Source organism: Rousettus aegyptiacus, unplaced genomic scaffold (genome assembly GCF_014176215.1).
Source record: "Rousettus aegyptiacus isolate mRouAeg1 unplaced genomic scaffold, mRouAeg1.p scaffold_m13_p_3, whole genome shotgun sequence".
Classification (NCBI taxonomy): Eukaryota; Metazoa; Chordata; class Mammalia; order Chiroptera; family Pteropodidae; genus Rousettus; species Rousettus aegyptiacus.
The window spans coordinates 104839157-104961052 of NW_023416306.1; the positions used below are offsets into that span (position 1 = coordinate 104839157).

A 121896-nucleotide genomic window follows, 5' to 3' on the forward strand; every position below is an offset into this window, starting at 1 on the left:
GGGAACAGGGGCATTGCTTTCTCTAACCTTTCTCCTTCTGCCTTCTCACCCCACCTTCCACTTTGTTACTGCTGCCCTCTAGTGCCCGTCACTCTCCTAGCAGTCCTTGGTGATAACCCTGGCACTGTTCACCGCAGGGCAATCTCCAGCGGAAAGGCTACCATTTGCTCCAGGACACAGTCAAGCAAAACTTGAAGCTCAGCCAGATCCCACTAGGAAGGAACGTTTCTCTTCATTATGATTTAGAGTGGGCCTTACATTCAATGATTGGTGTCTTTATAAGGGAAATGTGGACACAGAGACAGAAGAGACACAAGGAAAGCTTCCATATAATGACAGAGGCAGAAATTGGAGTGATGCTTCTACAACCCAAGGAACACCAAAGATTGCCAGCAACTGTTAGAAGGTAGGAGAGAGGACTGGAACAGATACTCCCTCAGAGCCACCAAAAGGAACCAGTTCTGCTAACCACTTCATTTTGAACTTCTGGCCTCCTAAACAATGAGAGAATAGGTTTCTATTGTTTTAAGCCTCCCAGTTTGTGGTGCTTTGTTATGACATCCCTAGGAAAACAAGACATTCAAAAAAGGCTAACATGGATGACAACAGCTCCAATGATCAGTGCCTTCTTCGTATAAGGGGGTCTGCCGGACCCTTGCTAATTCAATTTTTCCCCCATTCTGGGCCTTTCCTTATTGTTGTCCCCTTCACCTTGGATCATGTTTAAGAAATTTGATGAAAAAGAAAATGTATCCAACTGCATCCAGGTCAAAACCTCAGTTATCAAGGGTCCTAAGAACCAATTGATAGAGCCATCTCCAAATATTGAAACATGGTTTAATCAAATCATGCCTAAGAAAGATCCTGCCAAAATAGCATGATGCCATGAACATATAGAAATCCTTACAGTAAATGGAGAGTTACTGTTTTTTAGATGAAGAGAAGGGTCTTTTAATCTAGCCCTAAGATTACTTCACGAATATCCTTTTATCCTGCCACACTGGCAGGTTGAGAAAGGAGCTGTCAAATTTGTACTTAGTGGGGCAAATGTCATGTGTCCAGGCTTAACTTCTCCTGGAGCTAAACTTTACCCTGCTGCAGCAGATACAATTATTGCTATCCTGGCAGAAGGGAAACACCATGCTCTGCGTGCTGGAGTCATGAAGATGTCTGCAGGAGACATTGAGAAAGTCAACAAAGGAATTGGCATTGAAAATAACCATTATATTTAAATGATGGACTGCTGTATATGAAGATGTAAATGAGCCTCAGAATGAATGCACTTGGGCTGTATTGTGCTGTATCTGTGTTTGTGACTGAGCACAAAGACAATACCTCTGTGGTTATGCTGAATAAATTCAACAGATGCAAAAAAAAAAAAAAAGGCTAAAATTAATTACTCAGAGGAACTTAAAAATGAAGTGCCACCTAGACATGGGGCTGCTTCTTTGCCTCACCTTGGCCCCTAGCTTCCTGCCCTGCCGGGATCCTGCCTCACTGTGATAGAGGCCACTCGGACAGACTCAGGCCTAACTAGATTCCTCAGGGTTCAGGCCCAGGATAGAGAAGCATAGAGATGCTCCTTCAAATTCTACCCATAGCCTGAGTGACAAATCTACTTTTCCTGACTCTGGATGCTCTTATTCCAGGATAACTGACATTGGGACTATCTACTTTTTTTTCCCTCAAAACAGATGGATCCAACAGATTTTCTCAAAATATAGTCATCCACCATTGCTACAAGAGATACACGAGCAGAGGGAGAGGACAAATTCAGTGACTTTTCTGTGAGTTCCAGAGCCCCAGTACTTCCCCACCATTACACCTTGTTTCATACTTGCCTATTAACCCTGAGTTCCATGCAGGAAGAAACCATGTTTGTCTCACTCACCGTTCTGTCCCCAGGAGCTAGCATAGAGACTGACATGTGGTAGGAACTCAGTAAATATTTACATATGGCAGCTAGGTCTCAGTTAGGTGTCAGATGTGCTAGAGATCACACAGGTAGTTGGCTGAGCTAAGACTTTAGCCCCGGACTTTTCCTAGCCCCTGTTAGGAATAGGTCATCCTGTAACGCTGAGCTAAGCAGTAGCTACAGCCCAGACTTCTCTTGTCTGAACTACTGCAAAACCTTTCTTTCTGGTCTCCCTACCACTCTCTCTACACATACCTTCTAAATCTTAAATCACACACATACACCACACACACATATATGCACACATGCACACACACACATGCACATACACACACATGCACACGTGCGCACATGCGCACATGCACACCTGTAGACCTTTTAACCAAATGAGTGACTCTCTGTTAGTCGCACTCTGTAACATAGCTTATTATAGCATCCTGATTCCTTCCTACCTGTCTGGTCCTGACCTCATAAGCTTAACTCCCAGGCATGCATCCCCCTCTCTCATCCTTATCTTGTTTACCCAGAAAACTCCCACTCTTCCTTCAAGACCCGGCTTAAATCACCTATCCTTGTAAAATGTTCTTTGACTCTCCCCCTTGGGCTCTGTCCCAGTGTTTCCATAGCAACAGATCATTTCTGCCTCTCAGACAGCTCAGACCAAACCCCCATCTTCAGGCAGGGAGGTCTCCCATCAGTGACTGCATTGTCCCCAATGTGATGGTCATGTCCCTCGCACCTAGCGCAAGGTTTGGCAAAGAGCAGGGGCCCAGGAAGACTTTATGGGGGGTTGACTAAGTGAGCAATTAGACACAGAGACTACTAAAACCAGCTTCCAAAAAAGCAGCCATACCCCTGTGCACTTCCCACATCTGCAATATCCCGGAAGTGCGCAAGATGCGGTTTCCCTGCAGCCTAGGTCCAGGGGCAGGCTCCAAGGCGCCACAGAACCCGCTCCATGCAGAACCCAAAACCCAACTGGAAGGCTCTCCACTGTCCCTTTCCCAGGCATCCTGAAGGCTCAGAGTTCCAGCTAGAGAAGGAGACTCAGTAAGCTCCAGGGACAGCTGCTCCTGCACCAGGCTTCCGGGCTGTCCCTGAGACCATCTTAGATTATCTAAGCAGCAAGACAGAGCTGGTGAGGGGACAGATGTGTTGCAGTGCTAGGAATGTGCGTGCCCTTCCCCTCCCCTAAGTACGCTTTTCCAGGTGACCCTCCACCCAGGACAACCCAGACAAGATTTGTGAGAAGGGGGCAGGGAGTTATTGTAGAGTCTGAAGTAGGAAGAGCTGACACTTAATTGATAATTGACTCTAGTTCTCAAACTTTCCTGCACTGAAGAATCACCTAGGGTACTCTTTAAAATGAAGTTCCCTAGGCCTGTCCCCTGGAGTATATAATTGAGAAAGTCAAGGGTTACGTAGGAAACTATATTAAAAATCAAAACACACACACACACACACACACACACACGCACACACAGCAGTGATTCAAATGCAAGTAATCCTCAGACCACACTTTGAGAAACCCTGGCCAAAAAAGTCTTCCGGCACCAGCTGAAGATTCACCATCCTTCTCCTCCCCCAACTCCAGCCTCAGGGAGCTAGTTGTCTGTAGGGATCCTGGGAAGAGACAATGATCTTGGGAGGCTAACCCACATCAGGATTCTAATGGGAAGAAGGGATAAGCCTGTAAAGTGAGGGTCAGAACAAGCACCTTGCAGAGCAGTCACAAGGAAGCAGATGCCACCTCAACCTAAGGAGGAACATTATGGCAAATATATTGTAGGACTCCTAGCTTAAGGCCTACCATCTAGTGGGAAAGCTTCCGCTATCCTTTGATATAAATCTAAATTCCCCGGTATAGCCATGAGGCACCTCAGAATTCAGTCCCTCCTCAGAGCCCCCACTTTTAGAACTTAACTTCTCCCCCATCCCCATTACACAAAATTTCTCTTGGTCCTCCAAGTGTGGCAAGCCCTCCATCTATCAGCCTTCCTTATTTGCCTCTCTCCTCCAGGACCTGACCTATGTGGTGGCTCTGCCTGGCCTGCCTTTCCCTGCTCTCAGTCTGGTTATGCTTCAGATCTCAATTTAGAAGTTACCCCTAAAGTTCCCTCTAGCTCCCACAGCGGGATGGAGTAGCCCTGCTCTCTGATCCTTCTGCATCCCATAATAAAATTATTCACTGCGTCCCCACCAAGCCCTGACATCCTAGAAGAAATATTTGCTGAGTTGGACTGTTGAGTTATAATGAGCTGTTGACTTACTGTTGCCCCACGAGGCTAAGAGGTCCTCCAGGACTCATTGGCTTGGTAGCTGCTTGATAAATGTCTGGCAATGAATGAATGGCAGCACCCTGGCAGAAAATGAAATCGACTGACTTGGGAGGCAGCGAGTCCCAGTCACTACAATTTTTGTTCACAGAAGTTGATCCACCCCTTGTTAGAGATCTTGGAGGTGGGGGGAAGTTGAAGAATGCTGGATAAGGCATATGTATCCCAGGGTCCCCGCTGACGTGGAGATTACGAGGTAATGACTCTGGCCCCTGCTGAACGGTATCTTTGAAAAGCAGCTGATCACTTGATATGTTTGGTTCACAGCAGTTTGTGTTCAGGAAGATAAACTCATTGTTGCTGAGGGTCATCCTGATTCTCTTATGTTCCCTTCCAGAGCCAGCTTCTGTCATATCCACCCTTGAACACATGAGTACTTGCCAGGCCTGTTGGGACCACTGGACACAGAGAGCCCACCAGCCTTGAGGTGAGGCCGGTTTCCTGAGCACTAACTTCCTGAATGTATTTTGGGTATGGCCCCCTGTCTGCAGGCCTAGCTAACTCAGGCTAGTGCCTATTGTATGCCAGGCTCCAAGTGAGCAAGGCTGACAAGGTCTGACTTTCCCCAACCCACTGGAGACTCGGCCCCATAGGCCATCAAGATGTGACAAACCAGGTTTTTAGCACAGGCCTGTCAGTGATGCTATGTGGGCATACCTACAGGATAGGTGAGAAGCTAATACAATGCCCTGAGTCCCAGACCCAGTGGCACTCAGAGCTGCTGGAGAGGCTGCTTGGCTTCCTGCAGTCCACTTTTGAAGCATAGATCTTTCCAGAACATTTTCACAGTTCCCAAAGGTGGGAGAATCCAGACTGTGGATGGACCCATGCCAGTCCTCCTTTACCCGCAACCTTACTCCAGGGAGATAAGCTTCAGGGGACTGAGCCCTATGAGTCAGGGTGTCCGAGGGTGGCCTGGGGCAGGAGCCTAAGATTACAGCATTCAATCTGCTATTAATTAGCAGTGTGACCTCGGGCAAGCCCCTTCTCTCTCTGAGTCTTAGATTCCTTCTTTGTAAATGAGGTAGAAGGATGAGACTGATGTCTCCTTATCTTGGCTATGAATCAGAATCATCTGGGTGGTGGCAAGGGAAAGGAACTTGAAAATACACAAATTCCCAGGCCCCATCCCAAAACCCCTACAAGAATCTGAATCCCTGGGGAGGAGAGGCCTACTGAAGATCTGGCTCGCAATCTCACCCCAGTTAGGGAGCCTCTAGGGCCCCTTCAAACCCTGTCCAGCCCCCTGTACTGAGAAGCTCTTTGAGATGCAATGATGCAAGTCACATTCCACTTCTTTCCAACCCCTAAGCCTGCTTGAGCCAGGGCTAGAGTAAGCTGCCCCACCTTTTTCTCCAATGAGTTACAGAGCCTGAAGCACTCATCAGTGAGCAGTTTATTACACATGGACCTGTCCCCAGACTTTCAGCACCGAGGCCTGTACACAGCCTTCACTCCAGCCAGTCCTCTCACCCAGTTTCAGTCTCCACCCATCCCAGTCCTCCAAGCTCTCTCTCCCCCAGCCCCCCCTGGAAGCACCAAGCCCAGTGGCCACACCTCAGCTAGGGGAAGGGAGGGAGGGCAGGGGAGAGAAGGCAAAAGCTGGAGAAAGAAGAACCAGATTGTCCCCAAGCTTCTGGAACCACCACCCCAGGATGAAGGGAAAGTGGGCAGGGCTGGGGGTGGGGCGAGGCAGTGGAATTGACAGGCGACAGGTTCAGGCAGGAGGCTCTTCTCCAGGAGGTGCAGGGAAGCCACTCAGGTCTCGGCCAATGATCTCACTCACTGTAAAGGAGGGACAGTTGAGAGACTGGGCTAGGAGCAACTCCCCTCCTTTACCAGGGACCCCCCAATCTATTCCAGGCAGGCCTCAGTCTATGGTGCCTCTAGGCTCCTCCTCCGCTGGGTCTCAGTTTCCCCAATGTATCTTGACACTTGCTCCCAATCAAATCTTGCTCAACTCCCTTCATGTGGGGCTCCCAGGCCCCCATGCTGGCCCTTTCCTGCTGGCTTAGCAGCCTGCAATGTCAGGGCAATCACTGTCAGCAGGGCCAGAGGTGGGGTAGCCAGTGGGAGGAAGGAGAGGCCAAATATGAAGTCTCCTCATCATCAACCCTGGCTACAGTCACTATGTTTAGGGGAAAGCCGAGGCAAGGGAAAATGTACTAGACTGGGACCTCAGCAAGCCACTGTACGTGTCTGAAATTCAGTGCTTAAATCTGCAAACTGGGGAGCTAAATTGAATGATCTTGAAAGTACTTCTAGCCTGAGATTTTGCAGTCTGGGGCAGAGGCAGGAGAAGGGTTGGGGTAGAAACTCCATGCACCCTTCAGAATTAAGTTAACTGGATTCAGGCGGCCACATGCACCAAGTACTTGCCTCCTAAGACCCTCCATCTGGCCCTGAGGGATCAAGGATGCCCAATTTCTGGGAAGCCAAGCTCCAGCCCTCAGCAAACATGCAGAGCAATCTCTTGCACACACTCACACTTGCAGCCCCCAGTCCCACACCCACCTTCCTCCAGCGTGATACCCTGGATAGGGACACTGTCTCGGAAGCCGCTGCCGTAGCCACCCCTGGATTTCTCCTGCTCCGGAGCCCCCTCCCCAGGGCCATAGCTTGGCCCTACCTCATTGTATCCCTCAGCAGGTGTGGGATGAGCACCACTCTGGGGAGGAAAGGGGCCTTCCAGCGATGGGGAGGAAGGCAGTGGAGGCCTGAAATGGGCTGGAGGAGGGAATGGCAGCCCCAGGGGAAAAGGGGAGCCCCGTCCCCCATAGAGGTCATTAGGGAAGGGCCGGGGAAGGAAAGAGACTGGAGGTGGGCGGGCACAACCCGTAGTAACCCCTGTCTCAGGGAACATCCGAAGGCCGGGTCTGTAGGATGGTGGGGGCCCTGTCTGGGGATACAGAGGGGGTGTGCCATAGCTGAAGCCTTCTGACAGGTAAGGAGTTTCATAAGCAGGGTCTTCATGAGGATAGGAGGGATAGGGGGGTCTGGGTGGTGAGAAGTCCATGTCATTGCCAAAGGAGGGGCCCGATGCTGAAGGGAAGCTCCGGAGAGATGGGTCTGGTATCGGCTCCTCCTTGAAGATCACTGGGTGGATGGGAAGCAGGAGGACAAATCGGTGAGAAGGCTGGCAGGCTCCCCACCACACACCCTTCATCTACCTTCCATCCCCAGGTTTCCTCCATCCTCCAACCCCTCACTATGGGGGCATGGTATCCCTCTGCCCTACCACAGCTCCCCATATCCCCACACCCCATCGTGGGCTGTCCTAGAGCGCACCAGGCAGGAACTTGAAACTCTGGGTAGGGCTGCGCTTCCTGCGCCCATTGGAGACATAAAAGTAGACCTGGATGGGCCGGGACACCCGCTTGTTGCTGTACTCAGGGACAGTCAGGGTCAGTGTCACCTGGGGAGGAGCAGAGGATGAGGCAGGAAGCCCTCAAGGACCTAGGCTCGGCCCAGTCCTTTCAAGGACAAAATCCACCTCCTGGCTTTTTCCACTTGCTAAGGAGCAAAGTTCATTCCCTAAAGATGAACCTGCCTCCAGAGTGGCCAGACTGCCCTCTCTAGAAAAGAACAGGTCTCTTCTGGAGTCCATTCCCATGGGCAAGGGACACAGCTGGGAATTCCCTGACTTCGTCCCCGCCCTGCCCCCAGGGTGGGCAGCCCAATGACACTGGTACCTCATTGCTCTGTAACCGGTTCACTGCAGCTTCCTCTTCCCATTGCAGCTTTCCATCTGTGCAGAAGGAACAGGGAGCTCCAGCTCAGCTCTACGGCCCCTGCCTCGTGCCCAGTCCCCTGCCATTTTCCCTTCTGCTAGAGCCAAGGCCAGACCCATAAGGCCCCTACAAGGCCTGGCTCATAGAGGGGCCCACTGCATGTTTACTCAATCAGTTGCAAGAGGCAGGGTTTAAAACTGTCTGCAAGACATAAAGCAGCAAATACAGACCAAGAGAAATGTCAGGGCCAGTCTAGGGACTAGAGGGAGTAGGTGGCAGAGGCAACTTTTGAAACCTCCTACCAGGCTCCAAACATCCACACCCATGATAGTGCTGGGAGGAATTTTAAGGGTAGGGAAGGGTTCTAGCTTGAAGGAAGGCAATGAGACCTCAAGTCTCATGACCCAGCACCAGTGAATCTGCTCCGACATGGTCCCAGGGTGCCATATTTCAGTGTAGGGACTAGGGTTCTTGGTGGTCAGGGATGGGGGAGGGCAAAAGCCTCTGGTTGGTAGATACATCTGAGCCCCTCAGTCTTCCCTTTCTTTACTCCTGTAACTCTATCTCGGGGTACTTCATAAGCTCTCATAATTATAGCTGTGCTGCTAGGCCCATAACTCAGGAAGAGCTCAGTGTGGGGCTATGTGGATGTAAGTCAACACTTCCCTTCTTCTTATGAACCCTACCCACATGGGGGTCAATCATCTCAAAGCTAATTCTTCTTTAACAAATAGAATGTGTATTTCTGTATTTCTCACATTTGTACACCATCCTGAGCATTTTAGATTACTGTAATGCCCATGAAGCAGACAGTAGAAGAGGAAGGACAGTCTGCCAGCCCCATTTTACAGAGAAGGAAACTGAGGCTCAACTAGCTAGTTTAGTGACAGTGCCAAAGATCTTTCACCTGCCTGTTCCAATACTTCCTGCCTGCACTCCCCTCCCCATGGGTACTCACCAGGGCCTCTCTCAATGAACACCACCTTGGAGTCTGGCAGGAAGTTGGAGCCAGTCAGCACGAGTTCTTCTCCTCCTCTCACGGAACAAGCACTGGGGCTGTAAGCTTCCACCTGGGGCAGCTCCTGTGCCGAGCGCTGGGCTGCAGAGCAGTGGCTGGGCTGGGTATGGAGAGGACAGCCTCCTCTGCCCCCACCTCCTTGGAATAACTGCCACAGGGCCCTGGAGGAGCCCTCCTCAGCAGCAGACACACACATGAACCAATGGAGTCTACATGGCGTCAACCATGTAAGGAGCCCTCCCCCCCCCACCCCCCCACACACACAGCAGAGAGAGGTAAACAAGATGGACTAGAGAGTTATCGAAACAAGTGCACAGAGCCATCCAGGGCAGAGGGAGGAAAGGGCCATTTGATCCTGCCCAGAGACAGAGCCTGCATGCAGTAGGGGCAAATTAGAACACTGCCTCCACCCCTCTAGGATAGAAATAAGGACTAAGTCTTTTATAGGGCTACCCAAGAGAGATGGGGCACAGGACACTATGCAGAAGAAATAGGTGAACAGATAGATACACAGATAAGAGGGTCGCAAGAGATAGAGAGATGGCATAAGGCCTCTTTGCTCACAGCACTCGATGGGCACTGATGCAGTCTGCACAGAGACGACCTTCCCATTGCCCTGGGGCACGTGTACCCGGAACACCAGCCGCACACGTGTGTTCTTGCGTCCAATGTCCGTCTCACCCTTCCGCAGCTCAATGTCTGAATTCCGAAGCTTCAAGATTCCAGCACAGTCAATGCTGTAGCAAAGAATGGAAGGGAAAGCCCTCCCAGCTGAAGCAAGAATGGTAATGCCTACTCCCCACAAGATAGAAGTCCTCACTCTCTATCCAAAGCCCAGAAGATCTTCTCTGGAAGCCTAGGGGGTCTATTTTAACCCAGAGATGGCCTCTCCAGAGTGCTCCCCAGCTCCAAAAGTCCTCTTCCAGATGGTGAGACAGCCTGAAACTGCTCCTATGGATGTCGTCTAGCTCCTCTGGGAAGAGGAAGAGTAAGCCTAGCTAAGGCCCCATGGAAAAGACTGGTCCTAAAGCCTAAAGACTGAGGGGAAGTGGAATAGGGACCTACTTGGCTGCCATGTTGTTCTCGGGAAGCAAGGTCATCTCCAACACCTTTGTACCACTGACTACAGCTTCATAGCTGGCTGTGGCCACCATCTTGCCAGTGATCCGGTGCACCTGATAGAAGGCATGAGGCCGCAGGTTCCTTTCATCAGCAGTGCCGATGAACATCTGTAGGGTCAGTGGCTTCTCATTATAGCCTAGGAGCTGGCAGAGGGAGACAGAGGCCACCTAGCTGAAATCCCCACTGTCTCATCCATCATTCATCTCTGGGTTTTCAGTCTGTGGTGGGGTGGGGTGAGGTGGGGTGGGGGAGGTGTGGTGAAGATGGTAAAAGACAAAGGATATCCTGGAAGGGATTCCCAGGGGGAATTGGGCACCAGTTGTGGAGAAAACGTGGCCTGGAGTTCACAGTGTTATTCTTGGAAGAAGGCCCAAACTGGGCTGGGCAAAGGGGAAAATCTTCCAAGAGACTGGCCCAACTCAACAGAGACAACCTAACTCCCAGTGAACTCTGGCCTCAGCCTAAGCCCTCCCCCACATCTGGCAGGCCACCATTTTCCAGAGTAGATATGAGGCTGGTGTCCCATGGGATGAGTTGGGGAAGGGGGAGTGGAAAGACAGAGGAGTAGAAAGTATATCCGGGTCCTTGAAGGGCACCCTTCCTCCCCCAATTCCAGCTCCACCCCCAAGCTGCCTGCAGGGTCACTGCTGAGAGGGAGTGTGGGAAAGGGCAGTGCCAAGGTCTGCACAGCTGGAGCCCATCTGCAGGGATCTGGGACTGCAGAGGAGAAAGGCTATCAGGCCTGGCCTCTGCCCCTTACCTTGACTACGGGATGACCACCAGGGGCAGCTTTGACAGCACCTCGGCTGCCCTCTGTTTCATAGTGGGCCCGGTGGTGGGCTCTAGGTTGCACCTCAATCCTCAGTTCCAGCTGCTCATACTGGCTGGGCAGAGGCCAGTCCAGTGGGGGTAGGGCAGAGGTCCTGGACAGGAGAGAAGAGCACTGGTCATCTGCAGCCTCAGACCCAGGTCGGAACAGTGCTGGATCCCAGATCCCTGGGTGATGAGGGAGGAAGTGGTATAGGTGTGGGAGAAATTGCAGCAGAAATAAAACAGTCCAAATGCCCCTCAAGATGAGGGTGTGGAAGATGGCACCAGGCCTAAGACTCCCTCCTTTCCGGCTCTGAGCACAGGGTCTCAGATGGCAAGGGTTTATGTGTTTACAGAGGAACCCCAAGCCCACCCTAATTCTCAAACCTGGATGGGAAGAGTCAAATAAAGAAGCACCATTTCAGATCAGAAAAAGCCTCAGAGATTAACCCCTTTGTTTTTCAAATAAAGAAACTGACACCCAGATGATAGAACACAGTGGGTTAAGCAAGCCAGTTCCCAGGCCAGTACCTATTCCACTAGTTGGGGCTGGATAGGTCCGTTCCAGGAGCTCGGGGCTACAGATGTGCAACTTTCCTCTACTGAGCTCCTAGATACCCTAGGCCAGGGGATCTCAACTAGTAATTGCCCCCAGGTGATATTTGGCAATGTCTGGAAACATTTTTACTTGTCACGACTAGGGGAGGGAATGCTACTAGCATCTAGTAGCTAGAGGCCAGAGATGCTGCTAAACCATCCCACAATGTCCAGTACAGCTCCCACAACAACAACAAAAAATTGTCTTGCTCAAAATATTAGTAGTGCTGATGGCAAGAAATCCTGCCCTATAGGAACCCAATGGAGCAGGTCTTAGGGTTTCTTTCCTAAGGAAAGAAAGGAAATTTTTCTGGATGGAGCCAACTCAACCTGACGTCCCAAGGTTTAGGATTATTGAAATAGGCAGAGTTCTTTGAGGGCAAAAGGAGTAGAAGAATGCAAGAACTACTTGTTTTAATATGAATGTCTGACTTGTTAATATATGCTATTTTAATTCAAATTAGCATCTATGCCTTTAAAGCACAAGTTATGCTTTAGAAATTAAGAGTTAGAGAAGGGAGCTCCCTGCTACCTAGTAAAGAACTTAAATCCAGCCCATGGTCCATGCCCAGCCAGTGCAAGCCCAGAGCTGGGGATGGGGGACACCTCCCCCTTTCCCTAAGTAGTGCTGGAGGGGAGGCTTTTTCTAATTGGTCCACAGGGAATGATTATTCTTTTGGAAAAGATCACTGGTTTGTAGACAGCATGCTGTTTGTTTTCAATTCTCCCTAAAACTGAGGAAATTGAAGCAGTCAAGCTGGTTGCAGATTTTCTTTTAAAATGCCGAAAGCACAGAACTAGGATCTTTGTTCGGACCCATGTCTTGACCCTCTTGCTCATGCAGTGTGATGGCTGAAGACAGCAATGGTGCCAGGCACAACCCTCACCTGAAGATGGGGCTGTGTCCTCCAATCCGGGCCTTGGACCAAGCCAAAGGGGAAGGCACTGCCAGGTAGTCCATGCCGGCCACCTCCTTCCGAGGACCCCCTGGAGGAGCTGCAGCCTCCTCGGCTCCGGAAGGTAGCTTCCCATTGCATGAGGCAGGCTCCTCAGACCGAGGCAGGGCCACCGCCTGCTCGCTGGAAGTCCGCCGGGTTTTCTGGGGGATGCTCTCCACTGGTGGGGCTCCCACATAGTCAAAGGGGCCAGGGGAGCCAGGGTCCCGGACCAGAGGCAATGGGGGTGGTGGAGGTGGCTCAGGTCCCTCCTCTCCCAGGCTGCCCCTGCGGGACAGAGCTGGAGAGGCCGAAGATGGGGTTCCGGAGCTGGAATAGCGCCGTTTGCCACAGGGAGAGGCAGGCCGTGGAGAGGCCGGGGTGGGCCCAGGAGCGCTGAGGAGTAGCCAGCTATCTTCCGGCCCTCGGCCTGCAGGACTCGGACCATACAGGCTCCAGGGATCGTCGGGGGTCCATGGCCTAGGGGAGGCCCGGGGCGAGGGCAGCGGGGAGCCCAGGCCAAAGCGGGAGGCTGCTTCGTTTAGCTCAGACTCCACCTCATCGCATGCCGCATACAGGGCTGCCTCATCAGAGGCATCGGAGAAGAAGCTCCACGAGGACAGGCTGCTGCTGCCAGGGCTCGGGCTGAAGAAGGCGCCCCCGCCCTGGCCCCCTGCCTCTCGGTAGCCTCCAAAGGCTTCTGGCGGGGGGTAATCCCTGGGGGAGCCATCCCCCCAGGCATCAGGGTTGTCCTCCAGCGTGCCTGGCGGGTCAGGCGTGGGAGAGATGGAAGTGATACGGATGCTTGGGCATTCAAGGACACGGCCTCCCCCAGTCCCCCCAGAGCTCCCTCCTGGCCCCCCCAGCCTCACTGACCGGGCTGGCTGGCTCTCCCAAGTGCCAGGTGAGGGGGCTGGGCGGGGTGGCGGTGAGTGCATGCCAGGCCGAGGGGGTGGTGGCCGAGGAATGCCAATAGGGGCAGCGCCATAGGGAGGGGGCTCTCCCAGGGCCAGACGGCAGCATGGTGGGGCATCCTCTGAGTCCAGTTCTGCCAAAATGGAAAGGGAAGGGGACAGAGACGAGGTGCCACAGAAGATGGGGAGAGAGAGAAGCAAGTGAGATGTCTGCGTTCCTTGAGCGGCCACCCGCTCCCCCAAGTCCTGTTTGCTACCCCCTCCTCAGCAAAGAAGAGTCTCTGGGGTGTTCTTCAGAGCCACAAAGACAGAAGCAAAGTTGGATCTCAGAAGTTGGAGGAGATAGATTCAGATGTGCCAGGCTTTTTCCCACTTGGAGAACCTCACGCCCTGAGACCCCGGCCCTGAGACCTCGGGTACCAGACCTGGTGGGTCTTAAGGTGAGGGAAGAAGGCGGGTCGAGAGGGGCTGGAGCCGGGCCTGGAGGCGTGTTTTGAGAGACGCTGGGCTGGGGTGGGGGCGACTCACACATGAACCCAATTAGCAGCGGTTCCCAAACCCCCAAACGGCGCTGGCAGGAGCCCCGGTTGCCATCACAACGGTGGCCAGGGGAGGGGGGGCGCCAGAGCAATGGTGACGAGAGGAGGTGGCTCCTCCCTCGCTCCCCCCAAATCTAGGGGCGGGGATGAAGCCGAGGGGGTGGGCAGCGTGCGGACCCGGCTGGGGGCGGGGGAGGGGGGGTCGCGGGCCTCGAGGATTTCGTGCGAGAGGCGGCCGCCGCCCCCGGCTCAGTCCCAGCCATCTGCCTCTCATTGCGGCCAGACAGAGGAGGGGGAGGGGCTCGCTGAAGGGACCTGAGAGCGCCCCCGGCCCCGGGCGTTGGGTCTGCTGGCCCAGGGCTCTGTCCACAAGGGGCAAGCTCCAGAGTCCCACCTCCCCTTCCCCCGGCGGCACCCGGGCTCTCGGGACTGCTGTTCCCGCCCGCCCCCCATCCCAGTGACAGTCGGCCAGCCGAAAGGCGGCGCGCAGCCAGCGCACCCCCACCCCCACTTCAGTCACGACCTAAAAAGGAGAAAGTGGTGCCCGGCCCCCCGCAGACCTCCACAGACCCCCGAGCCCAACGACTTCCTTCAACCTCTGACACCCTCAACCCCCACCCCGGGCTTGCTGCCCTGAAGTCCCCAGACTCAGGATCCCCAGGCCTTTCCCTCACTGACCCCAAGACCCCTTCCCAGACCCGCACTAACCTTCCCCCGGCCCCCCCGTGCTCAACGGGGGGGCTTCCTTTTCCTCCCCGAACACCAGCTTAAATTCCAGCTCCTCATCCTCGCAGCTTGCTGCCCCCATGGATCCGGCCAGAGCCCCCAGGTCTCGGTCTGGATGGGAGGGGTAAGCTCAGGAGGCTGGCGTCGCTTCACCCGTGGCTCCCTCCCTCCCCTTCTCTGAGACGCCCCCTCCTCCGCCGCTGCCGCCTCCCTCCGGACGCCCCCTAGTTATTATAGAAACTTTTCCAAACTTTTTTCCCCAAAACTTCTTCAAAGCGCCCCCCCCAGCCTGTCCCTGATTGGCTGCCCAGGATGCTCCAGCCCCGCCTCCAGGGATGAGATGGGAAAACCACGCGCCCCTTGTCCTCCCCCCTCCCTCTATTCTCTCTCCAGTCCCTGCCTCGCAAAAAAGAAAAAAGAAAAAAAAAAACTGAATTGGAAAACGGTCCCTCAACCGCGGTACGACCATAATGATGCCGATTGGCCCGCAGTTGTGACAATCATTTCCCACAGGGAGTACTACCATCACCGCCCCCCAACTTAGTCTAAGTTCAGGGGCTCCGGGTCCCAGATCCTTAAAGGGACCACATCCTGGGCCCATAGTGCAGATGATCCACAGAAGACTCAAGTTCTGAAGAAGCTCTGCAGCCAGCAACTAGCTAGGAAGGACTACCTCTCCTCCCCTTTCCGCAGGCCTGAGGCCAAGCGGGTTCTGGGGTGCAGAGTGGCTCCAAGCAACTCTGAAGAGGGAAAGGCCATTCCTTTGAAGTCCCTGGCCTGAGGCCTCCCTGCCTGGGCCTTCTGGAAGCCTTTGCCCTGCCAAATCTGCCCAGCCACCCGCTGTCTCCTGCGTTCCCCCTAAAGGTGAAGAATATCTAGCTGTTCTGGGGAACTGTTGTAGGTCCACAGCCCCTAATGGGCAATGATCCAGGCCGGGCTTTACCGCTGCTCTTGTCCCAGCCACCCAGAGGGGCCATTAATTAGCCTCCACGGGAGCTGGCTCCCTCCTCCCTCAAAATGTAGTCTGGACTGAATCTTTGACCCTATGGCATCCCGCTTCAGCTCCCCTGAAAATCCTGGCCAGGTTTACTAAAAACCTTGAGTCCAGCGACCTGGAGGGCCCCAGGGTGGGACACCTGTCACCTGGGCAGGAGGAGGAAGAAAGACTCGAACTGGAGTTTCTAGGAAGGCAGGCATGAAGAGTTCCTGTTGTATTAGGGAGTTAGTTCGAGATTCGTGATTCGGATAGGGGACGGAGTGGGATGTTACCATTTCCCCCCAAGAAGATGGTACACTTGAAACCTCTCGACAAGCCGCTGTGTTCTTTAATCTAAATCCTTCTGGCCCAGGGCCGCGCCCCCGGCGGGCCCCCAGCCCTGCACCTAAAGGGTTAAGAGATGGCCCTCGGGTCAGACGTTTACAAACACTCAGGAGCCGGGCGGGGACCGCGCCCGTTACTCTAATGAGAAACAGGCTCAACTGGGCAGGGAAAGAGGGGAGGGCTGGCCCGGGGGGCCGGAGCTCCGCAGTTGCGGAGGCGGATCCCCTCCCTTCCCTCCCGTCCTCCCTCTGGCCCGCCCTGGGGACCCCCCAGCCCCCAGGGACCCCAGTGACGTGCGGAGCTGCCCCTGCTCCGAGCCCAGGGCTGCAACGCTGTAGGGGCGGGGAGAAGAGGCCCGGCGGGCGGGGAGAGAAGAATGTTCCGAGGCCGAGCGGGGAGGTGGCCTGGTTCGATTCCCCCCTCCCTCCTTTGGTTGGTCTCCTCAGGTTACATTTCCCTTCCAGCTTCATCTCGGAAATAAAGGAAGGAGAGACACATGGGGAGGGAAAGCGAGGAACACCCTGAGACCCGCGACCAACCTTGGGGCAGAGGGAGGTGGGAAGCGGAGGAGAGAAGGGCAGGGTAGAGACCTCCACCCAGACCCAGACCCAGGCCCGGCTGCTCCCCACGTCTCCTCCGCGCGCCCCTCCGCAGAACAAGCAGACACGCACATTCTTTTCAAATGTCATATTTCCTTTGATCCTGGGCAGCGTTTCTCCATGTGTCTGGCTCAGCTCCTGCCCAGCCAGCCGCCTCCTCCTCTCACCCACTTTGTATATTTTCCTGAAGAACCTCCCCCTCCTCCTAGCATCTGGAAGGCCCTGAGGGCTGGCTTCCGCGCACATTCCCCCAGCGACTCTGGCCTCGCCTCCCAGTGACTCAATTTCCCCTCTGCGGGTGTTGGGGGAGGGTGAGGAGCAAAGGAGAGAGTTGTGGAATGCAAATGTGGTACAAACGAGCCTGAAGACTGTTCAGGTTGCCAAGCTTCACTCAGGGAAGTGTGTTGGGGGGATACCCTCGACTCTGAAAACTCTCCAATCTGTCTGGGCTGCAGCAGAGGGATGGAATTTATGACTTGGGTCCTGTCCTGCCTGGGGAAGAGCGGGTAGTTTTAAGTTTAGGTTGCCCTACACTTCTGCCCCCTGGTGATTACAAAGTCCCAGCCATGCTCTCCGGCAGATCCAGGGTTCTCTCGGGCCTCTTGTTTGCGCTTGCTCCGCTGCCCCCTAGCGCGCACACCTGAACACAGCTCGGCTCTCTCACCAGGTGCTTTGTGCAGTGCTTTATCTTCTGCGCTGCGCTTTCACAAGCTTGATTCAAATGCCTTGGGGATAAAGGTGGACAGTTTTTTTTCTTTAATTACACAAGATCTATTGTCCTTGTAAATGATCTAAGACACACAAAAATATGTAGTAAACCATTATAGTCCACCATTTTGTATACATTTACTAACATATATGTATACACACCTGCTCCCTTTATGCACATGAGATCTTGCCTTGTTTTTTTTCTCAGTTAACAAATAGCTTGGAGATCTTTACCTGTCAATACATGTGTATCTGAAAATGGTGATAAAAGTGCCCATCTCTTCTTGTGAGATTAGCAGCAAAGCTAAGTGTGAAACCCAGGCTTCCTGGGTCCTTGTCCAGCACTAATTCCACTATACCATATTTTACATAGGAATCTGTCTTAGGCTGGGCTCCTCCAAAGAGCAGAGCCTGAGATGAGAACAGAGATGCAGGTAGTTTATTGTGGAAAGCAATCCCAAGGGACAAAAGTAGGAGATTGGAAAGAGTGAAACTTGGAAAAAGGGAAAGCCTTTCCAAGAGTGAGGTAGTAAGTTAGTCGTCACTCTGAGCAACTGGATAACATCCCACTGGGGACCTTCTGTAGAACCTTATACAAAGTGGTTCAAGAGGGGGTGTGGTATTTATTCACTCCTTCCTGCCCCCAGTGGTCAAAAGTTGACTTTGAGTGTTAATTTCCTTACTCTTTCAGGTTTACACAGTGTCGAAAAATGGTAAGTGCCCCACAAGGCCGCAGCAAAGAAGCCCCTGGGGAAAAAAGACAAAATATAGGAGCTGCAACTGAGAGCAGGTATTGTCAGATGACACCTGCAAGTAGATGGTTGCCACAGTAATAGCTGGGAAAAAAAAAAAAGTGTTAAGAGTATATTAGGCAGATAAGAGTATATTAGGCAGATAAGATGTGTCCTAAACAAGATCGCTCATTCATTCAAAGGAAAAATATGTATTGAGGAACCTCTCTGTTCAAAGGCAGTTCTAGGCAATAGGTACCTATATTTACAAAGCAAGGCCCCAAGAATTGCCACTTATTATCAGGCCGGAAATATATTTTGTACTTGACAGCTCTCTCTTCTCTGTCCCCATAATTGTAGAGAACTATTGGCGTTATTCATTCAGTATCTATCTACCTGTCTCTCCTTAATTTCTATTCCCTTCATCGCCATACTAGATTTGGCCTTGGTTTTTTCTTATTTAGATTCTGAATAACAGTACTTAATGTCAATAGCATACCTTACATACTGACAACTGAAACATATCATTTTTAAAGTCCTTCTCCTCTGTAACAAAACAAGTATTTTCAGTATTAATTATGGTATGAAACATAGTAATGGCCAGAAAAGAAATGCAGAAAGTAAAAATATTTTCATTGACCTCATATGCTCATATGTATAATCATGTCAATAAATATATATATCTATACAAATCCTGCAGTATAAGGGAAAAAAGCAATGGATTAATCATTGTAATTATATCCATATACTTTTTATTTCAAATAGAAAGGGAAAACACATGCTTACATATTAATCTTTCAAAAGAATGAATTATAACATTACAACTTCTGTTCCAAATTCTGTTGCAAATTTGTCAGAGACTTTGTCAAAATTGATCTTCACATTTAGACAGTATACCCAGAATTGTTGATTTATCTCACTCATGGTAATGAAAGAAAACTTTGCAGCAATTTAATTTCTTATTGATATATAATCATGTACCATAAAATTCACTCTTTAAAAATGTATAACGCAGTGGGTTTTATTATATTCATAAAATTATACAACCATCACCATATCTAATTCCAGGATATTTTCATCACCCCCAGAAGAAATCCCATACTATTAATAATCAATTCCCATTCTCTCCATCCCCCAACCCCTGGAAACCACCAATCCACTGTCTATCTCTACAGATTTTCCTACCATAGACATTGCGGATAAATGGAATCATACAGTATGTCACTTTTTGTGTCTGGCTTCCTTCACTCAACATAATGTTTTCAAGGTTCATTCGTGTTGTAATATGTATCAGTACTTTATTCTTTTATGGTTAAATATCAATTTTAATTTTGAAAATTTTCTCCACAGGAAGCAATAGATATTAGTTAGAAAAATCTTAAATCTAAGGATAAGATTGTCAAGATTCATAAAAAATCCATTTCATAATAAATTATAAAAATTGTAATATGTCTTTTTTTGGTAATTTAAAACAATACAAATTTATTACCTTTCAGTTCTGTAAGTCAGAAGCCAGACATGGGTCCCACTGAGCTAAAATGAAGGTGTTGGCAGTTTGAGTTTCTCTCTGGAAGCTTTAAAGAAGAATCCATTTTCTAGCTTCCTGAGACCATCTGCATTCCTTGGCTCATGGCCCCTTCCACCATCTTCAAAGCCAGCAAGGGTGGAGTCTTCATGAAGCCATCTCTCTAGTTCTCCAAAAATCGTAATATGTCTTGAAGCTAATAGTGTTCAAGTGTCTCCTTCATTGAAATATTTTAAACAGAAATGAACACTTCAGGTTTTTACATAATGTATTATTTTTTGTTGCTGAATAATACATCACTCCCAAAACTTTGTGGCTTCAAACCACAATGATCATTTATTATCACTCATGGTTTTGATGAGTAAGAAATGCAGACAGAGTGCAGTGAGGAAGGCTCCTTATCTGTTCCACAATGTCTGGATCTTGAAGGCTAGGAGCTAGAATCGTCATATGTCTAACAGTTAATGTTGCCTGAGATGTTAACTAGAGCAACTGGCTGTACCAAACACGTGTGACTGCTCCATGTGGTTTGGGCTTTCTTACAACATGGTAAGCATTGAGAGAGAGAGAGAGAGAGAGAGAGAGAGAGAGAGAGAGAGAGCACGTATTCCATGCAAAGCCTACACCGTTTTTAAAGAAAGCCTTGAAAGTCGATGTGTGCCATTGATCAAGGCAGTCACAATCCCCTAGCCAGAATTAAGGGGTGAGAACATAGAAACCACCTCTAGGTGGAAGAAGTATTAGTTATACTAAAAGAAGAGTATGTAGAATGGGATAAACACATACATGTGTCCACATATAGAAAACATAATTTGTCACAGTCTACCTGTTGGTCACAATAATTCACAACCCTCCTACACTTATGCCTTTCCCATAGATCCCCAAATCTTATCCCATCATGGCACCAGGCTCAGGCCCAACGGCCCAGATTTCATCACCTATATCCTGGACCTTAAGCCTGAGCAAATGCTGTGTAACAAATGACCTCAAAACTTTGCAGTTCCTTCAGGTATATATTATCTGATTCAGAGATAAGATGTAAACATGTGAAAAGTTATATACTAATAACAGAGTTTAATAATAACCAATAATTCTGGAGATGTAACAAAGCAATGCTATTGCTGGTTAGGAGCAACAGAAACTGACTTTGTATAACTTAAGTGAAAGAGAGATGTATTGAAAGATGAGATCACAGAACTAACAGAAAAGTAGAATCAGGCTTCGGGAAGAATGAAAAACAGTGGTTCTAGGAAACTAGTCATCAGGACTGTGGACACAGTCTCTTAATGGTGCTGGACATTTTCAGTTCCTGCTATGTACCAAGACCTTCCTGCATCTAGGACTTTGAAGATGCTGTTCCTTCTGCCTGGATCGCTCTTTACATACAGCTTTCTTTGCCTGACTGACTTCTACTCATCTCTAGATCTCAGCTACAATCTCATTGCATTCTCACAGCACTCATAATACATATCCCAATAATGCAATAACTGTGTACATATTTGTTTAATGTATGTATACCTCACTAGAGTGCAAAATTCTCTGAGAGGACTTTGTTTTTTTTTATCTACCAAAGTCTCTTACTTTTCAAATTTCTTCTGTTTCATAAACACATGTGGAAATAAACAAATACCAAAATGAGAATAGGCAAAAGCTATTTATTCAGAGCTTGCTATTGCAAGGGAGTTAGCCATCATCATTTGCATTTTGACAGAGACTCAAAATCAGGTAAAAGAGTGGGAAAGCTTTATAGTAGAAAAAAGAGAAGGCTTCAGGTATGTTAATTGGAAGATATTGGTATGGGGAAGCTGTGAGTGGGCCACCTGGAAGCAGGGCATCCAATAGTAAACTGGCTTTCTGGGCTGGTTACTATAGATAATGGGTTGGTTTCCTGGGCTAGTTGTTGCAAATTGTGGGTCAGAGTCTATTGTTACATATGATCTGGCTATTGTCCATTGTCTATCCCATCACTCACATTTATTAAACATCTATTATGTACCGTAAACCATGCTAATTCTTGGGATACAGTGATTGATAGAAGATAGTTGTTGACCAATTGAACATTTGCTAAGAGATGATGTTTAAATAACTAGCTGTATCTATTAGAATTAGGCTTGGCTCTACATGACATAAAAGCCTAAAATATCTGTGATTTAAATGAAATAGAAGTTTATTTCTTTCTCATGTAAAGGCTCTGCAGGTAGGCACAGTGTCAGTGCCAAGCTGATTGAGAAGGGAAGGTTCGATGGTGAGATGCCCACTTGGAAGAATGCACAAAAGTCCAACATGGGAATGAAAGGGAGGCACTAACTTTTTTGTGTGGAGCGCAGTTCTGTTTCTAGAAGTGCAGTTCTATTGGGGAGGACGCAGTATTGCATGCTCTTCTCCTGCTCCCCTTTCTGTTCTCCCCTTCTGCTCTCCAGGGGACTGCATAGCTCCACAGGTAGCATAGTGGCATTCAGCCACACATGCATGATACAATAAGCTGAGGTATGTTTACATATTTTAGGCACAGGTGCCCTACTACCCTAATGTAACATTCCAAGTCCGAGTCCTATTCCTAGCCAGGATCCTAGATCACAGCCAGACCTTGGACCAGCCAGACCTTGGACCAGCGAGACCAGCTGGGCCTAGTGCCCCACACAGGCTCACAACTATCAGGCTCCCAAGCTCTTTCTATTTTGCTGCATTCCACTTCATGGAAAATGGCTGCTCAAGATATAACCATCACACTCATATTTAAACCAATAAAAAAATAAATAAAAGCGGAAGAATATACACCCTCTCCCTCTTTACGCCACTTATATTTACTTCCAAGTGGCCAGAATTTAGTCACATATAGCTGCAAGCGAGGCTGGGAAATATATTTATTTCAAGTGGACATATGTCTAGCTAAAACCGACAGGTTTTATGACTAAGGAAAATGGTGAGAAAGGCCATTAGGGTCAATTAGCCTTCTCTGTCAACTAGAGAAATAAAGTTTGGGGATTATCTGACAATCCAATTACTTGTATTATCTTGTTTCTCTACTATAGAATGCTCTTGACTTATCACATAATTATTCTCACTGTGTATTAAAGGTAAAAATCAAGTTATTTTCATAATTAGGAAGAAACTGCTTTATGAAATTCAAGGTTATCCTCTTTTAAGAATGCCGTCCGCGATGTTGTCTACAGCAACTGCTCAGAGTCCTCACTGTAACCTGGATCTCCGCAACAACCATGCTCTTCCTGAACCATCAGACAAACAGCAAAACCACAGAGACATCTAATATGGTGAATACTGAGCTTTTTGTGGGCTAAGCATACACAACATACATTATAAACCATTATTGCAATTAATGTGGTCTAGTCTAAATTTTTTTTCTGTCTTTTTGGATAAATTTGTGATCCAATTAAATTCATGATCACATACATTCGATTTCATAATCACATAGAATTCCCTAGACTTTGCCTTAGGAAATTCCTGCAGCTCCTTCGAGGTATCATTTCTATTAACTTTGACATATTATTGCTTCTCACCTTCTGGTTCATCCTGGTTAGAGGATAAGCGAAAGGAGGTGAGGTAGAAAGGGTGGGACACAGCAAAGCAGAGTCTCAGTCTCCCCTCTGTAAGAAAGACACAGTGAAATGTTTCAAATGGAATGATGAGACTGGATTTTCTCAAGACTTGTAGTTCTCTTATGTCCACATTTGAATTTTCAAGATCCTGATCTTTTTCCAGATCATTATTTTTACTTTCACTGCAGAATCCTGGTAAGGTTGTAAACTTATCTACAGTTTAACAACGTTCAAGATCAGTTTCAGCATATAGTTTATAACCAACATCTACAGAGAGAAAAATGCATACAACTGTGCTATATTTTCTTCTGAGCTTTGAGGTGGATATTCTGTGTTATAAGTTTGTTGTTCTTCCATCTTTAGCTATCTAATGCCATTGGAAGAAAAATCCAACCCTAAAATTCCACATTCCTTATCACTTTAAATTTGTTCTATAGTGACTGCTACTTGGTCCCTCAGAACCTCATCTAGCTTGCCTTGCTAGAATGCGGAAGGAGTCTCACTTCCTTTTGCTTCATCTTTACTCCATATCCAATTTCACATGCCCCACATATTCTCTGAGGTTTTGTTGCAACAATTCCACTTATAGATTAATGAAATGGTTTATTGAATAACCATTTAATTCACCATCAGGAAGATATTATGTTGAGGTTATACTTTGACCTAGTCACAAACAAATGGTATTGTTTATGCAAAACCAGAATGTATGGTTCTGAGAAACAAGACGTGGTAGACAGAATACTGTCTACCACAATTATTAAGTAATTATTAAGTAAAAGTATCCCAATTATTAAGTAAGAGTCTATGAAGAACTTTAAGCAAACTTATGGTACTAAGGAAACAAAAATTGGAGTTAAATGCCTGTCAAAAAAGAGGGCTCTGATAAATACCCCAGGATTTTAGTCAGAGCCCCTGAAGAACTAGACACTAGGTCTACGGCTGTATCAGTCAGGGTTCAATCAGGAGACAGATATGACACAGGAATTTGAACCTAGAAAGTTTAACATAAAGAAGAATTAACTATAATTGGGTATTGAATTACTGAGAGATTAGCTAGTAAAAAGAAAAGAGAATTCTAAAATACAAGAATAGCAGTTATAAGAAAGAGCCACTAACCCTAGGGCTGAAATTGAATATCTAAGGGGAACTCCTTCCCAGGGCTGAGATCCACACCTAGTTTAAAAGGACCTAGCTGTGGCTCACTAGTTGGTGGAGGAGTTGCTGAGATGCTGTACCTCAGAACTCACTGCAGAGTTGCCCAAGGAAATGCAAGGGAAAGGCATTCATGGGAGATGCCTCATCATTTGCAATTCACTGAGAAGCCACCTAAGAATGTGACAGGCAAAGCTGTTGGCTGTTGGGCATTGTGACTGCTGTGCACCGTAGAAGTTGTGCATGCCTCTGGAGCCTGGCCAAAGGAACATCAGAACTAGGAAGAGACCTCTTCCTCCTCCAGTGTTCCTCCAGCACCCTCTACTGACAATGCTTAACATTGTGCCAGCTGGCAAAAGAGAAATATTTATAGAACTCAGCTCTGGTATTGTAAAGCAGGAAGAAGCAAAGGGTGGGTCTGGAGCTGAGTTAATTGGTAATTGGCACAAAGGGCAATCTGGAAATAGGTCAGTACACACTAAGTTTGAAACCCAGATTCAAATCAATCCCACAGCAGGTTAAAGTGATTCTCCTATTCTAATTGCCTGACAGAAATAAAAATGAATTATGTCTGAAGAAACTCAGTATAATCCAGGGATGCAAACTATCTCTACAATTATTCATAAGAAATAACTGTCATTTAATTAAAAATTAGCAGGTTTACCAAGAGATATCATCAAATGACTGAAAACCAAGAGAAAAAAATACTTAATAGAAACAGACCCACAGCTGATCCAGATACTGGAGTTATAAGACATGGACTTTGAAGTAATTGCAATTAATAAGTTTGAGAAAATAGATGACAAGACAGAACATTTAAGTGGAGAAATGAAATCTATAAAAATTAAATGTAAAGTCTAGAACTGGAAAAAAAAACCAATAAATATTACTGTTTCTATCTCCCATTTTTCACAGGAGCTAATTCATGTCCATGTCCCGCTTAATTTTTCCCACTTAGAAGATTGCTTTATTTAATAACAGGTGTTATTTTTAAGTGTTTATTATGTGCCAGGCACTGTAATAGATGCATCATATACTTCTCTCCATCCACTGACCTTGTTAAGTAGATACTAGTTCCCTCATTACATAAATATGGAAATTGGCACTGATGTGAAGGAATCTTCCCAAAGACAAACAGCTGAAATGGTGAAGCTAAAATCCCAGCCCAGGTCTACTAATCTGACTCTAAATCTGCATTCTTCCCATTAAACTTCATTACCTCTCTCCTTCCTACTTGTCTGAGCAGATAGAAAGTACTTTCCTTCCTATTTCTTTAATGTAACTCGGCATCTTCACCTATTTTCTACTTCTCCTTTTATTTCATAAAAAGACATCCTGACCTCTGAGCAAAACTAATCTTTCTACCCATGTTCCTAAAATCCATCCTTACCCACCACTGGGGTCCTCACTCCTCTTAGGCCTGTGAGGATTCCCTCTCTATTGCTACACCCTCTTCTCCACAGCCTCAAGTCATCCCTCCTAAAATAGATAGATAGATAGATAGATAGATAGATAGATAGATAGATAGATAGATAGATAGATTGATTCCTTGGTCCTTTTTCTTGCTTCATCTAACAGCCGTTCCTCTTGCCCTCCTTTCACTATCAAACTTCTCAGTGGTAATTTCTGCTCTAGGCTTATATTTCTTCAGATCCTACATACTCATTAACTCACTCAAAATGAAACAAAACTTCTCTTTCTATAATCACCAAAGTCTGTTTTACTGCCAAACCCCACGGGCTGTGTGCTCCTCATCCTGTTTACCATCTTCAGCAGATGACTATGGTCTACATCGCATCTCTGAGGTCAGCTACAGCTGTGGTGAACAGTTCTGTGTGAGCTCAGACTCACCTTGCACTGCCAGCACCCTACCTCGGATCCACACCTTCATCTTCACATTCTGCGTCAGGTTCTATATTAGTCATGGCTCTTCAGAGAAACAAAACCAATAGGATGTATATATAGATGGAAAGGGATTTACTATGAAGAATTGCATCATAATTATGGAGGCTGCCAAGTCCAGAATTTGCAGTGTTGGGCCTGTAGGCTTGAGACCCAAGAAAGCCTATGGTACAATTCCAGTTCAAAGGCTAGCAGACTGGAGACCCAGGAGAACTAATGCTACAGATAAATTCTGAAGGCAGTCTGCTGGGTAATTCCTTAAATTGGTTGAGACCTACCCACATTATAAGGCTGCTTTACTCAAAGTTCACCATTGTAAATGCTAATCTCATCCAAAAATACCCTCCAAGTTGACACATAAAATTAGCCATTACAAGGTCTTTCTCCTATATAAGGGGACTTGCTCATCACCCCTCTCCTAGCCCACCCTAATGCAAACACAGCCAGGAAGTACAGGGAGCTAGTGCCCCCAGCTGCAATCCTCAGGCAGTGAGTGCAGACATTAGCAGATGAATATTCCAGCCTCCCATCATTCATGTGGGCAATTCTGGGAGGTATTCTCTAAATTTGGAGGTTCTACTTGAATGAAGCCTGTGTTGTCTACAGTCTCAGTAATAAACCCTTCTATTGGCTTTTCCTACCTCAACTCTCACTCTCTGTGTTCCCTCACTCCTGCTTCCTGGGATCCCTCCTTCCTCCGAAAAACTACCTGCACCTAAATCCATGTTCAGGCTCTCCTTTTGGGGAAACCCAAACTTAGATGTCTTCTCAGTAGCGGCTGACTCTGATGATTCTCTCATGATTCTGCCCCTACCTCTCTGACCTCTGTTTCTCTCCCTGGTTTCTCTTCTGTTAGCTCGACCTTGATAACATGGGGTTCTCTGTCCTTTGCCTTCTTTCTTTCTCCCTCCACAGACTCTCTTGGTCGATGTCATTCATTTCACCCCAGTGCTTGCCACTTGCCATGCTCCAGTCTCATGTTTTTTCCTGCCTTCTGGGCATCCCTTGAGGCTGCAGCACCAAGGCTCTCATATAAATGTGCCCACATCCAAACGCAGTCCTTTCCCACACAATATGTGTCCCTTCTATGTTCCACATTTCAATGTATAGCATTACCATTCTCTCAATGTCCCAGAATAAAACTGAATATTCCTTCTCTCTCAATTCTAGATCCTTCTATTAATACCTCAGAAATATCTCCAGACTAGGTTCCCTCCTCTCCATCCCCACTGGCATTAACTCTATTTAGGTCCTCAACATTTTTTTCTCAAATTGCTCTGTGGTCTCCTGTTTTCTCTGCCTCTAGATCTCTCCCATTCAGTCCATGCCCCAAACAACCATTTGCTTAGTCTTCCTAAATCACAGATCTATCTGGTCACTATCTGGTCACCCTGTAACAAAGATGGAAACCTTTCCACAAATGCCAATGTTAAAACAAAACAAAACTCTTTAAACCTTTGTTAGAGAACTTGATAAGGCACATCTTTAGGTGAGAATAGTGGTCAGTTAAACGTCCTTGTTGCTCATGAGCTACTTCTCTACCTCCACACAAAAGCTGCAGGTGTGGAAGCACCCTCTTCCTCCCAAAACCTGGTCTAAGCTACACAAATTCCCTGTCGATAGCTCCCATATCGAAGGTGAGTCAATTTTACACACACCATAATCAGGGATTTTTGAACCTTTAAAAATGAGATCTACTTTTAAACAAAATAAGGCAAAACTAACAGATATAAATGTAAAACTGTGTATCTAAAATTTTTAGAGCTAGAGAAAAATCACCATGACCTTGGATTAACAAAAGTTTTCTTATAGATGACACCAAAAGCACAATCCACCAAAGAGAAAAACAGAATATATATTTCAAAACTCAATAATAAGAAAACAAACAACTTGATAAAATATGGACAACAAATTTAAACAGATATTTATCTAAGAAGATGTACGGGTGGCAAGTAAACACATGAAAAGAGGCTCAATATTATCAGTCATCATGAAAATGAAAATGAAAATGAAAACCGCAGTGTGATGCCTATCAAAACAGCTAGTACTGAGTATACCAAGTGTTGGAAAGGATATAGAAGAACTGGATCTCTCACATTGCTAGTGGGAATGTAAGACTTATACATGACTATTCATAGGAGTGTCAGTTGTAATAGTCAAAAATTATTGTCCATGAACATGTGAATGAATGAAGAAATTGTGGTATGATGGAATGCTACTCAGCAATTAAAAGGAATAATCTCTTGATACACACAACAATATAGGTGAATCTCAAAATAATCACACTGAGTGAAAGAGATCGGAAAAAAAAGAATACATACTATATGATTCCATTTATATAAAATAGAAAATGCAAACCATTCTAAAGTGATTCAAAGCAGATTAGTGGTTGCCAGGAAAAGAGGAATGGCACAGAAGGGCAGGATGGAAGAACTGAAAAAAGATGTGATAAATATGGTCATTATCTTAACTGTGGTGATAGTTCCACAAGCATATATGTATGTCAAAACTCGCCACATTGTACACCTTAAATATGTGTAGTTTATTGAATGTCAACTCTAATTAAATAAAGCTGTTAAAATATTTAATTACAAAGATACTAATAGTCTTACTTGATTCAAAGTTCATATTCTTTTGAAGAACCTCACCCATAAAAGGAAGCAGCTGAAAGAGCATAGATCTGAGTTTAAAACCCTGCTCTGCCACAAAGTTGTTAATGACCTTGTTTGGTTACTTAACCTCTCACAGAGTTCTCAGTTTCTTTATCCATAAAATGGGTTTAATAATAGTCTGTCTCACAGATGTGTTGCTAAAATTTGAGTGAGATAACAGATGAGAAAGTCCCTAGCCTATTGTAGGAACCAGAATATATTATGCCCCATTTCTGAGATAATTAGATTCTTTTCTGTTCCCTTTTTTTCCCCTCTTTCTTCTTTCTTTCTAAATAGGGAGGGATCCTAGACACAAAGACATTCAGAGGAAAAAACCATGAGGAGGGAACAGGGGAAAGAGTTGTACTGTGTTCCCCTAAAAACTTCCCAAGACCAAAACTTGAGACTTCCTGGAGGGTGGTCCTAGGGATCAGGAGGGAGGGAGCAGAATATGTGAATAGGGGAAGGAGAAAATGGCAAAAAAAAAAAAAAAAAAAAAAGGTATGTGAGGTAGTCTCTGATGTGGAGCTTAGCCTAGACAGAGTCTCCCTGAAGATCTGTAGAACACACCTCAGAACTGACCCTCCGAAGCTCAGGAGGCTGAAGCACTAACCCTGGTCCTCCACCAGGTGAGGGGCGCCCTCAGACCATTAACTCTCCTCTCTTGCCACACTTCTGCCAGCTGAGGGAGAAAAATGAAGATATGGCCTCTGCATGGGCCACTGGCAGGGTCATGGGACCCTGAAATCAAAGGTGGCCTGAGGACATGTGGCACAGGATACCCGAGGCAGCTGCCTCAGGCCCAAAGCCCATCCCTGGGTCAACTATGTAATCTTTGTAACCTTGTTGAGTACCTTTGTGCTAGGCAGACAAACAAACTTAAGTGCCTTTCCTCTGAGGTGCTAGAGACACGGGATTGTATAGACCATATTGAAATGAGGACTTTTCGGCCTCTACAAAATGAATTCCACGAGAACCATGCATAACAGTGATGTCAATTGGCAAATAACGGGAACGCCCTTAGGGTATAACTAGAATGCCCAAAACCACAGATGTCAGCCCCCATATGCAGGAACCAATGAGCATAAGGATCCCACCTTGTGAGGTCCACCTAAGCTGAATACTTTAGGCAGACGATGCTCAAGCCTGACTCCATAGCACCAAGGATCCCATAGTATCGAGGACCCCATAGCATCAAGGACAGCTACGCTGAGAGACTAAGATTCTGACCTTGTGACCTATCAGTAGCTGCTGGCTTGGAAAAGATATGCAGCTCTCCGCACTACCAGTCATAGAGCTCACTTTGGAGATGCAAAGAACTTTCATCCCTTCACTCTGTCACATAAAACTCAGTACTTCCCCTCTCTGTGTGTTGTGTGTTACCTGAGAAGGGTCCACTCAATAACCCTGGCATTGTAGAAAGATACAAACAAGTTTAAGGGTGTTACTTCACTAGCCGCTTTTCTTGCTCGCAGCAAGGATTCAAGCCATCTCTTCTCAAAACCACAAGAGGAGAGACTGACTTCCTCAAATCTCTCTCTCAGTGCATTTGTCTGGAAGAGAGGAAAGAAAATACGTGAGGGGTGACTCATTAGTGGGGCCCTGGAAGGAAGGGTGGGGATGGGAATTTACCAGGAGAAAGAAAACTGGTTATTTTACTGAGCAGCAATTAAATCATTTTTCTTGCTCTACAAATAAATTGAGAACTAGAAATGTTCCTCAGATTGGAAATACATTCATGGTTGTTATATTAATGCTTACCACTTATTAAGCACATAATATGTGCTGGAAATGTGCTGTATTCTTTCACACCCATTCCAGTGAGTACTATAATTAACTGAAGCTCAGAGAGGTTGCGTAACTTGCTAAATGGTAAACAGCTAATAATTTGCAGTGCCGGAATTCAATCCCAAGTAGCCTGATCTAAGAGCTTGTACCTTTGACCATTAGGTTCAACTTCCTATTTACAAAGAAAAAAAAAAGGAGAACATCCATCTGGGGAAGCAATTTGAAGCAGTAGCCTGCCCCACTAAGATGAGAGGAGCTGGAAAAGCACAGAAATTAGGTCTTCAACATTAACTAGACACAAAAAGCAAAAAGAGAAGGATTCTACACTGAGAGAATGTGCATTATTATTGTAGCATGTATGTGGATACTTATCATTTACGGCTGCTCAAAATCGTTTTAGTCCTCTCGTGCTAAGGTAGTGTAAAAAAAGTTACCCTTCTCGGCTTCCCTTGCCTTGGTTGTACAGACAGGCAACTTAGGTTCTGCCAATGGAACCCAACTCCGAAATGCTCTCTGTAAAGGAACAGATGGTGAGCAAGGATTCCACTTTGCTGGGGCAGGTGGCCTTAGCGGCAGTGTGCTTCTTTGTGAAAGCATCGGTCTCTCAGATTTGCTAAGTAAAATCAAGTCAAAGGGGATTTTCGACCTGTTTGGAATGCTAAAGGAGAAAAGCAAGCCCTGGGCACTGGAAAGAACTTCCAAAAAAAGAACCCCAAGGGGAATAGAGAAGCAGGGGCCACAGTTAATGGGACCCTAATGGTTCTGGACCCAATTCCAACGTGTGTGTGTATTTATATCCACATTTTGTATTTATCCATTTATCTGTTGATAGATATTTGGGTTGTTTTCATCTTTTGGCCACTGTAAATAATGCCGCTATAGACATTGGTGTACAAACATTTGCTTGAGTCCCTGCTCTCAATTTCTTTGGGTATATTCCCGGAATTGCTGGTAGCAGATCCTTTTCTAAATCATCGAGCCACCTCCTCTCATTTCTATAGGTTTAATATGATACTAATTCATTTTGAACTAATTGGAAACCTGCTGTTCCTCTTGCATTTCACATGTCCTAACTGGAGTAAGTTTTCTTTATCTTCTTGGTGTACACCCATTAGAAATTCCTTTACAGTAGAGTAAATTCAGCTTTCATTTATTTAAAAATGTCCTTTCTTTAACCTTTGTTCTTGAAAAAAGAACTCTTCTGGGTATATGATTCTTTGTTTACAGATTTTTTTTCCTTTTTTTTTTTTTTTTTTTAACAATTTGAATCATTCCAGTGTCTTCTGATTTCCACTATGGCTATCAAGAAGTGTACTACTGGTTAGTCATGTTCCTTTATAGATAATCTATGTTTTCTCTCTAGCCTTTGAGATTGTTTCTTTGTCTTGATTGTTCTGCAGTTTCGCCAAAATGTATCTAGATGTAGATTTCTTTACTTTTATCATTCTAGGTATAAATTGTGCTTCCTCTATTTGTGGATTCTTGCCTTTCATTATTTTTTGAAATTCTCAGCCATTTTCTCCTCAAATATTGCCTTGCCTGATTTGTTTTTTCCTCTTCTCTGCTCATGGAAATCCAATTCGATAATTGTTAGACCTCCTTGGTCTTTGCCTCTTAATTTTTCTGTCTGCTCGTCTGTTCTTGATGCATTCTGGGGCATTTCTTCAGATCCATTTTAGCACACTATTTCTTCAGCTGTGTCTTCTATTTAAGCAAGCATTGCAGTTTTAATCTCAATGGTTATATACAATTTTTTATTTTTTGATATTCTATTTTTTTCCTAAATCTATCTGGCATGTTTTATAATCTTTTATTCCTTATTCATTTTTCTACTCTATCTTTTATTTTTTGAACATTTCACTATAGCTTCTTTAGATTTTTCATCTGATCATTACAAACTCTGAAGTCCTTAAACATCTAAACCTGTTGATTATTGTTCCTGCTAATTCTTCTTCATAGAGATTTGAATCTTTATATATTTAGTAATTTTTTTATGAGTTTATATTTGGCTGAATTTAATCCTGACAGCTGGATTGAGGATGCTCTCCTTAAGGAGGATTCGTTTGCTTCTGCTGGATTCCAGGGGCCATTAATAACCCGGGTTCATTTAAATTTTTCAGCTTATGGTTCATTTGATCAAAGGGAAAGAGAGCAGGTATCACATGGAAACTAATGTTTTTATTAATTTTAACATCTTGTACTGCAGCCTGGACAGGTTTCCTTGTAGGTTCCCTCTGTAAGCAGGTGAACTTTTTTTTCTCTCCAGTAAGAATGCAGCTTCTTTGAGAGTCCCAGCTTTGGGGGGATTAAGGGTGTCTCACGTTAAGCTCTTCCATCTGCCTAGGCCCTAGGGCTTACTCTCTGGTTCTCTCTCAACCTCCCATACCCCTATATAGTCCCCAAAGCTCTAGGTTTCTAGTTAGTTGACCTCGCTGTTTATTTACTATTTATCTTTTGTTTTGTATTGTTTTATTTCATGGGATTCAGAGAAGTGTTCTTGTGAGATTATCTTTATTTTAGGGGAGCTCAAGAAGGAATTTTTTAAATATGTTTGTTGTGCTTTACATAGCATTTAAGTATTCTGCTATTGGAGGCCTTCGAGAACTCTGTCACACTACTGGAAAGGAATTTTTAAAACAAACAGAGAAATGATTATACAGTACGTACTATTTTATAACCTGCTTTTTCCCCCCATTTGATATAAGATAAACACTTGTCATATAAATAAATACAGGTCTAGAGCATCATTTTAATGGCTATTTAGTCTTCCATTGCATAATTTATTCAACTTTTTTCTTATCATTGGATATTTAGTGTTCTATTTTTTGACTATTTTAAACAACACTTCAGTGAATATTATTATAGCTAAAACTTTACATATATCACACTCTTCTTCTTTAACTGTTTAGAAAAGTAATATATGCTAGTATAAAATATTCAAACAATACAGAAATGAAAATTCTCCATAATCCTTTTTGCTTTCACCTTAATTAACACCACTCAGCCTATAATTGGACTCTCTTAATGAAGCAACAGATGAAAATTCGTTAGAACTAGAATATGCAAGAAGAGAGACCCCACCCTCTGCCCCCCAATGACTAAGGATAGGGAACCAGAGCCCATACCAGGGGCAGGCTGAAGGTAAGCAAAGAAACTAGGAGCTGAGAACCAAGGGGATGACAGGCACCCAAATAGACTCCAAAAGCCTGGGACAGCTGAGGTCAGGGGCACCAGGCCTCAGGAAAGGCCAGTTTCAAACTCTAGGAATCGACTCTGCCTCTCCAGTCCCCTCCTGCCAGAAGGGGAGGGTCTTCTCAGGCACTCGCTCCAGGCTCCCATTCCTGCCCCTCTTTTCTTTAAAGAGGCTTAGTTTACTTGAGTACAGGTTCTGACACTATTCCCAACCCTATGCTTTACAGTGTCTTACCCTTGATTCTCATGGTCTTGTCCCAATCTAAAGAAATCCAGCCATAAAAAGGTCTTTAAACACCCTTCTAACTCATTTCTACCTGCTCCCCTCAAGTGGAGCCCAGACATTGAGCCTAGGGTCTTCTTCCAAAAGAGAATCATGAAAGGAATGGCTGCCCTCTTTGATGGCTCTTAGGTCCTGACTAAATTTTTTTAAGGACATGCTGCACTTGCCTTTATATTCTCCGATGTACCGTGGTACCTCTATAATAAAGTCTACTTCAGATGGATTCTGTCAACTATGCAGGTGAGATCCTCTAAACCATAAAAAAGCCCAATCTCTTTTTCCTCCCAATGAGTATGGCGCTCTAGTTGGGATGATCAGAGTCTTAAGGAAGCCCCGGAAGTTTTGGTTGTTCATTTATCAATGCAATTCAACAAATATTTATTATACACCTACCATGTACTGGCTTTTAAACAGACTACAGTTAAAGAGTTCCCTAAATAGCTCCAAAATAGCATAGTCTGACGCCACCAAAATTCATGAGGTGGATTCTGGGGTTCCCAGTTGCTCTAAAAACCACAGTTAACTGCTGGCTACTTGTGCTCCATGGACCACTGGACAGCATGGAAAGCGTATATCAAGATGAGCACCTTCCAGTGAGAGCAGGCACACAATCCACAGGGTTGAGTCTTCCCTGAAGGACTGAGTGCCCAGCGCTAGCTCTAGTTCCCACAATCTCCAGCCATAGCCAGGCCTTGCATGGGCAAAATAACCTTTTGTTTGCCCTAAATCCTTAAGGTTCCCCAAGGTCCCGAGTTCTGAAAGGCTCTTATCCAGAGCATATGCCCGTGGGGAATGTGTATTAACCAGGCAATGTGCATGGACAGTTGAAAAGAGGGGAAAGGACAGGTAGGCCCTGAGGTGTTTCTACTGCAGCATACACCATGAACCCCCTGGCTGGGCCATTTATCTAGCTGACCACAATGCCCTGGCGGTTGGTCTTGGTCTTGACAGCAGAAAAGTAATGAGAACAGCTGTCAGAATGCATAGAAATGTTTCATCACACAGGAATGCCTTGCACCTTCTTTAGCCACCTTCACCGCCAGCTCCAAAACAGCAGTACCTGAAGCCTATGTAAGAATTGAAACACTTGATGTGAAAACAGGAAAGACAGGCTCTGAAGTCAGTTGCACACTGGCTTGGGCAAGGTAAACTATCGGTGCTTCCACTGTCTCATCCATAAAGAAGTAATAAAAGCAGTACCTACGCCCTTAGGGTTGATTTAAGAATTAAATAAGCTCATATATGTACCTGGCACATGGCAGGATTTACAGAAGTGTTAGCTGTGATTTAAGGGCAGCTGTGGGAGAGCTGATCTCTAGGACCATGAAATCCTCCTCCATACCATCCCACACCCAGCCTAGTCTGGCAGGTGGTGTACCTGGGAATCCTATGGGGGAAGGGAGAGACACAAGGGTGAGTTGATTAAGAGTTCCTGGAAGGTAAAGACTTCTTCCATGGTACCCTAAATGACCAGTGACACCTAACCAGGCTGTGGCATGCACCAGGTACTCAAGGAAATACTGGTAAGAAAAGATTAGTAATAAACTTCCGTTCTGCCCCCCCCACCCCCACCCCCACCCCCGCCCCCACTACCGCCCTTTTTTGGGGCGGGACTGTAAAGGCCCTGTCTAATAAGGAAGTTAGTTATTCAGTCACTCAGGGTAGGCAGAGCACCGCGGGAAACGGAAGCGGAATCAGAATCCGTGCAGAGGCCTGGAGATTGACCCCTCTCCCCACCCCCGACACCTCTCTGCCACAAACCCCACTCCCGGGAGTCGCTCCATTCATTTGGACTCAAAATTTCCAGGAGCGTCTTGCATCTTTCAGCCTGATGTCTTCTGGCAAGTTATGGTGAGTGGAGACCGGGACACAGGATGCCACTCTGACTCGCTTGGGGAGCAACCTTTGCTCTTGTGCCAAGGCCAGGAGAGAGTAGGGGCCATGGGGAAGCTGCAGATTTTACCATACCAGCCGAGTCACAGGGGGTCACGGTGAGGGTGGGGGGCTGCCGGGGAACAGTGAGAACTTGGGGCCGTGGCCAGCTGGTGAACGAGGCCTCTCTCTTAGGCAAAACGGTTCCCTAGCCCCCGTGGTGTCCATCGAGGAACTGAAGAACCAGAAGGCCATTGGTCAAGGCGGATTCGGCACAGTGTTCCAGGCACGACACCAGAAATGGGGTTGTGATGTGGCCGTCAAGATTGTGAACGCGTGAGTGCCCCAGCTGCAGGCTGGCGGGTGTTGGTGTCTGGAGGAAGGAGGAGCAGGCTGCTGTGTTGCTGGGCATGGGGAGAGGAGGGATCTGCCCCGCCCAGCAGCAGAGCATGACTACAGCTTTCTCCTTGGACTGTAGGGAGAGGATATCCAGGGAAGTGAAGGCCATGGCAAGTCTGCGTAGCCCGCATGTGCTGCTGCTGCTGGGAGTCACTGAGAAGCTGGAGTGGGACAATGTGTCTGGACCAGCTCTGGTGACTCCATTCATGGAGAACGGTTCCCTGTCAGGGCTGCTGCTGCCCCAGTGCCCACGGCCCTGGCCACTTCTCTGTCGCCTATTGCAGGAGATAGTACTTGGGATGTGTTACTTGCACAGCCAGAACCCAGTGCTTCTGCACCGGGACCTGAAGCCCTCCAATGTCCTGCTGGACCCAGACTTGCATGCCAAGGTGAGCCGGCTCATCTATACCCCAGCCCAGCCTCAGGACAAGGTTCTGTCCCAGAGCTGCTCAACCCCCACCACTGGACACAGCATCTGTTGCAGCCCTATCTATTAAATACCCTCAGCATCTCCCACTGGACACAGGCTGCTCAAATGTCAAGGCACACCCAGGAGCTTTAGCCCCTTCCATACCAAGTGATAGAGGCCCTGACTGACATGGTCGCTTCTATAAGCACACCCCACTAGGCCCTCCAAAGACCCATGGTTGACAGTCCAGAAAACTCAGACCTTGACCCAGTCCCAAGGAGAGGGGACCCAGACCTCCAAACCAAAAACCTCACTGGTCCTACCATTCCCCCAACCCTCCACATCCCCTTTATAAGGCTCGACCTGCATCTTCTGGGGTAGAGAAGGGGATTTTTGAAGCTGCCTGGCCTAGTCCATCCCCTACCTCCTCCTTCTTCCCTCCCTTTGCAGCTGGCAGATTTTGGCCTGTCCAAGTTTCTGGGAGGTTCACGGTCAAAGGAAGGATCTGGGGAGTCAGGGGGTACCCTAGCCTACTTGCCCCCAGAACTGTTGGCTGATGTAAACTGGAAAGCCTCTGAGGCCAGTGATGTCTACAGGTAAGGTCCCCATGCCAAACATACATCTCCAGTTTCTACACCTCTCTGGGCCCTGCTGAGGGAAGGTATATGGGAAAAGACTTTTACCAGCAGTTGGGCAAGGCCTCAACTTTGTGTCTCTTGCAGCTTTGGGATCCTAATCTGGGCAGTGCTAGCCGGAAGAGAAGCTGAGAGTAAGGCTTAAGCCAGGCTCTGGGATCCTTAATCCCAGATGCCCTTTTTCTAAAAGCCCCAAACCCTCTTCTTCCTGGTTACCTGCTCAGACTATCCCAGTCCTTCCTCACCTTCCCTTGGACTACACTCCCTGCCCCTTTACATGATGGAGCAGGTGACCCCTTATACCCTGAATGCTTTCTTTTCATGTCCCCCACCCCCACCCCAGTAGTGACCCACACATCACTGGTACAGGAGGCTGTGTGTGAGAGGCAGATCAGGCCCCCATTGACCAAGCTGCCCCAGCCAGGCCCTAAGACTCCTGGCTTGGAAAAACTGAAGGAGCTAATGCAGCACTGCTGGAGCCATGAGCCCAAGGACAGGCCTTCCTTCCAAGGTGAGCTGGCCATTTAGCCTGCAGTTGGGTAAGCTTGGATCTGTCTGCAGGGGGCTTTCCCTTGGAAAAAAAGTTTTCTTACCTGCTACACACTCTGCCTTCTCTCCAGAATGCAGAACCAACACTGAGAAAATCTTACACCTGGTGGAGAAAAATGATGTAAATTGTACAAAGATGAATGCTGCAGTCTTAAAAGTGAGTGCCCAACTCCGATCCCCACTCGAGATCTGGGCAGGAATGGCACCACATAGCTCCCTTGGCCACCCAGTGATTCCCCATTGACCACTGTTCTTTATGTCTTGACCCTCATCCCTACTTTCTCCACCACACCCCTGAATTCCCAGGCAACAGATTGTGGTCCAAGAGACTCTTTTGGGTTTACTCTTGCTCTCCCACCTCCATACCCAGCAAGCTCCCCATGTCCTTGCAGGTGAAGAATTTCCTGTCTAAGCACCGAGGCAGCAACAGGAGGTTTTCTGCCCTTGTGCCAGACTCAGGAGGGACAGAAATGGATGGCCCTGGAGAAATCTCAGAAAACCTTGATTCCAAGGTCTCTGAGATGCTGAATAACCTCAATCTAAAAGAGTCCCCCAGCTCTGTTCCTGAAAAAGGTACAAACCTTCCCAAGAGGATGGAAGCACAGGAGGAGGAGGTTCAGCATGCCCAGACAGCAGGGATGTCTTCTGATTCAGCAGCCCAACCTCCCATTACTCCGGACACCTCACCTTTCAGATACCAGATGCCCAACCCCGCCTTTGCATGGACCCTAGGTCCTGGACCCCAAGGGAATCAGGTGAGACTTCGGCAAAACTACAGGATGCAAATCCTGTCCTATTGCCAGGGAAAACTTGGGGCCAAAAGGGTACACCGTAGCCAGGCCCCAGGACAGGGAGCCTGAGAGTGCTGTGCTATTCACAGGGGGCTGAGAGACATGGCCCCAACGGGCCCTCCAGGGAGCCAGGGCCAAATCCGGCATCAGGTACGCACTCCCCATTCCTTCCTTTCCTTTGCTCAATTCCTTCACCAGCTTAATCCTCAAAACCAAGTATAGATCCAGAGTACCTTGGGGAGGAAGGAGGAGAGAAAGGGCTAGAGGCCGTTTACCCCAACCTTCTCATTTCATAAATAAAGAAACTAAAACCCACCAGGATTGGATCCCACTGAGATTATAGCAAAGCTTGAACTTGCCCACGGGCCTTCTGGCTTCCCAGCACCAGCTCTGTGAACCCCGAAATTTTATTGTTGCTATGTCAGTCCAGAGGGCCTCCCAGAAGGAAAGACCCAATATCAGGGTCAGAGGCATCAGTTGCCACCCCTCTTGAGCTGCTGCACACCCAGTTCTGAAGGAGTAGCCTGCAGAAGACCAAAGGCACACCGGACGCCTTCACTGGGAGACCCTGAGACCCCATCTTTGCATTTCCCCAGGGTGAACACGAGGTGCTGAGGTGCAGTTGCTGCCCCTCCACCCTGCTGCTCTTTCTAACTTGAGCTGCTGATGATTTAACCCTCCCATAACCACCACTGTTTCTCTTAAAGGGTTTGTTACCGTCTGTAACAGCCAATTCGTACAGATCGGAACAAACAACTTCATGACGATACCAAGAGAAGTTGCCTTATCCACGCCACCGAAGGACATGAGAAGGAACTGGCAACACAAACCGCGCAAGTAGCTTCGGAAGAAGTGCTGCCTGAAGAACCTGAAGCCTGGACTGGGCCACATGGCCAGTATAATGACAGGAATTGAGGAAGCATCTAAGCTGCCTCCTGGATTTGAGGCAGCTAGCCAAGACTTTCTTTAAGGATCATCGAGCCTGCGCCCAGACTGATTTTGTATTCCAGGAGTCAATAAAGTGGTAAAATTTTACCCAAAGCTAAAGACTAAGGCATCAGCCAGGGGCCAGGGCAGAAAGGGACTTGAATGGGAAGTTGGGGAGCTGACACCAAGGGAGGGGGAGGAACTGCAGATTCACTGAATCTGAAAGTGGGATGCTGAGGGCTGGGGACTGGCAATGTCATGGCATACAAGGTCAGAGCCCAGCCGGTGGCAGGAAGGAATCTTAGGGCAGAGCGCTTCCTCTGGCGCTGCAAGACCCTACCTTAAACTCAAACTCCAGGGATAGATGCTGTGGTCCCACTGTCCCGCTTTTCTTCTGGGCTACAGAGACTCACTAGTGGGGTCTTGGCAAGGGGGCTTTCCACAGAGATTTGTACACCCCAGCCCATGTTGTGCCCTGTGTGAGAGACCCAGCAGTATCTCAGAGGTCAGCCCGCATACGATCACCTCCCTCCACCACACACACTCACGTGCACTTTTGCTTCAGAGGCAGGAGCTCTTTGGTTCTCAGACTGTGTCTGGGAGTGCAAAGCTATGGCTCCACAAAGCTACACACAGACTTGCCCCCTCCCATGGAGCTAAAGACTGAGGGAGCTTGGATTGTTCAGCCTGGGCTAAAGCTGCCACAGTCCAGGCAGGAGGATAAAGGAATGAGAGTGTCCCCCTCCTCACCTAGATCCTAGCTCCATCTGACACGTGTTCTTCCTTACAGCCTAGCCAGCCTTCCTTCACTCCAGCCCTCCCTCAGCCTCCCCACATCCAAGCGTTCCACCCCTGTTTTGACACTTGCCACTCCGGGGGACCCGCCCCACGCCCTTGCACCTCTCCAGTGGTCCGCATTCTCCTTCCTTGAGGGTGCTGAAGAGAGAAAGCAGTGGTGTTAGGAAAGACAATGAGAGTGGGGGAGGAGGCCTGGGGAGTCCAGCTCCGCACCGGCACGGGAAAGGGCCGGGCTGTTCCATCAGGGAAGTGGGAGGGGGCCGCGGCGCCAGGAGGGAAGGGCTTGTCGTCAGAGACTCTGAGAGCCACTAGCTTAGTGGCGAGCAGTGACTCTGCAACCAGCCGTTCGGGGCTCCCTCCCCGGGCCTAGCCCACTCCGTTGCAGCGGCCTCGCGGGCGGTGAGTTGGGGGAAAGGGAGAACCTGGGATGCTTTCTGTTTCAACTCCAAATTCTGTCCGCCTGGTGATGAGGCTTTTGCTAGGGCACCTCCGCAGTCTCGGTTTGAGGGAGGAGGAGAGGATTGGGCAGTGCCCCCATTGCCAACTGGGAGGCCACAGGGAGTGTATGGAAGGAGATGAAATTGCCCACAGGTTTGGGGGCGAGGTGGAAGTGGCCTGAACCAGGTGACAGAGGCACAGTTGGGGCTGGCTGGGGCTGCAAGTGGTAACCCGGACCCTGGCCCTTTCTATCTCCCACCCCCCACCCCCCCGGCGGTGCAGCCAGGGGCAGACCATGCCTCGCCTCTTCAGTCCTCGGCCACCGCCCAGCGAAGACCTCTTCTATGAGACCTACTACAGCTTGAGCCAGCAGTACCCACTGCTGCTACTGCTGCTGGTGATCGTGCTCTCCACACTCCTGGCATTGCTAGCTGTCGCCTGGGCCAGCGGCAGGGTGAGCAAGGCCTCTGACGCCGGGTGCCTCAAGGGCTGGGGTGGGAGGGTCACCGCCTAGGGGGCATTTTCAGTGCTGGGTCTTGTGAGGGTCTTCTTTTCAATGTGCTTTCTTTGCTGGGACCCAGGAAAGAAGTGCCAAACCTTGCTAGGAACTGTAGTGACCCTGGTCAAGTCACTCCCCCTCTCTGGGCCACAGTGTCTGGGTTACACAGGGAGATAACTGAGTCCTGGATGCTTCTAATATATCTCAGAACACTAACAGATCTCATGAGTTTCTGTGATCTACTAGTTCTAGAATAAATCCAACATCAGATATTCCAATTTTCCAAAGGGAAGTTACACTGGGCCCTGTGGGAATCCATTTCCTGGTTTTCTTTCCCTCTTAGGGGCTGTGGGGCAGTTGAACCCACAGAAGTCCAGAAGGCATCCCCCATCCTGCTCTGTTTAGTCCCCAAATAAATCCATTTTCAGTTTCTTTTAAGGGAAAAAAAATGGGTCTTCAATTTCGTTTCTGGAAACATCCCACTCCAAGTTTTCTTTTCACTCTTCAGAGGCAAGGCGGGAAAATCACTGGGCGCGACCAGTCCTTGCTGGTTCACCTCAAAGTTCAGGAAGAGCTGGGACAAAGGGCGGGGACACCGGCAGCACTTTGAGGCGTGTAGCGAGAGCGCAGCCCCAGCTGCCAGGCAAAGTTCCGGGCGCCCCCTGCTGCTAGAGCACCGCTTTGTCACCCGTAAACTCTGCCATGTTCCAGGGGCAGCGAATCACTAAAGCGAATTGGCCAGATTTGGATGCACTCATTCCTAAATGCCTTCTGTGAGCGAGGATTTTTCATTTGCTTCCTGGCCCCAGGCTGGTGTTATGATTGCTATTTGACAGATGAGAAAATTGAGGCTCACGAAGGTCACAGATTCACGAATGACCAATATGGGGTTAAAGTCAGACTTCTGGGTAGATGACCCACCGCTCAGCATCTGCTACAGCATGCAAGTGAGATATTAGGTTAAACTATTTAAGATTGATGGCTCTGTAGATTAAAAACATTATTTGCAATTTCATACAGTTCATCCTAATATGAATGGCAAGCAGAGGTGCCCTGCCTCCTTTTTGTGTTTAAGTTTGAGACACTTTATGAGACTGGCCTGAGGTGCTGTCCATTCTTCCTCTTCTTGGACGAGCTCCGCAAACTCCACAGCCCAGTCTTGCCCCCCACGCCCTTCCCCACAGGAGCTGGCTTCGGACAGGGGCTTCCTGACCACAGTGCTATGCGCGCTGGGAGGGTTCTCGCTGCTGCTGGGCCTGGCTTCCCGCGAGCAGCGACTGCAGCGCTGGACTCGTCCCCTCTCCGGCCTCGTGTGGGTAGCGTTACTCGCGCTAGGCCACGGCTTCCTGTTCACCGGAGGCGTAGTGAGCGCCTGGGACCAGGTGAGAGGCGCTGCAGGTGCAGCAGGACAGGGAGGGGGCGGGGCGGAGCGGGAAGGACTCCCGGGCCTCGAACTCGCAGTCAGGACACCGGCAGCGAGCGGCACAACAGTGTCAACCTGCAGCTTCCCACACTCTCCCCGCCCCCCTCCCCCCCGCCCCAGGTGTCCTTTTTCATCTTTGTCATCTTCACCACGTATGCCATGCTGCCCTTGGGCATGCGGGACGCCGCCGCCGCGGGCCTCACTTCATCGCTCTCACACCTGCTGGTCCTCGGGCTGTATCTTGGGCCTCAGCCAGACTCACGACCGGCGCTGCTGCCTCAGGTGAGCACGCACATGGCACAGGCTCTACCTGGGACTGGCTCCCCTGGGCGCTGCTTGGTTGTCTGGGCATTCACCAACTGGTTGCTGAACCGTGACCCCATGGCAGGGCGCCACAGCTGGACGCAGGGTGCAAATACAGGTAGATCCCCCCTGTGCCCTCCTGGAGTTGGTACACCGGTGCAGCACCATGCCTGCGGGCACCATGAAAGGGGTCTGGACCTACAAGGAAGAAAGTTCGACGGGGGACCCGGGTGCTGGGGACAGATATGGACGATGGAACCCTCACAGAAAAAAAAAAAATGCAAAATTTGGAGCTTGGGTGGTTTTGTGCTGCGGGAGGGAGTGGGAGCGGAGTGATATTCCAAGCGGAGGAGACCTATGTGCAAGGGTTTCTAGAGCTAAGAGGCGATGCTGGTGCAGGAGCCAAGTCTGGAGCAGGAGGAATGGGGGAGAGAAGTGCCTCCTAAGGATCCCACAGTATGGCACCGATTGTCTCAAAATACTTGGATCTGTAAGGCAGTGTCTTCCCCAGCCCTTCTGAAGACCAAATCCAGCTACATACACAGGCACCCCCACCCAGGTCTAGAATGCTCTGAGACTGACCCTCACCCACAGCTGGCAGCAAACGCGGTGCTCTTCCTGTGCGGGAACGTGGCCGGGGCGTATCACAAAGCGCTGATGGAGCGGGCGCTGCGCGCCACCTTCCGAGAGGCGCTTAGTTCCCTGCACTCTCGCCGGAGGCTGGACACCGAGAAGAAGCATCAGGTCCTCCTGTGGTGGGAGAGAGGGGTTACTTAGATCACACAATTGGGCCCCTTCCCACGCTTAATGATTTTGGGTGGGTCACCTGACCTTCTGTTTCCTCCTTCGTCAAATGTGGCTGCTGCCCACCTTGGAAGGTTGCTGGGGGCTCAAACAAACCGAAGCTTGTAAAAGCATTTTAGAACGTTTTGACACCAAATGAAGGACTCTAATTCCGTCATTGGTGTTGGGAGTTCAGTCCTTAAAGGCAGTGGTTCTCAACCTTTTGGCACCAGGGACTGGTTTTGTGGAAGACAATTTTTCCACAGACTGGGCCGGGGTGGGGCGGGGTGTGATGGTTTCAGAATGATTCGAGTGCATTACATTTATTGTACACTTTATTTCTATTACTATTACATTGTAATACGTAATGAAATAATTATACAACTCACTATAATGCAGAATCAGATGCCACCAGATGCAACCATACAATTGAAGTACATCAACTCACTTGCCACTATAAAGCCTGCTGCCACATGCAGCTTAATTGTCTTTTACCACTCACTGATAGCATTTTGATATTAGTCTATAAGCAATTGATTTATTATGGGCAATGTGCAGTCAAACCTCCCTGCTAATGTTAATCTGTATTTACAGCCACTCCCCAGCTCTAAGCATCACTGCCTCAGCTCCACCTCAGAGCATCAGACATTAGCTTCTCATGAGGAGTATACAACCTAGATCCCTCCCATGGGCAGTTCACAATAGGGTTCGCACTCCTATGAGAATCTATTTTCTGTTGATCTGAGGTGGAGCTGAGGCAGTGATGCTAGCACCAGGGAGAGGCTGCAAATACAAATAAAGCTTCACTTGCTCACTGGCCACTCACCTCCTGCTCTGCAGTCAGGTTTCTAACAGGTCACGGACAAGTCCATTATGGTCTGTTGCCCCGGGGGTTGGGCACTGCTGCCTAAAGGTGATCAGTGCAGGAAGGGGTGCTGAAGCCCAGCTCTATGTGGTGGGGAGGGCCTGAGGGAGTGCCCTGAGGGACACCTAATGGGGCTGGGGAAGGGTGTGGGCCCTTAGGGGTTTGGGAGGCTGATGCTCCTGGCTTTAGAGTGCAGGAGGATTGGTGCTCACAGTGACCTCCCCCAGGAACACCTTCTCTTGTCCATCCTTCCTGCCTACTTGGCCCGAGAGATGAAGGCGGAGATCATGGCAAGGCTGCAGGCTGGACAGGGGTCACGGCCAGAGAGCACCAACAACTTCCACAGCCTTTATGTAAAGAGGCACCAGGGAGTCAGGTATAGATAGGAAAGGGTGGCTGGAAGGGAGGGAGTGTGGGCTGAGACCCTGGCCCCACTGATGCGGTCTGCCCTGCCCAGCGTGCTGTATGCTGACATCGTGGGCTTCACGCGGCTGGCAAGTGAATGCTCCCCAAAGGAGTTGGTGCTCATGCTCAACGAGCTCTTTGGCAAGTTCGACCAGATTGCCAAGGTCAGAGGGGTCCTCCCTTCCAGCTTCAAACACCCCACTCTGGAAAACCCCTTCCAAGGGCAATTCCTGCCTTATGAGACTCCAGTCCCACTTTAGAGCCCATGTGGGCTCACAAATACACCACTGGAAGTAGGAAGCCCTCTCAAACATCCCCAGATATGGAGCCATTCACCACACACCTCAAATCTGGAGAGATTTCTCAACATCTCCACAAAGACCCCAACCACAACACCCCAAATATGCTCAGAACCCCAGCACAGCTGTCTCTGGGCACTGCAACCAAATCTAGATGGATTTTCAGATATTCTAAGTTTAGGAGGCCCTGCTAGGGGAAATCTCTGGCCCAGCCACCTGCTCAGACCCCAGGGATGCCCCCAAGCAACTTAATCTTGGGTCTCTCACCCAAAAAAACCTCGATCCTGAGGCTACTTTCATATGCTCAAATCTGGGACCACCCTACACATGCCAAAGTTGGGGAGAGCCACAGATATCTCAACATTTGGAAAACCCTTCTGAGAAAGACACCTGTATGAGAGACAGCAAGCCCCACATCAAGTTTAGGGACTCCCTAGATCTGACCTAGTCACTCCTGACCTGAGAAGTTCTTCAAAAACACCACATTTGCTCCCCTTTTCCCAACTGCCTCCTGCTTCCTCTGGCCTCTAACCAGGTCCCCCCCCCCCCCTTGCACACACACACTCCCAGGAGCATGAATGCATGCGGATCAAGATCCTGGGAGACTGTTACTACTGTGTCTCTGGGCTGCCGCTCTCGCTGCCAGACCACGCCATCAACTGTGTGCGCATGGGGCTGGACATGTGCCGGGCCATCAGGTCAGCTCAGGTGGGCGGGCAGGAGGAGTATCAAGGGGTGGATTGGGGAGAGGAGCAGGCAGGGTAGTGGGAGTCACCCTGGAGAGAGGGAGGAGCGTGGCCCAGGGAAGGACTGAAGACAGCATTCAGATTGTCGCCCATGTACCTTTCTCAGAAAATTGCGGGCAGCCACCGGTGTTGATATCAACATGCGCGTGGGCGTGCACTCGGGCAGCGTGCTCTGTGGAGTCATCGGGCTGCAGAAGTGGCAGTATGATGTGTGGTCCCATGATGTCACACTGGCCAACCACATGGAGGCAGGTGGCGTGCCAGGGTGAGACCTAGGGCTCCAGGACGCTGCAGCAAGAGGGCAACCAGGCCTCCCCCAGTCTGCCACCCTTTTCATAGTTTCTTTAAATGAGCACGGTCACATGTGGGGCTCTGGGAGACTCTAGGGTGCAGGGAGGGGAGCTGAGAAGACACCTCATGTAGCACAGGGCCTTGCTTGAAGTCAGACCTCCAAAAATAACTCTTGAAAGAAATGAGAGGTCAGAGGCCCTGCCTTCTGACTCCCACGGCTCCCTCCTTCCAGACGAGTGCATATCACAGGGGCTACTCTGGCCCTGCTGGCAGGAGCTTACGCTGTGGAGGATGTAGCCATGGAACACCGGGACCCATACCTTCGAGAGCTAGGGGAGACTACCTACCTGGTCATCGATCCCCGGGTAAAAGCCCAGCCTGGACTCCACCCTAACCACCCATAGCCACAGGACTGGTCTCTTCTCCTATGCCAGAGATTGGGTTTTTGGGTCCTAGCGTGCGTTTGGTGGGGGAGGAGACACAAGCCTCTTAGGGATGTGGGAAGAAAGGGGAAGTGTTTGTGATCTTGACTTTCAGCCCTCATATGCCCCAGGCCGAGGAGGAGGATGAGAAGGGCACTGCGGGAGGGTTGCTATCCTCTCTCGAAGGTCCCAAGATGCGTCCATCACTGCTGATGACCCGCTATCTGGAGTCCTGGGGTGCAGCCAAGCCTTTTGCGCATCTGAGCCACGTAGAGAGCCCTGTGTCCACCTCCACCCCTCTGCCGGTATGTGCACTTCCATCATGAGCCCCAGCACTTACATAAACCCAGTCCCACTGTCCGCTCCCAGCCTCCCTGCCCCCACCACCAGTGAGTCATCTGATGACATCTCAAGGTCCTGAACTGTCTAGTCACCCTGGTCACTGGTTCAGGAACTTCTCTGCCCTTATTTCCAGATAAAAGAGCAAAGACGAATGCCCTCTGAGCTTACCGCAGAGAAGACTGTGAGATCCCATAGACATCATGTTTGTTGTTCCCTGACCTCCACACAGGAAGCCCCTTCCCCGGGCACCCCACTTCCTTCTGACTCTGAAGCCAGTGTTCACACCCATTTCCCTCAGGAAATGTCTCTTTTTAACTCATTTCCTACAACTGCATGCTCTCTTCTTCAATCCCCACTTGGACTGGGACGGTGGGGCAATTGGTTATTGTCCCTACTCTCCAGCACTTGTACGCAGATAAATGAAGTGACAGTGAAATTTGCACTTGGCCTTGAGGAAAGAAGTCACCTTGAGCAGGCAGGGGTGAGGGAAGGAGGGAAGGAGGAAAGGATGGAGGGAGGGAAGGGAGTGGGCCTGCCCCTTGTCTAGGGGAAGCTAGGGCAGGGCCGATTACTGGCTGATCCTATGCATAGCACCTTCAGGTGGAAGAGCCTGGATCTCTCCGACCACCTCTGATTCTTGGGGTTGGTGCTTGATGACAAGTAACCAGAATCCTCCCTAAGGGACCCAGGTTATGTCCTTAAAGGCTTACTCTGAAATTAGGTTCTTTAGCTTGCTCTCTTCCATCTTACCTGATCTTCCAAAACTCTGATTGGCATTCCCAGCCACTTTTCTGCAGATCTTCTCAGAACCTTCTCTACTGGGTAGACCTGGCTGGATTTATGGGATGACTCCAGAGTACCTTTTCCATGTTCCAACTTCTCCTCTCCCATCCAGCAGGAAAGCAGGCCGAAGATCAGTGACCACTGGGGATGGAGACACTTGGCAGAAGTGGGAGGCATTGGGTACTTAATTTCAAGCCTCAACATGGGGTAGGGGAGAAGTCGAAAGGGCAAAGCTGGCAGGAGGGAGAGGAAGGAAATACCTAAGACCCAGATGACTGTCGCAGGATGAGGCCTCCAGGGTAAGGGCGAAACAGAGGGAGGAGCCCAGGGACCTGAGACAACATCGGGTGTACCCCCATGGTGAGACTATACGCCAGAACCCATGCCAGACTTCCCCAACCCCACACTAAGGTACAGGCTGGGAAGGGTCACAGTGGAGGAGTAGGAGCCCTTTGTCTTGGGGTATCTCCTGAGACAGTACCTCATCAGCCCAGAATTTCACTTCTCAGCCCCTGAAGTTCCAGGTTTTCAGTCACATTAGAAATGCTGAGAGTCAATTGGCTTACTCGTAAACAATGTGAAACTTTGGGGTCGTGGGGCCTTGTTTGTGCTAGCGGATCCTACTCACCCAGTCAGTCCTGCTACAGTTTTTGAGCACCTATTTTGTGGCAGGCACTAAGCTAGTTCTTGAGAAGACAGAAATGAATAAGATGTTTTCCTTGCCTTCAAATAACTTACAGGCATGGGCCACATTGGGGGCGGGGCAAGTAGGGAGTCTGAAAAAACTTAGATGCAGACATAGATGAATAGATGGGCTCATACCTAGAACATACCTTTCAATCTCTCTCTATTTCTGTCTCAGTCTCTGTCTCTCCTTCTCCTCTCACATACACAAGGTTTCGGTTTCAGGGGACGATGAGGGCCCCTGTGACCCTGCCTCCTTCACGTGAGCCTAGGGGTGCAGGGAAGAAGGTCACCACGCATCTTGCCCTGGGCCATGGCCTCAGAGCTGCACCCTCTTCCTTGCTGTTTGTCCTAACCTGCTTCACTCACTGCCCATTTTCTTACCTCTGCACACACTCACCGTACAGTCCTTTAGGTGCAGAAGAGAATGACTGTTATCAAGTCCATTTCTCTTCCCCTTTCTTCTCCATTTTTTTTTTCCTCCCCTACCACCATCCAGTTCAGCCTAACCATAACTCAAGTGTTGAGGAGAGTCAGAATGTTCTGCGTTGTCACTCCAATGCACACCAACAAGGATTTTTTGGCATCCTAGGGCTATAGGAAAATCCTTGCCTTTGGAATTTGTGCAGTCCTTAAGGAAAATGAGATATAAGAAACCAACAGCCACAGAAGCCTGTAAAAGATAGAGTTGCCTCATTAGTGATGGAAACTATAAGGAAATCAGGGTATAAGGCCGCTGGCAGTCTAAAGAGTCAGGAGGAACCTTTAAGGAGCTAACATGGTTTGAACCATCCCTCTAGAACAGGTGGGACTTGGTGGAGAGAGAGAAGTCATTAAAGGCAGGGAAAACAGCTGGATCAAATGCTCAGGGTCAAAGACACATGTAGATACGGAATGGTCTCTGCAGACAAGTTCCAAAGATGCCCACCATCTTCCCATCCTCCCCTTCTTGTGTTCTCCCGACAGGAGAAAGCCCTGGCTTCCTTCAGCCCCCAGTGGAGCCTGGACCGGTGAGGAGGCCCAAGCAACTTTGACAGTGGGGCTGTCTGGATGACCTACCTCCATTTTCAGGGAGGTGGGGGCTGCTCTTGCTTTGACCGGATGCTTTTGAGAGTCTCGGTGGTGACAGGCGTGGCTCTCACTGTACAGGAGCCGTACCCCCCGGGGACTAGATGATGAACTGGACACCGGGGATGCCAAGTTCTTCCAGGTCATCGAACAGCTCAACTCTCAGAAGTATGGAGAACACAAGAGGGCTGGGAGAGCTAGAGGCCCTGGGCTCATGTGGTAGGGGACACGTGGTGTTCCCCTGATGACCTAGGGGCCGGGGGGAAGGAGGGCCTTACCTGCTCCAGCCTGGGGAAAGATGCCCCTGACCATTCTTTCCTGCCCTGATCTTTCCTCCCCTGGGCTTACTGCCTCCCCCTCACCTTCCAACCAGACAGTGGAAGCAGTCAAAGGACTTCAACCCACTGACATTGTACTTCCGAGAGAAGGAGATGGAGAAAGAGGTAGGCTTAGAGGATGTGGCAGGCATCAGAGGATTTCCTTACCTTAGTTCCTGAGCCCTGGGGAGGGGACAGTCCTGGTGGCCCCACCTCCCCTTCCCAGGTCTGCTCAGTTTGTGGTCCTGTGGGTGACAGAGGGGATTGTATCTCTCTAAAAGCAAAGTCACCCTATAGATTGAACTATACTGGGTAGTGAGGGGAGGGAAAACTGAGCTCCTTGGAAAACTGGGTGGGGATTACCTGAGACTAAACTGGAGGGTGAGGCAGTGAGGCTGGGGGACCCACTCACTGCCTGGGATTGACACAAGGTGATAAGCAGCACGGGTGCCCCTGTCTCCACCCCGAACCCTCCCTTCCAGTATCGACTCTCCGCACTCCCTGCCTTCAGATACTACGCAGCCTGCACCTTCCTGGTTTTTCTCTCCAACTTCATCATCCAGATGCTGGTGACAAACAGGTGAGAGAGCCCCAGACAAGGGAAGCCTTGATTCTTAAAAACAGACCATCTGGTTCCTCCTGATCCCCAACACCCACTTTCTTCCTTTACCCACTTCCCCTTGATTTCGACACTGACCCATGGAGGAAATGAAAATACATGTTCTGGGGTACGGTGATCATCACAGGGCCCATTTTACTACTGTATGTCCTGTGAATTTTCTACATCTTGTGGACCCGAGCATTTTCAAATGCCTGTCTCTCGATTCTGACAACATTCCCATGAAAGTTTTGTTCCCATCAAGAAGCTTAAATCTCATAGCAAATGAGCATAGAAAGCAGGTCCTCACTCCTAGTCCACTGCTAAGAGGGGCAACGATGTTTTCAAAACTCAGCCAGTGGAAGAGGCTTGGCCCAAAGGTCTGGGGACCAGTCTGATGCAGCCTCAGCCACTCTCTTGAGCCTCCTTCCCCTTTTAATATTCTCCCTCCCTTATTAGTTCCTGTCCCAGCCCCAAACTACCCCAGACCCCCAAGCTTTTTCATGGTATGCGATGGTTTTTTTTTTTTTATCATCCCAGACCCCATCGGCAGCCAGTTCAAACCCCCAGGACCACTTCCTTTCATGTCTTCCAGTCAGAAGGCACAGCACCCTCCCACACACAGGGAGCCTGCTCCGGCTCTTGAAGTTCTCACTGTTGTCTCCCTTTAGGCCCCCAGCTCTGGCCATCACCTATAGCATCACCTTCCTCCTCTTCCTCCTCCTCCTCTTCGCCTGCTTCTCAGAGCACCTGACGGTGAGGTGGGCTGTGGGGCGGAAGTGGCAAGCTGGGGCTCTGACCATGACCTGGCCCCCACCCCATGGCTAAGACCCCCATTCTCCTTCCACAGAGGTGTGTCTTGAAAGGCCCCAAGATGCTGCACTGGCTGCCCGCGCTGTCTGGCCTGGTGGCCACACGGCCCGGACTGCGGGTTGCCCTGGGCACTGCCACCATCCTCCTTGTCTTTTCCATGGCCATTACCAGCCTGGTGAGGGCAGAGGGGGCCCTATGCACCTCCATCAGGGCATGTTTGACCTACCAAAGGCGGAAAAGGGACCCCTGGATTTGGGAGGGCAGTTAGACTAAGGCCAGGGATGCTAGAGATGTTAGACAAGTAATGAAAAAAATGATAGTTACCCACAACCTACCACCTGGGTATAATCATTGTTAATACTTTGGTGGACATCCTTCCTATCTTCTTTCTATGTAGGCAGATCTTCATTACTTAGTTTACTCACTGTGATTTTGTAGTGGAGTTTGGCTGATTATTTCAAACTTAGAATCATTCCTAGAATCCTATCCCTGAAAGACACCTTATAAATCATCTCCCAGCCAAGAAGGGAAGCTCAGGCCCAGAAAGGGGCAATGACTGGCAAGAGATCACAAAGTGGGTCCACAGCAGACTAGTGCTCATGACTCCCACTACTCCAGGCCCTGCTCTCCCCACCAGTGAGCTCCCTTGCCAACCAGAAATACCAGAATCTACTCCTTTGGAGGAGTCTGGCCCTTACTTATCCCTGGGTCAGCTGAACTCCAGCACACCATTGTTCCCAAGGAGCTACCTGCCCACCTCAGCTCCTCATCTCCTTCTGCAGTTCTTCTTACCAGCAGCATCGAACTGCCCTTTCCCGGCGCCCAATGTGTCCTCTGAGGCTTTCAACCTCTCCTGGGAGCTCCCTGGGTCCTTGCCTCTCATCAGCATCCCAGTGAGTGTCCACTCAGCCCTGAATTCCCTTTTCCAGAACCTTCCTCAGCTCCTCCCCCACCTCCTTAGTTGAAAAACACTCCATCCTGTGCACTGGGACGGACATAAGCCACACTTGGGGTGTGTGTGTGTGTGTGTGTGTGTGTGTGTGTATGTGTGTGTGTGTGACACCTCCTGCCCCCCAGAAAGGACCTGAGTGGGGCAGGACAGGAGCCCTCAGGCATTCCCCACCCCTGCCTGTAGGACATGCTCCACCTCCTGACCAGCCCTCCCCGGCCCCGCAGTACTCCATGCACTGCTGTGTGCTGGGTTCCCTCTCCTGCTCCCTCTTTCTGCACATGAGCTTTGAACTGAAGCTGCTGCTGCTCCTGCTGTGGCTGGTGGCCTCCTGCTCCCTCTTCCTGCATTCGCACGCCTGGCTGTCGGATTGCCTCGTTGCCCGCCTCTATCTCGGCCCCTTAGACTCCAGGTGCGCACAGTTATTGGACAGAGGTGTCCGGGCCCTCTGGGACAGGGTGAGATGGGACAGGGCAGAGCTGTCCTCATCCCACTGACCTGAACCTCCCACAGGCAAAGCGGGAGGAAGGCTGAGGGCTCCATGGGCACTGGGGGAAGGGGAAAGCCATCGTGAAGGGGACAGGGCAAGGGACAACCCTGATCTGTGGCCTCTTCAGGCCAGGGGTGCTCAAGGAGCCCAAACTCATGGGAGCTATCTCCTTCTTCATCTTCTTCTTCACACTCCTTGTCTTGGCTCGGCAGGTAAGTCATCCAGCTCAGCCTTCCAGGGCCTCAGTATGAAGGGTAAGGTGGGGGGTCCCCATATTTGTAACTTGGTGTCTCTCACCCTTTCCTTAATCTGTCTCCAGGGCTGAGCCCAAGTGGCATACCCATTGGAAGCTTCTAAGTGAAATTTCCTATTCTCTTTCTCCTTCACTCCCCAAGGAGAGTGTCCTCAAGTTCTCGCCTCCCTCCTCCCTCCCACCCCCAATCTAGGAAAGCCTATGCTTAAAAAAAAAAAAAAAATCTACTGTCAATTCTGACCACCCTAGTTTGAATCTAGTTTCAAGGTAGTTTCCCCAGAGGTAGTTGCACTTTAAGCCTTATCTCTAAACTGCAGGGTGGTGTGGTTTAGGGGGGTGAACACTCAGGTGCTGGGTATTTCCCTGCACTGTGTCTCCCCATGGCCCACTGGTGGCCATGCCCAGAATGAGTATTATTGCCGCCTGGACTTCCTGTGGAAGAAGAAGCTGAGGCAGGAGAGGGAGGAGACAGAGATGATGGAGAACCTGACTCGGCTGCTCTTGGAAAACGTGCTTCCAGCGCACGTGGCCCCCCAGTTCATTGGCCAGAACCGGCGCAATGAGGTAACTCCCAACCCCTGACGCCTGAGCCCCAGATACCATAGGGACTAATTTCAGATGGAAGTCTTGGCCCTTGGTCCAACCTCTCTGGACTCCCCCTTAGTGGGTTGCGAGGTTGCTCAAACCTCTCTGCGTACGCCCTTGTCAGGTGCCTCTTGTTTTCATAAGATCTTAGGCTCTGTCTTTGATGAGCACAGAATTTCAGCATTTCGAGGTCTTGGAGGGAGTGTCCACTCCAACTCATGACCACACCATGCCTTTCAGAAGCTTCATTAAGTGTTTATGGGAGTTGTGTGGAGGACACAGTCCACCCATTTCTCTGGGCCTGCACTGTCCAGTATGGTAGCCATTAGCAATGTGTGGCCATGTAAATTTAAATTAATTAAATGGAAAATTCAGGTCCTCAATTGTACTGATCACATTTTATGTGCTCAACAGCTGCATGTGCTTAGTGGTCACCATATTGGACAGCATATATATAAAACATTTCTGCCACCACAGAAACTTCTGTTGGATGATGCTCTTTTAGATCCTCAAATACCTTACTACAGTCAGACCATCAGAAGGTCACCCACATATTTGCACCATCTTATTTGTACTGCCACCATCTCATACTCTCTGCTATGGAAATGTTCTTGACCTGTATTGAGGGGCATTGAAAGAAACAGCCCAACGGCTATTTCACACCCTTATGCCCCCACCAACTGTTCTCTGCTCTGAAGATTAGGAGTAGGTCTACTACTGGTTTCTTCTGTTATAGATATTGCTAATCTTGTAACCGATCATGTTTCTGACTTCACATTGGCTACTAAAAGCTCAGAGCCAGAACTGAGGACTAACAAGAACTTCATAATATCCATTTTGTGAAGCTATCTCAGATCTAATTCCATCTTTACCATCTTACCCTTATTTTTCCTTTGCCCCATTTTTCCTATTATTGCTTTATTTTATCTTGCAAATTGTAACTATCTTTGTAAGCCAATTTAACTGATTTAAAACCTTTTAGCAATAAATAGGATATAAATATATTTCCCATCGATGTATCCCAGTTCTAGAAGTGACCCCCCTCACGTTGCTGTGAGGTGATCTTGATCCCAAACCTGTCTCTCCTGGAATCACAGTGAGACCCTGTCTTTGACTCCTGAGTCACATCCCTTGGGTAACCTGGTCCTTCCCATCCCGCCTCCTCCCCAATCCTTCTTATACAGTGGGGTAGGCTTGTGGACACAGGGACGGGAGGGGAAAGAAGGTGGTCTACAGCCTCACCCCAGCTTTTTGCCCTCCCAGGACCTCTACCACCAGTCCTACGAGTGTGTCTGCGTCCTCTTCGCCTCAGTCCCAGACTTTAAGGAGTTTTACTCTGAATCTAACATCAACCATGAGGGGCTAGAGTGTCTGCGGCTGCTCAATGAGATCATTGCTGATTTCGATGAGGTGACGACTCCAACGGTCACCCAACCCTATGTCGAGGATTCTAGAATTTCCCACCAGCCCCTCCTTCCACTTTGCTCTCCTGGCCATGAAGCCCACCCTAATTTCTCAGTCTTCCCCCTCCTCCGATTCCCCAGCTCTGTCCTCTCCAACAACTTTGTCTACAACTAACTCTCCCTCCTGCCACCATCCCTGACCCCACAGCCTGGTCCTTTAGCCTCCAAAAGCCTGGGGCCGAGCTTCAGGGAGAGAGGAGGGAGAGAGAAAGATAGACTGGGGACACAGTCTTCTCTCTATGCAGCTGCTCTCTAAGCCCAAGTTCAGTGGGGTGGAAAAGATCAAAACGATTTGCAGCACCTACATGGCAGCTACAGGCTTAAATGCCACCTCTGGACAGGACGCACAGCAGGTACAGCATTCCTTCCTTACCTACCAACCCTCACCTGGGTTCTCATTGGTGGGCCCATAAATGGGCCTTATTCCTGTGCCCTCATTGACCCATCATGGTGGCTGACCCATTGCCAGGATGCTGAGCGAAGCTGCAGCCACCTTGGCACCATGGTGGAGTTTGCGGTGGCCCTTGGGTCTAAGCTGGATGTCATCAACAAGCACTCATTCAACAACTTCCGCCTGCGTGTGGGTAAGGGCTTTCCCTTGCTGGGGCAGTCTAGGACCTCCTCCTCATCTTCCCAAGCTTTTCTTCCCCAAGTCCTTTGTCATCTGCTCTTCCAGGTATGGAGCATGAAGCTGCTGGGCCTCAAGCTATGAGGCACACCCACCCCTCTTCCCTAGGCCACACTCCTCCAGCTCCACACTCCTTTCCTCTAAGGGCCCCCAGGCTCTTCTCCCTAGTTCCGTGAACTTTCTCTTCCCCGCTACCTCCTCAAATCTCCCCTCTTTTTACCATATCTCTTGTCAGGATTGAACCACGGACCTGTGGTGGCTGGAGTAATAGGGGCCCAGAAGCCACAATATGACATCTGGGGTAACACAGTGAATGTGGCCAGCCGCATGGAGAGTACAGGAGTCCTGGGCAAGATCCAAGTGAGGGAGCCACATTGCAGGCAGCGGGGCAGGGGATAAGGATAGGGCCACCCCTAATACCTCACCCTCCTTCCATTGCAGGTGACTGAGGAGACAGCCCGTGCCCTGCAGTCCTTAGGTTACACTTGCTACAGCCGGGGTGTCATCAAGGTCAAAGGCAAAGGGCAACTGTGCACCTACTTCCTGAACACGGATTTGACACGAGCTGGACCTCCTTCAGCCACCCTGGGCTGAGACCCGACTCCTTCCTCTCCACCTCTAAGATCCTCAATAAAGAGACTCTGGTATGTCTGGAGCCAATTGATATCAGAGCTACCGAGATAGCTGGGATCACCTACTCCTTGCCTCTGAGCAGGACTGCTTCTTCCCAGGCCAAATTGAGTGTGAGTGTGTGTGCGTGTGTGTGTGTGCGCGTGTGCATGCGTGTGAGTTTGTGGAAGGGGGTGATTCTTTTTCACAAGCTTAAGAAGATAACTGCTTCAGCTTCCCTACCCACCTGCCAACCTGATTCCAGTATTTTGTAAACCTTGGAAGCATGAAGAATTTTAGCTACATGACTCAAAATAAGGATTTGTCCTTTCCTGCTCCCCACCCTCAAATATTGGAAGGAATCTCCAGGAAAATGTCATTTGACATTTTCTCATTTATCAAAGACAAAATAAGTACCTATTGTGTGCTTACTAAGCAGCTTGGGTGAGAGGCGTTGAAAATATTTATTAGGTCTCTCTCTGTTCCAGCTGCTGTTCTCAAATGACCCATGATGCTTTCTGGTGAGGACCTTTAGGCAGTTTGGGGGTTCTTCTGTTCTCAGATCCCTCAGATGCCCCTTGCTTCCTCCTTCATCCTTCTACTCAGTTGTTGATATGGTACTTGAAACATCCATGGTTCATTCCTACCTGCTCATATTTTTGGGTCTATGAGGGATGGCTTGACTCCCTAGGTTTGTTGCAGATTTGACACATGGATTTTGGGTTTTTTTCCCCTAGTTGTTCTGTTCTTATAGGAGAGATTCAAAAAGTACAGCACAGCTACTGCTGCTACCATCTTCCTAAAGTGCTGGCAGAACAGAGTCTCTCTAAGACAACAGGCATCCCTAGGAAAAAGTTGTTTATCCCTCTCACTTTGAGAAATCTTCATTTCCTAAGGGTGACTACAGTCACAGAGGGACCCTTAGCCCCACCTTGTGCCAGAATGTGTTTTGTGGCTGGCGGAATGCTTATGTGAAGAATTTTAGGGGATAAGATCTGCTGACTTGGTTCTCAAGTGAGGCCTTCTTGGGAGATGGAGGGAGGGAAGGCAATCCCCTAGAACCGCTCCCACTGAGAAGATGAAGGTTGGAGTCTTTGCTAAAGATAATAACTCTAAGTTTTCTCAGAAAGTCTGCTGAGTCAGAGAGACAGGATGAGTGATAAGATATGGTCTTTCTTGGTTAGGTGTCTGTTGTTCTGAGTATGACCTGCAGGTCACCTACCTCAGAACTGGGCAGTGGGGCAGGTCTGATTTCTATGTCTGTCTTTGTGTCCTTTCCTAAATTGAAAATCACGGAAAACTAAAGGATGTGCCTCTCAGGCATCCGGAGGGACCCCCATAAAGGTACCCAGGAGCATCCCAACCCACAACACATGCATTCTACACACAAGATTGACTCCATTTCAGACTTCAGTTTTAATTGCAAAGTTGTGCGGCCTCTGACACTGCCCGTACTTGCCCCTCCTCTCCCTCTTCTGCTCCACCCCTATGAGCCTTCTCCTGGAGGTGCAGTGCAGAACTGGGTCAGGTCAGGAGGAAAGCCGGCTTCCTTCCGCCAGCACTCCCAGGCCTGGTTCAGTTAGCTTCATCGAGAGGGTTGGTGGAGTCAGTGAGACCCTCAGTAGCGCCAGGGTCGGGAGAGGCAGGGATGCTCCTCACAGTCTGGTTCAGGGTACCCCCACGGCGGGTGCTGGACACCTCGGAGCCGGTGGCCTCCAACAGCTTGGCAACGAAGCCCACGCCAACCGAGCGCAGCAGGCTGCCGCCCGCGCAGGCGTACAGCACGGGGTTCACGCTGCTGCTCAGAAAGGCCAGCGCGATGAGCACCTTGCGGGCCAGGCTCAGCCGCAGCCCCACAGGTCCTGACTGCGGGGTCCTGCCGGCCAGAGCGCGGCTGGCTTCAGCCAGGTTTACCAGGTGGTACGGCAGCCAGAAGGCGGCAAAGGTCAAGATGATGAGCACCACCAGGCGGCTGGTACGGCGGCTGCGGCGGAAGCGCCTGGCCTGCAGTCTGCGCCCGATGTCGGAATAGCTGGCCACCACGACCAGGAAGGGCAGCAGGAAGCCGGTGAAGGTCTCGAAGAGCAGATGGAAGGCTCTGTGCCTCTCATTGGAGTATTTCGAGGCGCAAACCAGACTCCTGTTGTTCTGTATCACCGTGCGATACACAATGACGGGCGTGGGCAGCAGAGCTGACAACACCCAGATGCCTGCTAGCACCCTCCAGGCCATCGTCTTGGTGCGCAGCTTCTGGGACACGAAGGGCCGGGCCACCGCCAGCGAGCGGTCCAGACTCATGGCCATGATAAGCAGGACGCTGGCATACATGCTGACTCCACAAATGTAGTGGAACAGGCGGCAGCCAGCCACTCCAAAAATCCAGGTGCGTTGGGCCAGGAAGTGCAGGAAAAAGGGAGCAGTGAGCAATACGGCCAAGTCGGCCAGGGCCAAGTTCAGCACCATCAGGGCAGTGACAGAGCGCTTTTGCATCTTTACCAGGATGCTCCACACCACAAAGCCGTTGCCAGGGAGCCCCACAGCCATAGCCACTGACAGTAGGATGATAGCCAGCAGAAAGATGAACATAATACCTAGTGAGGAGGGTGCCGCAGGAGATGTAGTGTTCGTGGCCATTGCAAGGACCTGGAAGGTGAGGTGAACACTCGCATGAGAGTAGGGGACCAAGGGTTTCCTGAATCTCTGGACACACCTAGCCTGAGTACTCTAGTCTTTCCCCAGGACCAGCAGCATTAGAAGCACCGTCGCAACGTACTACCCTCAACACTGCCAACTGATCTGTCTTAGGCTACCTGACTGAGTAGAAAGACTTATTTTCTATCCGGGCCATGGGGCCGCTTCCTGCCCACAGACTCAATTGCAAAATACACAGCACCAGCAGTATTCGCATTTCTAGACCCTTTCTGCCTTCTTCGCCTAGGAGATCCTCAAACCCAGAACCAGACTGGGGAGATTTCCTTGCCAATGCTCTACCTGTCGAAAAGCTAGCTCCTCTGTGCACTGTCAGGTACTTAGCACCCTCTGTCCCACTGACATCCTCCAATCCTCTACCCGCTCTTCCAAGAGATGTCCAGGGTCCACCAGAAATAACAGGGATGGGGAACAGTTCCTGGAGAGGAGAGGAGAACAAATCCACCCAAGTCCTTTTACCACTAGTCAGGCTTTCTTTGGCAATTCCTTTTCACCTTTTCTCATGGCTGCACCCCACCCCTCTATCACCTCCCCTATCCCCAGGGTCCTTACTTACAGACTTTGTTGAATACTGGTGGAAGCTGGTGCCAATCTCAGGGTCAGGGCAGTGGTGTAGCCTATTCCAAGATCTGTCCCAGTGTCAGGGGTCTGGCCCCAGTTCTAGGTGCTGTCGGCTTAATCTGCCAGAGAGGAAGTACTACAGAGCAGGGGAGGGAGAAGACACATCTTCCTGAGGGTGGGGCTGAAACTCCTACCCCCTCCCTTCACTAGGAGGGGGGAATAGCCTTTATGTTCCAGAAGAGGCCAAGAAGGGACAGCGAGAGAAGAAAGAGGGGTGCAGGAGTGAGTAGGCTGGGGTGTGGCCTCAGATGCAGGTCTAGACTGGAGAATTGAACAGACTAATAAATTGTGTCATACTGGAGAAGGAGGGAGGCAAGCTAGAGAGGGGAAATGAACTTAGACTGTGAGGACAGAGTGTTGGTTATCTTTATATATTGGGTGAACAAGCAGATTTTTAGATTAATAGAAGTTTAAGTTAGAGCTGTGGTTAAATTCTGGGTTTGGGTCATAACCTTGTTACTTAAAGGTCAGCACCTTGTCCTTAGCCTGGATTCAAGCCATTAGCAGAGTTGGGGAGAAAGGGCCCTCTTCTAACACCCCCATCCTTCCTCTCATTGAAAAGAACTGGTTCTATTCAAGATCAATCAACTCCCTTCTCTTGGTAGAAGCCAAAGTCCAAAAGGTCTCCTTAGGATCATACAGAATGCCAATTTCTTCCCCCTCTCCCAACCACTTGCCTTGTGCTTACCCATGTGGTTACTCTGCAACATGAGTTTGGATTTAATATCTGGGCACTGAGCAAGGAGGTCAACTCAGCACCCCTTCTTTTCTACCTTCCCACAGCTGACTCTTCAGTTCCACCTTTTAGACATACAGAGGAAGTGGAGGCTGAGCATAAGAAAAAGGCATGAGGGAGTAGGGGTGGCGACGCCTCACGCCTGCCCTGCTAAGAGGGCTAACCAGGACTGTGGAAAGGGAAACAGCCCCCAAAGGGTCACTCTTCCCCCTTCCTCCTCTTCACAACCTCTCCTGCAGAAGCTAAGAACTGAAAAGTCTTTCCTTCATTCTGACTATTATCCTTCCTGCTTCCCTTCCAACTCTGTCACTCTCAGGAAAGATGCAGAGTGTAACAGTGGTCATAGAAGTCCCTTACCCTTTGCGGCCCCCACTTTCTCTGCTTTGAGAAAAGCCAGAGCAAAATTGACCCAGTCGCTATCAGGCAGAGGATATGATGAAAACGAATAGGCTGAAACCACAGCCAGAACCAAAGGCAGGGCTGAGGAAGGGCTCTCTGACCACAGAGGGTGTGTGAGACGAGGAATATGTAACAGGAAGTTAGGGACCAGTGCATGACGACAGGAAGAAGCCTCTGCAGTCGATGTTTCAGTATAGAAGCTTCTGGCTCAGAGCTCTTGGGTCAATCAGAGGCCCCTTCTGACACAAACTGGCTCATCTTTGCCTCCTCTCTCAAGCTGCACCCCACTTCCATCTGTGTTAATGGCCTTTCTTCTTCCACCCCGGACTAGACACTCTAAGCGTACCTGCACCCCAAGTCCAGAGCTCCACACCCAACCTCAGTTTTGGTGGCCCTCATATGACCCTGAGGACTGAATTTCTTTTGCTTTCTCTTGGCCTCTGCCTGGGTGGTGTGAACAGTCACTAAAGCAGAACCTGGAGTAATTTAATGGTCAGGGTGACCAGAACTCAGGTAACCAACCATTTGAGTTGCCAGGGATGGAGAGGACTGGGAAAAGAGACTTCCAATGTGAAAACTAAGAAAGTCCTGGGAAAACCAGGATGAGTTGGTCACCTTAGTGACCACATGTGTGTGCACATGGGCATCCCCTAAAAAGAATCTCATCCTACATCCCCAAACTAAAAAGTGTCAGGATCCAGAATAGTTTTGAGAGGTAGAGTTAGAGAGATTCCAAAAGATGAGAGCTGGGAAGTATTGTGGAGAGCAGGTGAGGAACAGCTAGTAGTCTTGTGAAGAGTAAAAATGGCAGAGAAAAAAAGGAAAAAGGACAGGCGGAACCGCCCTGAAAAATTCTTCCTGTCCTCCAAACGTCTATACCATTCTCCATGCTCCCTCATCTCCAATCCCTAAACATCCCCTGGGTGAGCAAGTGCCTGATTCTGGGCCCCTTTCTGAGTCCAGTGACCTTTAGGAGGAAAGTTGGATTCGAAGAGGAAGATAAGTCTCAGACTTCCAGGGCTCTTACCCCACTGTGCCAACCACAAGGCAGTCAGGAAAACTTTCCTTTGAAATCCCACAGATTGACTTTCGCCAGTTTCTTACCCCATCCCACCTCCCACATGGCTCTTACAGACTCCAGAGAATGGATCCCATCCCCACCCCACATCCAAGTGCCCATAACTTTTCTCCCTTTTCCTCCTTTTATTTCCAAAGTGGTTCTTCTACAAGCTGAGGAGGACAGGTCAAGATGCCACTGAAGGCTGGCACTGCACAGCTTTGGCCTGACCCTGCAAGGAAAACAAGTGGCTTCAGTACAACTCCGGTGCGCTAAACCACCAGAGGGAACACACTTAAGCCATCACGTAATGGCTGCCCAGTATCTTTCACAAAAGCTATTTGAAACAAGCACCTGTGGCACATGGGCACATGCCAACCTGCAAGAGTACAAAATTCGTTAATGTGGACCACCATCCCTCAAAATCTCCCAGTTTGGAGGACCCTGGGCCTGCCCCAGGTGTGTAATAATTCTGCTTAGATAGATCCAAACTGTCATCAGAAAAGGATTCTCAAATGCTCTGGAGTGGTTCCCTGGGTTCCGGAGGGAGATGGAAGGGTATAGGAAGGAGCAGGCCTGGTTATAGGGTTTGGTGTCAAGGGTCCCATTTCTGACTGTCCTTCACTGCCCCACCCCCAGGATCTCCATCGCCTCCAGCCTCCCCCACTACTTTGAGCCGAGGGTTAGTTCGGAGCTCCATGGTCCCCTCCCTAGAGCGGCCCCCCCCTCGGGCCTCCCCGGAGCCCTCAAAGAGCCGTGTGAGGAAGCGGGGACCTGCGCGGGGCAGCAGATCCCCGGCAGTGAAGAGGTAGAGCACCGGGTTGACGCTGGAGCTAAAGAAGGCCAAAGCCGTAGTTCCAGCTCGTGCTGCCTGTCCCGCGCCGCCCAGCTCCGCCAGCGCCCCGTCGGGTGGAGCCAGCGCTGCCATCACCTGCACAATGTTAACTAAGTGGTAGGGGGCCCAGAGCAAGCCAAAGGCGAGCACGATGGCGCTCACCAGCCGGCCCACCCGCGTGCTGTTCCTCCTGGAGCCCCAGCGGCCACCCCGCAGCCAAACCAACATCACACTGTAGCAGCCGAGCACGAGCCCAAAGGGCAGCACGAAGGCAGTCAGAGTTTCCAGGCTCAGGTGAACGGCGGCGTGGGCCCACGACGGGTGGCACAGCTGGCACACCTGGTCCTCCCAGAGGTGGCGGTAGACGGCGGCCGGGATGGCGAGTAACAGAGCGGCCAGCCAGATGACAAGCAGCAAGCGGTGCGCCAGGGCCGGGCTACGCAGCCGAGGCACCAGGAAAGGGCGGGTGACCGCGAGGCAGCGCTGCAGGCTGAGCAGGCTGGTGAGCAGGACGCTGGCGTACATGCTGAGTGCGCACACGTAGTAGACAGCCTTGCAGCCCGCTTGGCCCAGCGGCCACGCCTGCTTCACTAGGAAGGCTACGAAGAGCGGCGTGAGCAGCAGCACCGTGCCGTCCGCCAGCGCCAGGTGCAGCACCAGAGTGGCCGCCAGTGGTCGCCCCCGTGCAGGCCTCCAGCCCGCCAAACTCCACACTACGAAGGCATTTCCAGGCAGCCCCAGAAGCGCTGCCAACAGCAGGAAGGCAACTCCTGTGGCCCGCGAGGTTGTCCAGGTCAGCAACGTCTGGTTCCCTGGGGGACGATAGCAGTCCGACATCCTTTTGTGCCTACAAGGAGCTGGAAAAGGCCATAGAGCACACTCAGGGGGTGGGGCAAAAGCCCACCATTCCCCCTGATGCCAGGTGAGAAGGGACTATGCCTTCCCACGCTCCCCTGCAGCCAGCTTCTCTTTTGCCTGGGAGCCTTCTCTTCCTCAAGGACCTCGGCCCCAACTCAAACACTATTTCTTGGAACCCAAATCCCCTGCTCTCAGTCAGCTGACCTCCCCAGTCCCAGCTCCCAGGCTGTCACCATCTCCATCTCCACCCCTCTAGCCTGACCTTCCTTCTAAGTGGCAGGGAATAAAGGTGCTTGGGTAGATCTACTTACCAGACTAGGAGCTAGCAGATGGGGCGGGGGGCCTCAAGGGGCCTGGGGAAGCTGAAAGGCAAAGCAGCAGTGGGCAAGGCACCTACTCCAGTCCCGTGCCTGTCAGGTTTGAAGAGGGTGAGGTGGGAATGGGGAGGGACAAAATGGGGCCTTTCCCGGGGCTCCTCCCTCACCCCACTCCTTCCCATCACTAACACGTCTGGGCATGAGAGAGCACGCTTCCTGAGGAAACAGGATAAGCTGAAGGGGTGTGGAAAAGGTTCCCTGATCATATAGGTTTCTGTGCTTATCCCTTCCCCAGCTCTGGTCCAACCCCCTCAACCACATAGTCCTTCTGCTCTCTGGCCTTCCTGGCCTACACTCAACTCAGCAGAGAAGGTGGCCCAAACTACTCAGTCCCAGCTGCTCTATCTTTTCCTGTTTCCAGGCTCCTGACTCTGCTGAGCCTCCTTTTCTTTCAGCTTGGCACCTACCCTTCTCACCTTTTGCTTGAGCCCTGCCCTAGTCATTCTACCCTCAGGGCCCTCACTGGACTGTCAATGGCAGCTTTCAGTGTAAAACATGGTGCTACATTTTGCGGGGAGTGAGGGTTACATGGAGGTGTAAAGGGTGTAAAATCTGGTTAAGGAGTCAACATGACCATGAAGAGCCCACATACTGGGCTGCACCAGGATACAAAACAAGAAAAAAAGGAAAGGGTACAGTGCTGGAGACAGACTGAAAAGAAGCCTTCTCTGTTTGGAGAGGTCAGGTAAAGCTTGTAAATGAAGAAATTTGAGAGGGACCTGGTAGACTGATAAAATTGAGGGAAAGAGAAAGAAAGGCCTTTGCTCAGTCAACAGCCAGAACTGGGGGTTTTGGGAGCCAGGGCACCAGTATTGTCTTGGTTCGGGTTCCCTCCAAAGCAGTCAAGGGCATGGGTACAGGTAATCCTGTATTTGAAAGGTCAGCTTAGAAAGCAGATGCAAGAGCAAGGGAAGAGAGAGAAGAGGAGAGCCAATAGGAATATGTTATTGAGCTCCTTCACTAAGCATCAGGAACCTCTGAGAAATGCACAGAATTCCTTCCATGAAGATGAGGCATTAGCACTCCTATACAGACCTGCAGTCTGTACTTGTCTGGGGGCTGACTGGACTGCCACAGCTTCCGACAAGACTCCTGGGCAGGAAAGCAAAGAGACTTGCACTCATCTAAGTGGCTTATGGTCAGTGAGAGTCTGAGCTTCTACACAACTGTCTTCACCATTGCTGCTGAAATTAGAGATGGGACACAGGGCACCAAAAGCTAAAGTCTAGATATTATCGAAGGACCCCACCCACCCCGTCACTCCCCCACCCCTCACCCCCACTTCACATCATGCCTATTAAGTGGCCAAAAGAGAAAGGTGAGAGAGACTGTGACTAACCCAGTGTAGCTGATGCAGGCATTTCTGTTAAATGAAACCAGAGAAATGTTGAGCCAGCCACTCACCTAGACCACAAAGGAAAGCGCAGGAAAGTAGGAATGCCAGAGTCCTAGATAGGATCCTGGTGATCCATTGATCAGGACGCATCCTCTCCTCACACCCCGCCCAGACACACTGCCTCCTCTTTCATTTCTCTAGGCCTGGCCCATTTTCTCATCCTCAGCCTGGCCTCCCTTTTTCTAAAGCTGCAGTATGTGGCTTTTTCAGTAGGTGGCAGCACGTACAGTACAAATCACACATAATGCAGCTTCTATACTTAGAAATTCCCTCCACAGAAAGAAAAACACCAGAGATCACATCCCATCCCTTTCTATAGTTATCATTTACCCTCATATCACATGTTGCCAACAGAGACACATCCATACAAAGCTCCTTTGGCTTTCGCTAAGCAACTCTGGGCCTTAATCCTTCCTCCAGGACCCCATCTAGGCCCCTCCTCTTCCCTCTTCCTTTGAACTTTGTCCTTCTTACAGGCCAGGCAGGGGTCCAGAGTCCAGGCTAGACTCATCCCCCACTTCACTGGGCTGAGGTCTCAGCTCCATAACAGAAAACATCAGCACTTCAGCCCAGCACAGCAAAGAAGCGCCCAGCCCAGAACTCTGCTGCTCTTTCCTTCCACCATGGAGTACCTCTCTGCTCTGAACCCCAGCAGTATGCTCAGGTGATTTCTAATCTTCCTCTCCATTCTCTAACTCTGGGGATAAGGTTAGGGCAACAAAACTGCATTCAGCCCCTAGGAAACTCATGAAACCATACCTCTTGCCCTCCCCATTCCTACTTTCCACAGTGGGCTTGTCCAGCTCCTGAACTCTGCCCCCCACTCCCACCCCAGGGTCACTCCCATTCTCCCTAGGATACTCTAATCTGAAAACCTAGATCCTTCCCTCCCTTACTCTCCAGCTACCCTACTCCCACCATCCCTACCACACTAAGCAAACCCCTCATTCCTTTCTTCCCAACTACCAGGTCAGTATCTAATATGAGCTCCGAGTTTGGCCGTAGGGTCTGGATCTCCGCTCCACCACCCCAGCGACCTTTCCGTGTCTGTGATCACAAGCGGACCACCAGGAAAGGTCTGACAGCTGCCACCCGCCAGGAACTGCTAGACAAGGTGAGTGAGCCAAGTCCTTGGGTTCCTATTGCAAGGACAGCCAAGGAACTTGAGAAGAGTGAGAGCTTGGAATGACTGGCAGAAAAGGTTGAGGTTACATGGCTGCCCCTCCCTCTGAGGACTAAAAGCAGGGGGTTGAGCTCAATGACCTCTGCGGCATTTGAGTCAACCTACTTTTTTTCTAAGGAGTGGGCTTTTCTTTGGGGATAGGGGAGGGAGAATTGGAAGGATAGAATTCAGAAGTCAGTATAGAATAACAATTTGTGTGATAAATCTAGGTCAAATCCTGATTCTGCCATTTCCTAGTGTCAAATCTTGGGAAGTTATTTAACCGATCAAAACATCAATTTCTTCATCTATAAAAAGAGAATGATCACATACTTCCTAGGGTTATTGAAAGGAATAAAAGAGGATAATGTATGTAAAGTGCTACATAGATACAGGGCACTAGTGAAGACTCAAAAAAGTTGTCATTATTACTGAAAAAAGTTCTGAAGAACTCTCTGAGAGGGGGAGAGTAAGGTGGGACATTGGAGATAAGATTCCATCATGTCAGCCCCCATCAGCATAATGCCTTATACCCCTTGCCTGTGCCCATTCATGAAGGATGGACTTCAAGAGAACTTGGCTAGCTTTTTAATTCCAAACCAGGTGTGGCTTGGAGGGAAACAGGAGGAGATGACAATGACATGGTAGGAGCAAAGCAGGAGAAAATAGGATAGAAGGTTAGCCCCTAGTGAGTGTCCCTCAACAACTAAAGAACTGAGAGCTGGAGCCATCTGAACGGATGGCAAAATATCAAGTAGTAGAGTTAGGTTATCTACCAGTGTCTTGGGCCAACTGAGAAGGAAGGGGCATGGGACAAGCTCTGCCATTTCCCTCCTGCTTCTTGCCATTGGGCAGGCACTGGAGACCCTGCTGCTGAGTGGAGTGCTAACTCTGGTGCTAGAGGAAGATGGGACTGCCGTGGAGAGCGAGGACTTCTTCCAGCTGGTGGAGGATGACACATGCCTGATGGTGCTGGAGTCCGGGCAGAGCTGGAGTCCCAGCAGGGTGAGAGGCTGGTACTGGGGCTGCTATAGGCCACTGATCCTTTATGTTTCTCCCAAGCCTCTTCTCTTGCCTACTCTTGATCTTAGGGCCAGAGGCAACAAAAGAGGTGTGTTAAGGACACCTTATAGTGGATAAACCATCCAGGCAAGGGTGGGTTGGTCCCAGTGGTAATGGGGATTAGTGGTGGGTGTCAGTAGGTCAGGATCCATTGCAGTCATGGGGTACCCTACAGAGTGGGGTGCTGTTATATGGCCTGGGCCGGGAGAAACCGAAATACAGCAAGGACATCGCCAGAATCACCTTTGACGTGTACAAACAAAACCCTCGAGACCTCTTTGGGAGCCTGAACATCCGAGCCACGTTCTACGGACTCTACTCCATGAGTTGTGACATTCAAGGACTTGGTCTAAAGAAAGTACTCAGGTCAGAGACCAACATGTTTCACTTCCCCCTCCCAACAGCTTCAGTCCCAAATTCCTTCTCCAGTGCTCACCTGCATTCACCTTCCCTGTTAGCTCTGCCTTGTGGAGAGCCTCCGCCCCCAGCTCTATGGCTTCCTCCCAGCCATCTGACTGCCTCATCTCTGCCCTTCAGGGAGCTCCTCCGATGGACCTCCACACTGCTGCAAGGCCTGGGCCACATGTTGCTGGGAATTTCCTCCACCCTTCGCCATGTAGTGGAAGGGGCTGGGCAGTGGCAGCAGGGTCACCTTCATTCCTACTGAGAACTCTGAACTTCTGCTCCTAGACTTATTCCAAGACACAGCTGTAAGGACTGTGACAGCATCAGGTTTGTAGACTTGCAGACAGTACAGATTAGATAATTCACCTTGTTTCCCCACTGTCCTCTAACCCCATCAGCATCATGCCTTACACCTCTAGCTTATACCCATTCCTGAAGAATGCCGTCTCCTGTTAGCCATCTTTCCAACCTCCCACCTACCCTGAAAGTCCATAAGACTGTCCCAGGCATCTTGATCCCACCCTGATTGCTGCCTCATCTAGATGTCCTTACAGTCCTCCTGTCCCTGAGCTCTCCAATGCACTAAAGACAGCCTTCTGAGATTTTACCTTGAGATCTCTATTTCTTTGTACCCTCCCCCCAAGAAAACCAAAGACATTTTCAATAAAAATATAAAAATGTTTACTAATAAGACTTTTGACTCCAATTTACACTGGGAAGGGGATAAAATAGATGCTCCCTTTCCTCCTCCCCCATCAGCACCCGGTCCCAGATCCCAAGGCCTCAGTCCTCAAGTATTGAGTTCAAAATCCGCCTCCGCTTGGCCACCGCCCCCTGCTGCTGTTCCCAAGCTTCTCGTCGCTTCAGGAAGGTAGTCAGGGCCACATTTCGAGCCACATGGTGGCCAAAAGGATCTTTTATCAGCTCCTGGTTCTGCTCCCCTGCAAAGGACAACATTCATGTTCAGTATCAATATGTGGTCATTCACTCATGTTTGAAGAGACTCTACTTGGGCGAATGGTCCTCCATTTTCTGTAGATCCTGGGTCTGCCTCAGGATAGTGAACCCCCCACAGTCCCCCAAAAAAGAAGCTGGGAAGAGGGATGGGAGCACGAGGCTGCACAATCAGCAGAGGGGAAGGGAAGAGCAGACTGCTGAGCACCATGGCCCAAACCATCCTTTGCAATTGAAGTTTCTGCTGAATTTAAATCCACTCCCCAACCACCCAGCTATCTGGAGTGAGGGAATAGAAGGTCTGGAAAGGCCAAAGAGACATCCTGGTACTCACCCAGCTCAGCAGCAATTTCCTTCCGGGCCCCCAAGGATGCTCCACTCCAGATGACATCTAGCACACGGCTGCCATGGCGACTGCAAGCCAGAGCCACATATTGTCCCTGCATTGAGACAAGCAAGGTAGGTCCCTCTAGGGAAATCCATGAAAGTGTGTTGGGGAGAGTGGGTGGGTAGGGGAGTGAAGTTTCAGAAGTTTAGAGGCTGAGTTGAAAGAACCTAGAAACCACATATCCTCTCTCTGACTCTGAAGTCCTGGGGGAAGCTCATGTTCTCTAAATGGATAATGGCAAAGGAATTAAAGCAGAAACCAGAATTCTAACCTTTAGGGTCTTCAGCACACGGCGGCGCTGCTTGCGCGTCACAGAGGGACTGGTCAGGATGGCATCAAGCACATGGGAACCAGAAGGGCTTTGGGCCAGAGTCAGAAGTTGTGGTCCCGTCAAGGCACCCAGACTTCGAAGTATAAGGCCAGGAGCAGAGAAATGTAATAGATGCTGGAGCAGTAGAGACCCAAGGACTGACACTTCCCCTAGGGCCCTGGCTGTGGCCATTTCAACCTGAGAGGACAGAAAAAGGATATTAGGAGGCAGTCACCAAACTGCCACCTCCTCTTGGATGAAGCCAGAGATCTCACCACCCTCACCTCAGTAATGAGAGGCTTCCTAAGCCCAGGGAGGCCTGCTCCCCAATCAGTCACTGGCTTGCCCTCTCCCCTACCTCACCTGATGCTCTGCAGGCACTGTCCCCTCCTCCTCTACTAGTCCATAGTATACCTCGTAAGCCGTCAAAGTGGCAAAGAGAGGCACACAGGCCAATTGCCGGGAAGAGGGCTCTGCACAGTGGAATGCCTAGAAGACAAAATACAATGAATCTGAGAACTACCTCATCTTTAACCCCGACTTTCTAGATAGGAGAAAGCATCAGGAACAGCGAGAATGCCAAACTCCACAAGAATGTAAGCTGCATGAGGACAGGATCTCATCAGCCCTGCTATATCCCCAGCCTCTATACATGTAATAGGGGTCAAATAAATATTTATTTCTTAAATAAACTTCACTCTTTGTTCCGGGAGACAATTTTCACTCCAGGGCTATGAAATGGCTTTAGTTTCATTTTCCCATATCTATGAACTCGCTGGGCATTAAATCTCTTGGGCCCAGAGATACAACTAAAGATTCAGTAAGTTCTAAGAGGAAGGATTTGAAGTAATACCCACTCACCTCTAACAACAGCTGCAGTACCTGGACTTGGTGGGTCCCAACTCTGCGGCAGGCCCCAACCAGGGCAACAACTACCCCTGGGTGACCCTGGGCCAGCACAGCTTCCAAGGCAGGGCTCAGTTCTTCGAACACGGAGGACAGCTGAAAGGGGCATGGAATAAAAAAAAATCTGGCGTTCTGGTAACTGTGGGCTATTATTCAGACAAATCTTCCTGCCAAAAACAACTATAAATGCTAGATAAAACATAAAATCATTGCCAATATCAGGACTTTGGTTTGGCTGGATAAGAAAAGTCCAGGACAAGGGGGCAGTCTTAGAGGTATTTGCCTCACATGGAGAGGGGACTTTAAATGGCCATACTCTTAGAGTAAAGGAGAATTAGAATCAAACCTGCCCTTCCACCCTACCTCCCAATCTTTGAGATCCCAGAGAAGCATGCCTTGGCACTAAACAGCAAAAAAAGAGAAGCTATGGCAACAGTTCCAGCGTTCATGGATTGTAGCCAAGTACCCAGTCTGAGTGGGCTGTGGAACCTCGGGCTGCTAACCCGGTTTCAGCCAGTCTCATGCTGGTGTTGGCACCTGAGAGAAGCCAAAGAAAATCCTTTCTGGGAAGAGACCCCCCAGGAATAACTTTTCAAGAAGAATAGCCAGCACACAGTCAGAGATACAGAGGCAGAAACACAATAAAAATTAGGTCCAATATTCAAGAACTAACAGAAACCACAGAGTATAGAAACAGATCTAGCCAAGTTCCAAACTCACTAGCTCAGGTGTAGTGACAGCATCCAGCAAACGCTGCAAAGGGAAGTTGGCAATAGGATGTGCAGCAAGGATCTGCAGCTGCCCTTGGAAGTGATCCTCAAAGAGGCTCCAGAGCCTCGGAGGCTCCAACACCAGCAGCACCTGCTCCAGGAGTCTGGAGCTCGTCTGATCCCGCAGAAATAGCAGTAGGGGGCTGGAGACAAGGAGAGGTAGTCTTAACTCCACTTCACCCAAAATACCTATATGACCTTATTCATTTCATACAGCCCCATTAACCTTGGTCAATCCTGAGGCCCTGACCATACCTGCCATCTGCTGAGGAATTGCGGTTACTCAGGTAGCCAATCACAGCATTACAGAGGTGGGCACAAAACTGGGGAAGTTTGCGGTGTAAGATCTGTAAGGCCACTTGAAGGCAGAAGCTGGAGATCTTGTCAGTGATAAACACTGTGGGAAGAAAGCAGAAATAATAAAAGCAGCTTTCCCAAAATCCAGATGATCTATATAACCTTAAACCTCAAGCGACAAGGTACAAGAGACTATAGACACAAAGGGTCTATAAAGGTCTATAGAGTCTTTGCAACATCAAACCAGATCAGGTTTGAAAGGGAGAGGAATAATACTGACCTAAATAAAGGCCTTGTTTGAAGATAATCACCTCCAGAAAAGCAAGTCCTAGACCCTTTTATTTCCCTCCTTACCAGCAATATCCTTCAGAAAGCAGGAGCTCAGGTTCTGAAGGCCATTCAAGAAGGATTCAGGAACCTCAAAATCAGTTGGTTTACATTCTCGAGGTGGGGCCCTTTGTGTTTCTGAAGGAAGATCAAGAATATGTACAATGGTGAGATCACAAACTATCATCCAGGAGGGAGAAGAATTCCATCGATGAACAAAGATTCAGCTTAGAGATGCAGAACATTTCTTCTCATCTAGATGACTGAACTGAGACTACATTTCTATTTTAATTTTTCAAAGAAACTTCAACCAGCTTCCCCATGGTCCACTGGAGAGAGTCCAAACTACTCAGCCAGGAACTCAAAGCCTCATCTAAACTCTCTAACCTTATTTGCCAGAGTTTTTAAAAATGTAGGTCACTGCCTGAGTGCATTATGAAATCATTTTAGTGGACCTCAACCAGCATCTTTCTAACAAAATACGACAGAGTTAAAAAAAAAAAAAAAAAAAAAAAAGGAATGAAAATTTCAGAGTGTGTTGCATGTATTGAGGATATTATTTCCTGGAACTTTTGCTTGAATCCATAACACATACATACACACACACACACACACACACACACACAAATGTACATTAAGTCAAGTTTAGCTGGCCCCCAAACATGCCTATACATTCTCAACACTGGGCATCTGTGCACACTTCTCTGCTAATTATTTAAGGTCACGAAGAATTACTCTTCTGTTTACTCTCTCCCTCTGAACTTCCTAAACCCTCGTTTTCTCTAGATCCACTTCCTTCTCTTGTAATACTTACCAGGTGACTGGAAGCCACGGTGTCTGGCTCTCTCAGACTCCAGAAGAGTCCCTCCTAACACCTGCAGCAGAGTTCTGACCACGAAGCTGCTATGTGTGTCTCCACAGTAGAAAAGAAAATCATCACACACCTCAGAGGCTAGTCCTTGGACCAGCTCCTCCAGGGTCTCCAAAGAACCTTCCTTCCCATCCTCCTCCTCCTCCACCTCCTCATTTTCTGCAGGACTCCCCAGCAATCGAGGCAGCTGTAGCAAAGCACTTTGCAATACATGGACCCCGCTTCGATGACAGGCCACAAAGCGCAAGTTGGAGCGCAGAGCTGCCCACACGCGACACAGAGGTTTTCGGGGACTGAACCCCAACAGTTCCTGCAGCATCTCACTGCCAGTCCTATGTGTGGCCAAGGCTAAGGCCTGAGCCTCCGCTTCTTTCAAAACATTGCGCACCATCAGCTCTGGAAAGACAATGAAAGAAATATTTTAAAGAGACTGAGAGGAAGATGAGGTTATGTTCGTCACTGAACCAAGGGTCTGAGTGTGAGGAAGAGGATACGGGAGATGAAACTAAGTCCCCACGCCCTGGGAATCCATGAAAATTTCCTTGCCTGACCTGGATTTTATGTCCGACAAGTTCCTCTCTTGGACCCACCTCGAAGGTGTTCCCTACCTCGTTCTTCTCCAGTCTCCGGGGCCTCTTTCAGCGTGGACAGCGCCCGGCGGAAATACCCCAGCGCTTCGGAGCTTAGGTGAAGGGGCGCATCGAGAGCCGGCTCCGAGCGCCCGTCCGGAGGAGGGCGGGGTTCTCGCTGGCGGCCTGATGTGGGGCGCCCTGACCCCTTGGCCCCACGCCCCCGTTTGCCGCCAGCCGGGAACCGGCGCCCGGCCTTATGGGGGGAGTGCGGACCCAGCCCCATGGGTACTTCGGACCCTCTCCGACGGCGAAAGCTCCCTTCTCCGCAGCTGGACAGCGCTCAGCCAGGTGTGCGCCGGCTCCCTACGGAGTTCAGAAGCGCCGGCACGCTCTGGACGCAGCTTATACGTCAAAGTCCCGCGACGGCGCCCGGCCGGGCTGGAGTGGGTGTGTCCCCAGGTCGCCCCGCCTCCACGTGCCGGAACCGCTCCCGACCAGACCGTCAGCTTCCTGACCCTCCCCTCCACGTCGCCGGCTGGAACCCGGCCAGAGCGCGTACTTGCCCCTCCGCCGCGTACTCTGACTCAGGAGCAGTCACCTCGTCCCGATTCCAACAGCATTGCGAGCGAGGTGGAGAGAGCTTCAGAGACAGCACAGGTGGTAGATATAGGGATCAGGTCCCTGGACCTTGGCTCACCCCGGAACCAGAAGCCACGCCAAAGGGCGCGGCGTGACTGGGCCAGACAGCCCAAGACTGCGTGGACGCGCCGCGAGGACTGTCGCGCAAGAATCTCCCATCCAGCCAGCCCCCACTCAGAGAGTCCCAGTAGGTGCCCCTCCGTGGACAGCCCAACCCCTTCTCTACTCTTGGGCCTCCCAAAAGTGACAGCTGCCTTTTCTGCGGCCTGTACCCAGTTGTCCCCCTCTGAAACTTCTCTCCCCTCAAAGGATCCCAGCCATGGCTCCCCATCCTGCCACTATCAGGGTCCTATTTCACATACACATTCTGAGGGCTTCCTTCAGAACAAATCTTTGCTTCTGCAGATTTCACCCCTTTGCTTCTGAGTCATGGCAGCTCCCATGAAGGGCCAAGTGTGCGTGGTGACTGGTGCTTCCAGAGGTATTGGCCGTGGCATCGCCTTACAGCTCTGCCAAGCAGGTGCCACAGTTTACATCACTGGCCGACATCTGGACACACTGCGGGCCACTGCTCAGGATGTGAGTGCTTCCTCTGGGACCACAGGTGGTTTCTACCACCTGAGAGACCCCTTCTTAGTAACCACTCCTCACAATCAATCCCTTACCTGAAACCATAATATTCCTCAACAAAACGTGAGTATTTATTTACTCGAAGTGGGATAAATGAACTCCATCAGTAACTTCAGATCAGATCAAATTTTCCACCAAGTGAGTTTATGAAAAACTTTTTGTTTGAGAGCTTCAGGCATTGGAATTGCAACTAAAGAGTTGTGGACCTGTGATTTCCTCTATTTTAGGCAAGACTTTATTGAACCACACATTTTTGACTTTTCTACTGGTTTTAAATTAAATAAATACTTAGGTACATTTGATTTGCTAGTCACTGGGTGAAGCGCTGGGGTTACCAAGATTAATAAGATATAACTTCTGCTCTTAAAAGCTAGAGTCTAGCAGGAAGTCAGAAGCAGAAATAGTTCCTTTCAATGTAATGTGAATATGGTAAGTGATAAGAGGCAAATGTGCACAGAATGCTCTGGGAGCTCAGGATGGGCATCGAGACGATATGAGGGAGTGGTTAGGGAAAGCATTCTGGAGGAAGTGTTTCTTGAACTCAGTCTCAAAAAGTAAGAGGTCAAAGTAGCTAGAACAACAATCTCAGCAAAGGGAACTTCAGAAGCAGAGGGACAATGGTGAAAGAGTGTGGATATTGTGAAAAAGAATTCCAGAGCATATAGGTATGTGGCAGGAGTGAGAGAATGGAGAGGAAAAAGGGAATGGGTCTTTGAAGACCCTGCTGGAGAACTTTGGCTTTATTCTCTAAAAGATGGTGATCCCACTGAAGATTTTAAACAGATTTATGTTTTAGGCAATACATACTGCATGGAATATGAATAATTAAGGCAAAAAGACTGAAGGTCAGATGAGAAGTTAGGAGGCAAGGAAGTAAGAGGGTGGGACTAGAGCATGGATCTGGAGAATAGGAGGCTTGTTGAGTAAGTTATTCTTCCTCTGAAGTTAGAGGATAGGGCACATTTGTAGAGGCCAGAGTAAACATAGTTCATGCCTGAGAGCTTTGATTTCATTACCAGGCAAGAGTACAGGTGGAGTAAGGGTAAGATGGCTGGGATTGAGTAGGTATTACACATGACTGGTGAATAATGGGAGCTAAGGGCATGTGAGATGGAAGTGACCAAGGACAAGGAAAAAAGATCAGCCTCTTTGCCTTATTTGTCCCTTACTCCCCACGTGTAGTACAATGCCTTGCATATGGTAGGCTTCAGTAAATGTTTGTATATTTTAAACCTGAGATTCCCAATCCATCTTGCTCTATAATGGGAGGACCTAGCACTTCTCCAGTTCCTCACACAGACATCAGAGGGAAGTATTACCAACCATGTTTCCTCAGCTGACTTTGATTCCTCTGATGGCCTTCTCGCCTCCCAAGGTGGGTATAGAGGGCCTGCGTTATGTCTTACACTCATGTGCAACTGTGAGCTCATATCCTGTCTCTCTCTCTCCAGGCACAATCCCGGGGCGGGCGGTGTATACCTGTGGTGTGCGATTCAAGCCAGGAGAGTGAAGTGCGAAGCCTCTTTGAGCAGGTGGATCGAGAACAACAGGGGCGTCTGGATGTGCTGGTCAACAATGCCTTTGCTGGGGTCCAGGTATTCTTAGAACTTTGATCCCAGCTCCACACTTCTGACCTCCCCTTCTGACCACTGAGTCCTCATCCCTGCTTATTGTCCCTTCCATTATCCAGCCTCTCATACCTTCCTGCTTTCAGACCATCCAATTCATTACTATACTTGTGCCTTCCAGCCATTCCTGAAAAACATTAATAAGGCATTCTGGGAAACACCTGCCTCCTTTTGGGATGATTTCAACAATGCTGGACTCAGGTGGGTGTTCCCCTTGCCCTGGTGGAAGGACCTGGGCTCCCATCACTCACTTAGCCAGGCTGAGGGCCCAGATCTTTCCCCATATGTCCTTTCTTTTTCCCTATGACCTGCCATCTCTTTCTTCTCCCTTCTATCCCATGTGCCCCTCTTACCTCTGGAAAAGTTCCATACAGATGAATCTCTAATGAGAACACAGCATTTAGAGTTCTCCCAGCATAATATGCACCAGTTTCATCTGTGTTTATTATTATTGGAACTATGGTACACTCTCAGAAACTATGCTCCCTGGACGTGATCAGCCACCTGTGGGAGTAACCGAGATATTATCTGCGAATCCGTGACTAAAGAGTACTCACAGCTTCTAGTGGCAATCCCAAGAAAGCAAGATTAGAATCCAATTGTGATTTCCAAAGTAGAAGAAAGACTGTGAGAAAAGAGGGGAATGGTTAGCCAAGAAGCAAAAAAAGAAAACCCAAACAGCTGGAAATGGGCAGGGCCCATATGCTTAGATCTCCAGAGAGAGGAGCCTTTCACACTCATCTCTTGTTGGTCAGGGTTTTGAGCCTATAAGGCAATGGTCCAGACCCTGGCCCCTGAGCCCTGATGAATTCTCAAAGGTAAATGCTGCTTTATGAGCCTCTTGGAAGCTCACCAACACCTCCTCTCACTTCCCCCACACACATTTACATACACATTTACTGTGCCTTTCCTCTGCATTATCTTAGGCGGGGCTTCCTTTTGAAGCTGTAACTCTCTCTACTTGTTTTCATTTGGAGGGTCCTGTTTCCCGTGCAAAAGAAAATTTTTTTTCCGGTTACCAAGTCTGTGTATATTATGAAAAAATGTGAAAATCAGTATGATTTTATTCTCCTCATCGCTACCCCTTCCTCCCTTGACTGAGATATAGCAACTATTGATAGTCTAATATATATTCTACCATTCTTTTAAATATTTGACTTGAGAGAAATACCATAATATATTTATCTAATTCCTTATCTATTGCAATAGTGGAATTCTTGGAAAAAATACGTACTTCTTAAAGATTTAATAAACATTATCAAACTGTCCTCCAAAAAGACCCCACCGATTTATAAACTTATGACAGTGAGGGAGATATCTGTTTCCTCATGTCCTCAACTACGCTACACAATGTCAGGCCACTGAGTCAGGTAAGCTTTGCCACTCTGACAGACCATAGATATCTGAAGGTGATTTTAATTCATACTTCTTTCTTATTTGTGAAGTTGAGCTTTTTATTTATTCATTTGTTGGCTCTTTATTTTTTTGTGAGTTGTGTTATTGTTATTCTTTTCACATCGATTTATAAGAGATCTTCGTGCAATAGATTCCTTTGTTGTATGTTTTACAAATATTCTTCCAATTTATTATTCATTTTTTGCACGTTCTCCCCAGCTCTGTCTATATACATAAACATCTATAGATGTATGTATTTGTACATTGATATATACATATGTCAAATCTGTCAGTCTTTTAATAGTTTCTGTTTTGGTGTGTTGTTAAGACAAGCCTTCCCCACCTCAAGTTTGTGAATACGTTGTCATATTTTTCTTTTAGTGCTTTTGTGCATTTTTATATTCAAATATTTTATCCTTTTGGAATGTATTTTCAAATAATAAGTGAGGTATAGAGAGCTAATCCCATTCACCAAATAACTGGCCAGTTGTCCCAAGTCTATTTACTGAATGGTCTCTCTTTTCCTGTTGATTTGAAATGTACCCATTATAATTCACTGTATTATCATTTACATTTGGATCTAATTATTAACTATTTTTGTTTCATTAACTATGTGTATATTGTTACGCTAGTACTGCATTTTAACTATTATGTCATTGTATGTTTTAATGTGGGGTGGCAGGGTTGGGGTTTCATATCCTCCTTGCCCACAAGATATTACTCTTCCTTTTTCAGAATATTCATAATTATTCTCACATTCTCCAAAAGTCTTATTGAGGTGTAACTCAAATTGACTAAATCTATGGGTCAATTAAGGTAGAACTGATGTTTTACATGTTGATTCTTCTGAACAAATTATGTCTGTCTTTGTTCTTTTGTATTAGAATTGTATAGTTTTCCATGTAGATCTCATATATTTCTTATGTTTTTTTCCCGAGCTATTGTAGGTTTGTTGTTTTATTATGACGGAGCTCTTTTCTTCCATAACATCTTCTAGAGAGTGCCATTTTTCATCCTTTGGTGGTTAATTTTACCAGTGTTCCTCTCAGAAGGTGGTCTCCAACTCTGATTCTCCAGGTCTGCAGGGCCACCATGCCGCCCTCTCCTGACTGACTATAGCCACTAGAGGGCAGAGGAAGCTGCCATGGCTACAGCACCCAGGCCAGCACTGAATGCGGTCCATTCCTTCCTTGTTTCACCTTCTAGAGGCCACTACTTGTGCTCTGTCTATGGGGCACGGCTGATGGTACCAGCTGGCCGAGGGCTCATCGTGGTCATCTCCTCCCTTGGGGGTCTGAAGTATATATTCAATGTCCCCTACAGCGTGGGCAAAGCTGCGGTGAGGACTCAGTGTGACACAGGGGTTGGGGAGCTATAGGACAGTGATGGTACCCACAGCTTAGAAGGTAAATCCCAGCGGTCAGAGTAGTAAGGCCAACTGGTCATCACCTCTTCCGCTTCCCCTCCATGGACAGCTCCTTCGCCTGGGTGCCTCTCAGCTGGCCAGAATAGGCAGTGCACTGGGGAATGTGGACAGCTGAGAGAGGGTGCTTGGGAAGGGCAGGAGACTGGAGAATCCTCAGCAGGAGCAGGGAGGGCAGGGGAAGAAGGTGACATAGCCAGGTTCCCTGGCTCTCACCTTGTCTCCTGTCCCTCTACAGTGCGACAGGTTGGCTACTGACTGTGCCCTCGAGCTACGGCGCCATGGGGTCAGTTACGTGTCTCTTTGGCCAGGGTTGGTGCAAACAGAACTGCTGAAGGACTATTTGAGGAACAATGACAATGCTGAAAATTCTCTGCATAAGCAGGTTGGCAAGGGGTTAGCAAAGATCTCAAAGAATGCAAGGAAATCATCCTCTCCATCCTCAATGTCAAGACAGTTAACAATAATAAGTAGTAAATACCCAGGTGCTTACCATGGCAGATGTGGGGCTGGGCACTGTACACACGTTACGTCCTTTAATTGTGTAAGGGAGATAGTATCTCCATTTTATAGATAGCAGAACTGAGACCCAGAGAGGTTAAAAAACTTTCTCAAGGTCACAGATGCCATAAGTGGAAAGGCTGCTCAGCTCTAAAGCCCATGCTCTTGACCCTCACACGGCACTAGCCTAGAAAGTCCAGACATAGTTGGCTTCCCCAGATCCTTTCACTTAAGAAAGGCAAGTGGGTCCTGGTGCTGGGGTACAAGGCTCACCTGATTGTGAGAAAGAGTGGCTCCAGCACCTTCTATGATGCTGAGTCCTACAGATGCAGTGATGAGGGCCTTTTAGAATAGAAGCTGAAAGCAGGGAAGAAACTTGGGCAGTTCTCTGGGAAATTAACCCTTCACCTCTCTGTTCCTGTGTTTCAGCTTGAATTTCAGTTCTCGTCTGCGGAGACCGCAGAAATGAGTGGCAAATGTGTGGTGGCTTTGGCAACAGGTAAAGAGGTGGGGGGCAGCTGGTAACAAGAAAGGGCCTAGAGGATCTGCAGGGTAGTGGCAGCCAGTTTTAAGTACTGACTCAGGAGGTGTTTGAGGAATAAACCCTTCTATTCTCTGGGTTCTGGAGACCCAAAAGGTCATAATTCCCAGTGTGAGGTTTGGGAACTTTAGGAACTAGTTCCTAGGAGGTGTGACCAAAAGCTAGAGGCTCAGGAACCCGCCTAGGAACAGAAAGAAATAATTCTGGGCTCCTAAGCCTGTCTCAGTGGTGCCCAGTCCCATTGGGCCCAAACCTTGTCATCCTGGACCAGTCCTATGCCATCTCAGCTATATATGTGCCCACAGACCCCAATATCTTGAGCCTGAGTGGAAAGGTACTGCCATCCTGTGACCTTGCTCGACGCTACGGCCTTCAGGATGTGGACGGTGAGAGCTCTGACCCAGCAGCCAGCCTGGACCTCTCTTCCTTCTGTTTCCTGCTCACTCCTCCCTCACTTTCTTCCCTGTTCCTTCCTCCCTCACATCCTACTCAGTGTTCAGCCAAGGGGGAGGTGTCCAAGGAGTGGGAAATGAGGGTCTAAATCCCCCTTCTCCTCTTGTTTCACACAGGCCGCCCCATCCTAGACTATTTGTCTTTGAGCTCTGTTATCTCCCACAACTCTAGCCTGGGCTGGCTGGCCTCCTACTTGCCTGGCTTCCTTCGTATGCCCAAGTGGATTATGACCCTCTACGCTAGCAAGTTCTAACACCCCTGGCCTGATGTCACCACCCTGCTTGTCTTTTCATGCGGCCTGGTGGTCGGGCCTATCTCAGTGGAACAAGGCAGCCTTTCTCGCCTTGCCCTTGATTCGGAGAGAAAGCCTCTGCTATGTGTCCTGGGTAAGCCCTGGGGACCCTATAGATCCTTCTTTGTGCCTTGGTTTTCCTTACTGCTCCATTTTACGTTTTGCTTTCCTATGGAAAAATGCTCTGGGTACTAATAAAGGTCTCATTTCTCCTTCAAGGCATTTTTTGAGTGCTGATTCTGTCTGGGCCAAGTGTTAAACACTTGAGAGAAGTACTGAGATATGCAAAATGTTTGTGTTCCCAAGGAGGTCCATTCCTAGGACAAGGGCCCTTTCCTCCAGAGCTGTTCCTGCTCTTCCTTGGAGAGTTGTCCATCTTGGGGGCACCTGCCCTTCACTGTAAGGCCTGTTTCTCATGCCCCAGCTGAGAAGCTGGGCCCCTCCACAACCAAAAGCAGGCGCCCTTCAGTCTCACACTGCTTTCCCACCCACTCATTCTACCATCTCTTCAGGGATGCCTGCTCTCTGGGTGAGGCTCAATACAGTGCGGGCACTGTCTTTGGTGTTGATTTCCTGGAATTTGGGAGGAAAATACTACCTGAATGCAAGTGAGGGGCAGAGGAATTACTGATGGCACTGACACTCTCATCTTTCCTCTCAGGATGACACCACCAGAATTGCTTTCTGAATTGTAAGAACGGTTTAGGGCTGTATTGTCTGCTCTAGAGGCAAGGCAACAGAGGATGTGTTTCAAAAAAAGGAGCTGAGGACCACTCTTGGAGAGCCTTCAAGCCAGTAGCCTAGATGGTCACTGAGGTAATGAGATGGCTGCTGTAAATCAGAGGGGCAGAGACCATTTATAGTCTTCAAAAAAGGCCAGGAGAGACCTGAGGCTTCTTAAGGCTTCTCACAGTGCCTGCAGCAGCTGTGATATTCCTGTGGCTTTCTAGGGACAGCCCTGATACTGTTCCATTGGTGTACTAGGATGGCTCACTGGCTTGTGAGAGCTGATTATGCACAGTTCTGCCAACTCTGTGATCAGTGGCTTCTTGTTGGTTGCTTGGAGTCAGCCAGTGAGAGTGTATATACTGAAAGTCAAATAACACTACCAATCAGGGCTTTTTTTTTAAGAGAGCTGGCTCATCAGCACATAACTGGGACTGTGCGCCTAAACTCCCATTTAGATCACAATGATCAGATTTCCTCACCACTCTCACCTCCCTCCACTCACTACCCTAAATTCCTGTTATTCCCCAAGGTTGGTGAGGGGCAGAGGCTGCTGCCTATATTCTATAAGAAGAAGAATGAGGGCCTCAGCATCTCATCCAGACTTCTACAGTCACCATTAAAAGCCATCAATGAAACAAATCCTTGTGTGATGGCCCTCTCTCCTAAAGGCCACAAAGAATTATGGGAAGAACATGGGCTTCAGAGTCATCCAAATCTGTATGAAAATCCTGACTCCACCACTTAGGGAATTTAATAAAATAACATATATAAAGCACCAAGCAATAAGTAGCTATTAAAATTGTCAATTCCTTCTCTCAACAAATATTTAAGAGCATCCCTGACACCAGGCAATTTTCTTGAGAGAGCAGAGAAGACAGCAGACCGGACCCTGCCCACAAAGGACTTTGAAGATTTTAGACATCATCTAGACCTCCCATTTAGTAAAAGAAGTAAGCAAACTGGGCCTCCAAGAGTCCATACCACGCAAGGTTAGGCCTTGAGTTTCTGGTATCCCAAGAAACCAAAAGGAGCAGTGTTCTTTACGGTCTGCTTCCCTCCAACAAGATTTAATTAACTTCAGCAACATAAGCAATACAGTGCAGATCTCTGAGAGAAAGAAGCAGGAATAGTGAATTTTGATTGGAGGCAGAAGAGATTCAAGACTGAGAAGCCCAATAGTAGAGAATCTTAGGACATTTGGAGGATAAATATTTACCCAAAAACACTTATTTAATGCCTACACTTACTCTGTGCCCAGCACCATGCTAAGTATCAGAGGAGACCAGTTAAATATGGTAAGATGAGTCCTATAGGAAGTTTACCCCGAGAATACAGGAGGAAGCAACTAGCTCCGTTAGAAAATTGAAGGAGATGGTGTTGCCCAGAGACTTAAAGAATGGGGTAAGACGGGAGGAGAGGAGGTTTAACTTTTTTTTAATTAAAAAAAAAGGCAGCTACAAAGATATAAAAATGTGGCAGAACAACTAGAGGTTTGGTGTGGCTTAAATGTAGATATGATATGAAATAGATTTCCAGAGAGAAAGATGAGTAAAGATAGATGATTGAAATTTAAATGTAGGCAATAGGCTTCCACTGAAGGGTTCATCATAGATGCTGAGTTACATACTATTAAGGAAGGGCTCCCAGGGAGGCCAATAGGTGGGTAGCGGGGTAGGACAAACAAGCTAGCCTCCCAAACAGCTCTGGAGTGTAAGACCTCAGGGTAGCCCGAACCTGGGACCTTCACATGTTATACTGTGGCCAGGGGTAAAGCAGTTCCATTAGGCCAAGGGCAATCCTCCAAGAAAAGCCAAAGGTATCGACCTTGAAAGCACACTGAAGGGAGTGTCACGCACAAAAATGGAAAAGGGCATCCCAGAGGATGTGGTCAGAGCACTTAAGCAGGACAGTAGTGTTTAGGACTTGTGTTTTAGGAAGCTCACCGGGACTTAGATATGGGGAGGATGGACCAGAGGAAGGAGAGGCAGGCATCAGAAGAGCTGACAGACCCTGTTCAGGATGTGACGGCAGTGGAGATGTGGGCTGGGGAGAGATGATAGGAGGCAGTCAACAGACTGGAGACCTTGCGGAAAGGGAGGTGGGGCTAGAGTGGGACTACTGTGGTGTTACCGCTGGCATGGGGGGACCATGAAACCAACAGCAGGCGCAGAGAAAGAAAGAATGTGCCTGAACTGCGAAGGAGGTGCCAGCTTGCCTAAGGTTAGCCCCGGTGGGACTCTGAGATGCAGCCCCGACTCCCTCTGGTTTAGCCGATTCCCAAAATGTGATTAATCTCCCGAAGGAACCCAGGGAGGGATGGAGAAGAGGTTTTTTATTTGCATCTTTATTGATATTTTTAAAAGGTAACATATTCATGTGACTAAAAATCCAAAGGTACAGAAAGGTAGGTATACAGTGAAAAGTCCCCTCCTGTCCCTGCCCTCAAGTGCCCCTTCCCCAACTCAGAGGCAGCCAGTGCTACCCAATTCTTGGATAACCACAGAGAGAGCCCAGGCCTGTACAAGCAAATGTACAGGGGTTATATTTTCCAGTCTCTGAGGCCTATTCTGGCCCTTGCATCCTACACTTCTAAGCTAAGAGCAGCCCTGGCACAGAGGCCCCACCCCTTCCCAGGTGCTTCTGCAGCTACTCCCATCGCCATAAACTTCCCTACCCTGCCAGCAGGGAGGGTAAGAGCAATAGTTATAACTCAAGGAATGGAGAGTAACAGCCACAGAGAAGGGGTGTGAATGCCAAGCAGCTCAGCCTGAGTGGCCCAGCCTGGTCCTGGCCACCTTCCAGAGGAGAACCCACACTGCGACGGTAAGATGCGTATCACACCTGAAGTGGGATTGCTCTTTCTAGAGCAACCGCCCAAGGGTTATAGGTTCCAAAATGAGGCTGACCGTGGAGACTTCGATCCCCACAGATGTGAGCTCTGACCAACTGGCTGACAAGAAACAGGAAGGTGATAGAAGCAGGTCTGGACCGAGGGGTCTCAGGTTCCAGATTTTAAGACAAGTCACTGAGGATCATTTCCCATTGGCTCCTGAAGGTCCCTCTGAGTGATGTGACAGTGAGGTGGGGATTTAGGCATAGGGAATGAGGAGCCCAATTTACAAATCAAGGTGAGGTGGTTAGGCCCAGACCTGCTCTTTTCTCTTCCTCATACTGGCTCCTATGCACCATGGCCCTCAAAGGCGTTGACACTGTCTCTGAGATGTTAAGTGAGGTCCCTTCAGCTCCTTGGCCTCCCCATCCCTGGGAAGGGCCCCCCACCGTATCCTCAGAAGTCACTTTGCCACAGCCTGCCCCCATCCTGTCTTGTCTCTCGTCTTCCTCCCCCAGGTTGGCCCACCCCTCCACAAAGGCCCTTCTCCCTGGACCCTTCTGCCTGTGTCCTCTCTTAGGCCTCCCCTCCTTCCAGTATTCCTCCTGGCCCCTGAGGCCCACCCTCACCTGCCCTCTGGCCCCACCCCTCCATATGATCTTCTCTCCATCCTTCCATCTCCCATTTGGCTGCCCTTTGTTGCAGCCTCCTGCTGTGCCCTGGGCAGGGCAGGGTGGACAGGCACAGGCTAGCCTTATAAGACAAGAATTCAGCTCTCAGTGTGTTTTTAATCATCAGCATGAAACAATTAGACAACCACAGTGAAACCTAGGGTGGGGACTCAGAGGAACAGGAGAGGTCAGCGCAGCCTGGCTGCTACCCAGGTCACACATAACTCTTGTTATGTGAGTAACATTCTTATCCCTGCCTTTCTCTGCAAAAATTCACTCTGTGTCAGTTCCTGCCTCCGGGCATCCTTGCCCATCTCAGCGCCCAGAGTAGCTTCCTCAGAGAAAGGTCAACATGTCATAGGGCCTACTCCGGACTTGTGTGCCAGAGAGGGGAGGAAATGAAAGGCACCTGTGCTTAACTCGATAATGGAGGATTTGGGAGAGTAAAGAATCCTTCCCTTGGAAGCTCTTAGAAATGAGGAAGCCTGTGGATTTCTGGGAAAGAGGCAGAGGGAAGAAGTGGGGTCAATTTTCTGCAATTTCTGTTAGCAAATATGAGCACATCCTTGGCTCCTTGTTTCTTGGAGAAGTAGTCCCAGAAGAAACAAGCAAAGCTGGAATTCCACAGACAGTGCCCAGCATCCCCAAGGGGCTTGTTGCAAGAAGCAAAAGTGACTTGGCTGTGGGCTTTTACCAGCACTAACATGGCTGAGCCTGCCAGAGACTCTCAATGTTGCAGGGCTGAGAGAATTAGTGTTTACTGGGCACCAGCAATGACCTAAACACCCTGCATAGGTCTTATTTAATCTTTCTTCATCTGCATATGAGGTAAGTCCTCTCTTACAGCTGAGAAAACTGAGGCTCAGAAAAGGTGAGGTACTTGTCCATAATTGTAAGTCTTTACGGTGAAAGAGTCTGGATTCAGCCAAATAGGTTTAACTCCAGAGTGTGAGCTCATTCCCCTATATCATGCTGCCTCTGCTGCTTGGGTGGTGTTTTGTGGGTTTTTTTGTTTGTTTTTTGTTTTGTTTGTTTTGGTTTTTTTTTTTTTTGGAGGGGCATTATTTGTTTTTGAAAGCATTATTATTTTTGGCAGAGAGGTTTGGGGATTGGGCAAAAAGGTGAAAGCATTCCTAAGTTTACTCAGCCCAAAACTCCTGGGCATTCAGATTTGCTCTTCTCTCAATTTGACCACATTTCCTTTCTTCTGCACCTTTGCTTGAGCTTTTCTGGTCCCTGGAGTGCCACCTACATACCCCACCCAGCCCCATTTCTATCTGACAGAATTCTCCCCACATACCTCATCTCAACTTCCTAGAAACTTTGGATTTCTTCTGTCATTGCTCTTGCCCCTTCTAGTAACCTGACATTCACTTGCCTCTTGACTAGTATTAGAGCCATAGGTATATTCATCTGATACCCTAGTCAAGGTTGACCATCCCTTCCACTCCCTCATAGGGTGGGTCTTGGGCCCTTCTCGCCCACGCCACCCCACCCCACCCCACACACACACTTTCATAAAACCTTCGAACCTTGCACATAGAACAGAACAGTGCCTGGAGTGTCCATACCACCCAGAGTGTGGCTGAGCTCAGAGGGACCCACTGATTAGGGCCACAGCCTCCCCCGCTGGAGGCAGATGGGCTGGGCCGGCCTGCAGGTATCTGTGCTGCAGGACTAGGACTACTGCCCTTTAGTATTTCTCAGTCCTTGGTGTCATCTCTTCCTGCCATACCTCAGTTCCAGCCACCCTTATCAGGGGCCTGGGGTCCGGGAGAAGACTGCCCAGAAGGGCTGCCAGATGATGGGGCATGGAAAGTGTGGCTGGGGCTGGTGGCCTCTGTGGAAAGGCCCCGGCAAGGCTGACCAACCCTCAACAAGCTCCCTGAACCTTAACTCCAGGTGCTCCCTTCCCCACCCCTCCCCCTCAGAACTCTAGCCTGAGTCATGATTGGATGCAAAGGGTATATGGGGTATATGGGTGTATATGGGGATATAGTGTTCCTCCTCTTGGCAATTCCAGGTGTTCTCCTTTTTTGCTGAATTTTGAGGTTCCGCCCTATCCTCTATCTACTCTCTCTCCACCTCACCCCAGCCTTGAGCCCTGGAGCACAGCCACCTCTGACCACTCCTTCCCACCTTACCCTAACCTCCCTGCCCTAGGATCTAAGAGTCCCCAGCTTCCTCATCTAATCCCCACTCCAGTGGGGTGCAGCATGTCTTTCTCTGGCCTCCATGACTCACCATTCATTCATCCACTCGCTTGTTCGTTCTTTTCCAGGAACAACAACTACATTATCTCAGTGCCCTGTTTAATTTCCCAGGTCACTTAAGACTCTCCAAAATCATTTTTTTTGTGTGCACTTGCTTCTACAGGGTCTGTCACCCTGATTCAAATGGAAGCTCTTTGAGAGCAGGAGCCTTGGCAGTCTGGGTCACTGCTATGGACTGAGCTGTATTGGTGGTACTCAATGATCATTGCTTGGTGATTGGCTGAATTATCACAAATGTTGAGCAAGCACCTTGGTGCATACACCGGGCCCTCCTCATTCCCAACCCCCTCATTAGCAAGGCTGTGGGGACTTGGATCTGGATTTCAGGTTCTGACTAATATCCCTAAAGAGGGAATTTTCTCACCTCTTTCCAAAATTCACCTCCATTCCCTGTATTCTGGGACCCGATAATCCCCTTCCCCAGGGGAGTTTAAAATAGGATCAAAGCTGTGCACTCGTGATTTGTGCACGTTGAGTATATATGTGTGTTTCATTGAAAAGTTTTTCAGAAAGAAAAAAAGAAGCAATGGGAGTTTAAGAAAAATCTCTACACCATTACATATCACCAGATCTAGAACAAACTCCTGTTGACCTCAGTTTGAGTCAGGTGCCCCTCCCGTGGGCCCCCACAGGCCCCTGTCCTACTCTAGCTTATATGCTGACATGTCTGTCTCACCCATGAGACTTGTCCTGTCCAATACTAGCCTCTTGCCCCATGTGGCTATTTAAATTTAAATAAGTTAAATTAAATTTAAAATTAATTTCCTCAATTACACTAGCCACATTCCAAGTGCTAACAACCACCTGGGGCTAGTGGTAACTATACTGGATGCTGCAGATACTATTTCCACTTCGCAGAAAGTTCTAGTCTAGCACAACTCTGCGCTAGACTATAAGCTCCAGGAACGTGGACACTGAATCTTTCTGGTCCCACACTGTACCCCTAGCACCCAGCGCACCCTCAGGTCCAGCTCTAATGCTAAATACATACAAACTAATTGAATTAACACTCATACTGCCACACTGCACAAGGCCCCACACCAGCTCTGGTATCTATGTCTTTCCCACTCTTCCTGCCTCCAGGGCTCATGGTCTCTTTCCTCCCTCCAAACTATCTCTGATCTGCGACTTAGGGTCCTAGAGGCATTGGGTGTGTGTGTGTGTGTTGGGAAATGGGAGTAGAGAAGGGATTAGTAGGGCACGAGGTAGTCAGCATAAAGAAACATTGGGGTTCCAGGCCTCAAGAAGCTCAAGTTTGAGCCTCTGGCATGGGTGCTCCCGTCTACACAGGGGCAGGCTTTGGTTTGAATTCTGGCTGTGTTTCCTCCCAGCTGTGTGACTTTGGCAAGCGACTTAATTTCTGTGAACCCACTGTATGCATTGTTTCCTCATTGTAAAACATGAATAATAATACCTACTTCATATATGTAGTGAGTGCATTCAATAAGATGTCTGAGGCTCGGTCAGAACTCAATTATTGCTTGTTCCTCTCTCTACATAGAAGGCAGTAAAATCCCTTCCTCGGATATCAGATTGCAGCCCTCTTATTCCACACAAGAAGCCAAATATAACTCCTGACATCTCTTTTTGCCTTAAAGCAAGAGGCTTGTCATTGGTTCCATTGGTTCCACTGATCTTATCTCCAAAGGCACCTGTTTCAACTTCTGTCTGCCAGCTAGCTAAGTCTGTTCGGTTCATCTCCCCTACCTTCATATCATAGTACATGCCTGAAATGCCCTTCCTGCCCTCTCTTTCCAAAACCAGGCTCAACCTTCTTGGCAGCAGATTTATTCATGAGATTCACTTCCTCCCTGAACGGAAGCCTAGTTGACTCAACTTTTCGAGTTTCAAGATTACTAATTACTAAACAATATTTTATGCCTACTTCAGCCTTTGTCCAACCCTTTCTTCTTCCCTAGTGACTATGATGTAAGACTGTACCTGGCTAATCTGCACCTGTTGGTATCTGTCTTCCCAGGTATCTGATTGTATATATGAGTGTGTACAGAGCAGGAAGCAAGAGCAGATAGTGAGGTCCCTCCCCCAAAACAAATAAAGCAGTTGGTGAGGTAGAAGGGTTGGACCAGACCAGACACAAGTCCCATTTGGCCACTTACTGTATCAGTGGCACTTAGCAAGTTACTTAGTCTTTCTGAGGCTTAATTTCCTTGTATATTTGTGACAAAAATTAGAAAATTATCACTATTACTATTTACAGAGTCCTTAAAGTGTAGGCACTGTTCTAAGAACTTTACATACATCATTTTATTTAATCTTCCTCTCAATTCTGCAGGTAGGTATTATTTAAAAGAGTTAGAAGAAATATAAAGAATTTAAAGCCAAACTTTCTTACCCAGATGTGATTTATAAACATATACATGCCACATGGACATACACTTCTCACAAATACATCACACACATATACACACTATCACCTTGAACCCCATGAAGTCTCCACCAGGAAACCTTCCTGAGTTTCCTGATGTCTCCTATCCTCAAAGGCCAACAGTACTCATTGTTAGGCCCAGCCAAACCAGCCCTCACTGTGTTGTTTTGTTCATTCATTCAAATAAATACTCAATAACTACTAAGAACCATGGCCAAGTATCAGAGATGCAAGGCCAAAAGTGCCTTTCTTGTCCTTCGGGAACTTTGAATCTGATAGGAAATGCCGGCATACAAACTAAAATTTACAGTAGGCACAGGGAAATATGCGCTACCTTTGACAGCACATGTGGTCTTCTAAATCAGACTGGGGCTTTCTGGAGAACTTCCTGGTTGTGACACAAATTAAATCTATAAGACAAATTGGAGTTATCTGGCAAAGGAAGGAGAGTCAAGAAGAGGAAACAGGTTAACATGTTTGGGAAACTGCAAGTAGTTGTATCAGCTGTGATGAAGAGTTTCTAACAAGGGAAAGCAGGACATGAGGCCAAAGTAGTGGGCAGGGCCCAGTGCCAAAAGGCCTGATGTGCTAATTTAAGAGATTCAAAGTCTGTCCTTAAACTTTGTCAGCAGCCATGGAAGGCTTTTAGGCAGAGATGTGACATCATTGAATTTGCATTTTAGAACGATCGATCCAGCAGCACGGAAGATGAACTGATAATAGAGGGGTTGGGTGGAGATGGGAGAACACTGAAAATACTTTCAACAATCCAGGGAAGAAGTGAGCTTAAATTCTTAGTGCAATGGGAACAGAGAGAGTATTTTAGAGCTATTAAGGGAAAATGGAGAGGGAATAGTGCCATTCACTACAGGAGGAAACATAAAGGCCACAGTTTAGACTGGATGGAGAGACAATGATACCTTTTGACGTTTGGAATTCAAAGTATCTCTGGGACACCCGTGTGTTATCTAATAGGATTTTGAATATGTGTGTGTGTATGATATATATACACACACATATACATGTTATACATATATACACATACATATACACATTTTCATTATTAAAGCTTGCAAGACATCTGGACTGGAAATATAAGTTTGCGTGTCATCAGCTTACAGGTCCTAATTAAAACCATGAGAGTGGATGAAAACACCAGAGAAAGTGTGAGCCAGAAAATTTATGGGCCCAGGGCAGGGCTCTGGCGGGTTGGGGGCCTGAGAGGCTCCAATTCCTAGAAGTCAGGCTTGGATTTCTGAACGTTCTCCCAGCACCGGTGTGTGAAGTAAAAACAAAGGGCGTGAGGAAAAGGCCCTGGTGATCACCGATACTTAGGAGAAAGGGCAGGGGCAGAGGTACAGGAGGAGAAGCCAGGGCAGGGTGTCAAGTGGGAGGAAATCAGTAGCGTCAAATGCTGTAAAGGTCGAGGAAGACGAGGACAGCAGTACTTCCATCAGATCCAGCAACGAGGCTGTGGCCAGTACTGCCAGAGTGAGGTCGGTGGAGTAGTGAAGGAGTGGTTTTCAGCTGTTGGAGAAACCTCTTCAACTGAATTACAGTTGGAGTCGCTGACTCAAACTTCAGTTTCTGCTGCTTTCACAAGCGGGCCATAGACACGCATGAGCACTCGTACTTGCCAGGAAGCTAACAGGGACCCGCGTTTCCAGACCCGCGCACGCGCCTCTGGACCCCACCTACTCTGCCCAGGTCCCTCCGCAGGCCTGCAGAGGGCGCTGGGCCTCGGAGCGCCGGGGCTGGGTGCCGCTCTAGCCAACCCCCGGGCTCGGTGGCGGGCGCTGTAGCTCCACGTCTCCCACGTCACCTCCCAGCACAGGTGGGTCCGCCCGCCGGGGGCGGTAAAGCCTGTAAGTCGTAGGGCGGGCGGGTAGCACCAGCCTCCGGGTGCAGAGTGGTCCCCATCACCCAAGTGTTCCGGTTCGGGTCCAGCCTGGTGGGATCGGCCTGTGGGCAGGGCCGCACGGGTGAAAGTCTCAGTCCGGGTGGGCGCCTCCTCCTGCACGTGCAATGTCTGTCTAGGACCCCTTTACACCCCGGGGGTCGATTTTCTGCCTCGCGTGCGGCTTCCGCGGGACAACTGGGGGCGGGACTAGCAGGGGCGGGGCTCCCATGATTGACACTTCTTTCCCTAGGTTTCACGGTCTACCACTGGACCCCTTCCCTGTCCTGAACCCTGAGCCGACACCATGGTGAGACCCCTGACCTCAGCCTCTCATTTCCGCATGTCCATGTCCCTTGCCCCAGTGGTCTTGCCTCTCGGTTTCCCAGTATATACCTGGGCCTCTGTTGTTGGGTTTCGGTGGGCCTCCCTCTGCAAGGCAGTCTGCACTCTTCCAACCCACCTTTCCCTGTAGCACGGGCGCCTGAAGGTGAAGACTTCGGAAGAGCAGGCAGAAGCCAAAAGGCTAGAGCGGGAACAGAAACTGAAGCTATACCAGTCAGCTACCCAGACTGTCTTCCAGAAGGTGGGGCCCTCAGAGGTACCCCATCTCCAGGTGGCCCCCTTAGTATAGCACAGAGGCCAAGAACTGGGCCTTAGATTCAGATTGCTTGGATCCGTATATGGGTTCTATCACTTACTGGCTGTGTGACCTTGAAGAGGTACTGAATCTCTTTGGGCCTCAGTTTGCTCATCTGTAAAATGGGGCTAATAATTGCACTTACTGCATAAGGCTGTTGCGAAAATTAAATGAGAGGATACATGTAAGCACTTTATGTAGTGCCTGTTGTATAATATGAAATTTATAGAATATTTTGTAATTCCGTTTATGTTATTTAGCCCTGCAGTGGGAGAATATGATCTCTGACCCTTCTACCTATCTTCTTAGCGCCAGGCTGGTGAGCTGGATGAGTCAGTGCTGGAACTGACAAGCCAGATTCTGGGAGCCAACCCTGACTTTGCCACCCTCTGGAACTGTCGACGAGAGGTGCTCCAGAAGCTGGAGGCTCAGAAGTGCGTAGGGGTTAAGGGCCCCAGGAAGATTGGTCTAGCCCTACCCCTGCCCTCCCTGGATCCAGTGATGGAGGAGGAATAGGGCAGCCAGGGGCACAGGCAGAGGGCAGTGGAGGACTGGGTGCAGAAAGTCAGGGGTAAGTGAAGTTGGGTGTTGGAGGGCTCTGACCCTCATCCCCCTCTGGGTGCAGGTCCCCGGAGGAGTTGGCTGCTCTGGTGAAGGCAGAACTAGGTTTCCTGGAGAGCTGCCTGCGGGTGAACCCCAAGTCCTATGGTACCTGGCACCACCGCTGCTGGCTGCTGAGCCGCCTTCCAGAGCCCAACTGGGCCCGGGAGTTGGAGTTGTGTGCCCGTTTCCTCGAGGTTGATGAGCGGAACTGTACGTGCTTGCAGATTCTGTCCCCACAGCCCTCACCTACCCCACTTCCTGGTACTAGGGCCTCAGTAAGGCCTAGAGTTGGGAGGGATGGCCAGGACAGGCCCACTGAGCTAACGGCAAAAGGGATAATGGAGCCAAATGTATCTTCCATGGAGTACACAGAAGTGTTTTTAGGGGCCTCTGAGGGAACTCCACGGGTACCAGCCAGGGAACACTTCCTGCCTGGCTTCTGAGATGTGCTGTCATACTTCCCCCAGTTCACTGCTGGGACTACCGGCGGTTTGTGGCTGCACAGGCAGCCGTTCCCCCTGCAGAGGAGCTAGCCTTCACTGACAGCCTCATCACCCGAAACTTCTCCAACTATTCCTCCTGGCATTACCGTTCCTGCCTCTTGCCCCAGCTGCACCCCCAGCCAGACTCTGGACCACAGGGGCGCCTCCCTGAGGATGTGCTGCTCAAAGGTAAGCAGGGTTGGGGTGCTGGGGAGAACTCTGCAGCACCATCTTTCTAGTCCAGCCCTGTTCCTGAACCTGCATTTGGGTTTACTGAGCAGCTATTTTGTGCCTGGCTCTAGGGGTATATATGATTTAGCCCCTGGCAGAAGGGTACTCAAGTGTCCAATGGGAAAAACAAAACTGATATATGCCGCTGCTGTTCCAGGCCAGCATATAGTGAAGCTGAGGTCTAGAAGTACTCCAAGGAGAGGGTTGGATATTGGGACAGCTAGGAGCCCACCAGGGTCCCAACCACAGCGCTGCGCCTCCTTTGCCTTTGCAGAGCTAGAGCTGGTTCAGAACGCCTTCTTCACTGACCCCAATGATCAGAGTGCCTGGTTCTATCACCGCTGGCTCCTGGGACGAGGTGAGCAGTAAGGGAGGAGGCTGGGTGTTTAGGGCTTGGAAGGAATGAAAGAGGATTTAAGGAGACCTGTGGCTGTGTCTCCCTCCCTCCACCCCCCCCTCCGCCAGCTGATCCCCAGGATGCTCTGCGCTGCTTGCACGTGAGCCGGGACGAGGCCTGTCTAACCGTCTCCTTCTCTCGGCCCCTCATGGTGAGCCCTGAAGCTTTACTGGAGAATATCATGGACCTTGTGCTGTTGGGGCTGATGAGTCTGTCTTTGTCCTCTGTACCAGGTGGGCTCTAGAACAGAGACCTTGCTGCTTATGGTTGATGAGTCACCCCTGGCTGTGGAGTGGAGGACCCCAGATGGCAGGAACCGGCCCAGCCACGTCTGGGTATCCCAGGATTGGTGGGGCAGAGTGTGGGGCTGGGGCAGGGCCAGGGTGGACAGTCAGAAAAGTGGTATAACTGGGCATTTCCTTGACCAATGCTCCCAGATCTGTGACCTGCCCACTGCCTCCCTCAACGACCAGTTGCCCCAACATACATTTCGTGTCATTTGGACAGCAGGCGATGCCCAGAAGGAGTGTGTGCTCTTCAAAGGTTATGCAACCTGCAGCTTCCACCCCTTGTAGGAGACCCCTATCCCTTCTTCCTCTCATGGGTATCCCCTCCTGCCTCCTATTCTTTCTTTCTTTCAGGCCGCCAAGAGGGCTGGTGCCGGGACTCAGTCACGGATGAGCAACTCTTCAGGTGATGACAGGGAAGCATGCCAACAGAAGAGGGCTCTGGGCTCTGGGCATGAGGCAACTGGGGCAGGAGGCTGGGGACTCAGGCAGATGGTCTCAACCTGGATATGGGGGGATGGCCAGTAGCCCAGGGCTATGGGCATCACTTGTCCCCGCCGCCACCCACCCTCAGGTGTGAGCTGTCGGTGGAGAAGTCCACGGTGCTGCAGTCTGAACTTGAATCCTGTAAGGAGCTGCAGGAGCTGGAGCCTGAGAACAAATGTGAGGCCCCATTCCCTGAGCAACTTTTTCTCTCAGGAGGCCCCTTTCAGGAGGAGGGCGAGGGCTTGGGGAGAGCAGGAAGGGTCTCAGGTAGATGGGAGCAGAGGAGGGTCCAAAGAGACTCCATTTCTCACCCTTCTCACAGGGTGCCTACTCACCATCATCCTGCTGATGCGGGCACTGGATCCCCTCCTGTATGAGAAAGAGACACTGCAGTACTTCCAGACCCTCAAGGCAAGCTAGACATTCGGGAACAGGCAAGGGGAAGGCCTGGTGGGCAGGAGGAAGGCAGCTGACACACATTCCTTGCTGGGTCCATCCCCTCTAGGTTGTGGACCCAATGCGGGCAGCATACCTGGATGATTTGCGCAGCAAGTTCTTGCTGGAGAACAGCGTGCTCAAGATGGAGTATGCAGAGGTGCGTGTGTTGCACCTGAGTCACAAGGTATGGATTGTACAAGGGCCTTCTCTGGACCCTCGCCCCACTGGCCCGCTATTCTTCCTCGTGGCCTGGCCAGCTTTTCTGTTTATTCACTAGACTTCAGCAGAGGCCCTCTCTGTCCGGCCTCACTACACCCCTGGCTTTGCCTTTCTGGACATTTTTTTCTGGACATTTCGGCATTGGAGCAAGCCAGTGCCTAAAGCCTGAATAGTTCCCAGAGATACCTGACAAATTTTCCAGACTCTGTTTTTCTTCAATGTGTGGCTCTTCCCAGTCTTCCTAACATGTCAGTTTTATCACATCACTGAAGCCCACCTCTGCTCCCACCAAACCAATCTCCCAGATTTGCCAGGCCTGTTCCTACCAGTCTTTTTTACTCCAGCATTCTCCTCTGCCCCCTGCCCCCACCCCATCCACTCCACTAGACACCCTACCAGCAATCAGTCTGTTCCATGTCCTTAACATGGAGCATGTACTATGGTGGGTTGTAAGGTAAGCTCTCCACCTACCCCATCCTCTCCTCAGCTGGGATCCCAAGGGCTTCTGTGGGGCACAGAGAGTAAGTGCCTGATAAATGATGGCTCAGTCCCCTCCCTGCTGGGTATCTCATCCCCCTCCTCAGGATCTGACGGTGCTCTGTCATCTGGAACAGCTGCTCTTGGTCACTCATCTTGACCTGTCAAACAATCGTCTCCGAGCCCTGCCCCCTGCCCTGGCCGCCCTGCGCTGCCTTGAGGTAAAGCCCTCAGTCCTCTGTCACTGTTCTGGGTGGTCCTTTTCCCATTCCTCTACCTCAGAAGTCTGCCCACGCGACAGAGAGATGCCAAGGTCCTTCCAGCCCCTACAGATGACCTCCGCCCTACCCCCTATCCCTATCATCCAGTCTGACCCAGAAGCCCTTCCATGCACTGTAAGCTGATCACCCTAGACACCCCAGCTGCATGTACAGTCAGTCTCAGGTTGACAGCTGCCTGCCCTGCCTTGTCTTCCCTGCCCTCCCTGCTCCCCAGGTGCTGCAGGCCAATGATAATGCCATAGAGTCCTTAGACGGTGTCACTAACCTGCCTCGGCTGCAAGAGCTCTTACTGTACAACAACCGTATCCTTCCTTCTGGATGACTTTCAGACAGCGGGTAGAGTGAGGTGCCACACTGGGAAGGGACAGACAGTAAACAGGGTGGGTGCCCTCAGGGGGATGGGGAGGGGGTTCTGGCAGTCTAAGCTAAGGAAAGGGAATATCCTGGGGCTATGTGGGGCTATCTTTGACTTGCACTGGTGGAGTTCTGCAGGGGGGGAAGAGGCTTCCTCAAGCCAGAGTTCACAAGTGGACAGCCTGCAGATGTTTTGGGGTACCACTTAGTATTATGAAATCAGGAAGTTTCATATTTAAAAAACCTGCAATTCTGATTCCTCTTAAAAATGGGAAGTTAAAGCAACTTTTGGCCTGTACTTCCACTCACCCTACCCTGGTCATTGCTGAGTCGTGGATGTCACTATAGCCAGGGCTTGCCTTCCCCTTGGCCATAGTCTCCACCACTCCTAGTAAAATATTCAGTCTGCCCCCTGTGCTTCCTGCCTGGCCTCTAGCCACTTACTCACTCCAGGGAAGCATGCAAGATGCCCATCAACCAGGCTACCAGGCAGCAGTCCCTGCTCTTGAGGGAGAACAGTGATGGATACGTAGGAGCAAATGGATCTTTGGGAACCCGCCAAGCTTTCCTTGACTCTCTTGCCCAAGGTCTCCAGCAGCCTGCAGCACTCCAGCCTCTTGCCTCTTGCCCCAAGCTGGTCCTCCTCAACCTACAGGGCAACCCCCTGTGCCAAGCAGTGGACACCTTGGAATACCTGGCCGAACTGCTGCCTTTAGTCAGCAGCATCTTCACCTAAGAGACCCTGCCTGTACCTCTACCCTCTAACTTATTGGGACTGAATAAAGAATGGGAGGCCCCCTCAGTCTGCTAAGTAAGCTGCTGCTGCCACCACCACCCCTCTCCCCATTACTACCACCACTTATTGTGGAAAAGAAAAGAAGAGAGTTAGGGTAGTTATTTCATCCTGTCTACTTTCATTTTCTGCTCAGTCCTGCTGCTTTTTGTCATGAAGAACCAAAGCCTCAGTGTTAAGGGCAGAATCAGGGTGAGGGCTGGATTTGAGTTTACCCTTTGGTTGGGGCTAGGCTACAAAGCAGCTGTAAGTCTCCAACTGGAAGGGCTCATAGAATTTTTCCCATGACCCCTGCCCCTTCCAGATGCCCTCTGTCCAGGAATTCTGGTTTTCATTTACCACAGCTGAGAGAGAAAGCTGCTCCTAGGAGTGGGTCAGAGCACCCTTTCCCCACCCTCTTAAAACAACATTATCTGTCCCCATGAGTATCATTCTGCAGTTGAAGAGCCCTTGAAAATACTTGATCCCATTTGATCTTCATAAGCTCTCAGAGATGAAATGATTAGGCCCCATTGTACTGATGAGGAAACTGCTATTAAGCTGCATCCAAGATTGCTAAGCTCAAGTGCTGGAACCAAAGCTGTCTGTACATTCCACATCCCAGACTCATGTTCTTACTTCTGTATGGATGTGGAATGGTTGGGCAAGGCCTGGCCTCAGCCCCCTAAGGTACTGAGCCAGGCGTCTGTCCTCATGATATTCCCCCAACACATGTGCATACACACACACACACACACACACACACACACACACACACACACACACCCCTTGTCCTAACTTTGAAAGTGCTGAGGCACTTAAGCTTCCTGGAGGGAGGAAAGGGGAGCGGTTCAGGGTTTAGGGCACTGAGTCAAACCTGGCTGGGTGGGGAAAGAGACTGAAACAAAAGGGAGAGAGTGTGACAAGGCATTTCCTGGTCCCCTGGGAATCTACGTGGGCTCATGTGTGCAAATGCACACATCCAGACCCTCAGAGTCCTGCCTCTTCCCATATCCATGATGATGCACAAATAGCCCCTCAGCAAAGTCCTTTGACCTGCCTCAGATCTGCCTGGGATTTTGATTTCCACTGGTGTGTCATCTGAAAGTGTTGGAGGTGAGGGCAGACCCCCTGCTAGGGCTGGGGCAGGAAAAGGGCATCATGGGTGTGGAGGGCTCCCTGCCAGGTCCTGGAGCCTCTGTCCCCACTCCCTGAGGCACCTCCCTGCCTGATGCATCATCACCAAACTCACCCTCTCCTCAATTGGCTTCCTTGTATCTTCTAGCCAACCCTGTTTTTACTGTCTTTTGGTCAGCGGTCAATGGGCAGAGGTGGGATATCAGTGGGATGGAGGGGAGAAGCCCCAAGAAGAGGGCCTCAACCTTTCCAAGATCTCTTGGGAGTTCTCCCAAGAGATCCTCCCTGAGGATACCTGGCATTCTCTTTGCCTTGCAGTTCTCTCAGCAGCATCCTGGTGTTTCCCCTGTGTCAGGGTGGAGATGGGATGCGCACAGGGCAGGTACCTGGAGCCAGTTGTTCAGGATTCCCGGGAAGGATTCCAGGTTAGAGAACCTCGGACTCTAGCTGACCAGACACCACTCCTCTCAGTGAGAGAAGGGAGTTCTGGAGCCTGGGGCAGGGTTGGGAAGTGGGGATGTGGGGGCAGGTGCTCTGTTCCCACTTGAGCCTTAGAGTATGGCTTAAGCCTCCCTAAAATCCCAGGCCAGGGGAAGAAAACAAGGGATTGTTCCTACTCTGAGCAACCTCCCAAACACGCCCCCACACACACACCTCCACCGCCACCAATTCCCAAACTTGGAAGGACACAGGAAGCTGGAGGCAGCTCACTCATTCCTGGGGCTGCGGAGCAGCTAGAGGAAGAGGAAGGACAGGTGGGTGAGGGTGGGGGTCAGAGGATCAGGTAGAGCCGGCAGGTCATGGGTTGTTGGCTGGTGGAGCCAGTATGAGGGCCGGGCTGCTGATGTCACCAGTCTGCAGCTTGGGATTCAGGGACCTCCCTGGCAGGACAAGTCCCAGGACCAAGCCCATGGACCAAACCCATGGGCTGAGCCTGACCTGGGCTGCATGGGAGCCTAGCAGCAGGGACTGCCGAGAGCACAGGTTGGGAGCCTGAGCTTGGAAACAAAAGGTCTGCTAGATATGTGGTGTGGATGAAGGCGGTTCCTTGCCCCATTACCCTCAGGAGAAGATGCTCCTTAAGCACCCATTCTAGCAGGAATCGGCCTGGGGTAGCTGTCCCACCAAAGCCTTCCACTTTCGCCCCAGCTTCATCCCTGACAGACCCCGACCCCGCCCCCTCCCTAGCCTCTCCTGCACTATTTTGTTTCCAAGGTTGCTCAATTCCTCGAAAGGAGAAACAGGTTTCGGCCGGGGCAGAGCTTATTTCCTGCCCCTGCCTCAGGAGACAGCCCCCAGGGGGCCTGGCCTCTTCCCCTGAGGAGAACGCTCCCCCTTCTTCCCAGCAGCCAGCCCCGCCCTCCCCCCTCATAAACCACCTACCCGCCCATCCCACACCTTCCACTTGTGTGGTGGCGTCAGGCGCGTCCATCCTGTCCCATCAGTCCCGACCTGTTCCACCGTGGCCGCGGGACTCAACGCTGTAGTCGCCAGCACCGCCGCCAGGTGAGGGGTCCCAACGGGCCCTGAGATGCTGAGCCACAGGACGCGGCTTGGGGTCCGCGCCAGCCCAGATCTGTCCCCAGCAAGGTCGAGTGCGGGCCAGCCTGAGCCTGCGTGCCCAGCAAGGCTGCCCCGAAGCCTCCTTGGGGAGCGTGGGTTCCAGCACCTCTGCGCGCCGCCTCTCGCAGATACTTTGAGAGGGATTTCACCCAACGTAGGGAATGCTAAGGACTACAAGTCCAGCATATCACCAGCCTGTTTTTTGTGAGGAGCCTTGGGTGGGAGATCCCTGCTAAGAAATGGGTTCTAGAGGCGGTTGGTTGGTGGATCTTTAGACTGAGGAGCTGGCAGGTGGAGGGAGCAGGCCAAGGGATGGTCTATGCTGCTGGGTCTTGTGGCTGTGACAAGTGTCCACACATTTCCTGGGATGGGTCCTTGAGCAGTTTTCTTGATTGGGCATCTGGTTTGGCAGGTGTCTGTGGGGATGAAAAGGGAAACCTCATCTCTATAATACGGGAAGTTTCTCTAGGTGAATCTGAGAGGAGTCTTCGAGGGGGGTCACTAGATGGGTCTGGGGAAATCTCTGGATCAAGAGCAGATCATCTCAATCATCTGGCTGGGACCAGAATCAGCTCTTTGGCCGGGCTGGCCGGAGTGTCCTAGGTAAAGGAGATCTGAGAGGATGACCAGAGCCTCCCTGCCTCTTCCACACAGACATGAACACGATGATGGACAGTCCTCGTTCAGACGTGGGCCGCTGGGGCGGGAACCCCTGGCAGCCCCCCGCCACACCTTCTCCAGAGCCGGAGCCTGACAGACGGTCTCGCGGAGGGAGCCGTTCCTTCTGGGCTCGCTGCTGTGGCTGCTGCTCTTGCAGGAGTGGGGCAGATGATGACGGGGGGCCTGACCCCCACGGAGACCGAAGCTCTGGCTCCAGGGGTCGAGGGTCAAGCTCTGGACGCCGAAGACCTAGGCCCCGGGACTCAGACTCCCGAGGCGGTGGCGTGAATGCAGCTGGAGATGGCACAATCCGAGGTGAGGCTGGCCTGTCCACCTTAGCTGAGAGCCAAAAGGGCTTAATGGGGACATACTCATCCTGGCATCTCTGGGAACCTGAGAGGCTAATGATGGGGCGGGGGGGGGGGGGGAGTTCAGCTCCCCTTGGAGCTTCAACTGACCTGGAATTGTGGCTTTGCAGAGGGCATGCTGGTGGTGACTGGTGTGGATCTGCTGAGTTCACGCTCAGACGAGAACCGCCGAGAGCACCACACAGATGAGTTTGAGTACGACGAGCTGATCTTGCGCCGTGGGCAGGCTTTCCACATGGTGCTCTTCCTGTCTCGGCCCTATGAGTCCTCTGATAGTGTCACCCTGGAACTGCACATAGGTCAGTGGGGCTTATAGTGGGAAGGGTGACAACTTGGGCAGGGATGCTGGCTAGCAGGGCCTCCCAGCCCTGGTATTAGGGTTAGAGGGGCATCTTTGGGCTCCTCCCTCGTCTAACTCCTCTCCTCTGCCACATAAGGCTGGTGCACATGTGTGTGTCCCTAGGGGTGTATCTCAGGGAGGGTCTTGATGTCCCCATATTCCTAAGCCCACCCTCTTCAAGCCTCCAGGGGCATCTGTCTCAATATTCTTTCTCCTCAGGTGTCTGCTCTCCTTCTCCAGGGTGTGGCTAGTTCTCCCTACTCTCTCTATGCAACTCTGTCTCTCTTTCCTCTGTCCCCATGGCCCAGAGCAGATGCCTCCCTTACCGCGTTGCTTGGTGGCCACTGACTGCCCAGGCTGGTGATTATGCTGCTGCCGGGGGCGGGCGACTCCTCATACCCTTTGATTAGGGCCTGGCCTTTCCCACTCCAGCCTCTAATTTCCCAGGTACCCCACCACCTCCACCAGGGATTCCCTGGGTTCTGGAAGCAGCAGTGCCAGGGAGCAGGCAGAATTGCCTTTCAGGATCTGACTGCCCTTTCACATGAGGTTGAGGCATCTGGACCCAGCCAGGGCGGCTCTGTTTTTCCAACTCAGGAGCTGGGACAGTCAGACAGGCAGAGGGTGACAGTGGCCTGATCTCTCCTGCACACCTCTGAATTCAGTGTCAGGGGAACAGGTTTGAGATGTTGGACTGGGTCTCTGCCTTGGCATGTGGACAGGCCTCGGGCGGGGACAGAACTATTTTTAGACTGTCACGGACTAAGGAGATGGCCCAACTGAGGGACACACACACACACACACACACACACACACACACACACTAGCTCATACAAATTCTGGGTGGGGCTCCATTTCCCCCCACCTTGGTCATGCTTCACCAGCTAATTGCTGCTTTCGCCATTCCAGGAAACAACCCCGAGGTGGGCAAGGGCACCCACGTGATCATCCCAGTGGGCAAGCGGGGCAGTGGAGGCTGGAAGGCCCAGGTGACCAAGTCCAGTGGGCAGAATCTGAACCTGCGAGTCCACACCTCCCCCAATGCCATCATCGGCAAGTTTCAGTTCACGGTCCGTACACGCTCAGAGGCTGGCGAGTTCCTGTTGCCCTTTGACGCACACAATGAGATCTACATTCTCTTCAATCCCTGGTGCCCAGGTGAGTCTGCTGGAGTCAGGAGCAGGGAATAGACAGGAGAGGAGGGAGGTCGGGGCTTCCTTTTCTAGGATCCAGTGTGGTGCCTGGGTGTCTGACTTTAGAAGAAGCTTGTCTCTCATTGTCTGAGTGAAGGGACCAGCTCAAAGTCACACAGCCTCACCTCTCCTGGTGCAGGGCCCTGGTTACAGCCACCCTCTTCCCATTATCTCTGTCATATTTGCTCCATGCTTTCTGGAAACAGTGCTTTCAGCCTAGAGGTATCTCTGGTCTTCCTCTGCAGACATGAGTTCTGCAGAATTAGCCTAGGAGAAGGTAGGGCCCAGGGAGAGGGCTGGAGGGAATCAGGCATGTCTGTTTTGGGGACACAGAGGACATCGTATACGTGGACCATGAGGATTGGCGGCAGGAATACGTGCTTAATGAGTCTGGGAGAATTTACTACGGGACTGAAGCACAGATTGGCGAGCGAACCTGGAACTATGGCCAGGTATGGCTGGCGAGGGCCACATGCACTTGGGGGAGCTAAAGACAGGTGGAGCGGAGTGGGAGAGAAGGTGCTGGCCTAGAGGTGGAGCTTGGCTACGGTGGGCTGTGGTCACCTCTGCCTCCCTCTTTCCAGTTTGACCACGGTGTGCTAGATGCCTGCCTGTACATCCTGGACCGGCGGGGCATGCCATATGGAGGCCGTGGGGACCCAGTCAGTGTTTCCCGGGTCATCTCTGCCATGGTGAGCACCCTTGTGGCTCTGAGCCCTACTGTTGCCTCCTTTGGCCCCCCACTCCTGCCCTTTCTGATTCCTCCAGGACCTCAGCCCTGACCCTGCCCTTGCAAAGGGTATTGTGGGAGGGGTCTTACTCCTCCTTGTCCCTCCCTTGCCTGTCCCCCACCCCACCCTTTCTGGCACGTGTCCTAGCTCTTGTGGAATGTAGGGCCAAACCCAATACTTTGCACACCCAGGATTCACATTCCTGTGCCAGACCAGGCGTGGGGGTTGGGGGGTAGGTGGCTCTAGGGTGGCAAGCCTTCGGCTACTGGCTAGATCGTGAAGCATTTCGGGGTAAGGGGTGGTTGCAGGGTCAGGGGCTAGGCTGGGACCACATGATGAGTCCTGAGCCTCTCCTCCAACTACCCCCACCTCATCTTGTCCTGAACAGGTAAACTCCTTGGATGACAATGGGGTCCTGATTGGAAATTGGTCTGGCGATTACTCCCGAGGCACCAATCCATCAGCATGGGTGGGCAGTGTGGAGATTTTGCTCAGCTACCTACGCACTGGCTACTCTGTCCCCTATGGCCAGTGCTGGGTCTTCGCCGGTGTGACCACCACAGGTAGTAGAGGAACTGGGACTGGAGTAGCCTGGGCCCTACAAAGGGGGAGGGAGGGAAGCTAAGCTCCACCTTCATGAGCCTGGCCCTGCTGTGGCTACAGTGCAGGGGCAGGTTGGGGTGGATGGTAGGCTGACCTTAATTATTATTAATTAGTGTTAACAACCAGAGAGAGGCCTAGGGGAGGGGAGGGAGAAAGGCTAGGCAGGGACAAGGCCAGGCAGGCAGCCTAGCTTCCCCTAACCCTCCACACGCCCTGGCCCTAGCACCCCTGACCCAGCTCGGCATCTACAGTTGCCCTTACACCCCACCCCTACCCCCAGCTACCCCTCACCCAATGCTTCACCTGCGCCCACCCCTGCCCTGGCCCCGGGCCCTGAACCCAACCCTGGCTCCTCCACAGTGTTACGCTGCTTGGGCCTGGCCACTCGTACTGTCACCAACTTCAATTCAGCACATGACACAGACACATCCCTCACCATGGACATCTACTTTGATGAGAACATGAAACCTCTTGAGCACCTGAACCATGATTCTGTTTGGTGAGGCTGGGGCTGGGGCTGGACTGCCCATGCCTTCCAAGGAACAGTGACCCGAGACCTGGATGCCAAAGGGGTGCTGGGGAGGTCCCAGATGGGCTGCTCAGACCCAGCACTCCTTCCGTGTCCCTCCAGGAACTTCCACGTGTGGAACGACTGCTGGATGAAGAGGCCGGATCTGCCCTCCGGCTTTGATGGGTGGCAAGTTGTAGACGCCACACCCCAGGAGACCAGCAGTGGTGAGGCAGGGTCCTGCTTGGCTCCTGTACCCCGCTTGGCCTTCTTTCCATCTCTCCAACCTGGGTAACAAACTCTGGAGTGTTAGCGCTGGACTTAGTCATAGAGCCAGGTCCTTTACAGAGGTCCCCAACCCCTGGACTGCGGACTGGTACCAGTGTATGGCTTGTTAGGAACTGGGCCGCACAGCAGGAGGTGAGCGGCGTGTGAGCAAGCGAAGCTACATCTGTATTTGCAGCCGCTCCCCAGCTCTAGCATCACTGCCTCAGCTCCACCTCGGATCATCAGTATTAGATTCTCATAGGAGCACCTGTCTCTGGTGCCAGAAAGATTGGGGACTGCTGCTTTTAAAGAACACCGTGGTTCTTTAAATGGGCTTATCAGTCATGTAGTCTTTCTTTTCACCTTTCCACATAATTATCTGCCTAAGTTTTATTTATTTATAATGGTTAATATACTCAGATGGTTCAAAAGTCAAAAGATTTGAGAGAATTCAGTGACAGATTTTCTTCTGCCAACAAATCCACTATTCTCATTTGCTTTTTTACTTACATGTCGTAGAGATGATCGATTGAAGGACCCTGTTATTTATGTATTTTTAAAGTTTAAAAAGGTGATTATGATACGTAATACATACTTGAAAGGGAAAAAAGTATAGAATTGAATAATATAAAATGTAAATGTTTCCTGTTCTCTCTCGGGATGTTTTAGTTTTAAGTAAACGTCTAGGTTCCACCACAGACCTAATACATCAGACGTTCCAGGTATAGATTCTAGGAATCTATATATTTGAAAGTTCCCCTGGTGATGCCAAAGATCAGCTGGGTTTAGAATGCACTCCAAGCCCTTGTGGGACACGTGGAAAACAGTGGCTCAGAGAGGTGGAGTGACTTTCTCTATGCACAGAGCATTAGGTCAGCAGCAGAGCAAATCCGGGCCCTGACTCCCTCCCTTCTTGACACACATTCTCACTTTCACCAAGTTCTTCTCTTGTCTGTTCCATTGCTCTCTATAAATAATATTTACAGTACAGGAAAAAAATCAGGGTTCAGATAGGTTCAAAGAAAAAATCAACCCCTATATCCAGCCCTAAGAGATAACTACTGATGATATAACCCATTAGTCTCTTTTCCATAATACACATTTCTGCAAAAATTAGACCTGTCATACACTCTGTTCTCAAATAGGTCCCTCCCCTTCCCACCTTAACACTCCATCCCCAAGCAGCCAACCCACCCCTCATGCTGCCTTCCCTCTGCTTCTCCCTTCTTCGCCCTGGGTCAGATAGCCCTCGCTGAGCCTACATTCCTCCTCTGGTCTCTGGCCAGACCCCTCCCTCTTAATCATCTCTGTGAACAGTGCCCCCTGAATTGTGCAACCCAGCAATGCCTGCAATGCTGGAACAGCCTGGCCCAGGATGCTGGGAGAACTGAGTTCCTGTCCCCACTCTGGGTGGGTGGCAGGCAGGGGCTCTAGGGCCAGCATAACCCAGGCTTGATTCCAGCTTGATTCCTTCTTAGATATGTCAGCTTGGGCAAATTCCTTGCATCTTTAGGCTTTGGTGTTCCTGTTCGTAAATGGAAATAATGTGTACTATATGGGGTGGTTGGGAGGATCAAAGGAGAAATTACATTTTAGAGACACTAGCAGCATACCTGGACCATAGTAGCTACTCAGTAAATATTAGCTCCTTTCGTACTCTTGTATCCAGCTGTCTTGTGAGATTCTGACATCTCCTTGCTTGCTGATCCTCCATTTCCCCATCTGTAAAAGGAGGCCATAGGCTAAGTGTTTTCTAGGATTCTTTCCTGTTGGATGGCCCTCATTTACTGTTAAGCCTCCTCCCGGGTCAGCCCATCTCTTCTAAAAATCCCTCCTAAGTACGATGAGGTCAGAGTCTGTTTCTACCAGCTTCTCCCCCACCTCCCCACAGAGAGGACACAGTGGGCTGCAGAGCTGAAGGGTTGTTCTGGATCTTTCTAGAATGGTGGCTGTGGTGTCATTGGTCTCCCAGCCAGCAAGCAGAGCTACCGCAGGTTCTGGATTTATCTTAATATAGGGGATCCTGACCTCTTCATATCACAGACAGCCACCATTTATCATCAGCCAATGTTAACAAGGCAGGCTTGTCCCCGGCCCTACCCCTTCCCCACACTGACTGAGGCCAGATGGAATTTCACTCTTCTGTTTGCCCCCCTGGATTGGACTGGATGACCCCAAGGCAGTGGGCACTGGACCTGGATGGGTGGGCCTCTCCCCTGGATCTGAGGGTCCCCGTGGCCACCTTGGATCTCTCACCTTCATCCTGCTGCAATTCCCCTAGGCATCTTCTGCTGTGGCCCCTGCTCAGTGGAGTCCATCAAGAATGGCCTGGTCTACATGAAGTACGACACACCCTTCATTTTTGCTGAGGTGAGGGCAGTGCTCTGCATGCCTTCTTGGGCAGTATGGAGGGCCAGAGCACTGGCACAGGTCCTGGGTTCTCTGGGCCTGACCGTACCGCTGACTGACCAGCTGCGTGACCTCGGGCAAGGCACCCATTCTAAGTCTTAGTTTCCTCACTTGTAAAAGATAATAATGGCTGCTGTGCTTTCTGTACTCAATATCAAAAGAAATACTGAGTATGAAACTGCTTTACAAGTCATAAAGTCAGCGAACGAGTGTAAGGGATTACTGTTATTAATGCTAAAGTGCTTTGTGAGGAGCCTCCTAGACCAGCTTCTTCCGGGCTCTCTGGCCTCGTCTGGCTCAGCTTGGAAAGTCTCCCAGTTTGGCACTGGCAGGAAGCTCCCAGCCTTTGGACCTAGCCGTTCCCATAGCCCCGAGGAGCAAGGGAAGGTGGCAGGGGTCAGGTCCAACCTCAGACCCTCTGGCTTACTCATTCCTGGCTCACACACCACTCCCACAATAGGTAAACAGTGACAAGGTTTACTGGCAGCGACAAGATGATGGCAGCTTCAAGATTGTGTACGTGGAGGAGAAGGCCATTGGCACGCTCATTATCACAAAGGCCATTGGCTCCAACATGCGGGACAACATCACCCACATCTATAAGCACCCAGAAGGTACCATCTCCCCAACCTGGCCAGCTCTGGCCCACACAAAGTATTCCCACTGAGCACCCACCCACCCCAGCAGGAGTGGTAACCTTACTCTTGACCCTCAACCTCCAGGCTCAGAAGCAGAACGGAAGGCAGTGGAGACAGCGGCCGCCCACGGCAGCAAACCCAATGTGTATGCCACCCGGGACTCAGCTGAGGATGTGGCGATACAGGTGGAGGCCCAGGATGCAGTGATGGGGCAGGACCTCACTATCTGTGTGGTGCTGACCAATCGTGGCAGCAGCCGCCGCACTGTGAAGCTGCACCTCTACCTCTCAGTCACCTTCTATACTGGCGTCACAGGGTCTGTCTTCAAGGAGAGCAAGAAGGAAGTGGTGCTGGCCCCAGGAGCCTGTAAGTGCTCCTTCCTCAGCCCTGCCCCCTAGATAGCTAGACTCCAGGAGGCCATGCCTGGGGAAGCAGACCTTGGTGACACCATGCTTCTTCTCCCCAGCGGACCGCGTGACCATGCCTGTGGCCTACAAGGAATACCAGCCCCACCTTGTGGACCAGGGATCCATGCTGCTTAACGTCTCGGGCCATGTCAAGGAGAACGGGCAGGTGCTGGCCAAGCAGCACACCTTCCGTCTGCGTACCCCAGACCTCTCTCTCACGGTGAGGGCAGCAGGCTGGGGCATAAGGGATGGCCAGAGACTGGAGGAAATTGGAACGGAAGGAGATAGGGCACTAAGTCAGGAGCAGGCTGGCCTGATGAGCAATTCCAAGAGGAGAAGGTCAGGGACTGGGTCTGGGCTTTCAGACCTCAGTTTCCTCACCTGTAAAATGAGATCTCATCTCTGCCAGTCCGTGGTGGCTTCAGCTGGGAAGTGGCTTGGACTTCCCTCACTGGCTTATGCAGAGCCTTCTGTCGGGCAGAAATATGAGACTGGGGAGGTTTCGATCCCTCTCTGGTGGAATGTATGGACCCCATGTATTTGGCCGGGCTCTCTGATGTGGGGTGGGTCTCTTTTTCTCTCAGTTATTGGGAGCAGCCGTGGTTGGCCAGGAGTGCGAAGTACAGATTGTCTTCAAGAACCCCCTGCCCGTCACCCTCACCAGCGTCATCTTCAGGCTCGAGGGCTCTGGGCTACAGAGACCCAAGATTCTCAACGTTGGGTGAGTCCTGCGTCTCCTCTTGTCCCTGCAGCCACCCTTGCCTACCTCCTAGGCTGCCCTAAGTTCCAGCTTTGCTTTCTCTCTCTGTCAGGATGGTCGGGATAGTACTATCTGTCAGGGCCCATCAAAGCAGCTTGGGGCCAGCCAGCAATACTTCCCGACTCGGTTCAGTCCAAGCAGTGGTTAAGGAGACCTGTGCGTAGTGCTGTGCTCCGTTTCCCCACTCTGCTTCACCATCTCATTAGGGAGCTAAAATGTCACATAGGAATCATTAACAACTCTTCATTAACACTGTTCAGCACTCAGGAGTTGATCAGGCACTTTCAGGGACATTTTCTCATTGAGAGACTACAAAATCCCTTTAAAGTACATTAGAGACCATCCTATAATTAAAAGTAAAGCTTTGGGATTCTCTAGACTTAGGTTCGAATTCCAGCTCCATCACTCACTGTCTATGTGCCCTTGGGCAATTGACTTTGTCTCCTCTGAGCCTCATTTTTTTCATCTGTAAAGTGAGGATAACAATAGTACTTGGCTCTGAGGGTCATTGAGAGAATTAGATGAGATGATGTGGGTAAAGTGTTTAGTATAGTGCTTGGCACAAACTTGATGCTCTGTTGGGAGTTATTATTTTGAATACTGCCACCATCACCCCACTTTACAGATGGGGAAGCTGATGGCCACGTCTCACAGAGTCTCACAGTTCCTAAGGGCCTAATTCTGCTCTTCCCTCCTGACATGCACCACGTACACACTCTCAAATCTGTTACTTGGTTTGTGCCATGAGGGCTGAGAAAATGGGTCCACACCCCAGGCCCTTATCAGTCTGCCTAGGCCTGATCCTGGACTAGGTGAGGCTCTGTGCCAGTGAGGGCACACACAGTGCTTGTGTTCTTGGGCCTGTGCTGTCACCTCTAACACAGACACACACGAGCTGCCCTGTCCCTCCCCAGGAACAGCACAGAGGGAAAGAAGAGAAGGCCAAAAGCCGATCTTTACAATCAGCTTTCTGGGGACAGATGCATATCTTTTCCTCTTTAGACAAAGAGCATCTGAGGGGCTGGGTGGGGCAGCAGAGGGTCCCTGCCCACAGACAGCAGGCTCTGCCTGGTGGTGGCCTCCACTTTGCTAACGATCCAAAGCTGAAAAGGTTGTTTATCTAATCTTTGCTCTAGTCTGGACCCTGGATGATGATGTCCTATGTCACAAAGGAGTGCTTTCCCCCTGTTGCCCTACAAAGGTCTCAGAGAATGGAGCTGGGACTCCCAGAAAGCTCATTCTGTAGGCATCTCTCACCTGCAAATGATAGAGGGAGGTTCCACTTTTCTAAGGAGTCCCCAGAGCTGGACTTCCCTCAGCAGCCCCGCCAGACCTTTGAGCCTTGCCCCTGCCTGGGTATAGGAGAGGTCAACTGAGCTGAGCTTAGAGACCTGGCCCCCTCTCTTCAGCTGTGGGGCATGTATGAATTCCACCACACTTAAAGACCCCAGTCTCCTCACTAGTAAATGAGAGAGGGTTGGGTGATGGTTTCTCAAGGTAATTCCTCCCTGGACATCCTGTGGCTCCTCAGCTGCTTGGAACCCAGGCCAGGGACACCAGCACCACTGAGAGCCCTCAGGGGGAAGTCCCTGGGTGGTTGGTTCAGATATATCAGATTCCAAGATGGGTGTTACTTTGCTCTAGTTTGCACATCAAAGGCTGTGGTATGGAACCCCATTATAGTATAAGGTGTGCCACCCAGCATGGTGACTAGCCACTTAATAAACATTCCAGAACTTGCTCCTCCAGACAGCTATTGTCACCAACTAACCAGTCACCAGGGGAGGCTGAAAGTCTGTTCCAAACCCTTCTTAGGAATTTCCCTCAAGAGCCTGAATCACATTCTCTAGAACATCCCTAGAGTGGTCTTCCTGGGGGGGTGCATTCGATTTTATGAAAACAGCCTGATGTCATTTAGAGCTAAGAGTAAAGAAGTGGACAAATAAGGTGGGTAAGAACACCCTTTCAATCAGAAATGAAGCTTGGCTGTGAAGAAGGGACAGCGTAGGATGTGGGTGTGTGACTGGGTGCTAGTGATGTGTGTGTGGTTTTCAATGACTGAAGAAAAATCAGAGAGGAGTTTTACCACTTCTCCCATTTAGAAAAAAATGGAGCTCACTGCCAGCATTAATTTAACACCACACATAAGAATGCTACGTTTTCTAGGATTTGACTTTTCAGCGATAGAGAATTACTTTATTTTGTAAATGGAAATACTAAAAACAGATTGCTATAAATAGAATGATGTGATTTATTTCCAAAGACTATCAATATACTAGAGTGATGCAAAAATAATGGTAAAAGCAAGATATTTCATACCAAACTTTAGGGGTAAGGTTAGGACTGTAAGCCACGAGTTACCCTGGGGTAAACGCTGCTGCCACAAGCGCCGGTGAATATTCTCCGGGCAAACGGGAAATGCGTTAAAAAATGTTTTAAGCACTGGCAACATGGCTGAACAAGTACAGAACTGAAGGACAGTGCTAACTTGGTGCAAGTTCTGGTGTCCTTGTTAGGGAATCGATTGCCTGTGCTCATTGTTACAGACACAGTCCAGCTTTAGCAGCTCATGTGCTCAGCTTAAACTCACAAACAGGGGTGTGGGAAAGTTCTCACCTGACACTAAGACCAGGCGAGAGAGAGCTCTTGACATCCCCGATTGGAACATGGAAAGAAGTTTCTCTTGAAAATAACGTTATAAATAAAGGCTAGGTTCTGAAATGGTACAGTTCAATTATAGTATGGGTCAAATAGACATTTGAAGGTTGGTCTGAGCCTAAAAAAACCTTAATTTTGTATCTGTGGAAAAGTGGGCACAAATTAAAAACACCGATTTGTAACCAACCAGAGCTATAAAGCCTACCTGCTATATTATAGACTTAATTTCTGGTCATCTGTCATGATAGGAAGTCTAGCGATTAAGCAATTAAGTCTGTAACATAACAGACTATATATCCCCCTGTCTTGACTGCTTCCCTTCTTCATGGAGCTTGGAAGCACCTTCAAGCTCTTCTTATCTTTACCCCCTCATTTTACGTTCACTTAATTTTACAGACCAGAAAGTGAGGATCAGCGAAGTTCAGTAACTTATCCTAAACCACTCAGCTGACAGTAGTCATAGGAGTACAGAGTGGTCCAGGGACTCCCCTCCCCCTTTGCAAACAGGCTCTAAGCTAAATGTTTTGCCCCAATGACAGCTTGTTTTCAAAGTTGGGATGTCAGTTCATTCCTTTGGAGAACTGAGGCATTTGCTCAGGGTATGATTTCAGAGAGGGTCCCCAAGACAGGCTTGGGTTGAGCAGGGGGCCAGAGGTAAGGGTTTAGGCACAGGCGGGAAAGGACAGACGGTAACAGGCATGAGCAAGTGCGATATCATTGCAATCATGGTCAGTGCATAAGGTGTATGTGTAGATTGCTAGAGAAGCTCAGAGAAGGGTGAGATTCATTTCCCTGAACGTGGGAGGTGCTCAAGGGAGCCCTCACTAAGGAGATGAAGTGAGCCTGCAGGGGCAGCCAGGGCAAAGCATGGAAATGAAGGTGGGTTCAGGGAAGGGAAAGAGCCCAGAGGGGCTGGTGGGAAGGAGGAATGGTGTGGGATGCTGAGGCTGTGCAGGCAGGCTGAGTCAGAGTGAGCCTGCATGTCAGGTTAGGGAGCTACAGTGTCATCTCATAAGCAGCAAGGGAGCCAAGCCCTGAAAGATTCAGCTCAAATGCAAGTGGTTAGAGAATAAAATGGAAATGAGATGAGAGGCAAGGAGACCATTGAGAAGGTTGGAGAAACTGATTCCCAAGGGGTGGTCTGGGAATAGATTTTTCAAAGATCCGTGAAGGGAGAAAATAAAGGCACTACTTCAGTGTGAGTGTGTGTGTGTGTGTGTGTGTGTGTGTGTGTGTGTGTGTGTGTTTGTGTGTACATGCATATGTATCTCACTCACACACAAGTGTGTATGTCAATGCAAAGATGACAGTTGTCTGTTCTTAAAAAGGACTTTCCTTTTTTTCTGTTAACATTCTTCCAATGTTTTGGAGTGTTAAAATGCTCCTTCTTTGGAAAGATGATTGTTAGAGGATAATTAATTTTCCTCCACTTTTTTTTCTTGGCAAAACTGAAAGCATTTGGAAATACTGTGTTAAGCCCCAAAGTCTCTATTCGAAGTTTCCTTGGTCTTGGAAACGCCAGGTAGGGTGGGCATGATCTAGTTAAGCAGGAGCTGGCGATGGAGGGGAGGGGTAGGCAGTGCAGCAGTCTTGTCCAGGTGTTTGTGGGAGGGAGGAGGAGGAGTCCTGGATGACTGGGAGATTTCTAGCTTAGGCAACTGTGTGGGTGGCTACTGACCTGGTCATGTGGAGGCGGCCTTGGGACTCAAGTTTTGTCCTGGTCCTGGGTGTGGAGATTCCAGCTGAGCCCAGAAATGCCTCAAAGGGTCCCCCTTCTGCTCCTTCCTTCCTGGCTGCCCTATCAGTCCTTACTCCCCACTGCACCCCCAGTCGCCCCAGACCCCCATGACCCTGTCTCTGTCCACAGCGACATTGGGGGCAACGAGACAGTGACACTGCGCCAGACGTTCGTGCCTGTGCGACCAGGCCCCCGCCAGCTCATCGCCAGCTTGGACAGCCCACAGCTCTCCCAAGTGCATGGTGTTATCCAGGTGGATGTGGCCCCGGCCTCTGGAGGTGGGGGCGTCTTCTCAGATGCTGGAGACAACAGTCGCTCAGGAGAGACCATCCCCATGGCTTCTCGAGGTGGGGCTTAGCCCTAGCCCAAGAGCGATGGGACTGGGGTCAAATGAACAAGGACATTGCCACAGGACAGGGCCTGCTGCAGTGGGCTCCTCAGGGCCTCAAAAGGGGAAGTTGGGCACTGGGGGACGGAGCCGATCTTCACTTGTGCCGGGTGGCAGAGATGCTAATAAACTGTTTTTTAATGAAGATGCTGTCTGTCCATCTGTCAGTCCATGCTAGGCCAAGCATTGTGAACCCACAGTCTGTTCCAGGGATGCACATGGCATTTCTGGTGCCTCTGGTTCTAAGAAGCATGGCTGGCAGGTCAGATGATACCAGCTCAGCAGCTCTTGAGATCGGGCCTGCCTAGCGTCAGCACAGCCTCCAGTGCTTACCTGACCAGTCTCACCCCATCCCAGGGTGCTTCTACTGACCACAGCCCTTTTGAAGGCCCCTGGATTGGGGTGGAACTGCCCCCTTTCAGTGGCATCCACTGTGAGAGAGACAGACCTAAATTCCCTTTTGTAGGCACACGTTTGAGGCAGAAATAGCCTGGAGTACTCTCTGAGCAGCAAAAGCCACTTTCCAATGTTCATTTTCAAATATCCTTATAAAAGTAATATGTGTTCAATGTTGAAAATTAATAAAATACAGAAAATTGTAAAGAAGAAAATAGCAATAATCCTCAACCACTACCATGTACAGAAAAAAAAAAAAAATAACGACTGTTACATGGGTTTCACATGGTGCTCTTCCCCCCCACAAAACGGTGAGCGTTTTCTCTCAGCATGAAATATTCATTGAAAACATCATGTTTAAAGACTGAACGGTAGTTTTCACTTCCAGGCGCACGCCCTCCCGGTCCTCCCAAGTCTGGCTGACCTCAGTCTCTTTGGTTAGTGTCTCCACCTCTACTCAGCCTCCACCTCAGGTTCTGCTCTACCTAGGTCAACAGCGCCAGTCTCCTGGTTGTAAGGTCCACTGGCTCCCCAAATTGTTTTCATTGAAACTCAAACATATATTTACAGCCTTCTCCGTATCTCTACTGGATGTCTCCTAGATCCCCCGCCTCAACGAGAAACATGTCCAGGATCAAACTCCAGCATATCCTCCTACAGCCTCCCCTGTATCAGTAAATGGCAACTCCATCTTTCCAGTTTCTTGGGCCCCAAATCTGGAGCCATCCTCGACTCCTTTCTTTCTCTAATATCCCACATTGAATCTGTCAGCAAATCTCGATGGTCTGTCTCCCACCTGTGTGTGTCCGGAATCTGACTGCTCTTCATCACCTTTATAGCTACCATGCTGCTGAGCTGCATTCACTTCTCACCCGGATTGTTGCACCTGCTTCCCAATCACTTCCCCATGTCCACTCTTACCCTTTGATACTCTGTTCTTCACACCGCCAGAATGAGAAGGTGAATCTGATCCTCTACACAAAACCTTCTTACTGGCTTCCCTAAAGCCAAAGTCCTAACAGCACTGTGACTCCACCCTCAACCCCACTTCCTGCCCCAGGCTCAGTCCGTTCTAGGCTTCTGGTTCCTTCTTTCCTGACAATGCCAGGCGCCAGCCTCTGTAGGGCTTGGTGCTCTGCCTGAGAAGTTCTTCCCCAGACATCTCCATGGTTTGCACCCTCATCTCTACCATCCCATTTAAAAATTGCAACACCCTCCACATTCCCTATCTTGCTTTGTGCTTTATTTTTCTCTGCACTGCATATTACCATCTGAACCTCTATATATTGAGTTCTTTGAATTGTTTATTATCAAATTCTCTCTACTGGCACTGTCCTATCTTAGTTCAAACCACCATCCACCATCACTTGGATTGAAGCCCCAGCCTTAGTAGCCCTCCCTGTGTCCTGTCTATTCTCAACTTGGCGGCCAGAGAGATGTTTTTAAGTGTCAGTCAGATCGTGTCACCGAGCTGCTCACAAACCTCAGTCGCCCCTCACTTCTCTCAGAATAACAGGCTTCGTCTGTGGACGCCCTGCAGGGGCAACCTTATTCAATCTCTGATCTTACCCCACCTGCTGTCCAGTCACGTAGCTTCACCTTCTTGTTTCTTGAAGCCTCCACCTCAGGGCCTTTGGACTTGCTCTTCTCCGTGTGCTTGGCACAATCTCCCACCATATCCACGTGTCTGGCATTCTCCCTCCATCGAGGACTTTCCTCAAATATCGCTATCTGAATGAGGCCTTTTCTGGCCATCCTATTTTAAATTGCAATTTACTTCCCCCTCATCACCACTTTTCCCTGCTTTATTTTTCTCCATAGCACTTATCCCCAATCCAACATACTAAATATTTTAACGATGTATTTGTTTATTGTGTCTCCTCTCCCCCAACTAGAATACAAACTGCACCATAAGAGCAGTGATTTTTGTCTAATTTGTTCCCTGCTATATGCTCAGAATTTAGTGCCTAGAGATGCTCACCAAATATTTGCTGAGTCAATAAGAATGTAGGCACTAATCTCTTTATCTATAATAACAACTCGTGTCATCTTCATAACAACTTCGTAAGGCAGACTGTATTGTTATGCCGGCTCTACAAAAGGGGTTAGGTAATTTGTCCACAAAATCATTTAGCAGTCTAGAATAGTATTAGAATCCAGGTAGTCTGGCTCCACAGCCTATATTCTATCCCAGACTGAAAATGGCCCCACAGAGCTCATAATTCCACCCTCAAACTGCTCTTCTCCTAGTTTGTCCCATCTCATTGTTATGAAAATGACCCAGTTGTTCAAGCCAAAAACCTACAAGTCATCCTTGATTCCTCTCTTTCCTCTCCTCCAACATTCATCAACAAGCCTTCTCAGCTCTACTTCCAAAACACATCTGAATCTGTCGTTCTCTCCACTTACACTGTCACTGTGCTGTCTCCTTACAGAACTGCCATAGCCTTCTGATGTGTTTCCACTCTTGTTTCTGAATGATTCAATTTCTACATAGCCAGTGAGCTTTCTAAACTCTAAATTAAATCCTACTTAAAACCTGCTAATGCTTTCCCATCGCCCTTGGGACAACCCAAAGTCCTATTCTGATCTACCTGACCCTGAAGATCTCTCCAGCTTTATCTCCACCCTGAGCCCTGGCCCTTTTGCCTCAGCCCAAGGGTCCTTCTGCTTCTAAGCCTCACCACCCTCTACCTAAGACTTGGCTACTGCTCTTCCTTCTGGATGAACACTCTTACCCCAGATGTTATGACCAGGGCCCCTCCTGTTATTCTAGGCTCAGCTCAGATGTCACCTCCTCAGGGACCTCTTCCCTAACCATCAATCTGATTAGTTTTCCCAATTCCCAGTCTCTAGCATATTGCCCTGTTTTTGTATATGCGTCCTACATAGTACTTATTGTTTAAAATTAGTATGTTGGTTTGCTTATTTATTAAATTCAATCTCCTTTCTCTAAAACATGAGCTTCATAAGAGCTAAGGTCTTATCTTTCTTGTTCTCACCCCTGTCCCAGGACCTAGAATAGGGCCTAGCACAGAGCTGCACAAGAAATGTTTTCTACTTACAAATTTAAAAGCAATAATCGCAAGATGTGGTTACAATTGTTGATACATTTTATTACATTAGTTTCCAGAAAGATTGAACAGTGGCACAACAGTATCTTTTTTCATTGATCACCTGGGAGAAAATGTGAGACTTTAAGATTTCTAACAACTTTGTAACTTGCTTCACACCCGTTCATTTTACCCTGTCCCCTGTATTTATTAGAGCTCAAAAATGCTTGAAATCCTCAAAAAGAAAAAAGGGGGAAAAAATGGGAAGGCTATGCTATCCTCCAAAAGGTTAGAGGGGAAGAAACAAATATATGTTGAGTTCCTTCTATGAATTAAGCTCAAACTGGATGCTTTAATGGGTATCTCCTTTAATTCTCTGGAGGTGGGTATTAGAATCCCTCTTGTCCCAGCTTTATCTGTTCTGGCCTCAGGCTTCAGGCCTCAGCTAGAATGAAAGCCCTGTGAGGGTAGGGACCTTCTCTCTCTTACTCGTGGCTGCTTCACAGTCCATGACACATAGTAGGTGCTCTAAAAATACCTGTTGAATGAAAGATGAACTAAATTGGATGGTGACCGGGATTCTGGAAGCTTGGAGGAGCAGTGCAGGAGTGTGTTTGGGAGCATTTGTGGGAAGAACACACTGTGGATGATGTGAGCAGCTCTGGGGAAGAGAGTTAGATGGGCTCCCAGGGGGAGCTTGATAACAACCGGCAGAGAGGAGCTCTTACTGGGACTGGACCTCGGAAAACTGTACGAGGGAAGCCTATTTGATGACATTTATATTTATTTATATATGCTTTCCTTTACATCATCCTTTATATAACCAAGTGCACTTTTTTTTTTTTTTTAATGAAAAGGTGTTCTTAGTCTTGATTTAAAAAAATCTGCTAAAGTTGCTCTCTTAGTTGGTACCGCTGGACAGAGGTACTCATTGTCTCTGAATCTTGGCAACCTGTTTTGGTTCCCCCGGGGACACTAATATACAAAGTTGATCACTGGGGAGATGGGTTTTTTTTGTATCAGAGTTTCCTGAGTGTGAAGAACAGTATTCTCCTTAATTCTTTCGGCCCCAAGATTTAAAGTTGGGAGGATTAGCGTGGAGGATGGTAGCTTCAATTAAAGTCCAATAACAGGGACCATCCTACCTTGGAGGACTAGGCTGGATATGAGGGTCCCTGAACACCATGTAGGTGGGTTTGATTTGGCAAAGCCTGTGGCTAATGCTGGAAGCTTCTGCAGCCCCTTAGCCCAGGGAGCAAAGTTTGGACCTGGGTGTAGAATCCTGAGAGCCCCGCGGTTGTTCTTTCTAAGAAGACACTGAGTAGGTGGAAGTATGGCAGACCCTGTGGACAACAGAGCTCTCCTCTAACAAGCATGTGGCTGGAAGGCCTGCCCTTTTGGTTGGAATTCTTGGAAAATTCTGGGAGAGGTATAAACACCAAAAGAAAGATTTTATCTTCCTGATAATAACCCAGGTGAAACCAATTACAAATTTAAAAGCAAAATTTTACAAAATGTGACTTAACAAATGTTCCTTGGATTTATGGACTACAGGGATTTTACTTCATTTTTAATAGTTAATTTTAATAGTTAATTTTTAAAATAATGGCTATCTTCAGCTATTCTAAGGTCTACCTCAAAAAGGGATTGTTGACCACAGTTGGGACAGAATTTTTTCGGAGACTCTGACTGGCAGGGTCTCACCATGGTGGTGGCTAATGGACCCATTCTTTCACCCATTTAACTAACATTTAATGGCATATGCCAAGCAATGAGCTAAGGTCTAGAACACAGGACAAACCTAGTTCCTGCCGTATGGAGCTTAGAGTCTGAAAAATAAACAGATTAAATGAATAACTGCAAGAGACAAAGGAGAGAGTACATAGCTCTGAAGTGTACAGTGAAGGCGTGTGACCTAGCCCAGTGGTGGTAGTTAGGAAACCTTTACCTAAATAGGTGACCCTGGAAGATAGGTAGGCAGAAAGGGAAGAGAGATCGCTCCAGGCAGAAGGGATAACCTGTGCAAAGGTCCTGTGGTGGAAGTCTAAAAGAGTAAACAAGACTATGGTCATATGCCATGTAATGATATTTTGGTCAATGAAGAATTGAGTTTATGATGGTGGTCCCATAATTATAATGGCGCTGATTTTCCTGTAAGAAATGGAAGGATATGTGGTTCAGAAGGAATATCTTTCTCTCTGATGGGAGCAATATCTGTGGGGTTTGGCAATAGATTCCCTCTCATAACGCTTTAATTTTGAGTGTACGGATTACATTCCAGTCAGCCAGACACTGACCTGTTTCAGCACAGAGGACCCTGCCCCCCACCTCCCCCACCCCCGCCCAGTTCTACATACTCAGAGGGTTCTACAGTCCTCTGAGATCTAGCCTTATGGTCTTCAGAGTACACTGCTGAAAATTATTTGTCAAGCACCTAAGGTCCTGTACAAGACACAGTATTGTCACTGTCACTTTAGTGAAAGCTTTCTGTGACAGTATGGAGCCAGCCTGTCCCGGTACTTTGGAAATATTTCCAGGTTATAATGATGTAAAGCAGAAATAAGTTTTATTTCTTCAATCAATTCAATGCCAGAAAGAGCTCTTTGTGCCAGACAGGGTAAATGGAACTAAAAACAAATTTCCAGAGTCGGAATATTGATTCCTCGGTTCGCCACCCTCTCCATGTTAAACATCCCCCCTTTTACTTTCCAGTTTTTTTGAACTATAATAGACAATTAGTTGCCATATTTACAGTGTACAATTCAATGAGTTTTTTCAATTATACTTGGCAAACAATAATATATTAGTTTCAGTTGTACAGCACAGTCGTTAGAGATCTATATAACTCACAAAGTGATCATCCCACTAAACTTAATAGCCCTCTTCCCCCTTACATATTACAAGATTATTTTCCTATGCTACACTTTACAGCTCCATGTCTATTGTGTAACTATCCATTTGTACTACTTAAACCCTTTGCCTTTTTTGCCATCCCTCCATCCCCCTCCCATCTAGTAACCTTCGAAATATTCTCTGTATCTGAGTTTATTTCCATTTTTGTTGTTGTCATTGTTTACTTTGTTCTTTACATTCCACATGTACATGAAATCATGTGATATTTGTCTTTCTCTGACTTATTTCATTCAACACAATACCCTCTAGGTCCATCAAGGCAATATCTTTTTCCATCCCCTTCTTTTTAGCCTGTGTGTGTCTTTTAATCTGAAGTGAGTCTACTGTAAGTAGCATATGTAGGAGTCTTGTTTTCTTATCCTTTCAGCCACTCTATCTTTTGGTTGGAGCACTTAATTCTTTTCTATTTGAGGTACATATTGATAGGAATGTAGCTATTACCATCCTTTATTCATGTTTTTGATACACGTTTTTTTCCTTAAAAAAGTCCCTCCCACATTTCCTATCATACTGACTTGGCATTGATAAATTCCTTTAGTTTATTTTTGTCTAGGAAACTCTTTATCTGTCCTTCGACTCTAAATGAGAGCTATGCTGGATAAAGTATTCTTGGTTGTAGATCCTTGGTGTTCATCACATTGAATATTTTCTACCAAGTCCTTCTGTCCTGCATAGTTTTTTTTGGAGAAATCAGCTGCCAGTCTTAGGGGTGCCCCCTGGTAGGTAACTGCTTTTCTCTTGCTGCTTTTAAGATTTTCTCTTTGTATTTAACCTTTGGCATTTTAATTATAATGTATCTTGGTGTGGGCCTCTTTGGGTTCCTCTTTTGAGGAACTTTCTGAGCTTCCTGGGGTTGTATGTCTATTTCCTTCACCAGGTTGTGGAAGTTTTCCATCATTATTGATTCAAATATATATTCAACTTCTTGTTCTCCATCTTCAGGTACCCCTACAACATGGATGTTGTCATCTTTAATTATGTCTCATAGGCTCCTTAAATTATTATTATATACTTGGCCACTTTTTTCTTGCCATTCTGATCGAATGTCCTTAGCTTCCCCATCCTCTGCATCGGTGGTTCAGTTCTCTTCTTTATCCACTCTATCGATTCCCTCTAATATATTCTTCATCTCAGATAACGTGTTCTGCATTTCTGACTGGTTCCCTTTTACAATTTCCATTTCCATTTTTATGTTTTTTATCTCTTTGTTAAAATTCTCACTAAATTCATCTACACTTCCCCTAAGTTGATTAAGCATCTTTATAACCAGTGATCTGAACTCTGCATTTGATAGATTGCTTGACTCCATTATTCCTGGATCTCGGTTCTGGTCTCTCATATGATTTCTACTTCTTTGTCTTCACATGTGACTGTTTTTCTGTGTCTATATCTGTGTACTAAGCAAAGCTCCTAAGTCTCCCAGTCTTATTAGCATCACTTTGTGTAGTAGGTGTCCAGTGGCACAGTCCTGAGAGGGGTTCAGCTGCAGGCCAATTTTAGCCCCAGCCTGTGTCCCTCTGGGGCCACCTGTTAAGATTGAGCCAGAAATCCACAGATACTATGCTTATAGTTGCCTCAAGAAGCCATGCCAGAAACTGAGGCCAGCTGCCACCAGTGTGAGTCTTGGCACTGCTTAGCAAGCACATACAAGGGCACCTTGTATGTGGTTTGGGTGGGGCTGCAAGTTGGGGAGATTGAGATTCAGGGAATC

At 49.4% G+C, this 121896-nt stretch overlaps 10 protein-coding genes and 1 pseudogene across 40 annotated transcripts; 7 read left to right on the top strand and 4 right to left on the bottom strand.

Moving 5' to 3' along the window:
• The first annotated feature begins 674 nt into the window (after positions 1-674).
• On the top strand, positions 675-1261 carry LOC107497977 (annotated as a pseudogene).
• Positions 1262-5629: 4368 nt separating this feature from the next.
• Positions 5630-15804, bottom strand: NFATC4 (nuclear factor of activated T cells 4). 3 transcript variants are annotated; one of them, XM_016120630.2, is made up of 11 exons: positions 15787-15804; positions 14626-14754; positions 12417-13512; positions 10883-11045; positions 10066-10265; positions 9565-9737; positions 8941-9081; positions 7944-7999; positions 7540-7666; positions 6766-7347; positions 5630-6036 (listed from the first exon to the last, which is right to left on the bottom strand). In XM_016120630.2, the coding sequence occupies exons 2-11, from the start codon at positions 14723-14725 to the stop codon at positions 5969-5971; spliced, it is 2706 nt and encodes a 901-aa protein (XP_015976116.1). In that variant the 5' UTR covers positions 14726-14754; positions 15787-15804; the 3' UTR covers positions 5630-5968. The 3 variants fall into 3 exon arrangements, with proteins under 3 accessions (XP_015976116.1, XP_036073846.1, XP_015976118.1); XM_036217953.1 differs by lacking the exon at positions 15787-15804 and adding an exon at positions 15317-15373; XM_016120632.2 differs by lacking the exon at positions 15787-15804 and having other exon boundaries at positions 10066-10175; positions 14626-14840.
• Positions 15805-35704: 19900 nt separating this feature from the next.
• Positions 35705-39748, top strand: RIPK3 (receptor interacting serine/threonine kinase 3). 3 transcript variants are annotated; one of them, XM_016120559.2, is made up of 10 exons: positions 35705-35903; positions 36120-36260; positions 36403-36712; positions 37183-37328; positions 37455-37501; positions 37711-37878; positions 37988-38073; positions 38309-38671; positions 38797-38857; positions 39415-39748. In XM_016120559.2, the coding sequence occupies exons 1-10, from the start codon at positions 35884-35886 to the stop codon at positions 39546-39548; spliced, it is 1476 nt and encodes a 491-aa protein (XP_015976045.2). In that variant the 5' UTR covers positions 35705-35883; the 3' UTR covers positions 39549-39748. The 3 variants fall into 3 exon arrangements, with proteins under 3 accessions (XP_015976045.2, XP_015976047.2, XP_036094934.1); XM_016120561.2 differs by having other exon boundaries at positions 39437-39748; XM_036239041.1 differs by lacking the exon at positions 38797-38857.
• Positions 39749-39836: 88 nt separating this feature from the next.
• On the top strand, positions 39837-56526 carry ADCY4 (adenylate cyclase 4). Of its 11 annotated transcripts, none has more exons than XM_036239036.1 (26): positions 39837-40831; positions 41153-41324; positions 42554-42751; positions 42913-43074; positions 43690-43839; positions 44971-45119; positions 45201-45312; positions 45983-46155; positions 46300-46458; positions 46717-46849; positions 47038-47211; positions 49682-49725; positions 49865-49951; positions 50157-50226; positions 50583-50680; positions 51370-51454; positions 51549-51686; positions 52294-52404; positions 52688-52872; positions 53078-53162; positions 53609-53767; positions 55052-55198; positions 55497-55604; positions 55721-55835; positions 56115-56239; positions 56321-56526. In XM_036239036.1, exons 2-26 carry the CDS (start codon positions 41166-41168, stop codon positions 56471-56473), a joined length of 3279 nt encoding a protein of 1092 aa, XP_036094929.1. In that variant the 5' UTR covers positions 39837-40831; positions 41153-41165; the 3' UTR covers positions 56474-56526. The 11 variants fall into 11 exon arrangements, 10 of the variants coding, with proteins under 10 accessions (XP_036094929.1, XP_036094925.1, XP_036094928.1 ...); XM_036239032.1 differs by having other exon boundaries at positions 50612-50680; positions 51239-51454; XM_036239035.1 differs by having other exon boundaries at positions 46300-46441; positions 47093-47211; positions 50612-50680; positions 51239-51454.
• Positions 56527-57886: 1360 nt separating this feature from the next.
• On the bottom strand, positions 57887-59865 carry LTB4R (leukotriene B4 receptor). 2 transcript variants are annotated; one of them, XM_016120565.2, is made up of 2 exons: positions 59754-59865; positions 57887-59131 (listed from the first exon to the last, which is right to left on the bottom strand). In XM_016120565.2, the coding sequence occupies exon 2, from the start codon at positions 59120-59122 to the stop codon at positions 58064-58066; it is 1059 nt and encodes a 352-aa protein (XP_015976051.2). In that variant the 5' UTR covers positions 59123-59131; positions 59754-59865; the 3' UTR covers positions 57887-58063. The 2 variants fall into 2 exon arrangements, with proteins under 2 accessions (XP_015976051.2, XP_015976052.2); XM_016120566.2 differs by lacking the exon at positions 59754-59865 and adding an exon at positions 59480-59589.
• Positions 59866-62594: 2729 nt separating this feature from the next.
• On the bottom strand, positions 62595-66063 carry LTB4R2 (leukotriene B4 receptor 2). Of its 2 annotated transcripts, none has more exons than XM_016120564.2 (4): positions 65807-66063; positions 65116-65264; positions 64015-64113; positions 62595-63702 (listed from the first exon to the last, which is right to left on the bottom strand). In XM_016120564.2, the coding sequence occupies exon 4, from the start codon at positions 63680-63682 to the stop codon at positions 62606-62608; it is 1077 nt and encodes a 358-aa protein (XP_015976050.1). In that variant the 5' UTR covers positions 63683-63702; positions 64015-64113; positions 65116-65264; positions 65807-66063; the 3' UTR covers positions 62595-62605. The 2 variants fall into 2 exon arrangements, with proteins under 2 accessions (XP_015976050.1, XP_015976049.1); XM_016120563.2 differs by having other exon boundaries at positions 65485-66063.
• Positions 63630-68751, top strand: CIDEB (cell death inducing DFFA like effector b). 3 transcript variants are annotated; one of them, XM_016120568.2, is made up of 6 exons: positions 63630-63767; positions 65953-66140; positions 66446-66590; positions 67494-67643; positions 67876-68066; positions 68238-68743. In XM_016120568.2, exons 2-6 carry the CDS (start codon positions 66100-66102, stop codon positions 68365-68367), a joined length of 657 nt encoding a protein of 218 aa, XP_015976054.2. In that variant the 5' UTR covers positions 63630-63767; positions 65953-66099; the 3' UTR covers positions 68368-68743. The 3 variants fall into 3 exon arrangements, with proteins under 3 accessions (XP_015976054.2, XP_015976055.2, XP_036094939.1); XM_016120569.2 differs by having other exon boundaries at positions 66482-66590; XM_036239046.1 differs by having other exon boundaries at positions 67876-68751.
• Positions 68752-68769: 18 nt separating this feature from the next.
• Positions 68770-73896, bottom strand: NOP9 (NOP9 nucleolar protein). Its single transcript, XM_016120558.2, has 10 exons — positions 73537-73896; positions 72872-73324; positions 72085-72195; positions 71689-71830; positions 71384-71576; positions 70619-70759; positions 70121-70246; positions 69719-69955; positions 69394-69499; positions 68770-69046 (listed from the first exon to the last, which is right to left on the bottom strand). The coding sequence occupies exons 1-10, from the start codon at positions 73781-73783 to the stop codon at positions 68889-68891; spliced, it is 1914 nt and encodes a 637-aa protein (XP_015976044.2). The 5' UTR covers positions 73784-73896; the 3' UTR covers positions 68770-68888.
• A 90-nt stretch (positions 73897-73986) lies between these two features.
• Positions 73987-81224, top strand: DHRS1 (dehydrogenase/reductase 1). Of its 5 annotated transcripts, none has more exons than XM_036239043.1 (9): positions 73987-74160; positions 74545-74718; positions 76221-76364; positions 76519-76598; positions 78999-79131; positions 79454-79600; positions 80146-80215; positions 80545-80643; positions 80827-81224. In XM_036239043.1, exons 2-9 carry the CDS (start codon positions 74569-74571, stop codon positions 80961-80963), a joined length of 960 nt encoding a protein of 319 aa, XP_036094936.1. In that variant the 5' UTR covers positions 73987-74160; positions 74545-74568; the 3' UTR covers positions 80964-81224. The 5 variants fall into 5 exon arrangements, with proteins under 5 accessions (XP_036094936.1, XP_036094937.1, XP_036094935.1 ...); XM_036239042.1 differs by having other exon boundaries at positions 73988-74326; XM_016120567.2 differs by having other exon boundaries at positions 73990-74326; positions 80563-80643.
• A 10395-nt stretch (positions 81225-91619) lies between these two features.
• On the top strand, positions 91620-97494 carry RABGGTA (Rab geranylgeranyltransferase subunit alpha). 9 transcript variants are annotated; one of them, XM_016120626.2, is made up of 17 exons: positions 91620-91725; positions 92042-92098; positions 92264-92374; positions 92738-92862; positions 93054-93241; positions 93499-93702; positions 94019-94102; positions 94210-94292; positions 94375-94476; positions 94579-94684; positions 94783-94834; positions 95003-95091; positions 95237-95325; positions 95420-95536; positions 96156-96269; positions 96544-96631; positions 97271-97494. In XM_016120626.2, exons 2-17 carry the CDS (start codon positions 92096-92098, stop codon positions 97417-97419), a joined length of 1704 nt encoding a protein of 567 aa, XP_015976112.1. In that variant the 5' UTR covers positions 91620-91725; positions 92042-92095; the 3' UTR covers positions 97420-97494. The 9 variants fall into 9 exon arrangements, with proteins under 9 accessions (XP_015976112.1, XP_015976109.1, XP_036073739.1 ...); XM_016120625.2 differs by lacking the exon at positions 91620-91725 and adding an exon at positions 91763-91891; XM_016120623.2 differs by having other exon boundaries at positions 91631-91725; positions 94375-94684.
• A 1100-nt stretch (positions 97495-98594) lies between these two features.
• Positions 98595-113968, top strand: TGM1 (transglutaminase 1). The gene is made up of 15 exons (XM_016120620.2): positions 98595-99017; positions 100810-101130; positions 101294-101482; positions 102433-102681; positions 103050-103168; positions 103301-103408; positions 103836-104010; positions 104411-104549; positions 104682-104785; positions 107107-107195; positions 107695-107848; positions 107957-108238; positions 108339-108499; positions 108864-109000; positions 113565-113968. Exons 1-15 carry the CDS (start codon positions 98960-98962, stop codon positions 113791-113793), a joined length of 2514 nt encoding a protein of 837 aa, XP_015976106.1. The 5' UTR covers positions 98595-98959; the 3' UTR covers positions 113794-113968.
• The last annotated feature ends 7928 nt before the right edge of the window (positions 113969-121896 follow it).

What these genes read in the sequence shown, in the direction of transcription:
- NFATC4 (XM_016120630.2), bottom strand. Translation starts at nt 14,725, where the DNA reads ATGGGGGCAGCAAGCTGCGAGGATGAGGAGCTGGAATTTAAGCTGGTG. An exon ending in GAGAACAACATGGCAGCCAA is followed by an intron (nt 9,738 to 10,065) that starts GTAGGTCCCTAT and finishes TCTTTGCTACAG; the next exon opens with CATTGACTGTGCTGGAATCT. An exon ending in GTTCATTGAGAGAGGCCCTG is followed by an intron (nt 8,000 to 8,940) that starts GTGAGTACCCAT and finishes CCTTCTGCACAG; the next exon opens with ATGGAAAGCTGCAATGGGAA.
- RIPK3 (XM_016120559.2), top strand. Translation starts at nt 35,884, where the DNA reads ATGTCTTCTGGCAAGTTATG. An exon ending in GAGGCCAGTGATGTCTACAG is followed by an intron (nt 37,329 to 37,454) that starts GTAAGGTCCCCA and finishes TGTCTCTTGCAG; the next exon opens with CTTTGGGATCCTAATCTGGG. An exon ending in CTGGACCCCAAGGGAATCAG is followed by an intron (nt 38,672 to 38,796) that starts GTGAGACTTCGG and finishes TGCTATTCACAG; the next exon opens with GGGGCTGAGAGACATGGCCC.
- ADCY4 (XM_036239032.1), top strand. Translation starts at nt 41,166, where the DNA reads ATGCCTCGCCTCTTCAGTCCTCGGCCACCGCCCAGCGAAGACCTCTTC. An exon ending in GAGGCAGGTGGCGTGCCAGG is followed by an intron (nt 46,459 to 46,716) that starts GTGAGACCTAGG and finishes CCCTCCTTCCAG; the next exon opens with ACGAGTGCATATCACAGGGG. An exon ending in AGAAGGAGATGGAGAAAGAG is followed by an intron (nt 50,227 to 50,611) that starts GTAGGCTTAGAG and finishes CCCTGCCTTCAG; the next exon opens with ATACTACGCAGCCTGCACCT.
- LTB4R (XM_016120565.2), bottom strand. Translation starts at nt 59,122, where the DNA reads ATGGCCACGAACACTACATCTCCTGCGGCACCCTCCTCACTAGGTATT.
- LTB4R2 (XM_016120564.2), bottom strand. Translation starts at nt 63,682, where the DNA reads ATGTCGGACTGCTATCGTCCCCCAGGGAACCAGACGTTGCTGACCTGG.
- CIDEB (XM_036239046.1), top strand. Translation starts at nt 66,100, where the DNA reads ATGGAGTACCTCTCTGCTCTGAACCCCAGCAGTATGCTCAG. An exon ending in GCCAGGAACTGCTAGACAAG is followed by an intron (nt 66,591 to 67,493) that starts GTGAGTGAGCCA and finishes GCCATTGGGCAG; the next exon opens with GCACTGGAGACCCTGCTGCT. An exon ending in AGAGCTGGAGTCCCAGCAGG is followed by an intron (nt 67,644 to 67,875) that starts GTGAGAGGCTGG and finishes GGTACCCTACAG; the next exon opens with AGTGGGGTGCTGTTATATGG.
- NOP9 (XM_016120558.2), bottom strand. Translation starts at nt 73,783, where the DNA reads ATGGGGCTGGGTCCGCACTCCCCCCATAAGGCCGGGCGCCGGTTCCCG. An exon ending in CCGTGGCTTCCAGTCACCTG is followed by an intron (nt 72,196 to 72,871) that starts GTAAGTATTACA and finishes ATCTTCCTTCAG; the next exon opens with AAACACAAAGGGCCCCACCT. An exon ending in GGAAATTGCTGCTGAGCTGG is followed by an intron (nt 69,047 to 69,393) that starts GTGAGTACCAGG and finishes TGTCCTTTGCAG; the next exon opens with GGGAGCAGAACCAGGAGCTG.
- DHRS1 (XM_036239043.1), top strand. Translation starts at nt 74,569, where the DNA reads ATGGCAGCTCCCATGAAGGGCCAAGTGTGCGTGGTGACTGGTGCTTCC. An exon ending in TTCAACAATGCTGGACTCAG is followed by an intron (nt 76,599 to 78,998) that starts GTGGGTGTTCCC and finishes TTCACCTTCTAG; the next exon opens with AGGCCACTACTTGTGCTCTG. An exon ending in AAAATTCTCTGCATAAGCAG is followed by an intron (nt 79,601 to 80,145) that starts GTTGGCAAGGGG and finishes CCTGTGTTTCAG; the next exon opens with CTTGAATTTCAGTTCTCGTC.
- RABGGTA (XM_016120623.2), top strand. An exon ending in CGAGGTTGATGAGCGGAACT is followed by an intron (nt 93,242 to 93,498) that starts GTACGTGCTTGC and finishes TACTTCCCCCAG; the next exon opens with TTCACTGCTGGGACTACCGG. An exon ending in TGAGGATGTGCTGCTCAAAG is followed by an intron (nt 93,703 to 94,018) that starts GTAAGCAGGGTT and finishes TTGCCTTTGCAG; the next exon opens with AGCTAGAGCTGGTTCAGAAC.
- TGM1 (XM_016120620.2), top strand. Translation starts at nt 98,960, where the DNA reads ATGCGCACAGGGCAGGTACCTGGAGCCAGTTGTTCAGGATTCCCGGGA. An exon ending in ATTCCCGGGAAGGATTCCAG is followed by an intron (nt 99,018 to 100,809) that starts GTTAGAGAACCT and finishes TCTTCCACACAG; the next exon opens with ACATGAACACGATGATGGAC. An exon ending in CCCGGGTCATCTCTGCCATG is followed by an intron (nt 103,409 to 103,835) that starts GTGAGCACCCTT and finishes TGTCCTGAACAG; the next exon opens with GTAAACTCCTTGGATGACAA.